Source organism: Lepidochelys olivacea (assembly GCF_965140295.1).
Source record: "Lepidochelys olivacea isolate rLepOli2 genome assembly, chromosome: 2".
Lineage (NCBI taxonomy): Eukaryota > Metazoa > Chordata > Testudines > Cheloniidae > Lepidochelys > Lepidochelys olivacea.
In genome coordinates this window covers 226,964,724-227,108,902 of record NC_140412.1, presented here as the reverse complement: position 1 = coordinate 227,108,902, position 144,179 = coordinate 226,964,724, and the positions used below count along the sequence as shown (strand labels likewise).

The following is a 144,179-nucleotide window of genomic DNA, read 5'->3' as shown; positions in this document are numbered from 1 at the left end:
TTAAGTTTCACATTAAAAGGATTTGCAGGAGCAGGGCAAGAGGGATAAACTGTGGAACCCAATCTTCTGAAATTGCTTGGAAATAGTTTAATACTACAGTGGCATCAAAGAAGTGGACTTTAAAATATTTCCTCCTGAGAACAAAGGAAAGAAATAGATGTAGCTGGAAGCTAAGGATAAAAATAAGTGTTTTTTCAGTTTCTCCACCTTTCAAACAGGGATAACACTGCTCCTCTAGCTTTGTACAGTGCTTGGAGATCTATAGCTGAAAAAGTATTTATGAAAGCTATATTGTTATTATTAAGTATATTCTAAAAAGTGAAAGGCAACAGATGTTATAAAACAAAAATATCTTCATAATAGAAAATTACACACAGTGCTAAGAGGACAAAAATCAAACACAAAATAATGAAGAGTTGTTCATTTTTTCCCCCAGAGTTTCAGCATTCATGCAGCACAACCCTATTCCGTCCCCGCACACAATCCCTGACAGCTTTCCCCTTCCCGTAATTGCTTCCATTCTCTCCACAAAATCCCTGAAGCTTCCCCAGCCCAAATGCAGCTTCTCTACTTTGGCCAGATCAGACAGCATAGAATCATAGAATCATAGAATATTAGGGTTGGAAGGGACCCCTGAAGGTCATCTAGTCCAACCCCCTGCTCGAAGCAGGACCAATTCCCAGTTAAATCATCCCAGCCAGGGCTTTGTCAAGCCTGACCTTAAAAACCTCTAAGGAAGGAGATTCTACCACCTCCCTAGGTAACGCATTCCAGTGTTTCACCACCCTCTTAGTGAAAAAGTTTTTCCTAATATCCAATCTAAACCTCCCCCACTGCAACTTGAGACCATTACTCCTCGTTCTGTCATCTGCTACCATTGAGAACAGTCTAGAGCCATCCTCTTTCGAACCCCCTTTCAGGTAGTTGAAAGCAGCTATCCAATCCCCCCTCATTCTTCTCTTCTGCAGGCTAAACAATCCCAGCTCCCTCAGCCTCTCCTCATAAGTCATGTGTTCTAGACCCCTAATCATTTTTGTTGCCCTTCGCTGGACTCTCTCCAATTTATCCACATCCTTCTTGTAGTGTGGGGCCCAAAACTGGACACAGTACTCCAGATGAGGCCTCACCAATGTCGAATAGAGGGGAACGATCACGTCCCTCGATCTGCTCGCTATGCCCCTACTTATACATCCCAAAATGCCATTGGCCTTCTTGGCAACAAGGGCACACTGCTGACTCATATCCAGCTTCTCGTCCACTGTCACCCCTAGGTCCTTTTCCGCAGAACTGCTGCCTAGCCATTCGGTCCCTAGTCTGTAGCGGTGCAATCCTGGGCTACTCACTGCCCCTCCACAAAGTCACCATTAGAAACCGTGAGCCTGGTTTTGCCTTGATCAGCACATTCTATGTTTATTTAATATGATGAATGTAAAGATTCTGTTCTATTTTCTGGTTCACCTCTCGCACTTGAACAATAGCCCTCGGTTTATTTGTTCTGGAGAAACTGCTTATTTACAGATGAGGACATGCACTAATAGAACAGTGCTTAGCAAAATGTGAGTCTAGGGCTATACTTATAAAGCCTCAGCTCATGCCAAGGGTGGGGGTCTGGAGGAACCCATATTTGGTAGCAGGAGGGCCCAGAGGCATTCTGGTTGAGGCAGACAGAATCCTTCTGTGGACTCTAAGGGAGTGTATTCTCCCCTGTACCCACTCAGCTCTGCCAGTCAGTACACAATAGAAGTGGAGTTGTGAGCCTGTCCTCACACTGCCCTGCCCCCTTTTGTTTACCTAGTGGCAGAGCTAGACTCACACAATCTTTGTACTCTTTAATAGACTTACAGCATGCTACTGTACAAGGCTGCAAGAGATGGGCCTAAGGCTCCTTGCATCCTCCCTCCTTCTACAGGGCCACCCAGCCAACAAGGTAGGGCTGAGAGCAGAGCAAAGGTCCCATCATGCTGCTGCACTGCACCACCAACATAGGTTCATGGAGACTCACGTTGGGATCTCTGAATAGTCAGCAAATCCATGTGCCACACTTGCAGAAGTGATTCCCTGTCCTCTTCTACCTGCCAGGTAGATCTGGCTGCAGATCTAGATATATCATTGTGTTTCAGATCCACACATGGTTCACAAAGAGCCTGACTTTGGATTAGCTATCTTAAATATGTTTTGTCACATGGTGCCTTTTTGTGATCCCAAGCAGACTATTCTCTTTACTTACCTCCTGTCAGGAATCAGAGCCAGCAGCAGAGCTAGGGCAGCCTCATCAGTAGCTGACCTGCAGCAGCTGCCTGTTTAGCCACACCATCGGACTGGCTGCAGAGGCCAGCCGGCCAGCTCTTAAGCCAGCAGCAGCTCACTAGCTTCTCAATGCTCATGCCCACCATTGTGCCTGCTATCTTGTTCCTGCTGCTCCTGCCTTGCACCCAGCCTTGCCTCTGTTCTGCCCCTGCCTTGAACCCCTCTTTGTCTGCTACTCTGCTCACTCCAATTCCTGGCCTCTGGTTTTGACCCTTGGCTCTGGCTCCTGACTGCAGACTCCAGCTCAACCCTTGGCTGTGGGACCCAGTTTCTGCCTTCCGGTTTGACCCTTGGCTTTGGCTCCAGACAACTGACTATAGCTCTAACCCCAGCCACTAGGCCTGTTGCCCACTCTGGTCATAAGGCTAGGCTACCCTCATCCCAGTCAGCTGACACCTCCCTTCCCTTGGTGTATAGAGATTATATCATTTTTCTTGACACAAATAGACTCTGTGGCACAGTTATATGTGTGATTAAATAACAGGGTTTGAAAATAGGTCAATACAAAGTGTAATTATGGATCATTACACTAAATAGAAGGCCCAACCTAGCCAAATACCAAAACTGGCAAATATCACATATTAGCGCAAGGTTGTCCATTGAAACCATATCATTGATACATAACACTTTTGTCCAATAGTAGGACACACAACAATAGCATAACTAGTCTGCTTTAATCAAACAAAAACAGGAATAGCTATAGGATAAATTCTATCATGTTTCATAAACAAATGTACAGGATTTGTATTACCATCAAGCATTGTCCAAAAGGATAAATCTGACACTCCATAAACATAAACTAATGGCCACCAAAGTGCACTTCAGAACTATACATGCCACATACCCAATCATTAAGGTAACAGGAAATTCCTATTTTTGATGGTGTTGTCATATAAATTTTGACACTGGTTAACCAGGCGCCAGCTCTTGCCAAGGCACTTACAAATTCATAGCTGGAAACCAGACTAGCTCACCTCTATGTTTGTATTGTTCAAGAGAGATGTTAGACTTGTAAGGATGTGTTTAGTCTCTATAAAAGGCTTGTAAGTTGCGGCATGCATTAATCTCAACTTGTAATGTCAATTCGATGCTACAAGGTAAAATACAAATTTGTTTGATAATTGTAAAAATGCCTACTCTGAACTTACTCAGATGAGAAGAGTTGGCTCCCCACAGCCATCAAAATTAATTTGGCCACTATATGACAAAAGCTTTGTTAATTGCCCCATCCACACATAGAGAAGTCAGTGCAGAAGGCCTTGTCCCATTGGTTTGAATGCTGGAGGAGAGAAATAAAAATGGCTAACGTGAAGATTTTTCATCTCTTTGCTATTTGGACTCGCACAAGGGCTGGAGCTAAGAAACAGAAATTAAAGATACCCAAGGTCAACCTATTTTAAGCCCTCAAAAGACATTCAATGCTGACAGATTACTACATCTCTATCACCTTTTCAGATCACAGACAAACTCATTTGTGTATATATACGTTTGCTTACTTGCATCTGTAAATAACTTTTGTATTTCTTTTTCCTAGTTAATAAACCTTTAGTTTATTACAGGAGTGGCTACAGGCATTGTCTTTGGTGTGACATCTAAGGTACAAATTGATCTGGGATAAGTGACTGGTCTTTTGGGACTGTGAGCAACCTGAATATTTTGTGATTTTTGGTGTATTTGACCATTTATCACTGAGTCCAACTTGCCTGGCTGGCAAGATAGGCTGGAGAGCCCAAAGGGACTGTCTGTGACTCCATGGTAAGTCTGCGACAGTGATCTAGTTCACATTTGTTACTGGGTTGGTGAAATCTAATCATAGAACATACAACCAGTTTGTGGTATCTTTTGGCAGTCTGCCCTAAGGTTGACGCATTCAGTCATGAGCCACTCCAGACAGCGTGACATAAGTATTCCCCACACATGCTGTCAGACAATGGTTCCCAGACCAACAAGCACAGTCGGCACTGCAATGAAGCATAAATATGTCATTGATGATCCAGTCATTTTCATCTGTGTCCCTGGATGTTGCCTATATTCAGAGGTGAAAGTAAGCCTGTACGCCCCGGTACAGTGTACAGGTAAGAGCCGGTGCGCCATACCAGGACCGGCTTTCAGAGAGGGCAATTTAAAGCCCCGGGGTAGCAGCGGCGGGGCTGAGATGGGGATTTAAAGGGCCCCGGAGCTCCAGCCACCGCTACTGCCTCAGGGCCCTTTAAATCCCCGCCAGAGCCCCGCCGCCGCTACCCTGGGGCTTGGGCAGCAGGGCTCAGGCCAGGATTTAAAGGGCCGGGGGGGCGGGTAGCAGCGGCTGGAGCTTCGAGGCCCTTTAAATCCCCATCTCAGCCCCGCCGCTGCTACCCCGGGGCTCGGGCAGCAGGGCTCAGGCAGGGATTTAAAGGGCCGGGGGGGGTAACGGCGGCTGGATCTCCGGAGCCCTTTAAATTCCTGCCAGAGCCCCGCCGCCGCTATCCCAGGGCTCGGGCAGCAGGGCTCAGGCCGGGATTTAAAGGGCCCCAGAGCTCCAGCCGCCGCTACCGCCCTGGCCCTTTAAATGCCCACTGGAGCCTCCCCACCGCTACCCCAGGGCTTTGGCAGCAGGGCTCCAGTGGGGATTTAAAGGGCTGGAGCAGTAGGGGTGGCTGGAGCCCCAAGCCCTTTAAATCCCCACCTGAGCCCTGCTGCCCGAGCCCTGGGGTAGGGGTGGGGGGAGCTCTGGCAGGGATTTAAAGAGCCTCGGAGCTCCAGCCACCCCTACTGCTCCAGCCCTTTAAATCCCCGCTGGAGCCCTGCTGCCAAAGCCCTGGGGTAGTGGCGGTGGGGCTCTGGTGGGCATTTAAAGGGCCAGGGCGGTAGCGGTGGCTGGAGCCCTATGGCCCTTTAAATCCCAATGGAGCCCGGTCACCACTACCCCAGGGCTCAGGCAGCAGGGCTCAGGCAGGGATTTAAAGGGCCCCGGGACAGTAGCGGGGGCTGGAGTTCCGGGGCCCTTTAAATCCCCATCAAAGCCCCGCCACTGCCGCTACCCCAGGGCTCAGGCAGCTGCTACCCCAGAGCCCCAAGGTAGTGGTGGCAGCAGGGAGCCCCCAGGGCTCCTCAGTGATTTAAAGGCCCCGGGGCTCCACTGCAATAGCAGCAGCTGGAACCCTGGGCCCTTTAAATTGCCCCCGAGCCTCCCAGCCGCCTCTGCAGCTGGTAGCTCAGGGGGGATTTAAAGGGCCCCGGGCTCCCAGCCACCACTACCGCAGCTGGAGCCCTGGCCCTTTAAATCAAGATTTAAAGGGCCCAGGGATTTAAGGCCCCGCCTCTTCCGGTTGAGGCCCTGCCTCTTCCGGTTGAGGCCACGCCCGCTGCTCAGGACTCCGGCGTACCGGTAAGTCCTCTATCTTACTTTCACCCCTGCCTATACTGAAAGGTGACTCTTCAGACTCAGAGTCCTGATGTGAAGAACTTTGGTACTTTTGTATTGTAGTTCAGAGTGAGACATGTAGAAGCTCAAGTGAATATTTTACAAGCTGCTAACCCAATTTTGTGGGACCGTGGATGATATCTAACTACCCTCTAGGGAGTGTCTTCAATTAGTTTCCTATACTTGATTGCTAAAGTTTAACATATGGTAAATCTATATGTGTCTCCACACCGATAACTATCAAACTGCTTGTTTTCTTGCTAGCTGCAGAGGCTGTTAAAATCTTTTGCACAAGACAATTTTCACTAATTAAAAGACAATAGAATCTATATAGGGCTCCTAAAGTAAATCTTGCTTTGGCCAGGCTATGCTACCTGTTTGACATCCATTGGGGCAATGTGGCTAAGCTGCACAAGTGCCAGCAATCTCCATCTGTATCACAGAGGCATCTGAGAAACCACTTTTTACATTTCTAGTGAGAGATGTCCATTTATTTGCTGTTTAGAGTGTCTCACATCTGCCCATAAATCCCACCTTCTCAAGGAAGGATAGAGCCAGTTAGGACAGTGCAATAGAGACAGTGCCATAGACAGTGTACTTCGAGTAAATATTCTGTACATATGGAGAAAGTCAGCTAAGCTGCAACTAAGGATCTGCTGCTGTTTCTAGTTGCTCATACTGCCGTTTCTCAATTTCCATGATTTTAAAGGTTCCTTTTTCTTGATCCACTGCACTTCAGCTGAAATGAACTGTGCATTTATGGCAATATTTTGCATGGCAGATTTCTAATACTATGCTCTTCTTGGACTGGATCCAAAATACTGTGCTCTTCTCTTCTTGGGCTGGACTCCCTTGGGCTGGATCCAAAGCCTATTGAAGTCAATGGAAAGTCACACCTATATATGGTAAAGAGAGCAGAATAGCAGGTCTAAACAGTGCATTTTGAGCTCAAATTTTATCCAGGTTCAGAAATAATTGCCTCACTTGGTGCTTGTAAAATTTTCTTGAATAGCCTGAGAGGTAGAATTAAATATTTAATATTCTTACACTTATTGTAGCTTTTTTTAAAAAACAAAAAACAAAACTATGACTTCTTTACTCCTTGGTTGGTACAACAAAGCAAATGAATTAAGGGGGAGGGTGAAAAGCAATTCAGTAAAAATGAGGAGAAAGAGAAAGGTTTTCATCTTCTCAAATTGGTCCTTTGACCTGGATAATTTTCAGGAGTGGGACCTTTTGTAAAGGATCATGTGAAGTTTTATCCTTAGAGTAATCAAGCTTTGGTGAATCTTTTGGAGGAGAGGAAGTGTTAATAACAGCAAAGAGTACAAAGCTGTTAGATATGGAGGGCCAAGGTCTCCAGTGTATTGAAATAAGCAATGTGTGTCTGCAAACTGAAGCAAGCTAAAGGCAAACATTCCTAACTGTACATTTCTTTAAGAGAAGATAAAGAGCATTGAATCAATAAATCACTGAAAAGATTGTTATTCTGTACAAGCTGAAGGTTGGTGCAGGTCATTCCCACTAAAGCAAACAGATCTTGTTAATTTAATCCAACAGATTTGGCAGAGAAACTAAACAGGAATTTAATCAGCAGCAGAAGGTGGTGAACATTTCTGAAAATTGAACGATCATTGTGCCAGACAGTAAACATCATTATAGCAGGGTGGAAAAAGGAAAGGAAAAGTATATCCCCTTTCATGCTCTTCATTAACTTAATCAAGCGCATAATAAATTATTAAAAACAAACTGTCTCCAGAAAAACACAAAACAATACATACAGGAGCAGCGAGGCAATAAATTAGGGCAACGTTTATGCCAGCATTAAAATTCTCTCTTTACTCTCCATTTCTTTTCTATTTTGCAATTCTTTCCTTAAATCTGTCTCACTGCAAAATGTAGGATCAGATGCATAATGTAATATTGCTATAACCCATGCTAGAAAAAGACATCAATTCGCTTTTTAACTTTTCTCAACCCACAAAAAAAGTGTGACAAATCAGAAGCCTCCATTTGCTGACTAGCAAGTCAGTGCCTTGATTTCTATAGCAATTGCCCTAGAAGGAAGTCTGGGATTTGAAGGGAAAGTGGTTGTTCAACACACTAGCTTTTTTGTTTTGGTTTGTTTTTTTACTGAAACTGCCACAAACCAACAATGTTCTCATAATCTCTGTCCCCGAAATGCTACTCCACAAACACTTCTACAGTTTTTTCTTTCCTGTCCCACAAACCAAGTGAGGTATATTAAAAATTGCCAGTTTGTTTTGACATTTGTCAGAGAGGTGAAATTTGAGACTTTTAATGTAGATCTGGGGGAAAAGACATTTGGAACAACCTTCAACTCATGTATTCTAGAAAGAGTTAAAGTCCAACTGTTCAGCATCTCCCATGTATGTTTCTGATGGTGGATCCTTTCTGTGTCAAGAGATTCAATTATCTATCTGTTAAATGGCATTTCAGAATTTGTTGAATTTACATTTGATTCTAACCCAGTTCCAAATTGCCTACAGTGCTTTGGTCAAAACCGAACTGCCACTTGTCCACCAGCATGACCCAGTCCTAACCTGGAGGGACCCCATTCAGAGGTACTCTGTGTCCATTCAGTCCTGGACCTTTTGTTTATTTTCCCAGAACTAGCGATATAGCTGAGGTTTTTCCAGGTATGTCTCACAAGTGAGTTTCTTCTTACAAATGACATGGAACTTATTTTAGCTTTATTCCCTGAAATAAAGAAAAACTACTGAAATAAAGAATTAACATGAAAATGGGCTTCTTCCCCTGATTTCTACAGAAGGCTCCCGACCTGCTCCCATTGCTATTTTGAGGGAGTTCCCCCACTTGAAGTGGGGAAGGGAAGCACTCAGAATTATGTCCGGCCCCTTACAGTGCAGCTAAAAATACAGTGGCCATGTCCCAAATAGCTTACAATCCAATGTCAGACAAAGGAGAGCAAGCACAGCAGAAGACTATGCAACTACCCACTTAATGAATGTGCATACCCTGGAAAGACCCTTTTCTAAATATATTAACAGAGAATCACTTTTTGTGGATATTATGGTCAATGTGAATCTTGAGGAGGGTTTGGATTAAGGAGGGAGTGATGGAATGCTCTCCTAGAACTGGTCCTCTGGGGAAGTGGTTCTCAAACAGCGGTACATGTACCCCTGGGGGTATACAGAGGTCTTCTAGGGGATACATCAGCTCATCTAGATATTTTGCCTAGTTTTACAACAGGCTATGTAAAAAGCACTAGCAAAGTCAGTACAAACTAAAATTTCATACAGACAATGACTTGTTTATACTGCTCTATATACTATGCACTGAAATGCAAGTACAATATTTATATTCCAATTGGTTTATTTTATAATTATATGGTAAAAATGAGAAAGTAAGAAATTTTGCAGTAATAGTGTGCTGTGACACTTGTATTTTTACATTTGGTTTTGTAAGCAAGTAGTTTTTAAGTGAGGTGAAACTTGGGAGTACACAAGACAAATCAGACTCCTGAAAGGGGTACAGTAGTCTGGAAAGGTTGAGAGCCACTACTCTGGGGAACTACCTCTTGCTCATTACAATCCCTCTGGAGCGCACACAAGATAAGAGTCAAAGATACTTTTTGCAAAGCCTGATCAGCCTCTCCCCTGCTGATTTTATGCCTGGGGCTGATCCTTTACACAGCACCTAGGGACTTTGGGACATGGCCAACTTTGCTCCCCCCAACTTGCACTATATGCTCTTTGGCCATCACCATGGATCTGGTCCTTTTTATTATCTTCTTGAGTCCCCTGCTAGCATAGTTCCTAATTTGGGAAAAGCAGGATATCATTGAAAAATCAGAGTTGAGCTTACTGGGGTAAATAAATATCAAATCCTCAGCTGGAAATGCACCTGACAGTACACAGCACAGCAAATGTATTGTTAATTGTTGGTTATACAACTGAACATATTGAACACAGGCTAACACTTTCAGTGGACATTTTTCAAAGTACTCTGGTCAGTAGAAACATCTACTATTGCTTTGTTTTTGCAAGGATTTAAGGAGACGTAGACAGCACAGTTCTTGCATCATATGTGATCTAAAGAGCCGCTGGAGCTACAGCATGCTGTCCTTGTCCAGTAGAATCCCCTATATATTTATTAGAGTCAAATACTCTCTTTTTCTACAGAAAGGACACTATGTAAAGTTGCCACCTGAGCTAACCATTCATGAGGGACTGCTGATTATACTACACATGCCTAGTGTTCTGAACTCAGCAATACTCAAATGGTATCCCAAATGCCCTACTAAAGGCTTTGTTCTCTTCCAGATGTGACAAACAAGTGCTCTGTGTGGTACATGTATGTTTTCAGTTTTGCACTTATTGTTAATTCTTCTACCAAACACTAAATTATATTAAATCCCAAATTTGTACGGCAAGAATTAAACAGTGTATTATATTAACAAAAATATCTCAGCTGCTACTCGTGATCCCTCTGTGGTATAATTACTGTTTCCCTAAAGGAGAAATTAATTGATCCTGTTAACAGAAGTATTTAGAAACAATTATATTTAAAAGTTCATGCATCTAAAGTTCCTAATAATTCCCACAGAAGTTTGGGGACACTAAAATACAGGACTGGACTGAGAACTGGGCCCAGTTGATTTCAGGATTGCAATACCTTCCATCCCCTGGTTTTACCAATTTGAACTCAACACTGTGGTGACCATGAGCATATTTTCAGGTGAACCTGGACCTCTGGGTGGAGGCCTCACCTTGATTAAGACAACACCATCAATGTTGGGACTGAACAGTGACTACACAGGTCTTGCAAAGTTCATGATTCTACTATATCTCTACATGAGTTTCTGCAGTTAAGTTTCTGGGGTGGTTTTTTTTCTGATTCAAACCCTTCCTCCCCTCCCAACCCAAAGGCATCAGACACAAAACTAGACCTTAAATATGCCAGGCCTATCTATTTGCATTTTCAATCTTTGGTACATGCTGTCGATAAGGAACATATTGTTAAAAGAGCAGTGTTCACTTGAGTCTCCATAAACATGTTGTAAACAAGCATCTATATACAAGTAGAGACATTACAATGCACACCTTCTTGAAATAATTTTAGTTCTTTTAATTGGAAGCAAGATTACTATAAGCCAGCTAAAAAGGGTGAGGAAAGTTTTTGGCAGATACCACCAAAAACACTCACTGGTCATCTTGATTACAGTTAAAACATGTTACATTGCTTGAAAAAGGATGCACAATATGGCATTTATACCTGATTGTCTGTGTTTTATTAGCAGCGTTTGCATTACACTAATGCTTAAAAGATCCAATCAAGATTCAGGTGCTCTACAGACAAGTAAGAAAAAGACAGTCTCTGCCCCAGAAAGCTCACAGTCCTGGTTTGTCTCAAGATGAAACAGAGTGACAAAACAAACAAACAGATGAGATAACAGTAAAACAAGTATGGGTTTTATACAATTAATTGTACTTTCAGCTTGCCACGTGACTAGCCAGCTCTCCTTACACTGGCGAGGTGCTTCAGCCGCAAACTAGCTCTAAGAATGAGTGAGATGTTTAAAACTAGACTAGGTAAAAACTTTAACTTTTAACCAGTTGCTTTGAAGAGGCCACTGTGGATTCAACACCCTGAAAAAAAGAATGGGCTGGCAATCTCTGTCCTGAATCTGGCAATTGGATCCATACAGGCAGATCCTTGCACTCCTGTAGTGTCCCACTGATTTCAGTGAGGCTGTGTTGGTTCAAGATCCACTTTAGTCAGCGGGCCTGATTTCAGGCTCAGGGCCCGTGTCTGGAAATAAATTAGAGATGGGACTGAGGCACATGGTTTGGATCTGCATCGTATTTTCAAATGTGGGGGTGATTAGATTCAGGTTTTTGCTTCTACTCCATCTCTGTAATGACTGTCTCCAATGCAGATGAGGAACAAAGGTGTGAAAGGAAAGGTAGCAAAGGGGGGGAGGGGGAATGAAGATGTGAGAAGGAAAAGGAGGGCAAAGGAGAAAATATAGAAAAACCACAGCAGCAAAGATGACAGAAAAGCAGACAAAATCTGAAAATAGATAGAAGATTGAGAGAAGGAAAGACCAAAAAAAAGAAGAAGAAAAGAATGAAAGTACATGGAGGACAGGGGGAAGGAAACCAAAAAGATGGAGAATAGAAAGGAAGTCTGGAAAACAATTGGTGGAAATCATGTAGAGAACCTTCCCCATACAGAGGCATAGCAATGGGCAGGCTCCCCCAGGGCAGAGCAGCCACACATTGCCCCATGCTCTGGGCTGTGCCTAAATGGCAACATTTACCTCTATGTAATTAAAGTACATTTACAGCTCAGTGTGCATCTGCCCTTGTCCTTTTGCTACCGAGTCCTTGGTCTTTGCTAGTACATTTGGGTGTATGCAAGGTCAGTGAAGTTCTCTCCTTTCTTTCTATAACCTTTCTTTGGTTTATAGTTGCTTTGCTGTACTGTTCCTTTGATGTTCCTAGATGTAAAAATCCCATAGTACCATTTTACATGGCAGAGCACCTTTTGCTAGTGCAGATGCCTCTCGGTTACACCAGCTATGGAGAGGCCGATTACTGTCTCCTTTTCACACAGTTTACTATTATATCTGTTATAAAAAGCCAGTCAGCTGCGAACTAGCTGAGTGGCGAACAGCAGAGAGGCTAACAGAGGGAGTTTGCCTGGGATCTGTCTGAGAGGAGGTACACTAAGTGCTGCATTAGGGGGCTGTGTTGGTGAGTATCTGAGTGTCTGTTGTGGGGACAGTGTGACAGTTTGACTGTGTGCTTGACTGATTGTTTGAAAAGTGTGAATTGGGAGTGCTTTGTTCCAGGTGAGCCTGGAGTGGGCCTGACTGTTATAAAAAGCCAGTCAGCTGTGAACCAGCTGAGCAGCGAACAGAGGGAGTTCGCCTGGGGAGAGCCCACTGAGGCTTACATCTTGCCGGCTTCTCTGAGTAGTTACTACAACTCCTGAGGAAGCTAGTAGAAGGAAGGTAATATGGATGGGAAGTGTTCAGCTGTTGTGACCTGCACTGGATGTGCCATGTTTGTCTTTCTTCCACAGGACAGAAGCAACTTTGTCTGTACAAAGTGCAAGCTGGTCTCCATACTGGAAGAGAAGGTTCAAGGTCTGGAGAAACAAGTATTGACCCTGCATTGCAGAAGAGAAACTGAAGATTTCCTGGACAGACGTCAGGATATGCTTCTACGGGCACAATGTTCTGAAGATTCAGAGCAGGCTGTGCAGCGGGGACAGAAGGACGGTGAAGAAATTTGGCAGCATGTGACCTCCAGAAGAAGAAAGGGGAGCGTCCATGTACCAGCAATGCAGATACAGGTAAGCAACCATTTTCATGTTCTCTCCACAGGTACTAATGTGGAGAGTGGACTAGATGATACATCTGAGGGAAGGGAACAGAAGGAGAGACCGCCAATTAGAAGGCATGAGATGCACTGTCCTAGGGATGGGGGTTCCATGACCACCGCTCCCAAGAGAAGGAGGCAGGTGGTGGTGGTCAGGGACTCTCTCCTCAGGGGGACTGAGTCATCTATCTGCTGCCCCGACTGGGAAAACTGAGAAGTCTGCTGCTTGCCAGGAGCTAGGATTCACAATGTGACGGAGAGACTGCCGAGACTCATCAAGCCCTCGGATCGCTACCCCTTCCTGCTTCTCCACATGGGCACCAATGATACTGCCAAGAATGACCTTGAGCGGATCACAATAGACTACATGGCTCTGGGAAGAAGGATAAAGGAGTTTGAGGCACAAGTGATGTTCTCGTCCATCCTCCCCGTGGAAGGAAAAGGCCTTGGTAGAGACCGTCGAATCGTGGAAATCAATGAATGGCTACGCAGGTGGTGTCAGAGAGAAGGCTTTGGATTCTTTGATCATGGGATGGTGTTCCAAGAAGGAGGAATGCTAGGCAGAGATGGGCTCCACCTAACAAAGAGAGGGAAGAGCATCTTCGCAAGCAGGCTGGCTAACCTAGTGAGGAGAGCTTTAAACTAGGTTCACCAGGGGAAGGAGACCAAAGCCCTGAGATAAGTGGGGATGTGGGATACTGGGAGGAAGCACGAGCAGGAGAGCAGGAGAGGGGAGGGCTCCTGCCTCATACTAAGAAAGCAGGACAAACAGCAAGTTATCTTAAGTGCCTATACACAAATGCAAGAAGCCTGGGAAACAGGGAGAACTGGAAGTCCTGGCACAGTCAAGGATTTATGATGTGATTGGAATAACAGAGACGTGGTGGGATAACTCACATGACTGGAGTACTGTCATGGATAGATATAAACTGTTCAGGAAGGACAGGCAGGGCAGAAAAGGTGGGGGAGTTGCACTGTATGTAAGAGAGCAGTATGACTGCTCAGAACTCCTGTATGAAATGGCAGAAAAACCTGACAGTCTCTGGATTAAGTTTAGAAGTGCGAGCAACAAGGATGATGTCGTGGTGGGAGTCTGCTATTGACCACCGGACCAGGGGGATGAGGTGGACGAGGCTTTCTTCCGGCAACTCACAGAAGTTACTAGATCGCAGGCCCTGGGTCTCATGGGAGACTTCAATCACCCTGATATCTGCTGGGAGAGCAATACAGCGGTGCACAGACAATCCAGGAAGTTTTTGGAAAGTGTAGGGGACAATTTCCTGGTGCAAGTGCTGGAGAAACCAACGAGGGGCAGACCTGCTGCTTGACCTGCTGCTCACAAACCGGGAAGAATTAGTAGGGGAAGCAAAAGTGTATGGGAACCTGGGAGGCAGTGACCATGGGATGGTTGAGTTCAGGATCCTGACACAGGGAAGAAAGGAGAGCAGCAGAATACGGACCCTGGACTTCAGAAAAGCAGACTTTGACAACCTCAGGGAACTGATGGGCAGGATCCCCTGGGAAAATAACATGAGGGGGAAGGAGTCCAGGAGAGCTGGCTGTATTTTAAAGAATCCTTCTTGAGGTTACAGGGACAAACCATCCTGATGTGTAGAAAGAATAGTGAATATGACAGGCGACCAGCTTGGCTTAACAGTGAAATCCTTGCTGATCTTAAACACAAAAAAGAAGCTTACAAGAAGTGGAAGATTGAACAAATGACCAGGGAAGAGTATAAATATATTGCTCAGGCATGCAAGAGTGAAATCAGGAAGGCCAAATCACACCTGGAGTTGCAACTAGCAAGAGATGTTAAGAGTAACAAGAAGGGTTTCTTCAGGTATGTTAGCAACAAGAAGAAAGTCAAGGAAAGTGTGGGCCCCTTACTGAACGAGGGAGGCAACCTAGTGACAGAGGATGTGGAAAAAGCTAATGTACCCAATGCTTTTTTTGCCTCTGTCTTCACGAACAAGGTCAACTCCCAGACTACTGCACTGGGCAGCACAGCATGGGGAGGAGGTGACCAGCCCTCTGTGGAGAAAGAAGTGGTTCGGGACTATTTAGAAAAGCTGGACGAGCACCAGTCCATGGGGCCGGATGCACTGCATCCGAGAGTGCTAAAGGAATGGGCGGATGTGATTGCAGGGCCATTGGCAATTAACTTTGAAAACTCATGGCGATCGGGGGAGGTCCGATGGGCTAATGTAGTGCCCATCCTTGAAAAAGGGAAGAAGGAGGATCCGGGGAACTACAGGCCAGTCAGCCTCACCTCAGTCCCTGGAAAAATCATGGAACAGGTCCTCAAGGAATCCATTCTGAAGCACTTAGAGGACAGGAAAGTGATCAGGAGCAGTCAGCATGGATTCACCAAGGGCAAGTCTTGCCTGACAAATCTAATTGCCTTCTATGACGAGATAACAGGCTCTGTGGATGAGGGGAAAGCAGTGGACATGTTGTTCCTTGACTTTAGCAAAGCTTTTGACACGGTCTCCCACAGCATTCTTGGCAGCAAGTTAAAGAAGTATGGGCTGAATGAATGGACTATAAGGTGAATAGAAAGCCAGCTAGATTGTCGGGCTCAACATGTAGTGATCAATGGCTCCATGTTTAGTTGGCAGCCGGTATCAAGTGGAGTGCCCCAAGGGTTGGTCCTGGGGCCATTTTTGTTCAATATCTTCATTAATGATCTGGAGGATGGCGTGGATTGCACCCTCAGCAAGTTTGCAGATGACACTAAACTGGGAGGAGAGATAGATACACTGGAGGGTAGGGATAGGCTACAGAGGGCCCTAGACAAATTAGAGGTTTGGGCCAAAAGAAATCTGATGAGGTTCAACAAGGACAAGTGCAGAGTCCTGCACTTAGGACGGAAGAATCCTATGCACTGCTACAGACTAGGGACCGAATGGCTAGGCAGCAGTTCTGCAGAAAAGGACCTAGGGGTTACAGTGGACGAGAAGCTGGATATGAGTCAACAGTGTGCCCTTGTTGCCAAGAAGGCCAATGGCATTTGGGGATGTATGAGTAGGGGCATTGCCAGCAGATCAAGGGACGTGATCGTTCCCCTCTATTTGACATTGGTGAGGCCTCATCTGGAGTACTGTGTCCAGTTTTGGGCCCCACACTTCAAGAAGGATGTGGAAAATTAGAAAACGTCCAGCGGTGGGCAACAAAAATGATTAGGGGACTGGAACACAACTTATGAGGAGAGGCTGAGGGAACTGGGCTTGTTTAGTCTGCGGAAGAGAAGAATGAGGGGGGATTTGACAGCTGCTTTCAACTACCTGAAAGGGGGTTCCAAAGAGGATGGATCTAAATTGTTCTCAGTGGTAGCAGATGACAGAACGAGGAGTAATGGTCTCAAGTTGCAGTGGGGGAGGTTTAGGTTAGATATTAGGAAAAACTTTTTCATTAGGAGGGTGGTGAAGCACTGGAATGTGTTACCTGGGGAGGTGGTGGAATCTCCTTCCTTAGACGTTTTTAAGATCAGGCTTGACAAAGCCCTGGCTGGGATGATTTAGTTGGGGATTGGTCCTGCTTTGAACAGGGGGTTGGACTAGATGACCTCCTGAGGTCCCTTCCAACCCTGATATTCTATGATTCTATGATTCTATATCCAATATTTAATGAAGCCCAGCATTATCTATTTAATTGATAGATATCTATTTAATTGATAGATAGCTCTTCAATTTCCTTTTAACCTAACAGGCAGTACTTCAAAGGAGTCCTGGGAATCAGGAAAGGTGAATACATCTAACCCTTTTGCATACCTAAAAGGAAGGCATTGCTGTGCATTCACCATGCAGAATGCAGTCTTCTTTGTTATGAGCAAACATCTCTTTAGTCCTATGGTCTTTCTCACGGCTAATCATTCTCCCTGACTTTGTCTGAAGTGTTTTATTCAGGCTACTGTGTTTTATCTGTACGTGGGTCATTTAATTATGCCTTTGTTCTGGGTGTACTACATATTTAATTGTAAGGCCTCTGCTGTTCACAGAGAAAGGCAGGCATGTTTTGTTCCGTTCAGTGCAATGAGGACTGTCAGAAGAGATGCCCACACACTCCAGAGACTTTTCTTTTGTTTGTCCCTATGTATTTGTTCTTGTCATCTAAAATAAAGGTCATTTTAATTGAAAGTACCTGTGCGCTCTGGTTGTACAGAAAGGCATAACACACACCAAGATCATCTGCAGTTTATCTATATCCAGTCTCTGTGCCTGATGGTACTCAGTCTATCAATGCTCTAAGGCTTTTATCATAACTAATTTCTATAAACCAAGTGCTGATCCTGCTTTACATAGAAGTAAGGGGCACATAGGCCCATAATCCTGGATATGTGAGGTTCACACCAGCCTCACTGTCAATTAGGGTCAAGCAAGTATATTCAGGGTTGTGGAGCAGAGGATCCTGCAAGGAGGGGTGAAGTGCTCTTGCCAAATCTATGTACAGAGTGACGGGCTCTATAGAAAAGCTGAAGTGAGACAAGTAGTCAGGCACAGTGCACGTTTAATACATGATTTCCAGTTACCAATACCTGTTTAGAGATGAGGTAATGGCAGAAACATTTATCTAAATCCCCTTAAACTTGCAGGGGAGGAATGCCAAAGGTTAACATCTTGAGGTGAAAGCAGATACCTCACTTGCCTCCTGTCTTTCTCCTAACAGTCAAAACCTTGTGGTCTGGTTCTTGGGTACAGGGTAATGGGAGGGGGACATACAGTAGTCCACACAAAAGAAAATATTTCCTTAATCCCCATCCCAGAGAGGAAAGCAGTCTCTCAGGCTTCATGGGCAGTTGCATCATGATCAGCGGAATTGGAGCAGAGGACCCACAGAACGACAGTTATAAACAGGACACCAGAAAAAACAGACAATTAAGCTAGAATCAAGTCAGTTACATGGGGTTTAATGAAGTCCCACTTGTTCAACATTCAGTTTTACTTATTGCACATGAAACAGCAGTCGCAGTTCCCACTCCTCTGTGAGACCACAAGTGAGAGCTTAATCCTTGGAGAATTTCAACCAAGAAAATCAGCCTAGCCCATCTTCTTCCTCAGAGGCTTAGATAAGCAGCATCTGTAAACTATCAGTCAGTTAATATCTTAGGGCACCTCCCCAGGAGCTCTAATTTTGCTTGGTTTTAAGTTCGACTTCAACTACCCTAAATTCCTCCTTTTTAAGGGCTTGACTTCAGGCCCCGCAAGCCTCATAGTTGTGGCAAGTTGGGGAAGATTGTGACCACAGGAGTTCTATAGCCCTTGACAGGCTGTTGGGGGATGTCATAAAAATAAAGGGAAGGGTAAACCCCTTTGAAATCCCTCCTGGCCAGGGGAAAGCTCCTCTCACCTGTAAAGGGTTAAGAAGCTAAAGGTAACCTCGCTGGCACCTGACCAAAATGACCAATGAGGAGACAAGATACTTTCAAAAGCTGGGAGGAGGGAGAGAAACAAAGGGTCTGTGTCTGTCTGTAGTCGTCTTGGCCAGGGACAGAACAGGAATGGAGTCTTAGAACTTTTAGTAAGTAATCTAGCTAGGTATGTGTTAGATTATGATTTCTTTAAATGGCTGAGAAAAGAATTGTGCTGAATAGAATAACTATTTTTGTCTGTGTATCTTTTTTGTAACTTAAGGTTTTGCCTAGAGGGGTTCTCTATGTTTTTGAATCTAATTACCCTGTAAGATATCTACTATCCTGATTTTACAGGGGGGATTTCTTTATTTCTATTTACTTCTATTTTTTATTAAAAGTCTTCTTGTAAAACACTGAATGCTTTTTCATTGTTCTCAGATCCAAGGGTTTGGGTCTGTGGTCACCTATGCAAATTGGTGAGGCTTTTTATCCAACATTTCCCAGGAAAGGGGGGGGGGGGTGCAAGTGTTGGGAGGATTGTTCATTGTTCTTAAGATCCAAGGGTCTGGGTCTGTAGTCACCTAGGCAAATTGGTGAGGCTTTTTACCAAACCTTGTCCAGGAAGTGGGGTGCAAGGTTTTGGGAAGTATTTTGGGGGGAAGGATGCGTCCAAACAGCTCTTCCCCAGTAACCAGTATTAGTTTGGTGGTGGTAGTGGCCAGTCCAAGGATAACGGGTGTAATATTTTGTACCTTGGGGAAGTTTTGACCTAAGCTGGTAAAGATAAGCTTAGGAGGTTTTTTCATGCAGGTCCCCACATCTGTACCCTAGAGTTCAGAGTGGGGGAGGAACCTTGACAGGGGAGCTTTCCAGTAAGGGCCCCACCAGATGGGAGTTCAGCTAAAATGTGCAAAACACCACTGTTTCGGGCCTTACAAAAACAAAACAGCCACAGTTTTGCCCCGCTCCATATCTTTTAAGCTATTTAAAAGAGACCATGGACCTCACCACTTTCTGAACTAAATGTAAAACTCATGTCTTCAGTTTAACTTGCCTTTAACAGTTCTTCACCCATATACATATAAACAAGACCAAAAAAGAAAGAACCCTATCCATGAATGAAGCTATTTCTCATACAGGCTGGACAGGAAGAATGAATGCGTAAAAGAATGGACAAAATTGAGAGAGTTTTTTTCCCAATGCTTGAGAAGCACTCATTATTATTATTTGTGCAGCAATAGCATCAGGGCCTGTGGCAGAGTGACGCTAGAGAAGCCTTAATCAGCTCCTGCCACTCCAGCCCTAAGTCAATCCCCCTGATTGGGGCTGGGTAGATAGCCTGATGTTTGCCTGGTAACTGAACACACCTGCCAGTCTCATTAGCAAGAGCTATAAGACTGGGAGGAAATGAGAACAAAGGGGAGGACTAGAAGTGAGTTGCTTAGTTTGTTGCTGGTTAGGTCTGTAGTAAGCCAAGCTGTGATAAAAAGCCTATATATATTTGGGAACTGGTAGTAGGGACTTGATAACAAATAAAGAGCATGGGTGTTACACCAGCCTGAAGCCTCTCTGAGAAGAAGAGCCAAATCTGGAGTGGCATAGCATGCACCCTGTTAGACATGGGGGCTTGTCTCAGATCTATAAAGTCAATGCCAGGATATGCTACTTGAGAACAGAGGGAACTATGCAGTGGCTAGCTAAACAGTAAGAGGAGCTGCAGAAAATCCTGCAGGCCTTCCAGCAGCCCCACCAAGTGGAGTGGCAGGCCTTGCTTGCCTGGTAGGCTGAACAACAGAAAATCCTTCAGGACTTCATCAAGGAGCAGGCCAGTGTACAGCAACAGCTCCTGCACCAATTAGTAAGTACCCCAGGTGGTAATGGCAGCCATGTGACAGGGTTGGGACTTGGTAAGATGAGCCCTATCAATGACCTTGATGCCTTCCTGTGTACATTTGAGTGGGTGGCTATAGGAGCTGGATGGGACAAGGCAACCTGGGCCCTAAGACTAGCCCCCTATCTGGCTGCCGAGGTGCAGGCTACCTATATGGCCTTAAGGGATGAACAGGCCAAAGATGATACAGTGGCCATCCTACACTGGATGGGACTGTCTGTGGAAAAGTACAAACAGAAGTTTTGGGTGGATGGGGGGTTTGCGGCCCTGAGCTTTTGCCCAGAATCTCATGGCCTGGGCCACTCAGTGCTTGAGGCCAGAGACCGCCCCCCCCCCCCCCGATGGTGGGAGAAATTATGGACAGGGTGATCCTGGAATAATTTGTGCAGGGCCTCCCAAAAAATGTCTGAGTCTGGTGGCACCAGCCGAATACAGTAGAGGCCACGGCCAAATTGACTGAGGAATATGCAGATGCTCCTTGAAAGGGGGGTTGGACAGCCCTGTGTCTGAACTGGGGGAAGAAACCCTGAGAACCCCCTTGCCCCCAGGAGAAGCCTGCAGGAAAATAAAGAACAAGGGAGCCCCTAGTTGCCCAGGATAGTTGGTCTGCTGGCAATGAGGGCAGCCGAGACACAAATGCAGAGATTGCCCAGAAATGGAGCGTGGGCTAGCTGAGTTTTGAGGTTGGATGAAGGGTGGAGGGAGGAAGCAGGGGTGAGGACTCCTCACCATCCCCATGTGGATGGGGAGGAAGCCCCAGAGGGACACTGCCTCAGCCTGCCTCCTCATTCGGAGAGGGCTGGTGAAGCCCAAGTGACTTATCCTGTGGGTGAGAACAATGCTCAAGTGCATCCACAGGGATTAGAGGCTCTGCCCTGTAGCCCAAGTGCCCCTGGAGCTCGGGGGATGGCTTGCCTGGCAACGGGTGGGGATGGTAGAGGGGTTGCTGTACCCTGTAGTACTGGAGACAGTTTGGGGCCCCGTCCCAAAGGGGAAAGGAGGCCATGGGAGGGGACCACCTGGAAAGAAGGGAGGGGAGACCCCAATGAGCAGAGATCCCTATGCCCAGTGGCCCCAGGGAGGTGGAGGACCCAGGTCCCCAGAGGACAGGAGAGAGAGACCGTAGACAACAGAGCCAGAGAGAAGACGGGAGGGAAGTAGAGGGTGAGGGACTGAAGGACTACCCTGTTACAGAACCACAGGGGAAAGGGCCTGAGGATGAGAAGGGGGGGAGGGCCCCAAGGAATGTCTGAAGGTGGAGCCTCCAGGCAGGGAGAGCCAGACGCCCCTGGGCCAGGTAACTGCACTGGAGGCCCCTGATGGTGAGGGTGAGGTACAGACCCACCCAGCTCCCCTGCTGGACAAAAAGGGGGAGTACCTGGGAGGGCGACTACAAGGCTGAGACTGGTGTGAGGACCTGTGGGTGGCAGTGAACCTGTAGGGCACTCCGCCTACTACCTAGTGTGCCTTTTGTGGCTGGGGGACCACCCAGTGGGTAGCAGCAGGCTTCCTGGGCAGGGGGAGACTCAGAGGCCAGCCCTTAAGGGGGTAGGTGTGTGCTAGAGAAGCTTTAATCAGCTCTTGCTACTCCAGCCCCAATTCAATCCCTGGATTGGGGCTGGGTAGATAGCCTGATGTTTGCCTGGTAACAGAACACACCTGCCAGCCTCGTTAGCAGGAGCTATAAGGCTGAGAGGAAGTGAGAGTGAGGGAGAGGCAAGACCAGGAGGTCAGACGGAGATGGGAGTCTCCTTGTCTGTTGCTGGCCAGGCTTGTGGTAAAAAGTAACAGATTTCAGAGTGGTAGCCATGTTAGTCTGTATCAGCAAAAAGAACGAGCCCACAAAAGCTTATGCTAAAATAAATTTGTTAGTCTCTAAGGTGCCACAAGTACTCCTCGTTCTTTTTCCTCACTTAACGTTGTAATTATGTTCCTGAAAAATGCAACTTTAAGTGAACTGATGTTAAACAAATCCAATTTTCCCATAAGATTTAATGTAAATGCAGCAGGTTAAGTTTCAAGGAAATTGTTGGGGGGGCAGACAAAAGGCATTATATACTGTACAGTACTGTACTGTGGTTGGGAAGTGCCCCTGGCTTACCCCACACAGGCACAGCCCGCTGCAGGCAAGGACACTAGGAAGCACCTTCGCAGCAGCAGTGGCAGCTTACTCGGAGAAGAACAGGTGCCGACTTTGCTGGGGGATGTTCCAGGCCCCCCTCTTCCTGTCCCCTCTCCACTGCAGGCCTACCTCTGCCCACCCCCACTCCACCTCCTCTCCGGAGCATGCTGCATCCCAGCTCCATCCCCGCCCCCAGAAAGTCCTAAGATCGCCAAACAGCTGTTTGGCGGTGCTCAGGACTTTCTGGGAGGGAGGGGGAGGAGTGGATATGCAGGGCTTCCCCACTCCTCCCAGAAAGTCCTAAGTGCCACCAAACAGCTGTTTGGTGGTGGGGGAAGCGCTGGTAGGCAAGGGGGGGAGGCAGAGAAGAGGAACTTGTGCAATGCTCCCTTGTAAAGTCGCTGCTCTTCCACAAAATCTTACATGCAGTGTACAGAGCAGGGAGCCAAACAACGTTATAAGGGAGCATTGCACAACTTTAAATGAGCATGTTCCCTAATTGAGCAGCAAAATAACTTTGAAACAACTTTAAGCAGGAGGACATTAAGCGAGGTGTTACTGTATATAGTTGGAAACTGTTGGTGGGGACTTGATCACAAATAAAGAGTACAGGTGTTGTACCAGCCTGAAGTGTCCCTGAGTCTCTGAGAAGAGGGGAAGAAGGGCAGAATCTGGAGGGAGATGGCATGCACCCCATTACAGGGCCCTATTGTGTTGGGCTTTCTATAAACACATAGTGTCTTGGGTGCATATGCATGTGGGGCAGTTAGCCCCTTCCACTACTCACACCACTGTGACTTAGGGTTGCCAACCCTCCAGGATTGTCCTGGAGTCTTTAATTAAAGTTTGTCATGTGATGAAACCTCCAGGAATACATCCAACCAAAATTGGCAACCTACTGGGACTACCCTCTATTTTTAGGGCACTAGCTCAAGAGGAGCTAGCACAGGTGTGTAAGTTTACTTGCTTTAACCTTGTAAATAACTTTAAGTTCTTGTCTTAGTTAATACATCTTTACTTACTTTATTATAAGATTGACTACAAGCGTTGTCTTTAGCATGAGATCTGAGGTACAATTGACCTGGGGTAAGTGACTGGTCCTCTGGGACTGGGAGTATCCTGAATATTGTAATTTTTGGTTTAAGGGACCCTCTATCATGAAGGCAAGCTTGCCTGGGTAACAAGATAGGCTGGTGTACCCAACGGGACTGTATCCGATTCCATGTTAAGGCTGTTATAGTGCTTGAAGAGTACACACTTAACACTTGGTTGGTGAAATCTAAGTAGGGAACTAATGTTCCCCTCTCATGTTATCTAGACTGGTGATCTGGTAGGTCACTCCAATCCTTGATTCTGGGAGCCAGCCTTACCCTGCTCTGCTGTGAGAACCCCCACTCCTGGGCTCTTCACGCACAACCTCTGGCATGTAAGCTGCTCCTTGGATTGTAACACCAAATGACCCTAGCCAATACCTCCAGTCCCAGACACAACCCTAGGAACCTCTGTCTTGCAGTGTCCAGTTATGTCCGCTGGACGCTGCAAGCTTATCTGAGTTCGTTAATTTAACAAAGAAATTGATATGTACCAGGCTTGTTCTCCCAAGGGGTGTCTCTGACATGCTTCAAACCAAATGCAGTGCTTCAGGTAGAATAAACAGATTTATTAACTTAAAATCTATCTTTATAGTTATTATAAGTCAAAGCATAACAAGTCAGATTTGGTCAAATGAAATAAAAGCAAAACTCATTCTAAGCTGATCTTAACACTTTCAATGCCCTTACAAACTTAGGTGCTTCTCACCACAGGCTGGCTGGTTGCTCTTCAGCCAGGCTCTCCCCTTTGATCAGCATTTCAGTTGCTTGGTGTGGCATCTGTAGCTGTAGGTAGAAGAGAGAGAGACAATGGCAAACATCTCTCCCTTCTATCATGTTCGTTCTTCCCTCTGGGCTTTGCCCCCTTCAGAGTTGGGTGGGCATTACCTCACTGCAGTCCCAAACTGACCAAAGGAAGGGGAGCGACTCACCTGAGAGCCTAACAGATCCTTTTGTTGCTGCCTAGGCCAGCGCCCTTTTTGTTCCTGTGAGGCTGGGCTGGGTTTGACCCATACATGCCCTGATAAGGTGTGAACTGCCTCTCTGCTCTTGGAGAGTTCTTGCCTGGGCTTATTTTAAGCCATGCAAGACACATTTTCAGCCTCATTACAGGTTATAATTTCATTACTATAACAATGCTCAGTGCATCATGATCCTTCTGAAGACACCTGACATGACAAACTTTACATTGGATACCACACAATCATTTCCCAAGGATGAACATGGGGGGTGCTGGTGTTCCCCCCCCCAAAGTACAGAGCATCAGAAGAACTCATAACCAGTTTGGGGTCTGTGCCCTGCTTCTTCAGTCTGCCCTGAGGTTGGTACTCATGCTCTTGATCCACTCCAGACAGCCTGCCTGGGGGGGTCATAAAAAGACCTGGATAGATGGGTATTTTTTATCTGCAGAACTGGGTTGGGTTTTTTATTTGTTTCTTTAAACCAGCCATACCTTTCATATGGTAGCTAATCTGATGTGAATATTGAAAAAATGTTTATTTGGTTTTTAACATGTCCTAAAATCATTAAAATTAAGTTAAAACTAAACAAATGTAGATAAAAAATTGGAATTCTCTAACTAAAAGCCATAAAACATCTTCCCATCATTTTGCATCCAAGATATATAGGGCATATGGCCACTATGAAGTTGGGTTTTTTTCATTCCTAGATCTTGCGAGTTACAAGCCTCAGCTGGTCACCACCTGAGACTAACAACCCCTTTCCCTGCTGTAGCCGAAAAGATTATTTACTCAGCACAATGGGTGCTTTAATATTCTGTATTCAAAGTCAAACACAGAGGCTGCCTAAGGACTTGGCAAGCCAATGCAACAGAGGGCAGCTCGGATTTAGTGCCTGGAAGTGACGGTGGTGGTGTGATTGGGCTCGAATTGCTGAGCTACTTTTCTGATCATAGCTTGGTGCTTGTGCAAATCACATCTGCAGTCAATGCAGAGGACACTTTTTTTTGATTGGTTGTCAGGTAGTACCATATGCAGCACTAATACTAGAAAACAGATTTTGTCTTTAGGAAGACAAAATTCCAGCGTTCCTGAGTTTTTACGTCGTGGTTGACTTGTTTAGATGTATTTATTTTCCTGTTAGCATCCTGCTGTTGTTAGACAGACTCTTTAGATAGACAGACATGGCAGACTATAAGGATGTTAAATATTATGGTCCTGATTCTCAGTTATAGTAAGGTTCTCTTGTGCTATTCTACCAGTGTAAATGGCCTTAATGTGGGTGGATAAAGAGCCCTGAAACTACTTCCCGCACAGGGGCTGATATAGACCTAACATAAGGATTTTATGCCTGCCCTGTTCCCAGCCCCTCATATAGAAGGTGGATTCTATACTGCTATTCTATGATTCTCAAGGTCCATAGAAAGCAGAGCATAAATTAGGCTCCCCTAAATTATAATGGAGGTTAGGCAGGACCCTGCATGGCCTCACAATATAGGGAGCACAGAAGTGACTTAAAGCCATATTTGTCCCCTGTCCTTTCCTGCTCCATGCTCAGGGAATCAGTCTCTTTATATCTGCAGTTGTGGGATGTATACATCTATCATAGTCTGGTGATGAAAGGAGTGAAATCTGCAACAGGAGAAGTTGCCTTGGCCATCATTCACCTTCAGCTGGAGCTCATTAACATCCCGTCATAAAAGGAGGATAGTTTAATAGCGGAAGACAGTAAGTTTCCAGAAAGGAGGAAGAGACCCCTTCTCCATCATAACCAAGCACACCCATGAACTTTTCTGGGTCCTGAAGCAGAGGACAAGAGTTTGAGTGAACCTTGCTTTAGAGCATGTTTATCTATTCCACAGTGAGGCCTGAAATGCCAAGCAAATGCCTGACTGAGCCCTGCTAGAGGAGATTATATACTATGAAGCCTAGCCAAGCAAACGAAACCTCTCTCCATCCTCACCTGGAATGGGTGAGATCCTGCTAGGCCATCAATCCTGTAAGATGACAAGCAAATGGTATGAGGTGTACAGAAACGTGGGTGTCTGGAATGGAGCATGGTGGTGGGGACAGTGAACTGGGAGGACCATGGACTGGATTAGGGCCTTGCAGCTGTGCTACCTGGTCTTGAAGTGAGGGGAAGGGCACTCTAGGTGTGTGTTGGGGAGTTAAGGAGGTGTGGAGGAGACAAAAGGAGATTGGGTGGGGCATGGAGGGAAACAGACTCTTACTGATAAAGTTTAAATACTTTCAGTTTTCCAGCTTTTAAAAGTTTAAGTGGTTAAAGTTTACTTTACTACCCTTCTGCCCTATCCAGGTATAAAACTGTCCCATGCATCCTATTGTCTTGATAAACTCTCAAAAGAGAGCCCTGATTTGGTAGATGTTATGGTTCACACATAAGCAGTCCTGAGATCTATCTCTGTAAACACTTCTTTCTAATGACAGGCTTGCGCATCTGTGTAAGGTGTAGGTGCTGGGACCAGGGCATAGGCATTCTGACCTAATGGTGATAGCTGAACTGGGGTCTGCACATCAGGGACAGTAGTCATTGAGCTGAAGTCAGAGGAATTGCAAGAGCCAGCTTCGGTAAGCAAGAGTTGGGGTCAGAGTAGGCTGAAGTTGAAGATCAGAAAGAGTAACAGGCTGGAGTCGGAGTGAGGCTGGGACCAGACATCAGGAGACAAGGCAAAGTCTGTGTGGTTACACAGACAACTTCCTGGGTCAACCCCAGGGTTAAATATGATACTTGACCAATCACAGTTGCAGGGTACGGTCACTCTGGCTCCCTTAGAAGGCAGTTCCTGCAACACCTACTCTCCATAGTGCTCCCCGCCTGTAGCTCTGCATGGCTACTTGGTGGCACTGTCAGCTGCCCCAGGCTCTACAGACTCGTTCTAATATGCAGACCCTTATACTCTCAAAGTGGAATTCCACGATTCACCCGCTTTTGACTGGACCACAAAGTTACCTCACTCCAATTTCCCAACCATATTCCCTTCAGCAAATCCATCTGGATTTGGCCCTTGCAACAAAATTCTCTTCAGGAGCCAGGACCAGCTGGTGACCACATTGACAGGGAATAGCTTGTTCAAAATAGTATTATTTATGTATCCATCGGACCATCGCAAGCAGATAAAAGGGGTAAAATTTGAAAAGCCTAAATGCATATTGTCTTACCTGAACTTAGCCTTTCCTTACCAGTAAGAAGCTTCCACTTAACCCAGGCTTCCCCCAACACTAGGGCTGGGTGAAGAAGGTTGCACCTCTGCAACTGCTGCCTCTCTCACACACTGACTATCTCCTCTGGACACAGGCTGTCTTTTAGCCATTTCAAAGTCCTCTCTTTGAAAGAGGCCACCTGAAGATCTCCTAAGGTTTTGAGTGGGACTTCTGAGCCTGACCAAACTGGTTTGTGTCTTTTAGCCAGAGAGGACAGAGTCAGTCATACGGTAGACTCCTGGTATTGTCCAGCTGAGCACCAGACAATTAAATTCTGTCCAACTATTTTTTAGGTTCCTGCAGGTTTTAATCCTTGCTCACCTTTTAGCCAGCACTGCAATAACTACTAAACCCACAACATTCATAAAAATTAACACAGATAATTCCCAATGTTCTTTACAAGAGGCATCATAAGAACTGTCAGAGCAGGGACTCCTCCTGCACCCTTTATACACCAATCCAATTTCCACTTCTAGTGCTTGTTCAAAAAAAATCTGAGAAACTCTAAACAAAAAAAATCCTCTTTAGGGTCCACTAGTTGCCTCAACAGCTTTACAGAATTAAAGCTGCCCCCAGTGATCAATCTTGGAGGTGTTTTAGGCAAGGATCTATACTTGCACATATATTTTGGTCATTCCCTATTGTTTCATGCTTTTGGGATGGCATTATAACCAGAATTAACATGATTCTAGAGATATCACTCTACCTTTAGAGCAGATATTTACTTACTGTATGCAGCAAAGGGACACTATTGCCATGCCAAAAGGGATGGCTACATAAAGCTTTACTGGTTGCAGGTTGTCAAATTTGCTACATAGGAACAGTAAATCCTCACCCAAGGCATGAAGACTGGCATACTGTACTGGCAGACCTGACTACAAAGAAAAGGAGCACATACAATAGATAGCAAGCTCCAGGAAACACTTGAATCCATTTGGAATAGCTTGAATTGGTCAAGATCCCTCCCATAGGCCTACATGAAAGGTGGGAGATAAATTCACACTCTCCTTCCCCATCCCAGCTCCTTTTTGTCTCTTCCCCCTACTCTCTTTCTTGACTTTAATTTCCTTTGTTGTTGCTGTTCAATATGTGTGATAAAAATCTGTGTGCTAGGGACATTGTTAATATGTGAAAATCCAAGCACTGGATAAATATCTTTATCTTTTCTGATGTACAGTACTTTTGAACTTATTTTATACAATGGCACCTAGAATTTATTTGGTTTGTTAAAAGACAATAGATTGAAAAGATTTCAGAAATAAAAAAAAAGTTGGTAAATCTCCGATACCAAGAGAGAAGTATACAAAGAATTTGTAATGAAAATACAACCCCAGAAGGATATGAACTCAATACCTTTGAAATATATGGCCAGCACTTTATCCACTAGGATAAAAAGACTTTGGTTAACACTCATGGGAAGTTAAACATATTTTTTGGCCACAGGGCCCAATATCCATCTGTAAATTAAATAGAAATTGAATCTTAACCTTAATCCCACAAAGTTTACAACTATTTATCCTGCCAAAGCATACAGATATATCTTGGGGGATATTAAGAGAGCAGAAGACTTGCTAGTGACTGATCAAAGGCCCAGAAGAGTCTGGAGTGGTGTCAGACTCATACCTGGTAACTTTTGTACTCTCTTGTATGGCAGTGTGCAGTTTGAAAATTCACTGGAAATTCTCTCAAACAAAAAGAAAAGGAGTACTTGTGGCACCTTAGAGACTAACCAATTTATTTGAGCATAAGCTTTCGTTGGTTAGTCTCTAAGGTGCCACAAGTCCTCCTTTTCTTTTTGCGAATACAGACTAACACGGCTGTTACTCTGAAACCTGTCATTATGCAAGGCACTGCATTTAGCCGTATGGAGTGGAAATCTATCAACTGCATGAAGGATGAAGTGAGCTGTAGCTCACGAAAGCTTATGCTCAAATAAATTGGTTAGTCTCTAAGGTGCCACAAGTACTCCTTTTCTTTTTGCGAATACAGACTAACACGGCTGTTACTCTGAAATCTCTCAAACAAGTAAGCACTGCTCTGCTTTGAATGTTAGTTTTTCCTTTCTACATCTTCAGGGCTCATCCTGCAGTCCTTACTCAGGCAAAATTCCTATTGGGGTTCATGGGAACTATCAGCACACTGCACCTCTCAGAATTATGCGAGATTACAATATGTTTAGCGAAGTATAATAAATCATAGTGACATAGACAGAAACAGGCCGATTTGTTTTTTTTTTACTTGTCTTCAGCTGTTCATTTATTCCAGGTACGTGAATCTAACCACCATTTAGGGCCTGGTTCTGAAAAGATTAGCCATCAATGAGTACTAACTGTATTAAGTGCTGCAGAGCCCACTGAAGACCATGATAATCTTTCTAGTGTTTGTTGCCGGCACCCAGTGCCGAGAGGCTGAACAACAGCTTGAGTTGGTTCGTTACCCGGTGTGCTACACCCAATAATCACAACGGGGTGGAGAAGCAGAAAAGTTTATTTGAAGCTTCAAAAAGGTACAGGGAGAATAAAATCTCAAATCCTGCACAACAGAGCAGGAAGTTACACAGGCTTTTATACATCCTTTTTTCCAGCATACTTATCCAATAGCAAGCTGCTCCAAGTATCCATATAGCCAGCCAATCCAGTTCCCAGCTAGTTCCCTGATTCTCTGTATCATTTGTTAAACTATACATAAAGCTGCTTTATTCAGCATTGTTCTTCCATATCTCCCCTGTTTGGCCTTGCTTAGTTTCAGGCAGTCTGACTCTGCAACATACTGTTGCAGATTCTCAGCATAACTGCTGTGTGTGCCTCCAGGCGGGGGGGCCAAGGACACTTGGGCCTAGCACGCAGAGCTGCTGCGAGTGCCTCCAGGCAGGAGGGGGTGGGCCAAGGACACAGGGGCCTAGTGCGAGGGGGCTTCATCGACACTTGTGGTCTTCCATCCCCTCGAGTTACCTAGTGGCCATGCCCCAGTGTTCCCAACAACTCCCCCCTTTGAGAACACTCAACAGCCTTGGCTCTGAGTTTTCTCACTTGGGCTACTTATTTCTTTACAATATGACTTTGCATAAGCACTTTGTGATAGCCCTGAAAAGAATGACTTATTAACTTTTGCAAAAGGGCCCTGACACATGATACTGCACAGCATAATACCAGTAATACAAGCAGTACAGGAAAGAGAAATTTTAATAGCAGGCTAAATAAACCACCAAGCCAAGACGACAAACCCCAGCCTGAAAACAAGGTTTGCAACCAATCGTTCTCTGGGGCAGTATAGGCAACCTGTGCTCCGGCTCGGGCATGGGCTTCAGCCTGTACCACCTTTTCATAGATCTCATAACTGCTATCATTTACATATACACAACATCGGGGCCCGATAAGGGCACAAACCCCTCCTTGGGATGCCAAGAGATAGTCCAAAGCCAGCCTGTTTTGGAGGGAAAACGTCCTGAGCTGCTGTACCTCTTCATTTAATATTTTGACTGCTGACCCTAAATCACTAACCGAGTCCTCTAACTCTAAGGCCACTTTCTCAAGTACCATCTGCAGCCTTACAGTATAGCGGCCTACGCATGCCAGGGCTGGCCCGATAAACAGTGGCGCTATTCCCAGTACAGAGCACCCTACCAGCTTCTCGGTTGTGAGGGGATTCTTCATATTGCCCGCCAATGCCTTAGTCAGTCGCCGCAGGGTCTTTTCTCGTGACTCAACAGAGGTGTCTCGGGCATTTCTAATCTTTCCTTTGGGCAGTGTGGCAGTTATGGAAAGATGAGGAACTCCATGAGCTATATAACAGCTACCTGTCCAGCTGGCTGGCAGCACCTTGTAAGCCTTTCGGCCACATACAAAATAGTGACCCTGTAGGGCCCAATAAGGACTGTTTCTTAAGGGGATTCCTGGGATATTTAAGGCTGCTTTTCCAAACAGTTCATATGCCCCTAGGGGGGCATCCCATCCTCCTGATTGGGTACAAGTGGGGGTATTTCTAATTGTGCCGTTCAAATTACACTCGCCATAGGGACCACTACAAACCCACCATTGGCTTGCTACATTGGAGATATTAACTGGACGGCAAGTTACATTTCCAAACCCCTTTTTTGTGGTAAGATTATTTGTAAGTGTTTCCCTAAAAGGGGAGGAACCATTACACCCACACCGTTGGCCTCCCCTGTTGGTCTTTATCCAATACCCATCAGCCCACTGTGTAATAACACAGGAGCTCTTTCCCACAGGATGCCCATAGGGATCAGATTGGTTTCGGGTAAAACATAACACTCCCTCAGTGAGTACTGCAACTGAATACTCCTGGTCCTGATAGGTGGCTTGCTGTAAAGAGGTCTTGTTCCAGAACGGTGAGTCCGTTCTTTCCTGCTCTTTGGTGGTGACTAATTCTGCTAGGGTCAAGGGCAGCATGTCAAGGGGCATTCCCGTTTTGGGGGATAGTGGAGTTGGAGCACACACCCAGCAATCAGTCTGGTTTGTTAAAGTAGCAACATGGTGCGCAAGCAAAACAAAGGAGTTATGCTCCCGATATGCACAATTTGGAAATACCAATACAAAGAATAACAATGTTACCCAATTAATTATTACCAGAGTCTTCCCAACCCAGGGTCTCCAGTACCTGGGTGGGCCCATTTTAGCATTAAGGTGCCCGCTATTTGTGTCTTTTAAACAGTAGCTTTAGCCCGAGATCGTCACTAGATGAGGAGTCAGCAGGTTGGACGGTCCACTGTTCTGCTGACGAGGGGGCAGGTACTGCCTTCAGACGAGAGTGATGGATCCAGTTCTTGTGTCCCTCGATCTTTGCCGCTGTATGGGAGATCAGCAGGACGGTATAGGGTCCTTTCCACTTTTCCTGGAGAGGCTCGTCTTTCCAGGTGCGAACAAGCACAGAGTCACCGGGCTGTAAGGAGTGAACGGGAGAGTCCAAGGGGAGAGGCTGGGAATCCTTGGTATACCTGTGAAGAGACAAGAGAACAGCAGACAGGGAACACATATACTGTGACAAAAAAACATTACCCAACTCCCATTCCCCTGACAGAACCGGGGTGCCATTCATGGGCCATGCCCTTCCAAACATAATTTCAAAGGGACTGAGCCCTAATCTACCCTTTGGGAGAACGCGGGTACGGAGTAGGACGAGGGGCAAAGCATCAGGCCATCGCAGTGAGGCTTCTTGGCACACTTTTGAGAGATGCCGTTTAAGGGTCTGATTGGTACGCTCCACTACACCACTGACTTGCGGTCTCCAGGGCGTATGGAGTTTCCAGGGGATTTGTAAGGCATGTGAGATGCTTTGAATGATTTTTGACGTGAAGTGTGTCCCATTGTCAGATTCCATCCACAGGGGGAGTCCAAAGCGAGGAATGAGCTCCTTAACAAACTTGAGGGCCACTGTCCTGGCAGTGCAGTTACGGCATGGGAAGGCTTCTGGCCATCCGCTGAACCGATCCACTATAACAAGGAGATATTTGAACCCTTGAGTCCGGGGAAACTCAGTAAAGTCTATTTGCCACACTTGTCCGGGGCCCGGAGTGGGTTCTAGGGCAGCTGGTGGCACAGGATGTCCCGGTCGGGGGTTATTCTTTTGGCAGACTAAGCAGTCCGCTTGTACCTGGGCAGCCAGGGGTCGGAGTCCGGAAGTGATAAAGTATTTTCCCATTAGCTGGATAAGTGCTTCCCTGCCAGCATGAGTGGTTTGATGTAGTTTCTGCAGCACTGGCCGGATTAGGCCCTTTGGTAAGAGGACCTTCCCTTCTGGGGAATGGAGCCATCCCTCCTTTTCCCGGAGACTGAGTTTGTCAGTTAGCTGTCTCTCCTCCCCAGAGTACTGAGGGGTTGGAAGCTCCCCTACTGATGGGATAAGGGCATGCATATGGGCGTTCTCAGCCTGAGGGGATGGCAGGGTGGCAGCATGCTTAGCCTCTCTATCTGCCCGGGCGTTACCTCTGGCCACATCTTGATCCTCCCTTTGATGGGCTTTACAGTGTACCACCGCCACTTCCGAGGGGAGTTGTACAGCTTCTAGGAGCTGGAGGATTTGGGGCCCGTACTTGACTGGGGAGCCTTGGGCTGTCAGCATTCCCCTTTGCTTCCATAGGCCAGCATGAGCATGCAGCACACCAAAAGCATACTTTGAATCAGTAAAAATGTTGACCCGCTTTCCTTTTGACAGTTCAAGTGCACGGGTCAGGGCTATTAGTTCGGCAAGCTGGGCAGAGGTCCCAGCAGGCAAACCTTCAGCTTCCACAGTGTCATGGAGGGTCACAACAGCATAACCCGCCCTCCTTTGCCCATCTATTACAGTACTGCTACCATCAGTGTACCACTCATAATCTGCATTTGGGAGGGGTACATCCTTTAAATCCGGACGGCTGGAGTACTGGGCATCTATGATCTCTAAACAGTCATGTTTCTGTTCCTCTGTTTCTGGCAAGAGAGTGGCTGGGTTAAGGGAGGGGCAAGGCTGTAGGGTGACTTCAGAGTTCTCTAACAGCTTAGCCTGGTACCGAGCAATCCGAGCCTGGGTGAGCCAAAGCCCGCCCTTTGCATCCAATAAGGCTCGGACCATATGGGGAGTATAGATTTGCATAACCCCTCCCAATGTTAGCTTCTCGGCTTCCTCAAGCAATAGGGCAGTAGCTGCGACCACCCGTAAACATGCCGGCCAACCCTTTGCAACCTGATCCAATTGCTTAGAAAAATAAGCCACAGGACGCTTCCATGCTCCTAATAGCTGTGTAAGCACTCCTAGGGCCACCCCCCTTCGTTCATGTACATACAACTGAAACGGCTTAGAGAGATCTGGCAGGCCCAGAGCCGGGGCTTCCATCAATTTTCTTTTCAGGATTTTAAATGCCCTGTCAGCCTCTGGGGTCCAATAGAAGGGGTCATGATCTGCTCCTTTTACACAGTCGTACAGGGGTTTAGCCCACAGTCCAAACTCTGGGATCCATATCCTGCAAAAGCCTGCCATACCCAGAAATGCCCTGAGCCGCTTACGGTTACTTGGGGTAGGAACTTGACAGATAGCTTCCTTTCTTTCGCTTGAAAGCTGACGCTCCCCTTGCCGTATGTGAAACCCGAGGTACCGTACCTCTGGGAGGGCAATTTGAGCCTTACTCCGTGCTACACGATATCCCCGGAGTCCAATAAAATTCAGGAGGCTCACGGTGGCTTTAAGACAGGGTTTTTGGCCCACAGTGGCAATTAACAAATCATCTACATACTGCAGAAGGAGAGCCTCCTCATTATCCCACTCCTGTAGGTCCCTGGCCAGAGCCTGGCCAAAAAGGGTGGGAGAGTTTTTAAATCCCTGGGCCAACACTGTCCAGCAAAGTTGCTTTTTAACCCTTTTTCGGTCCTCCCACTCAAAGGAGAAGATCTCCTGTGATGGGGTGGCAACTGGGATGGTAAAGAAAGCATCTTTCAGATCAAGGACTGAAAAATGGGTATACTGTCCCCCTATAGAAGCCAATAAGGTGTACGGGTTAGGGACAAGAGGGTGCAGAGTCTTAACCCGTTCATTGACTGCCCTTAGGTCCTGTACCAGCCGATACGTGCCATCAGGCTTCTGTACGGGTAGAATGGGAGTGTTCCAGGCTGACTGACATTCCCGGAGAATACCATACATTAGGAATCGATCTATAGTTTCCTGTAAACCTTCTCTGGCTTCCCTCTTGATTGGATACTGTTTTACTTGCACTGGGCCTTTCCCTGGTATGAGCTGAATAGTAATAGGGGTCTGGTGGGTGGCCTTTCCTGGAATCCCTGATGCCCACACGAGGGGGTACACCTGGTCTTCCCACGGGCTCCATTCTGGGGCTTGCATGGCTGAGGGTTCAACTGCAAGGGTCATGATCCAGGCATTCTCAGGGGGTAAGGTAAGGGTTATTTCGTCCTCAGTAAAATGCAGGGTGGCACCGAGGCGACAAAGTAGATCCCGTCCTAGCAGAGGGGTTGGACACTCAGGGAGGTATACCAGCTTGTGGGATATAGTCCTGTCTCCCAAAGCACATTCCGCTGGGGCATACACTGGGCACTTGGTGTCCCTGCCTGTGGCTCCCACCACAGTAAGGGAATCTGCTACTGGCAACTGAAGAGGCTGATTTACGGCAGTTCGGGCCGCTCCAGAGTCCACTAAAAAATCTATTTCTGAGCTTCCCACCCGCATCTTTACTCGGGGTTCCGGGGGTAGGGTGGTCCGTCTCCCCTGACACCCCTATTCCTGCTCCACCATCGCCATCATAGGGGCACTCCCCTTTTCTTTCCTCTTTGGGCACTCATTTTTCCAGTGTCCCTCCTGTCGACACAGGGCACACTGGTTGCGACCCAGTCGTCTCTCCTGCAGGCCCGGACGGTCGCGTCCACGGCCCCTTCCTCCCCGGCCACTTCTCTTAGTGCCGGCCTGTACCGCTGTTACCATCAATCTCACTTGCTTTCTCTCCTTCTCTGTCTCTCTCAGACTATAAGCTCGGTTTGCAGTCTCTAAAATTTGTGCCATGGTCATACCCATTAAATCCTCCTTTTTCTGTAACTTTCTCTTAATATCAGGGGCTGCTCTGCTCGTAAAAATTCCCTTAATAATTGACTCAGTTGCCTGATCATCGGGGTCTGCATTAGTGTTCTGTCGAATGGTGTCCCGAATACGCTGTAGAAAGGCCCCTGGGCTTTCTTTTAAATCCTGCATTACTTCATATGGCTTTGCCCAATTATTATGTCGGACAGCCGAGTGACGGAGTCCATGCAAAAGCAACTCCTTATAGGAGGTAAGGCGGGTCATATCCCCATGATCATTTGGATCCCACCTGGGGTCTGCTCGGGGGACTTGTGCATCCGGGTCAGGGACATTAATACGATCCCGGTCGTACCGTCTCTGTGCCTCCTCCCTTGCCTTGGACACAACCTGTTGTCTTTCAACCTCAGACAATAGGGTTCGCAGGAGGACGTTACAATCATCCCAGTCCGGCTTGTGACTACTGAGGCACCCCTCAAAGACTGATATAAACCTGCTTGGGTTGGTGGAAAACTCTCCTGCCTGTGCTTTGAAAGCAGCCAAATCCACAGGATTAAAGGGCACATGAGTATAAACCTGCATAGTTGTGGCAGGACGCCTGTCTGATCCAGACCGGGCGACTTTAGTTTCAATGATTAAGGGGTATAGGCCAACCATTGGGGACTTACAAGGTGTGGGTGTAGGGGCCGAAGGGGACACCAGCTCTGCCATTACAGTGGGGGTGGGGGTCTGAGGACTAACATTAGCTGCTACCAAACCAGTTGGAGTCAGATTACAGCGCTGTAAAATATCTGGTCGAGTACATAAAGTCAGAAACAAATGCGCATACATATGTTCATTCCATTTCCTTGTTCTCTGACAGAACAGGAGTAACTGAAGGATCGTGTTGTAATTAATTGACCCTCCTGGTGGCCACCACTCCTGGTCCTCGAGTTGATATTGAGGCCAGTCAACTGTACAGAATCGTTTTAATTGGCTCTTAGTCATCGGATCCGCACCAAATACCTTCCAGTTTTCTAGAATGCACTCTAGGGGCGTACACCGTGCCCTAACCTCTGAGCTCTGTCCCTGTCCCATACCTACAGGGTAACTCTGGGTGTCCCCAGGTTCCAACAGAGCATATAATCCGGATTTTAAAGGATCCTACCTTATCCAAGGAACCGGTTCTTCACCGTGGCCTGCAGCTGCTCCTCCCCCACGTCTAAGGGACCGGTTCTTCACCGTGGTCCACAACAGCTTCTCCACTATACGAGTGCGTTGCACCGTTGTGCCCTCTGGGGTCGATCAAATCGTGTCTCCTCCGAGGCCCCCGATGAACTCACCGGTGCGCGCTGGGCGTCGGTTCTCGCCGCAATCCTCGACCTCCAGGAGGGGTCCGGGCAAGGCTAAATTGCAGCCTCGAGCCCACCCAGGGACGCCAAAAGCTGTTGCCGGCACCCAGTGCCGAGAGGCTGAACAACAGCTTGAGTTGGTTCGTTACCCGGTGTGCTACACCCAATAATCACAACGGGGTGGAGAAGCAGAAAAGTTTATTTGAAGCTTCAAAAAGGTACAGGGAGAATAAAATCTCAAATCCTGCACAACAGAGCAGGAAGTTACACAGGCTTTTATACATCCTTTTTTCCAGCATACTTATCCAATAGCAAGCTGCTCCAAGTATCCATATAGCCAGCCAATCCAGTTCCCAGCTAGTTCCCTGATTCTCTGTATCATTTGTTAAACTATACATAAAGCTGCTTTATTCAGCATTGTTCTTCCATATCTCCCCTGTTTGGCCTTGCTTAGTTTCAGGCAGTCTGACTCTGCAACATACTGTTGCAGATTCTCAGCATAACTGCTGTGTGTGCCTCCAGGCGGGGGGGCCAAGGACACTTGGGCCTAGCACGCAGAGCTGCTGCGAGTGCCTCCAGGCAGGAGGGGGTGGGCCAAGGACACAGGGGCCTAGTGCAAGGGGGCTTCATCGACACTTGTGGTCTTCCATCCCCTCGAGTTACCTAGTGGCCATGCCCCAGTGTTCCCAACATGTTGACTTGAGACCCAGGACCACATCCTGGAAAGGATGTGAGACAAACTTAGTTAATATAGTGTGTGTAAAATTGCTGTTAAATAATTGAAGTCAGTATAGCTGAAATGCAAGTAGGGGGACAATTTGGATATTAATGTTAAAATAGGCTTGGTAACAAGCTAAGGCCCAATATAGCCTATGGTAGTTTAATAGTTTGAAGTGTTTTCGCCAAAGTAGCAAAGAAGTTAGCATGACTGTTCTGAGGTTATAAGCTATAGCAATATATTTCAATATGTAGCTTGCAATAAAAAAAGTACACCACAGAAGCACAAAATAATGTAGTTGGGGGGGGGGGATTTTTTTAGTATGTGTAACTATGAGGTCAACCGCATTGGAAACACTGGAAAATGTATTAACACAACATTGGTGACATATGCTGTTTGTGCCGATCAGAACCCTGAATGTGGGTAGGAGAACAAGACCTAAAGGCCAGAATTGATGCATGAATGTTCCACAAGTGGAACACCAGGAGTGATTGCGTGGGCAGTAGCCCAAAATGTCAACTCCTCTTGTGGTATGCTCCACTGACTGTTTCTTCCATCTTTGTTTCTAATGGCCTGCATAAGGAGTACATATACACAAGATTGGAAGTATGTCAGTTCTTGAGGGCCTGCTTTATCTTGTACCAGCCTAAAGCTGTAAGTATGCGTGATCCAGGGAGTCATTTTGCTGTTTTTCATACTCTTATTTTCCTATTTCAATTTTATTTGCCTGTACTAATTAAAACTCATAATCTCTGTGTGTGCTTCACTAATCTCACTTTCTTAATTAATTCTAAGTAGCCACCTGAAAAAGGAAACTGTTGTGTGTGACCAGTGCATTTGTATCCCAGACTAATCCAAGGCTACACTAGTGACTTCTGTGGACTTTGCATCAGACCCTAACCACAGAAGTACTGTGTTTGCACAATTGGGTCCTTAGCTTTTGCATATGAGGATAACTGGTTTAAATTAATGTTCCCAAACAGTATAAAGTGGGTAGCTCTATCTACCATGGTGGCTAAATGAGTCAAACCGAAGAGAGAGAAATTGAACTCCTCCTACTTTACATACAATGATGAAGTGAGCTGACTACAGTGACAGTCACATGATCACACATGAAAGATATATTTCTTTGACTCCTTAATTTCATGTGATTTTTTTTTCCTCTGTTCCTGAGCCAGGCCACCAGCTGTCATGAGATTGGTATAAATGTCATGAAATTTTAAAAATAATAAATCTTGGGTCAAGCAAGGTTGGGACCCAACCTTCAAGGCCAAGGCTCCCTGGATGGGGACCATTGCAGGTGAAGGGGTGGGCAGCACTGGCTGAGGGAGGAGATGTAGAGACAGCATCCAGGGGACAGGGGATCATTGCATCCTAATACAGAGCTCCTAGCACAACTTAAAAGTGCCCTCTGCCTATGGAAACCCTAAAGATGGGCAGGCACCATTACCTACCTTCCCTCAGGATGAATTCCCCCCAGCATAGGACCACAGGAGAATATAATTTATACCTCCTAGCCCTGGCTTCGGTGAAATGTCTTTAATTCCTTGTTTCAGACTGTTAAATACTCCCAACGTAAGCCTGGTTCAGAAGACAGTGGGGAAGAAAATGTCCATCCTCAGAAGAGACCTGCCCACATTTCTGTACAGAAGTGCTGTGCTAAGGCTCAGGTTAATCTTTAAGTTAGGGATGAAGCAACACAAGTCACTGCAGGGGGAAGGGAGTAGTCACAGGGGGCTGCCTAAAGAGAGAGGCTGGGGGATTTGGAGGCTGGAAGAGGGGAAACCGGAAGTCCAGTGGGTAGTCCGGTGATAGTTGTAAGATCATAACTGGGCACCCCCAAAATTGGTAACACAACATACATTGAATTACATTTTCAATGCCTGGAATATCCAAAATGTCAAGTTCCTGGCCCATAGCAATAACTGGCTGAACTCTGACTCCACACACCGAGTGTTCTCTGTAGTTTCCCAAGCAAACATCTGCACAAATAATCCTTCTACGAAAAAAGGCAGCCTAAAGATGAAACACTAAATTTGCATTTTAATACCTTTAGTGCTTTTGTGTCTATCCTGATTTTTGAAATTACATTTAAAACAGCAATACAGAGGGAATAAAAAGGCCATTAAAAGTATGTTAAATATGAAGATAATATCATATGCATTCTGTATTGCAATCACTTGTATAATCTTCCCTAATAAAAGGTCCGTACAGACCACTTAAAGAAATAGATATTGAAATAAGATAATAAAGTCTCTTTACAGTGTTTTTATTTTTATATTCTCTCAGGAAACTTGCAGTATTGCTGGAAAAAGCCATCAAGGTTGCAATGATGCAAATGAAAATAACTTCCACTTTCTCCCAAGAGGTGTCTGAATGATCAGTATATTTCCTTCTTTAGCTGGAGCAAAACAACTTTCATTAATATTTCAACCTGATGTTCTTGAGAACTTCAAAGAGCCACATCTTCAAAAGTGCACTCACATGTTTGCATGTGCACAGATGCATGCAGAAGTCAGGTTCTTGCACATATGCAGCATTGTATGCATGAAACCCACCCAGAGCTTTGGAAAAGGTGCCCCTACATGGTGCATTTCTACTGTCAACATATTCAGTACATTTACCAGTGAAACATAATAATTATATATGGGTTGACCAGTTTTGCATTTTTGGAAAGTCCAAGTACCCACTCACTCATAAGCAGTGGATGTTTTGCTGTCCATGCACTATGTACTGTGTCTATCCACAGCAGTGGTTCTCAACCTAGTTACCATTGTGGGCCACATCCAATACTATCTGTATGGCCCTGAAGATGTCACATCGGCTGCAGCTGTGTGCTGATTGGGCTGCAAGCATCCCATGGGCTGTGGGTTGAGAACCACTGATCCACAGCTACTGACAGTGGTAGGATTCAGGCAGTTTGGACTACACACCATAGCCATACCACACCAGGCTGTGACCTCATCAGTTATCATAGCAGAGCAGGCTTGAGCTAGGGCAGTACTTCAATAGGAAACCTTCAGAGAAAATCCACTGTGGTACAAATGTTGACAAATCCGTCCTCTCTCTGCCTCCCTTCCTCTGGGACATCATCAGGGGAACATCAAGGCTAAGTAGTGGCAGGGTGGTGACATTCCAGGGTGGAAAGAGGCTTGACAGTGGGCAGAGCTGGATTGCATTTCACTGAGCCTTAGCCAACAGAACATCTCTAGGTGACTGTTCTAGCCAGGGTAAGTTAGAATAACTCTGTACCTGCTCTGCCTTGTGCGGGGGCTGGTTTGACTGCTTGGGCATTCCAGGATCAGGGGAGGCATAAAGGAGCCTTAAGCCATGTTAGAGGGCTTATTCCTTCACCCACTTACTTCCCTGGTCCTTCTCACATGAACAGAGAGCAACAATACCCGAAGTCCAAAGGTGCAAACAATTCGATGTTTATTGGGGTGAACTTCCAACAAGCATGATTCCAGTTTCCTTCCTTAGTATCCTCCTTCCCAGCTCTGACACCACAGAGCCTTACACCTGTGTCCCTATTCCCATTCCTACCTTTAGCCAAACATGATTCCAACTTCCTTACTCCCATTCCCTGTTCCCATTTCCCCCTTTAGCAAAACATGATTCCAATTTTCTTACCCCCATTCCCTGTTCCTATCTCACACACCCACATGCCCACCCACACCCAGTCACTTCCTCATTGACTACAGATTATATAGTAAAACTTGAGTTCTGCTTAGCTATACCTTAACCAATCATTTTCCTGAAATTTAACTAACCAATCCTAACATATTGTAACATGGTTATGTAACCAATTATATCCCACCACCTTAATTAGTTTACACCCAGCAAAATTAATTATACAGCAGACAGGAACAATCACAGAACCAGACAGAGATTATACAGACAAACAACAGCAAAGTGGGAACTATAATGACAAGACAATACAGAAGTGAGGATTTCACATCCCAGCTATTGATAAGTGAGTTCTTGCCAGACAGGATGCTATCAAACTAAGTTTCCTTTTACATTTTCTAGGCACTTCCCTTTCTCTGGAGGTGATAGGAACTATCAGGACAGGATTGTATTCCTAACAGCCGAATAGCACCTTATTTCAGTGTGACTAGTTTGGAATGTGAGGATGTGACTGTTTGCTTCCCAGCTTATGGCTGCCTCTGCTGCTTAGCCAAAGGCCTTAGCCTCAGAACAGGGCCTCAGACTGTCACAGTAAGAGAAGGCCCTTACACCAGCAGACAGTGATTTTGATTCTTTCTTTTATACCTCTATCACTAGCCAAGTGATAAGAATACACCTAAATTCTTAGAGTATAGGCCTTTACAGATAGGCCTGAATATCTATATCCTAACAAGCCACCTTAGCCTCGGGATCGTACCCTACAATCTTTCAGGTGCTCTTCGTCTGAGATGTATTTACTCTTTTGGCAAAAAGATACACTAGTTTTCCACTTAAAAATTGTTTCTTCCATTAAACAATATGCTGCCTGTAGGTGTATCAAATAAGAGATTCCTCAAGTAACAGTACTCAAATCTCCTATGTCTACTTCTCACTGTCACTCATGTGTACCTTGTGGTCTCTAAGTGCTTTCTTTCCACCAGCATAGCATTAATCATCCTGCCAGTTCCAGAATAATGTAACTAAACTTAGTTATTAAAATTCTGATAGTGAATTGTCATGTTATACAGAAAATATTCTTTAAGTACCAAAATTCATTTCAGAAATAAAAGCTCCTCAAAAGCTATTTTGTGATGAAACGCTGCAGCACTCCCAATTTCATTATGGATCGATCCTTAACTACACCTGTTTTTACTTTGGGGGTTTAATTTAAAATTGATTTCTCATAACAAATATGCACTAATTACATAAAAGGTTCCTTGGTGCACTAAACAATTAGTATATTCAGGATAGCTCTTTCAAACAGCAGACATCAACAATGTTTTGATACATAAATCAGTGACAGTCTAAAAACTAAGGGTAGGAAGGGCTTGAAATGTTGTGCAGCTAAGTTGTTTTATATCTTGAAGAAAATGCATGTTACAGAGAATGCTTTGCTATCACTTTAAAAATCGAATGTTCTTTTTGTCTGAGAGTTTACCATCACCACACAGATTAAAAAAGAAGAAACTTTTTGATGGAAAGAAAGGTGAGACCTACTTTAGGTTCTCAGCATACACCCACATACTGAGGCAACAGGGGCCAGAAGAAATTGTTTAAAGCATCATTAAATGTTAATAAAATGTGAGTGTTTGGGGGAAGTATGGATGCCCCATTGGCAAGGGAGGAATCCAACTCAGATAAATTCTGCATGAAAGAATCTTCTTTTAAATTATTAAACGATTGTAATTGACAACTCTAAATTGTTCTTTTTCTATCCCCTTTTATGTTATTTTCTTGGTTAAATGTTATTGGCTCCTAATTTCATTTTTTGCCCTCTTATAATCTAAAAGAGTTTCTGTGAAACTAATCTGAACATACTGTGAGCTCAATGCACACCGCTTATTGTTATTAGATACTGCTGCAGAGCAGGCTTGCTTTGGTGTAAGGGAAGGGGATGTTATGTAAATAGTTTTTAGCTGTATTTGTTACATAACAGTTTTATATGGTTGTGCCAATTTAAAATGGCTTGAGTTTAATTCATAGTTCTCTAGCAGTATAGAAATTGGCGTAGCTTAATCCTAGGGAAAACTAGAAAATATTCTCAGTATAGTTTGAGTGTGAAAGAAACACAGCATCAACTGTGCAAGAGGCCTGTTTAGAGCACATCAGAATCACAAGCTGGGTGTCCATTTCTTTGCATACAGAAGGTGTGTGTGGGGAAGAGATTCAGGTTTCCAAAGATTCTGAACACCAATAGATGGAAACTTTAAAGGGAGCTGATGAAATGCTGAATAACTGGCTGTATTGTATCGTGATTTGTCTTCAGACAATTCAGTTGCTTATTAGGTTGATCATTTCCTGAGACTCTCAGTGCTACTGGTGCTGATACTATAGGTGTGACAGCCAGAGGAACTTGGGTGCCCTCCAAGGTAAAATATCTTGATCTGGAACTTTAATTGATCATGTCATACTCTTTAAACTCTTTAATTGAAGGTGCAGTATTACATTGAGCCACTGGGTGCTCAGCCTTTTAGAAAATCCGGCCACTCATTTAGGATTTAGAAGCCTAACTTTAGGCTCCTATTTTTGAAAATCTTTCTCCTACTATCTAAAAAGCTCAGGTCACATCATCAGAACTGCAGGGACTATGATTTATAGGGAGATTTTCAAAGGTGCAGTGAGCAGTGAGGTACCTAATTCCCATTGAAATTCTCTGGGATTTATACACCTAACTCCCTTAGGCTTCTAAAAAACATCCCAGCCTACAGAAATAAAATGATCTTGAAGCATAGCTAGAGACGGAACACTGGATGGGGAGGGCCAGGGTTCTGAGACGGTACTGAGCGTTCTCTCTCTCAGGTGCTTGGCTGGTGGGTTCTTACTCATATGCGCAGGGTTTAACTCAGAGGTGAAAGTAAGCCGGTACGCCACGGTACAGCATAGCGGCAAGAGCCGGTGCGCCGTACCGGGGTGGATCGGCTTCCCCAGGCGCAATTTAAAGGGCCTGCGGCTCCTAGCAGCAACTGGAGCCTCCAGCCCTTTAAATTGCTGCCAGAGCCCTGCTGCCAGAGCCCTGGGGTAGAGGCAGCGGGGCTGGGGCGGCGATTTAAAGGGCCCTGGGCGGTAGCGGCGGCCGAGCCCTGGGCCCTTTAAATCGTCCCCAGAGCCCCGTTTCCCCAGGGCTCCAGCAGGCTCTGGGGATGATTTAAAGGGCCCGGGGCAGTAGCGGCGGCCGGAGCCCCGTCCTCGGAGCCCTGCTGCCGGAGCCCTGGGGAAGCAGCAGTGGGGCTCCGGGGACGATTTAAAGGGCCCAGGGCTCTGGCCGCCGCTACCGCCCAGGGCCCTTTAAACCGCTGCCAGAGCCCCCAGCTGCCGCTGTCACCCCGGGGAGGGGGAAGGAGGCACTTGCCCGTACAGGGTGGGCCAGGGCTGGCTCTGACCTCCCCTAGCCCCAGCCCTTCCGCCCAAGGCCCCGCTCCTTCTGGGGGCCAGAGCCGGCCCCAGCCCAACCCCATACCAGTAAATCCCTAGACTAACTTTCACCCCTGGTTTAACTGATCACAGTTGCAATGCATGCTCAACACCCACCAGCCACATCTGTTTGGCGACCCTGCCAAACATCTGATCAGTGGCTACCACTAAACAGTTGTTTGGCAGCTCAGGGAGGGACTTGAGGAAGGGCAGAGAGCAGCAAGCAGATGAGGGCCTCAGAGAAGGGGTGGAGCAGAGGCAGGTAGAGGCAGAGAGAGGGCAGGGCTTCGGAGCAGAGCACCCCTGGGGAAAACTAGAAGTCGGCACCTATGTATATGGGCCATAGCTGTGTGCTGATTAGGCCGCAAGCAGCCTACAGGTTGAGAACCACTGTTCCAATAAATCCATTCATTCCCTCCCAAGACTCATCTCTGTGCAGGAGCAAGCTCTATTGGGTTTATGCCAGCTGACACCTTCCCCTATGTCCATCCCAGGAATTCTACAATTGTTAGTTAAAATCAGAATCCGGCTCCTTTCCCTGCCTGAGCAACCCAGAAAAGATGAATCAGAAATGAGAATCTACCCCCAAAAGTACAAATCAAAAGGTGGTTACACAGTCTACACAAATTTACAAAGACTCTGCCTTTCCCATATGTCATTCTATATAAACATTTCATGAAGATGTGCTTTTAATTTCTTCATTTCCTTCTACTGATTTCATCTAGACAACATTCTTCAGTCATTTGTAAATAATTTAATTTGCACAAATTAAGTAAGTAATTGCAAATTTTATGAAAACTACACAGACATTGCAAGCTGGAATCATTGAGAGAAGGATAGATAAGACAGAAAATATTATATTGCCTCTATATAAATCCATGGTACGCCCACATCTTGAATACTGTGTGCAGATGTGGTCGGCCCATCTCAAAAAATATATACTGTATTGGAATTGGAAAAGGTTCAGAAAAGGGCAATAAAAATTATTGTGGGTATGGAACAGCTTCCATATGAGGAGAAATGTATAAGACTGGGACTTTTCAGGTTGGAAAATAGACGGCTAAGGGGAGATATGATAGAGCTCTATAAAATCATGACTGGTGTGGAGAAAGCAAATAAGGAAGTGTTATTTACTCCTCATAACACAAGAACTAGGGGTCACCTGATGAAATTAGTAGGCAGCAGGTTTAAAACAAACAAAGGGAAGTATTTTTTCACCCAACACACAGTCAACCTGTGGACCTCTTTGCCAGAGGATGTTGTGAAGGCCAAGACTATAACGGTTCAAAAAAGAACTAGATAAATTCATGGAGGACAGGTCCATCAATGGCTATTAGCCAGGATGGGAAGGGATGGTGTCCCTAGCCTCTGTTTGCCAGAAGCTAGGAATGAGCGACAGGGAATGGATCACTTGATTATTACCTGTTCTGTTCATTCCCTCTGGGGCACCTGGCATTGGCATTGTCAGGAGACAGGATACTGGGCTAGATGGACCTTTGGTCTGACCCAGTATGGCCTTCTTATGCTGTGTGAATAAAAAAAAATCTATAGTTTTGTATCTTAGAAAAACTAGAAATCCAAACCTCACAAGAGTAGCTCAATAGTTATTTCATTTCACCTGATTAGCATTTTCTACATTCAGAAAGAAATGTGGTCCAAGAAGTCACTCCTCTGGTTCATCTTCAGTCAACAGTTCAACTGGGGTTATTCTGGAATCCCACAGAGAAAATGAACTTTGTTAAATAATTGCATGGAAAACAGAAAAAGCAAGAAAAGGGGTTCTCAATTCTCAGTGTTTGTGAAGTTGGAGGATTTACTCTTTGATGAGTTTGGGATCTAATCTGTCACCCATGACACATGGCTAGCTACAATCATAAGTAACTGCTTCTAATTTTAATAGGATTTCACTCACATTAATTGCCTAGATGTCACTAAGAAGAAGAATATTATAATGAACTTGCAATGTTTGTTTTTAACTTCCTGTTCACACAAGGATATTTGTTATTTCCTTGAACAAACATTCAGTAGTGTCGATTGTATTAAATGTCTTTGGAGGAATTTATGATTTGACGGTGAGTTGGTGAGCAGCATGGGATGAAGCTGAAGAAAAGAAAATTTAGCCTAGATACCAGGAATTATTTCCTAACAGACAGATCTATTATACTGTGGAACAGCTTCTCGAAAGAAACAATGGAAGCCCCTTTGTGTGGGTCATTTGAAACTGGCTTGGCAAAGTACTAAACAGAATAACCCTGTACTGGTAAGTGATGGATGAGATTAACTTCAGAGTCTTTTTCATCTCTGGTTTTTATGGCATATACGTTATTTTCTAATATTCATCATATAAATACATTGAAAAATATGTGGTCCATCAAAAGATACTTGAAAGAATTTGAGTTAATTAAGAGGCTAGGGCCAGAAACAACTTTGAAGGTTCACAAGAATGTTAGTTGAAAACATGCATTGTAGAGTTCATATTTCTGTAAGTCTAGATGTGGAAGACATTTGAAAACAGGGAAGGAAGTCAAGGGCTGTTGTTAGTTTACACTTTCATTGTATTGTTGATTCTCAGGCAGCGCAAGGGTAGTGAGAACAATGGAGAGGTTGTTTAGACCTGGAGTATATGAACTGGGAATGATGGATGAGCAATGCCTCCAATGCTTCCGACTAGATGGGAAAGGCATCTTAAACCTCCACGACCTGTTCTCTGAATAGCAGGAGACTAGATCAAGACAAAGCCATTCCGGTTTACAGAAAGTACTGCCTGTCTGTTCTGTTACAGGCTTTCACAAGCTAGTAAAGTTACTCAAGAAAGTTAAGCACAGTAAGAGGTTTTACAGTAATATGAAACCAAACCAGGAACTTTTTAACAATAATATTCTTAGGCCACAGATGTATAAAATTGTTTTTGAAATGTTCACTATTTAGAAGTACTTATATATATTTTCTGTGTATCTTGACTGCCACCTTTTGGTCAAAGGATATTGTTTTCAACAAGCACTTTTATTACACGGCTGCTACTCTGAAAAGAGATCTGACTTTCAGCACTCTTACAGGCAACAGTATATGCAATAAGATAAAAACACAGTTTTACAGGATCAAAACTTTACACAGATAAAATAGGACAAGAAAAGGCACAAAAAAGGACAGATGATAAAAATAAATTGTTCTTGTTTTATCCTATATTCTTGATTCATGGACAGGTTCCTTGCTGTTGATTCACACACTTCTGAGATAATGAGATTGAATATAGATTTATAAAGCTCCCATGGGTGTGTCACATTTGGAGCAGGAGTTCATTTGAGCTTTCCCCTTTAGAGCAACGTCTCCCTGTATTTATTTTCTTTTGATAAATATGTTTTTTTCTATCCTATCATTGTTCGCATTATTTGTTCTGTGTACAGCACCTAGCACAATAGGATCCTGCTCATTGATTGGGGATCCTAGGCATGCCTACAGTACAAATAATACATTGTAATAATTGTTATGTTTATAATGTGGTAGCACCAAAAAGCTGAACAAGTTGGGATTCCATTGTGCTAGGTGCTGTACAGATAGATAATAAATGATCATTCCTGACCAAAGAATATAAAATTTAAAAAAAAATCTAAACTCTTCTTTAACTTTTCTCAGTCTGAGTAACTTGTAACAATCAGCAGCATACAGGACTCCCCAGCAGCCAGAGAGCTGCAGGCAGCACCCACATCACCCTCCTATTAGTCGCAGCTCAGGCAACACATCATCAGAGACAGGGATGGGCAGGCAGCGGGAACAGCTGCATCACCACCACATGCTCCAGTTATCTCCAGCTGGTATATGGTTCTTAAGAGTCCCTCTCCTGCTGGGTCAAGTTAAAGCAGCCTCCAGGCTGTTCTACCCTGTTCTGGGGATAAGGCAGAGAATCAGGAGTTGTAACTAGCTCCCTGCCAGTCCTGCCCCCCAATCCCTCACCACCACCACTCACACAGTCTTCTGTCCCCAGCAGTCTCAATAGAAAATCTGCCCCATAAAGTCTAAGTTGGTGTCATTTGTGTACTGAAGTGATGGAAGCAAGTGTAAGTTAAAGTAGGGGGCAAGTTACTTTAATGTTCACCTTATACATGGTATAATAAATGGCTACTACATGACAGTACCCTCTGAAAGCTGAAGCTAGGGCAGAATGTGACTTTTTACTTATTAAGCGGTGTGTCAAACACACAGCATCTGGTATCAGAGTTTTGTAATCTGTACTGCTTGCCAGTGCCTTTCTGCATGAGTGCAAGGGGCTGATTTGAACATAGAAAGCCCTGACGGAGGAAAGGCATTGCATGGAGAGGTAAAGGGGCAGTACAGTGCTGCTCCCGAAGGTGGACCTATTACCCCTTGCTGCTGGCTATGGATACAAACTGAGGTGCTGCAAATTTGCTTTTCTAGGGGCACTTGTGCCCTAGTGCTGAAACTTCTGTGGCAGGCTTATTGTTTAGCACATGCCCCTAGTCTGTCCACCCAGGCAAGTGCAGGCGCAAGTCATGGGCTCCCCCATTTGCACAGCTCTTTGAGAAGTCTCAGCAGATACAACAGCCTTGATCCTGCGAGTGCAAAACCCCAAGTTAGAACTCTGACAGCATCACGTATATTGTTTGGGAGTATTTGGGGTGCCACTGCTCAGGATGTTCCTTTTGTCCGGATAAACAGAGGACTTAAGACTTCTAGGGTCAGAAAACTTGCAATAAACTCACTTTAAAATCTAGTTACACGATTTGTCAGAAGTTCCCACTGTTAGGTGTAAGATTTGATAAGGCAGCAGGGAACCCCCTAACAACAATTGAGCTCTCTGTTCTTTACTGTGAAGCCAGCATCTATCAACTGGTTGGAGATTACCTTCCCGTTTTTCCCTCCCCCGCCCCTTCCACCTGTTGGATAACGCTGATAGTAGAGATCAATGTATGTAAACCAAACAAGGCAAAATTTATTTTGGGAAATGAGATGTACAAAGTGGGGAATAGGAAAATGAATGGTGTGGCGTGAAGCCAGGACCCGAGCTAATCCCTGGATTGGATACAAGGTAAGCGTAACATATATATCACTCTTCAGTCTGTATCTTGGGACCTCAATTTCTTAGCTCATGTGGAGCCTCAGGAGAGGAGCATTGAGGCGATCCGTCGTTCAGTCTCCTCCTGGTGGGGATGCTGAAGATGGAACCTTAGATGACACTGGGCAGGATTCCTGAGATGACAATGGGGGCGTCTGAAGATGGAGGACAGTGACTGTTATGGATGTGAAGGCTGGACTGGTCAGGAGTCTAGTTGGCCTGCAAAGTAAGATGCGTGCACCTGCCTTTAGGATGGGCAGCCGCCAACTGAAGCACTGTTGACCTTATAAACATTTTTATAAGGGAAAACCCCTTAGAATCCTCGCAAATAACCGGTTTCAACTAGTACTTGTTTACCACTATCAACTTCCAAAAGAGGCGGGAAAGCATTCCAGCCACCCCTAAGGTCACATGACCAATCCTCCATTTTGTAAAACAAAATGGATGACACCTCAGAGCAATAACATAGATAAAACAAACATAACCTAGGATTTTGCCTCCAACAGCATGTTTGCCCAAACTCTGCCATCTCTAGATGTAGATCACAGTATGTAGCTCTAACCTGCTACTGAATCTGTTTGGTATATAAATGGTGCATGAAAAGAATCAATGACTTTAAAATAAAACTATATAACCTCAATGGTAATATCAGTTCACTTTGGTACTTATTTCAGCTTGCTGCCTCCTGCCTGTTGCTTCATGGTATGTTTATGACTCCATTATAGAGTCCTTAATTACAGAGCTTTTATTACTTAATTCAAAGAGTTTATTACTTCAGGAAGTAAAAAGCAGTTAACATAAGTGTGTAGTGCTGTTCCTCTTTACTCCGTTAGTTTATAAGGTTATAAATGTTTTCTCTGTGCTTTTTGTCCTGCTGGCTATGACTTAACCCATTTCTGTAAGTAAAACAAATGTAGATTTGTAATAAAAACCCTAATGGGCACGCCTTTTCTTTTGCAGTCTCATTCAGGTCTGTGTCATAGTTATATCAGTGACCACAAGCTGGGCTCACCGATGATATGTAGCTTCAGACAAGAGCTAGCCCCAAGCCGGGCACTGACCTTTGCTTCTGAGCTACACGTTTGGTGCATGAGTCTCCTCTCGTTTAAGGCCAGATACAAAGTCCACTGAAGTCAACCGAAAAACTCTCACTGACCTCAATGGACTTTCAACCAGGCTCTTACACCTGTGAAAACAATGTGCTGCTCTAATGTAAAACTGGTGTAAATGAGTGGAGAACTAGGCCCTTGTTTCTCTGATGTTGGGCTCCTTAATCATAACTACATGACACTTGGAGCATTCTCTTTAGGAAAATGAACACTCTTCATCATAGACAATCAGCTGTGATGTAAAGTGAATCTCCAAGATCAGGTGCTGTCAGCTCACCTATTGAAATACTCAAAATGGCAGCCTGGGTAGGGTGTGTTGAAGGCTGCATGGCCATAACTGGGGTCAAGCTGCAAAGCCAGGGCATGGAGTGATGTATATGCACTGGCATCGCAGGTAATCAGAAAAAAAGAAAAGAAATAGGAGGACAAGGGAAGACAAGATAGCAAGAGAAGCTGAATACTCGAAGTAGGGAGGTTGTATTACCTCCGTATTGGGCACATGTGTGATTCCTACTGGAATACTGTGTCCAGTTCTGGTCTCAACAATTCAACTATGATGTTAATAATTTCCAGCTGAGTAAAAGGTTACAGATGGGATCAGGAAATGAAATTAAGAACAAAAGTAGAGAGCGGTTAACTATTTTTTTCCAAATAGGACAAAATACCTATCAAGTCTTCACCTAAAACTATGTACATACTCTTCTAATATTACCACTCCTCATAAGTAATGTTCTTTCACTGGGAATGGGAGAGGGAACCTTCAAGCTGAGGGGAGATGGTATGTGCGATTGCACATGGGAGGAGATGTGTATCGCCAGAGAACCTCCCTATTAAAATGTGGTCTGCAGTGCACTATGAAATCTTGAGAACCCCTGCAGTAAATGAGAAGTATAAAATATTTAGAACCAGCGTATGGATTGGGACTTCCTTCTAGGGATGAAAATGGAAAGTGGCTCTATTAAAGGTTGAAAGTAAAGTGAAGGGTATTATTATACAATACAATGAGACCAGGCTTAAATTAATTATTATGGACAGGCCAAATTTAAAGCACCTCAAAAGGGAAAGTTTTTCATTGTGGAATGTTTCAGTATGATACATTTACTACATTTTCTGCCAGCTTAGTGAAGAATTTTAACAAGTGTTCAACTCCTGGGGTTAGATTCTTCTCTCACTTTTACCTGGCTGAATCAGGAGTAATTCCAGCAAAATCAATAGCATTCCACTGGTGTGAAACAGGTATTAGCAAGACTGAGTCCAGCCCCTGGTCAGCACTGAACAATCTGTCATCACTATGATTCACTTTTCTAAATTATTATATATAAGCCAAGCACTTCAAGTGTTTCAATACAGTCTAATCTATTCTACACCACAAGCTCTAATCTATACCCAAAAGGCATTGTAGCTTCACTTATTATTTCTGATTACACATGTACCTACATTTTAGTGGAGGAGAGGAACCCTCAATAAGAAAACATTGTTTCTTTTTCTCTCCTGTGATTTCAGTTGTATCTTAATTTTTTTCCTCATTATAATTGTATGCATATTTAATATTGCTAGAGTATGTGACTCATTTATGAAAATCATTGCCACTTATAAATTTTCTATGTAAACTTGAATTTTAAATGACTGTATTGCCTGAAGAATTTGTTTCTTCGCCGTTTTATCACGCTCTAGTGATCTGTGAAATACTTCACCTCCCTTCCTTTCAAAAGCATTGTATAAAAGATGACCTGTTGCTCTTTCAAATGCTGAGACAATCAGAAAAAGGCAGCATTTATTTCTCTATCCCTAAAAGTCAACGTACAAGAGTTCTCAACTTCCTTCAGCCACCAACTCTTCCCTCATCCCATTGAATCTCCTTTATTTCAAAAATAGTCATTTTGACCCTCTCTATTTTCAGGCAATCAGAGCTGTCATGTAATGTGTGATGATGATTAGTCAATCATTGTCACTCCAACTATACACTATGGGCTAGATCCACAAAGGGATTTAGGCACCTAACTGGCACTTTAGGCACTTAGTACAAAATGTAGATCCTCAAAACCCTCATTTAGCTGACTCCTAACCCTGTAGAAATCCAAGTTTCTTCCTACAAAAGTCCCTAAGGAGCCTAAAAATCTGCCCCTGAGCATGTGCACATCTGCCTAAGTCCTGACGTCTGGTGCCTTCCTCAGGCCTAAGCCTGAGTGGGTCTTCAAACTAGGCATTCCCCACAAATCTCACCTGTGGAGCTTGAACAGGCCTCACTCAAAACACAGCCACATCTAACCTTTATCCCAGTAGTTAGATCACTCACCCGGGATGTGGAACACCCAGGTTTAAATGCCCCCTCTGGATTATTTGAATCCTGTAACAAGATGACCTGCCCCTTTAATGACCAGGAGACCTGGGCTGGCCAACTGTTTAATTATCTGCACCCTGCCACACTTTTGCTGAGTGTAGAACTTAAAAAGGGAGGAAAGCTAGCAGTCAGGGAACGGCTGTGGAAGGAGAGTAGTTGAGCTGGGTAGCTGAGCTAAAGGAGTGGAGCTAACTACTGTGGTGGGCCCCAAGGAGACAGTCGGATTGGGGCCAGTCAGGGCCGGCTCTAGGCACCAGCAAAACAAGCAGGTGCTTGGGGCGGCACATTTCTACGAGCGGCATTCCAGCGCTAGCCATGCCGCCCCTAGAAATGTGCCCCCGCCTCCCCAGCTCACCTGCACTCCGCCTCCACCTGCTCCCCTGAGAACACCGCCACCGCTCCATATCTCCCCCTGCCTCCTAGGATTGCCGCGCGTAAAACAGCTGTTTCGCGCGGCAAGCCTGGGAGGGAGGGAGGAGAAGCGAAGCGGCGGTGCTCTCGGGGAAGGCGGCGGTCGTGGAGCGAAGGTGAGCTGGGGCGGGGAGCTGTTTCTCTATCCCTCCCCTTACTTTCTGCGCTCCCCCTCGCTCACCTCCGCTCCGCCTGCTCCCCTGAACGCGCTGCCTCTCCCTCGCCTGAGAGGGAGGGGGGAGAAGCGGAGCGGCAGCATGTTCAGGGGAACAGGCAGAGCAGAAGTGAGCTAGGGTTGTGGAAGTTGCCAGGGGGGCAGCCGCAGGAAGCAATGGGGGGGAATGCGGCACGCCTGTGGGAGGAGGCGGGGCCGGGGATTTGGGAAAAGGGTTGGGAAAGGGGAGGGATAGCTCAGTGGCTTGAGCATTGGCCTGCTAAACCCAGGGTTGTGAGTTCAATCCTTGAGGGGGCCATTTAGGGATCTGGGGCAAAAATTGGGGATTGGTCCTGCTTTGAGCAGGGGGGTTGGACTAGATGACCTCCTGAGGTCCCTTCCAACCCTGATATTCTATGATTCTAAGGGGCAGATTTGGGGCAGAGCCAGGGTTGGGGGGGGGGGGCAAACAAATTTTGCTTGGGGTGGCAAAAATCCTAGAGCCAGCCCTGTGGCCAGTGTTCCAAGAGAAGCCCAGGAGAGGTGAGAGGCTCAAGCCTGGAGAGGAGCAAAAGATGCTTCAGTGATTTTTGTTTGTCATTTTGAGCTTTACTGAGGGGCCCAGGGAGAAGCCCTGGGACCTGCTACTCTGGAACAAAAAGTGCAATTTTTGTTGAGTTCTGTGGTGAATTGGAAGGAGTTTTCTGCTGGCCTGGGAGAAGCCAGATGAAAGGCCTTTGAAGAGGCCAGTTGGGAAAAGCCAGCTTAGGGCCTGTCCAGTTACAATCAGACTCCAATACCCCAGAAGCAGCTTGAACTTTTAAGTGACCTGGCTGGAGGGCTAGGCCATGGAAGATCCAAATGGAGATGACCAACAGGAGGAGGCAACCAAGGGGAAGGCCATGCAACCAGACACAAGGGGGTGTACCCCCAATGGTGAGTTGCTTCTAGGCACATGGGGCTCAGTATGGGGAGGGACCTTATTAAAAACCCAGATCAGGGAAAAAGTGTCCCAACTACTGGGCTTTGGGATATTCTAGAGTGGGTCTTTCCTCAATCTCTTCTATTGAAACTGTTCTACTTTATATAAATAATTAAGCAGTCATGGGAACTTGGGTCTCCCACCTCCCAGGGAATTCCCTAGCCACTGGGTTATAGAGTCATTCTTATGTTTTCTCTGGTCCGATGAATATTTAATTATTTATACAAAGTGAAATGGATTGAACAGAAGAGATTGAGAGAATCCCACCCTTGTGGTGACACTGTCCTGAGCGTGGGAGATGTGTGTTCAGATCCCTGCTCCAAGTCAGGCAGAGGTGGGGATTTGAACGTGGGTATACCACATCCTGTCTGAGTGCTCTAACCACTAGCTACAGGTTAGAAAGGGTCACCAATGCCACCCTTTTTTGTGAGAAAGAGCTTAGGCATCTAACTCCAGAAGCGGTTTCCTGGCTGTGAATCCTGAGCAGAAATAGGTGCCTAGGTCCCTTTGAAAAGTAGGACTTTGGCCACACCCCTCTTCTCAGCATTTTCTTTTGTCTAGTTTAGGTGGATTCCCAATCAATGTGCTGACTTCCGTTAATCCCTTAACCTAAATATCTAACTCTCTCCGTGCATTGTCTGAGTATTTTGGAGACCTAACTCAGGCATGTGGATACCATTAAGTGATAGAGCACTAAACATCAGACCTTGCAATGCTGAGCCTAAGTCCCCCTTTGTGGATGTAGGCCAATGGGCCAGATTCCACTATGTGTTCTTGACTCTGTGCGACATTCTAGTGGTACAAATCAGCCTGATCTAGCCAGCAGAGAATTTCTTTGACATGAGGGGGCTCTCTGTGCACACCACCTACACCCAGCCATGTTTCATCTCCTTCTCCTATGCTGGGGCTATCTCCAGCTGCGGATAGAATTGCCACTTGTCTCACTTATCCCTGGGATAGTCCCTACACCAGGGGTGGGCAAACTTTTTGGCCTGAGGGCCACATCGGGGCATGGAAATTGTATGGCAGGCCATGAATGCTCACAAAATTGGGGGTAGGGGTGTGGGAGGAGGTGAGGTCTCCAACTGGGGGTGTGGGCTTTGGGGTGGGGCCAGAAATGAGAAGTTCAGGGTGCGGGAGGGGGCTCTGGGTTGGGGTGCAGGGGGGAGTGAGGACTCTGGGGTGGAGCTGGGGATGAGGGGGTTTGGGGTGCAGGAGGGTGCTCCGGGCTGGGACCAATGGGTTCAGAGGGCGGGAGGGGGATCAGGGATGGGGCAGGCTGTTGAGGCATGGGGGGGTGAGGGCTCTGGCTGGGGATGAGAGCTCTAGGGTGGGGCTGGGGATGAGGGGCTTGGGGTACAAGAGGAGGCTCTGGGCTGGGATTGAGGTGTTCAGAGGGCAGGAGGGGGATCAGGGCTGTGGCAGGGGATTGGGGCGTGGCGAGGGTGCAGGCTCCAGGCGGCGCTTACCACAAGCACCTCCCAGAAGCATGTCCCTCCTCTGGCTCCGAGGCGCAGCCAGGTGGCTCCGTGCGCTGCCCTGTCCACAGGTGCTGCCCCCGCAGCTCCCATTGGCCGGGAACTGTGGCCAATGGGAGCTGTGGGGGCAGCACCTGCAGACAGGGCAGCACACAGAACCGCCTGGCTGTGCCTCCGTGTACTACATAGGAGCCAGAGGTGGGGGTCGTGCCAACTGCTTCCTGGGAGCCACACGGAGCTGAGCAAGCACCCAACCCCACTCCCTGGCTGGAGCTGAGGGCCGGATTAAATGGTCTGACAGGCCAGATGTGGCCGTGGGCTATAGTTTACCCACCACTGATAGATCACGCTCCCCTATCACAGCCAGGGACAGAACACAGGATCCTGACACTTGTCTCAAAACAGTTGTGTAACCCTCTGAGTGTGTGTGATGTTGCAGTCTATATGATTTTATGAAAGTGTGCTGATGAGTGTGAATATAATGTAACTAAAATATGCTTCATGCAAAAGGTCTCTTGTAAGGTATCATTACAAAGTTTATAATCTACTGAATGTGGTCATCCTATTTGTATAAATGTATCACTCTTGTATCTAAAACTAGAAATATGAAATATAACTCTGAGGGCTTATTGTAATTATGCAAAGTGTGGGCCGTTAATGGTGGTTTGGAATCTTGATGGTTTCCATCAACCAGGACAATTAACTGTGGATGGCTTTGTTTGCTGGCAGGCCTTCCTGTGAGTCAGGCTGGGAGGAATGAAGGCTTGGGGTCTTACAGTGATATGTGAACATGTCACCTGAACTGGAATCCATCTTTAACCTGGTGCTTTTCCATTGAGAAGGAGGGGTGGGAACCCAGAGGGACAAAGGATTCCTGCCTTATGCAAAAAATATATAAGTGGGTGGAACAGAACAAAGGGGGCGGCCATCATGAGGAATCCCCTAGCTACCACCTGAGCTGAAACAAGGGCTTTACCAGGGGAAAGGATATTGCCCAGACTAGGAAGGTGTCCAGTCTGTGAAAGAAACTTATTGAAACATCTCTAAGGGTGAGATTTTACCTGTATTCAGTTTTATTACTGTATTAGGCTTAGATTTGCGTGTTCTATTTTATTTTGCTTGGTAATTCACTTTGTTCTGTCTGTTACTACCTGGAACCACTTAAACCCTACTTTCTGTATGTAATCACTTTTTACTTATTAATTAACCCAGAGTATGTATTAATACCTGAGGTGGGGGGGGGGCAAACAGCTGTGCATATCTCTCTATCAGTGTTATAGAGGGTGAACAATTAATGAGTTTACCCTGTATAAGCTTTATAGAGTAAAACTAATTTATTTAGGGTTTGGACCCCACTGGGAGTTGGGCATCTGAGTGTTAAAGGCAGGAACACTTCTTAAGTTGCTTTCAATCAAGCCTGCAGCTTTTGGGCACGTGGATCAGATCCTGTTCTGTGTTGGAGCAGACTGGCATGTCTGGCTCGGCAAGGCAGGGTGTTGGAGTCCTAAACTGGCAGGGAAAGCAGGGGCAGAAGTAGTCGTGGCACATCAAGTGGCAGTCCCAAGGGGGTCTCTGTGATCGAACCCGTCACAGTGTGTATATCCACATAAGGATAACACTGTACTATTCCTACTAGTTACTTCTTTAGCTCAAGTGGTAGCAATCTGTGCTATTAATCTGCATGGCCTTGATTCAAACACTGATAAAGAGCCATTGGGGAAAAAACAGCATGTGATCATGTCATTAAAGATTGTACCATAATGCATATGAACAAAGGGGATTTTTTTAAGGTTACACAGGCAACTTTAATTCTGGTATTTCCTAACCTTTGAGTACTGGACTATGCAAACTTATCATTCTTTCACTATTTGGTTTTTGAGTATTTTTGCATGTAATACACACACCTTTGTCACCTCTTGTCTGGATTACAGTAATACAATATACCTGGTCATGAAGCCATCAGCTCTTAGGAAGTTCCAGCTATTACAGAATGTTTCATCTCCTCAGGAATATGGGATACTGCAAGCACATCAAACCTGTCCTCTACTTTCTACACTGGCTGCCCATAGATCACTGAGTCAAGTTCAAGGTCTCAGTTGTTATCTTCAAATCAAAATCTTAGATGTCTGTATACTAATGCAAGAAGTATGGGGAATAAGCAGGAAGAATTTGAAATGCTAGTAAATAAACACAACTATGACATAGCAGGCATCACAGAGACTTGGTGGGATGATATGCATGACTGGAATATTGGTCTAGAAGGATACAGTTTGCTCGGGAAGGGCAGGTAGGGAAAAAGGGGAGGAGGTGTCGCCTTATATATTAAAAATGTATACACTTGGACTGAGGTTGAGATAGAAATAAGAGACAGACTTGTTGAAAGTCTCTGGGTTAGGATAAAAGGGGTAAAAAAGAAGACTGATGTCATGGTAGGAGTTTACTACAGACCACCAAAGCAGGAAGAAGAGGTGGATGAGGCTTTTTTTAAGCTAACAATCATTCAAAGCACAGGACTTGGTGGTGATGGGGGATTTCAACTACCCAGACATATGTTGGAAAAATAAGACATCAGGGCTCAGATTATCCAACAAATTCTCGGAATGTATTGGAGACCATTTTTTATTTCAGAAGGTGGAGAAAGCTACTAGCGGGGAGGCTGTTCTAGATTTGATTTTGACAAATAGGGAGGAACTGGTTGAGAATTTGAAAGTGGAAGGCAACTTGGGTGGAAGGCAACTTCGGTGAATGTGATCATGAAATGGTAGAGTTCATGAGTCTAAGGAATGGTAGGAGGGAGAACAGCACAATAAAGACAATGGATTTCAAGAGGGCAGACTTCAGCAAACTCAGAGAGTTGGTAGGTAAAAATCCCATGGGAAGCAAGTCTAAGGTGAAAAACAATTGAAGACAGTTGGCAGTTTTTCAAAGAGACATTAAGGACACAAGAGCAAACTATCACATTACGTAGGAAAGCTAGGAAGTATCGCAAGAGACCATGCTGGCTTAACCAGGAGATCTTAAATTATCTAAAACTCAAAAAAGAATCCTACAAAAAGTAGAAACTCGGTCAAATTACAAAGGATGAATATAAACAAGTAACACAAGTATGTAGGGACAAAATTAGAAAGGCCAAGGCACAAAACGAGATCAAACTAGCCAGAGACATAAAAGGAAACAAGAAAACAGTCTACAAATACATTAGAAGCAAGAAGACGACCAAGGACTGAGTAGGCCCATTACTCAATGAGGGGGGAAAGACAATAACAGAAAATGTGGAAATGGCAGAAGTGCTTAATGACTTCTTTGTTTCGGTTTTCACCAAGAAGGTTGGTGGCAATTGGACGTCTAACATAGTAAATTCCAGTGAAAATGAGGTAGGATCAGAGGCTAAAATAGGGAAAGAACAAGTCAAAAATTACTTAGACAAGTTAAATATCTTCAAATCACCAGGATGAAATGCATCCTCGAATACTCAAGGAGATGACTGAGGAGATATCCGAGCCATTAGCAATTATCTTTGAAAAGTCATGGAAGATGGGAGACATTCCAGAAGACTATAAAAAAGGGAAATAAGGACAACCCAGGCAATTACAGACCAATCAGCTTAATTTCTGTACTTGGAAAGATAATGGAGCAAATAATTAAGCAATCAATTTGCAAACACCTAGAAGCTAACAAGGTGATAAATAACAATCAGCATGGATTTGTCAAAAACAAATCATGTCAAACCAACCTGATACCCTGTCAAAGAAAGCTAACAAGCCTTGTGGATGGGGAAAAGCAGTAGATGTGGTATATCTTGACTTTAGTAAGGCTTTTGATACTGTTTTGCATGACCTGCTTATAAACAAACTAGGGAAATGCAATCTAGATGGAGCTAGTATAAGGTGGGTGCATAACTGGTTGGAAAATCATTCCCAGAGAGTAGTTATCAGTGGTTCACAGTCATGCTGGAAGGGCATAACGAGTGGGGTCCTGCAGGGATCGGTTCTGGGGCTAGTTCTGTTCAATATCTTCATAAATGATTTAGATAATGGCATAGAGAGTACAGTTATAAAGTTTGTGGACAATACCAAGCTGGGAGGGGTTGCACATGCTTTGAGGATAGGATTAAAATTCAAAATGATCTGGACAAACTGGAGAAATGGTCTGAAGTAAACAGAATGAAATTCAATAAGGACAAATGCAAAATACTCCACTTAGGAAGGAACAATCAGTTGCACACATACAAAATGGGAAATGACTGCCTAGGAAGGAGTACTGTGGAAAGGGATCTGGGGGTCATAGTGGATCACAAGCTAAATATGAGTCAGCTGTTGCAAAAAAAGCAAACATCATTCTGGGATGTATTAGCAGGAGTATTGTAAGCAAGACACGAGAATTCTTCCACTGTACTCTGTGCTGATTAGGCCTCAGCTGAAGTATTGTGTCCAGTTCTGGGCACCACATTTCTGGAAAGATGTGGACAAATTGGAGAAAGTCCAGAAAAGAGCAACAACCATGATTAAAGGTGTAGAAAACATGACCTATGAGGGAAGATTGAAAAAATTGGGTTTGTTTAGATTGGAGAAGAGAAGACAGAGGGGACATAACAGTTTTCAAGTACATAAAAGGTTGTTACAAGGAGGAGGGAGAAAAATTGTTCTTCTTAATCTCTGAGGATAGGACAAGAAGCGATGGGTTTAAATTGCAGCAAGGGAGATTTAGGATGGACATTCGGAAAAACTTCCTGTCAGGGTGGTTAAGCACTGGAATAAATTGCCTAGGGAGGTTGTGGAATTTCCATCATTGGGGATTTTTAAAAGCAGGTTGGACAAACACCTGTCAGGGATGGTATAGATCGGGGTGGGTAAACTTTTTGGCCAAGGGCCACATCGGGGTTGCAAAACTGTACAGAGGGCCGGGTAGGGAAGGCTGTGCCTCCCCAAACAGCCTGACCCCTGCCCCTTCATCCAACCCCCTCCCACTTCCCACCCCCGACTGCCCCCCTGAGAACTCCCTGACCCACCCAACCCTCCCTGCTCCTTGTCCTCTGATAGCCCCCTCCCAGGGCCCCCACCCCTAACGCCCCCCAGGACCCCACCCCTCATCCAAACCCCCTGTCCCCTGACTGCCCCAACCCCTATCCACACCTCCGCCCCCAACCGCCCCCCAGAACCCCATCCCCTATCCAACCCCCCCACTCCCTGTCCCCTGGCTGCCCCCTGGGACCCTGACTGTCTCAACCCCTATTCATACCCCCACCCCCCGACAGGCCCCCCAGAACTCCTATGCTTATCCAACCCTCCCTGCTTCCTGTCCCCTGACTGCCCCCCAGGACCCTCTGCCCCTTATCCAACCCCGCAAGCCCCTTACCATGCCACTCAGAGCAGCATGTCTGGCAGCCGCACCGCCCGGCCAGAGCCAGACATGCTGCCGCGGGGCCCTGCAGGAGCGCACAACCACACTGCCCAGAGCACTGGCAGCATGGCTGCAGGGGAAGGGGAACAGCAGGGGAGGGGTCGGGGGCTAGCCTCCCTGGTCAGGAGCTCAGGGGCCAGGCAGGACGGTCTCTTGGGCCATAGTTTGCTCACCTCTGACCTATTGGGAAACTGGATGCTTCAGCTCATTGCTAAAGAGCTTAGCACCACTGAATACACCAGTCTGAATACAATGAAGCTCATGCAGTGATTGGAAGGGTTTTTCCCCCCAATCTAATGGCTGTTTGATGGCCTCTATATAAAGTGAGTTTCGTGGGTCTCCATTCCAGCTCCCATTATCACAAACTCACTACCACCCATCACGCTATTTGGCAGACTCAGGAGACAGACCAAGAACTGCATGATCTATGGAGAATGAAGGACCCCCTCCTACGCTGGGAGGTACAGTTGCCACCTCTCAGATTAGGGTTGGTGGTCTCACCTCATGCTTTTGGATACTCCTGATGCTAAAATATGGTGAAAATAGCAAGCCATTCCTAAACAGTGTAGTTTACCAGAGAGCCCTAGCCAAGCAAATTAGCAGAAGACAAGGGCAATAAACATTTTTAGTATGGCTTCATAATTCCTGTACCTGAAGTCCTGTTTCTCAGACCTCAGTAGGAATCAAACAGCAGGAAACAGTTCCTTTCTTCACATCAAGAAAAGGAGTACTTGTGGCACCTTAGAGACTAACCAATTTATTTGAGCATAAGCTTTCATGAGCTACAGCTCACTTCATCGGATGCATACTGTGGAAAGTATTTTCCACAGTAATCTGATTACCTGCTGCCTAATAGGGCTTACAGGAAGGCATCTGGGCCTTGTAAAGGGGGAGACAGCTGTTGCTAGTTGTTAGCAATTGCCTGCAGACACTGCAGGGAGTAAGAAGATTCCTAAAGGACCCTGAATCAGCAGGGAGAAGATACCAGGAGGGAGGGCCTGTAAAGAAGGCTAATCTTCAAGCTAGAGGTGTTGGGGGAAGAAGGAAGCTGTGTTCTTGGGGAGGAGGGGCTGGGCCTAGCTGAAAAGGAGATAAAGGCTTTTTAAGTTTGTTTGGGTTTTTTTGAAAGACTGTGTAGAACTTAATAAATTGGACTCCAGAAAGGAAAATGTTTTGAATATCTGGCCTGCATGGACTTTTTAAGGTACCCTGAGTGAAAGGGAAACTGAGGCCGGTGCTCCTGAGCCATGCTGGGCTAGAAGGGAGTACTACAGAGCAGGTATACCCTTTGACACCCCTATATACAGCTGCAATCAAATCCATCCTTCTACCCTGATGGTTATCAACAGAAACCCAGGACACATCTTGGACTGCATGGTCTAGCCACTGCCCAGGTTTGCAAGCAGTCTAGCCCTTTGGTAGTGGTTTTCCATTGTTTCGCCTTTCACTAAACAAAGGGTCACTTAATTGTTCCCTTGTTCAGCCTGAATGGAAGTTGTCTGTCATAACCAACAGCTTCAATGAGATAGTATGATTGCCCAACCCCCAGCCAAACAATATTAGTCATGTGATAAGTAACTTAATAAATATAGCCCAGATACCACTAAACTAGTCAATTGAGAATTTCCAGTGAGAGTTTTGCCATTGATATCTATGGGAGCATGACCGCCTTTGGACCTTAATATTTAGATAAAGACTGAGCCAGTTCTCTGTACATACAACACTACCCGTAGCTGATTAAAGCAGTCATGTGCCTCCACTCATGTTCCTACCGCTAGATGTCACCCTGAGAGTAATTTTTAAAGCGTGACAACGAGCCCGAAACGAGAAAAAAATTATATCCCACCAGGCAATTTCTTATCTGCCCGCCAGCCACACGACTCAGCGCGGACGACCTTGTGCTCTGTAGAATCCACACCAAATCAAAGGCGAGAGGCGAATAACGTTTTGTATCAATGTCAGTAATTTCCCAAATACCAACAAAATAATCCACAGTACTAGTGTGAACACAATCCAGAGCTAGTGTTCTGAATGCAGCTCCAAGGTGGGTCAGCTTTGTCAGAATTGCGATAGCTAAAAGGGGCCAGATCAGGGCAGACTTTGATCGTGATTGTTACGTTAGTAGAGACAGGGCTGGAGAAAGTGCTATTTGTCAGCAGGAAGGAGACAGGTTTGGCTGGCAGCAGGGTTAGGTGAGGGAGATCGGAATTGAACGTGCAATTGGGGCGAGGCATGTTGTCGGATGTAGGGAGGGTACTTGGCAGGCAGCGGGGCAGGAGTAGTTTCTTGGATGTCGGTTTGGGACCGGAGGAGGCAGACTTTGGGGTTTCGATTTATTTTTATTTATTTTTGGTGTAAAGGGAGCGCCTAAATTTGTGTTTTATTTGGTAGGGCAAGAATATCTGGTAAGAAGAGGCAGGGACAAAGTGCAGAATGGTTAGAGAGGAAAGCGTTGGAGGACCCCGACAGGACGATTGGCGAAGATAAGGAAAAGAAGGACAGGGAACAAGGGATTATCTGCCACTGTTTCAGAACCCAGATTTTCAGGGAGCGGTAAGAACAGCTCAAGAAGTTCTCTATTTAGGCCGCGAAATTTGGGGGGGAGGGAGGTAGGGCCCCAAACTGGCAGGATCTGGGGCGCTAGCTCCGGCTTTTTCCTCCACTGTTGCGCTAGGATGCAGTGAGGTGTCTCGCCTTCTGTCTAAGAAGTACAATTTGCAAGGTGAGAGCCAAAAATTGTCTGGATCGCGCGGGACCCAGATGCCAAATCCAAGGATTGGTGGCACTGACGTGCCAGGATTCACTGGGACTGAACGGCTTTGGGGTCAGAGGAGCGGCTACATGTGTCCGCACTTCCCACATTAGAATTTGAAGGGGCGGGGGCAAACGTGGTTGGATCCAGAAAAATTCAGCTGCGGGATCCAGGGATTTTTGTACCCGGGCGGCATGGGTCTAGGGCTTTTTGGTGCAGAAGGCGCGGTGAAACCTGATCTCTAGTGAGCTCTTACAATTTGAGGACTGTGTAGACGAAAATCAACAGGATTCTGGCAAATCCAGTTTTCACCCAGCCCCAGCGAAGGCGGGGTGAAGCCGGATGGATGCAGAAGGCGGAGCTGGAAAGGAGGAGGGAGAATGGGCACGCCGAAGGCTGGGCATCAGACTTCCAAGGTCGCTTGTGGGCTGCGCCAGCGCGCCTTGGAATCTCACCCTGTCCTGAGCCTGGAGACCTAAACCGAGGTAGAAAGTTTGTAAGTAACTTCAGTGTAATCTCCGCGTTTTCTAACAGCTCCGCGTTTGTGGCTGGGGTACGTTCACACAGACAAACAGCAGCAGTAGATTCGCTTTCTCCTGCCCTGCCCTGATTAATCAAATACTTGCTGAGCTGAGCTACTGGTGGGCCCTCGGGAGACTGTTAGAAACTCAGCCCACCCGTTACAACCGGAACAGGAGGAGTCCTGGAGAGCAACCTCTAACTTCACTTCACTCCAGAGTACCCTTCTCTCTCCCCACCCCAGTGCTAAATTCAATCAGTACCTTCCTGCAACTGGTGACTCAGAAATCGCTGTAAGAATTGGTTTTATAGCCCACAAAGGGAGGGGAGTAAACCCTGGACTCGGGATGACAAAGTCTTGTTTGGTTTAGTTTTCCAGGCTTTAATGTGAGCTGCCTTGGGAAGTTGCCCGAGTCTTGGGAAAATGTTTCCAGGCAATGCTCCCTTTTGCAGTAAACAGCAGCTCATTCATATTTCCTGTACCTGACAGTCTGACTTTTCCACCCCGCTGCGTTGGCTGATTGGAACAGATTTTAGGCTGTTTCTGTGAAGAACAAAGTGAAATGCTTGTTCACAGATTGTCCTACATCCTCACCTGGGTCGCTTTAATTTTAGGGACAGTGTCTCAAAACCTGGAGAAGATCTAATCCCATTCTGACTGTAGCGGAAACGCTGAACAATACCTTAACTATTCCAAATACTGTGTATTTCTCACTAGATCTTCCACAAAGTTCAGAACAAAAGCTTTGCTAAATGCAAATGTGGAAAGTTCTTTTTTTTTTTTTTTTTTTTTTTTAGAAACTGCATATATCCAAACAATGCAGAGAGTTCTCTAAAAGAAAAACTTTTGGTTCTTGAAACCTATGCTGTAATTTTGCAAATATAACAGCAGATTTTCAGATGTAACTCCCACAGTAGGTTCTAATCATGTTTATTATTTCTCTTTTCACAGAGCCAAGTCCTGCAGTCCTTACTCCAGAAAATCTCCCATTGACTTCACAGGTAGCTTTCCCTGAGTGAGGGCTGCAGATTTTGGACCCTAGTTTGTTTATTTAGCATAATTCTGAGTCAGCTTTCATGTTACAAAATGGAATGATCACATCAGAAGGAAAACTATCATTTGGTTTACCAGCTGATCTTAAAGTGGACAGCAAACCTTATATTCACAGCAGGAGCTTGTCCCTTATGGTTTTAAATGGTTTTACTGCTTCACTGTAGAAGGTGGGAAGTTGAGCTGATATGCAGTGAGGACAGGAATTACTACAACACTTTTGTCATACAATAATAATTATTATCTACTTAGCCATCATTCTATTTATCTATTTCCTCAACCTCTGGGCTTTTAAATGTAATTTTCTTTGTCTCAGTGGGTGCACTGGAGTTGGCTGCTTCTTACCAATTTTAGCATTTACCATAGAGTAGAATTATTAATGTCTCCTAGTATGGACCCTCCTAACCCACATCTCATTACTGGACATTCAGCAGATATTTTATTTCGTTAATTCTGGCTCAAGAAAACAAGTGCACTTTCATGACCCATCCCCAATGATTCTTTGTATGCAGCTCCACAGCTGAGATGTGTTGCATTGGATGAGAACATGCATTCATTCTCACACAGTTTATTTTTCAGTATTGCTTATTAGGATTGTTTTCATTTCCAGAAAACTGATAAATTGGCTTCTAATTGTTACTTTTGCAACAACAGCTGTCTTCCCAGCTGATAGCCATCATAGTAAATTTCAAAAAGAAAAGGAGTACTTGTGGCACCTTAGAGACTAACAAATTTATTTGAGCATAAGCTTTCGTGAGCTACAGCTCACTTCATCAGATGCATCCGATGAAGTGAGCTGTAGCTCACAAAAGTTTATGCTCAAATAAATTTGTTAGTCTCTAAGGTGCCACAAGTACTCCTTTTCTTTTCGTAAATACAGACTAACACGGCTGCTACTCTGAAACCAGTAAATTTCACTACATCCTCCACAATATCACAAGCCTTTAATAGCTGGCAGGTATTGTTGGGATTCTCATTTCTAGAATGTGCAGTATCAGAATAAGAGCTGCATGTCTTAATGCATGAATATCACTTGCCCATCTGTCTTTCCAATCCAGATTGTGCTCTTGGAAATCTGTGTGAACTGGTACAAGAAAGGATGATTAGAATGGCAGCATTGAAACCAAAAGAGGATAGTGCTGCAGGCCCTCATCTCTCTCCATTTTATCCCTTCCTCACACCTTAACCTCACTGTTATGGATTGACATGATCTTTGCAAGTCCAATCAACTTGCTTAGCTTTACCTGTGCTGCCTCTAATGTCTCAGACAGAACTGAGTGGTCTCATGATCCTCATTCTGCCAAGGATCAGGAAAAAATTAAAGGGACTCCTGTTAGAGCCATGAGAGCCCCAAAGAAGCATGTACCACTCTAAAGCCACAGGCTGTGTGTCACTTCCATAGGAGGCAAATGGTCCTGAAAACATACGGCAAATGAAAACTATGGTCATTTCTGCATTTCAGTAAAATAACAACAAAATTGCAGCAGTGCATTTGAGTACTTGATGACTTACATCCTGTAGTTATTTTTCAGGGTTCCTCTGTAATGGAGAGCAAGAACACTCTGGATCAGGATGAAGTTCAGAAACCGGAGCCTGGGAGAAATACGGGAAACCATAACAATTCGGTAACATACATATAAAAAAAGCTCATATGCATCATGCAAATGTTTGATCTCTCACCTAGGTTGTTCTGGAGAATTAACTGTTTCCATAACATGGGGATCTCATCAGCTCATCTTTAAGTCTTGTAACAATATTGTCATGAAGAGATAAAAAGATAAAGACATTTCATTCTGTGTAGTCAGAGATCATGCTTAAATACACAGTTTGGGCCACTGGAGTGGCAGCACAGTTCAGAGCTACATGAGGGATTTGAGTTGTGCCCTATTAGCTGAACAAAGCACAGTAGAAATCATTTTATTCCAGTAAGAAATCCCTAAATTTCTTTAAAGGACAGTCTTTAAAAGACAGTCTTTTTAAAGTAGTTGTCTCACAATGAACATTATGTCTTTCTCACTGCCCCCAAAAGAAAAATCCAGCAAAAAAAAAAATCTTTTCCAGCAAAAATTTGCCTCTGCAGGAGGAGGAAGCTGGACTGGGAGGTGCTCTGCGACTGTGGGGCCTATTTCTGAACCTCCCTAAAGTCATGTCTCTGGGTAGAGTTCCTCTGGGCCGTGTCCACTAGCTCCCTGGATGACTTCGAGAAGCAGTGGGCACGGTCCAGGGTTCTCTGCTCAGTGTCCACCTCTGGCTCCCTGCTTTTAACCCTATGACCCTCACTCCCTTGCCTGTTTTTTTCATTTGTTTCCCCACCAAATCTGCTTGAGGCCTGGGACAAGTAGCTCCTCCTCTTTGGCTGGGGGGAGGGGCCTTTAGATGTGGGCAGGCTTGTGCCCGCCCATCCCCCAGAGCCTCAGTAGGTGCTGAGTCACAGAACTAATGCCTTATTCTGAGGGTAGCTATCTCTTATCGTTGAATATTGAATTAGGCCTTTCAGACTACCTCTTCAAAAGGTCAGAACCTCTGGGCCAAGTTCACAGATGAGTCTTAGTGCATATAATTTACCCCACCTTCTGTCCTCTCAGCATGTATGTTACACCAGTTCAGTCTGCCTCTGCTTACGGAATGTCTGCACTGCCATTCAAGGTGTGATTGCAGCTCAGGCAGACGTAGCCGCACAAGCTTTACTCATGCTGTCATTGCTAAAAGTATCAGTGTAGATGTGGCGGCGTGGGCTAGTGATGGGAGTAGGTACTCAAGGACCCCAGCGGGCTTGTACAGCCCGTGCTGAACCCTGAACTGCCACATCTACACTTCTGTTTTTAGCCATACTAGCTAGATAAAAGCTAGCCCAGTTATGTCTACCTGAGCTACAGTCACACCTCTGATTGCAGCGTAGGGATACCCCTCGCCTGAGCGCATTTAATGGAATCTGTCTTCAGAGGCAGACAAGCTGTGCTTTTACTGTGGGATAACTAGCATGTTAGCTGTCCTTCTGTGAAACCTACTGGAGACAAGGCATAAGGTAAACTAGGTCAAACCCCAGAGGAGGGCTGATCTCACCTCACTATCACGCAGTAACCATTGCGAGTATCTTGTCTCCACTTAGGATTTTACAATGAGATCACTATGTACACCTGTTATCTCGCTGTCAAAAACCCAAATGCTGTTCTGTCCGTGAAGACGAAGCCTTAGGGTATGCCTGCACTTAGAGCTGGGGGTGGAATTACCAGCTCAAAGAGACATACCCTCGCTAGCTCTGATGGAGCTAGCATGCTAAAAATAGAGTGTAGCTGTGGTGGCAGGAGGAGCTACTTTGTGCTGTGGTCTTGGACAGTTGCATACTCAAGCTGGCTACCCATCATAGAATCATAGAATATCAGGGTTGGAAGGGACCCCAGAAGGTCATCTAGTCCAACCCCCTGCTCGAAGCAGGACCAATTCCCAGTTAAATCATCCCAGCCAGGGCTTTGTCAAGCCTGACCTTAAAAACCTCTAAGGAAGGAGATTCTACCACCTCCCTAGGTAATCTGCTGCTCAACCAACCCCTCATGCCACTGGGACTACATTCTATTTTTAGAGTACTTACTCAATCATAGCTAGCACAAGTATTTCTCCTTGAGCTGGAAATTACACTCCCAGCTTGAAGTGTAGATTCGCACCCAATTACCAATGGGCTACATGCTGCCCCGCTTCGCACATCCTCTCTGAATTTTCCCATCTGACTTGTGTCAGCACCATTGTCATATGGAGCAGTCTTGTTCTTGAGAATGATGCTGGATGACAGCCCTGAACCTGCTTTGGGAGCATAGGCACTGACTCCATGGGTGCTTCAGGGCTGGAACACCTAGGCTATAAATTAGTGGGTGCTCAGCCACCAACCAGCCACCCGCCAATCAGCTGCTTGGCGGGCCCCCTCCTCCCTCCAGCGCCTGCCGCTGATCAGCTGTTCGGCAGTGGGCAAGAGGCACTGGAGGGAGGGGGGCAGAGCAGGGTGGAAAGAGGCAGAATGAGGGCAGGGTATGCTTGTGGGAGGGGGCAGAGAGGAGGCTGGAAAAGACAGAGCAAGAGTGGGGCCTTGAGGGAAGGAGCAGAGTGGGGGCAGGGCCTCTGGGCAGAGCAGGGCTGAACCACCCACCCAGAAAGAAGAAAATTGGCACCTGTGTTTGGGAGTCCTCCAATGTCCTAACGTGAGGCAGATTTAGAACTTCCAAATTACTGTCGCTAATTATTTTTTCCCAAATCTAGTACAGAGACTCTTCTTCACTGAGTTCTGGACATAAGACAAGTTAGATGTCTTCAAATGGAACCATTTCTTGCTTATTTGAGGCTTTATTTTATTTGTATGGGATTATGAAGGGAGACACTCCTTTTGGATTGTGAAGAATAAATGTAATTCCCACCCCCACACAAATTTCTACCAGCATCCCATCATTGCATAGATATAAAAGGAAAACATAAATTCTAATCTGTTTCCCTCTCCAAGAAGTAATAACCACAGGACAGTCTTTAAATTTACTGACTGTCATGCATGCTATAGTGTTATGCTGAAGTTCTGGCCTAATTTTGCTCCCACCAAAGTTGATGAGAGTTTTGCCACCAACTTCAACGAAAGTCAATCAAGCCATGCCTACCTGGCAGAAGAAATTTCAATTTTGTAGTTGAGATGATCAAATTTCACATCATTTGTGAAGGGAGAAATGAGGCAGGAAACTATTAGATCTTATGTGTATCTGGTGAGGGAGGAGGGGACTTGAGCGTGGAGTGGGCTGATGTGCACTCCTCGCTCTTTGGTTTCTACCATCTGTGTACCATCAATCAAAAAATTTTCAATTTCTCCTGCAAATGCAGTTAAAATATCACTGGCTGACTAGAATGTTGAATTATACAGACTCTGGCTTCCATTGCCATGTGCATTATTTGGGTTACATTATTAATCTGTGTCTTGAAATTTATCCCTCTTATCAGAAGAGGTCATAATGAAATCTTCTCTTGTGGTAGTTAACTTCCTGGAATGAAAATCTATTCAGAAACCACCTTAGAGGATGAATAGGGAACCAGAAATCTAGATTTAAATTGCCTCAGCACAGATCAGCTAGGTACCTAAGTATCTGAGAGGTGAAATCTCACATGTTTGAGCTGTCTTGTTTTTGATAACTATTATGTTACTGTTTGTATAATGTAAGGGAAACGTATGGTGAAAGGGCAATAATGCAGGAGTCTAACACGATTGATGGATTCTTTAATCTCTTAAACTTGACACATTTTTCTTCTTTTTATCCTTTTCAGAATACGGATTTGCAAGTCACCTACACCCAAGAAGCAGTTGCGTTTTTTCATTTACATCAAACACGTCATTTTGATGAGTTCGAATACCCTTCAGATCAATACTGCAAGCAAGATCTCTTCCCCAAGTGGCACTTGCCACTGAAGATAGCATCTGTAGCCTCATTGCTAATATTTATCTATACTTTTCTGAGAGATGTCGTCCACCCTTTTGTCACTACTAATGAAAACACTTTCTATAAAATTCCAATCCTGGTCATAAACAAAGTTTTACCAGTGGTTTCAATCACCCTTCTGGCACTGGTTTATTTACCAGGAATATTAGCTGCAGGTTTCCAGCTCCACTATGGGACCAAGTATAAACGATTTCCACAGTGGCTGAATGGCTGGATGTTATCAAGAAAGCACCTTGGCCTTCTCAGTTTTTTCTTTGCCTCAATGCATGCATGCTATAGCTTGTGCTACCCGATGAGGAGATCTTACAGATACAAGCTGTTGAACTGGGCGTACCAACAGGTATGACTGGGTCCAAATATTGAACTAAAACTTCTTTATTGACAGAGTCCTGATCTCACATCTACTCAACTCTCGCAGAGAAGCCTGTGAGGAGAAAGATTTTCATTTGAATCTGAAGCAGCCGCCACAAAGCTCTTTGTTTAAAAACCTATGGGCTAACCCACAAAATATTTATTGCTTCATTTAACAGGCTGGGGTATGTTAAAGTGAAAGAGCAGAATATAATTGCTAAAGCCTGAAAATAAGAGTCCCATCCTCCAGGTGTCAATCCTGGCTCTGCCAATGAATCTGCAAACTCTTGAGCAAGTCACTTCCCCTGTGTGGGTTTGAGATTAGTCCTCCATAAAACAGCTCCAATCATACCTGCCTCACAGGTAATTAGTTGTTTGTAAAGTACTTTGAGATCCTCATCTGACTGTCTTCCTATCTACACAGCTCCTGGTACTAATCCCAATTGCCATTGTCCTATATATAACAAATAAGTGTGAAGTGGTGTTAGACTTAAAGTCCCATCTCAGCTTTCCGCTGGCGAACAGCGTAGACGTGTGTGACTCAAAGAGGGTGGGGTGTTTTCAGCTTCTTGAGAATTCGGCATATGCACAAGCACTTTGCTCCAGAATTTACAAAAAGCTGGCCTGCTGGGAATTTCCCTGGCATTAGAGTATCTTCAGGTACTGTAGTGCTGCTAAGCCACTCGCAGCCCCCGGTATAGAGAGTGTCCTGGCGCCATGTCAGGGCAGAATGACTGTGACTGGAGCACACTGCATTGTGATGATCCCTACCTGATGCAATGGCCTCTTCAGGGCTGTTGCAGGCAGCCATAAATTAGAACAACCTGGAGAATCAAGGTCCTCTGAAGTCTAATCCATTCCTCTGTACAGATCATTGTTTTCAGGGCAACTCAATGGGCCGAGTGTAATTTTTAGAGCTAAATAGCTATCCTGGCAGGATAACAAAGTAATTGAGAATGCCTGCTGATTAGCCCCTTAAAATAGTCCAGGTCAATATATTTCCTGTTAGAATCTTCCAAATATGGTATTTAGCAATAGGTGGAATTTTGATTGTGAAAGAATAAAGATTCTCCTCCTATGAAGTCAAGTTACAAAGGCTGCAGAACAAGTCTCCTCTGAGTCAAGGTGTTGCTCAATTCAGTAAACAGTTCTCAATCTAGGTGATTTTCCTTCAGAATAGACTGATGCAAACTTTGTCATCAGAAGTAAATAACCTAAGAGTTAAATGCAGAGATTTGGCTGCGTTCCCATTTGTAGGGCAAAAGCAAAGGAAAGGGAGTGAAAACAAAGCCCAGTATTGACTTATGGCTAAATGACTCTAATGTAAATAACTACAATTCTTGGGAACAGCAAGGTCCTGTGTCAGTCTGTCACTTTAAATGTGATGTTCTTTTGGCAGGTCAAGCAAAAAAAGGAAAATGCCTGGATTGAACATGATGTCTGGAGAATGGAGATTTATGTGTCTCTAGGAATTCTGGGACTAGCTCTGCTGACCATACTAGCAGTAACATCAGTTCCATCTGTCAGCCATTCTTTGACCTGGAGAGAGTTCCACTGTATTCAGGTACACATAAACAGTGCATGTGATCTGTGTGCTCTTGGAAGATTTTATGTTATAAATTAAGATCAGCAGTAATAGCCTTTCTTTAAAATATCAGAACATCACAGTGCTCATGGAAACCAGTCTGAAAGTTTACTCAGTGTCCTTTGCCAATTGCTTTGTAACATTCTACTTTATTTGTTACTTGGAAAAAAAAGATTGACATATTGGTAGGCTAAAATGTTGTTGAAGATTAGAGATTGTTAATGACAAGGAGTATCCCCACACCTGTAAGGCACTAGTTCTGGTGTCACCAACTTGATATTCTTGGTTCTAAAAAGTCAGACGGCTGTTCCATGGCCTACTGCATGAGAAATGAGACTGTGGGCTCAGTGCAGTCCATCACAAAAAACACCCCAACAATTTGCACCTTTGTTGGAGGCTTGATCATAAAACCAAGTATTAGACGGGTGTTAACATGAGATTATTTTGAGTCCAGAAGAGGATCACGCTATGTTGGCAGGGCAGCAGAGAGGCATTTGTACTACCACATCCTATATCAAACCATTAAGGCCAGATCCTTGGGACCAAGCCAACTTGTGTTCAATATAGGAGACAAGGTAGGGGGAAAGGCTCCACTAATCTAGGGGCTTGCCACTGACAGTGTTGGTCACTTGGGGATCATTCCACTGGCCAACTATCATTGCCATAAAAGGCATTTCAGTAATACCTTGGCCCATTCCTACTGGCCCAGATATGCCTTGATGTGCCTTAGCAGCACAAAGCAGACGGAAGGGAGGGCAAGGATCAGGTCCTTACCATAAACATAGGCTTTCACTCTCCCTCTCCAGCAAAAAAGGTGTATTCAAAGCAAAGGTATCTTGTTGAAAAGGTAAGGGGTCAAATTCTGCCCATAGGTACAGCTAATCAATCTTACATATGTACCAAGCTCAGCATCCACATGTGCTTGCTTCAGCCACCTAAACATCAGTTTGAGGGGCTGGGGTTTTCCTCTAACTTACATTAGCATTAATTTAAAAAGACTCCCCTGAAGTCACTGAGGTTATACCAGTGTAAAACTGGTTTAGCAGAGTGATGAATCAGACCCTGAGCACCTAAACATGAACGTTTGATTACCTATTAAGCACTCTGCATTAGGTCATCAATGAGTATCTCCTGACAGTGCAGTGATGGGTGATCATATATACTGTAACTTGAGATAAAAATCAGTTGTGGGGAAAATTCTCAGGTGTATAGAGAGTAGCTGGGGAAAGGTGGTCAGAAGGGGCCTTTACTTCAAAATTTTGGTTATTCATATTAAAGTACTGTTATCCCTTTTTGACCCAACCAGTAAGCCAAGATTCAGGATCTAGAGGGTTGTTCCAGTAGAGGAGAAATAGCTGATACTTCAGTGTTTCTCTGATAAAATTCTGTTAATTTCCAAAGAAAAACCTGTCATAAAGTCCTGTTTCCCTGAACACAGCAGGAATCAAATAGCACAAGACAGTTTCGTTTCTCTCAGTTCCAGCCAGCACTTAGCCCAAAAGCTGTCTCAGGGACACATTCCCAGTGCTGGTTCTGACTGTGCCCTTGGCCTGCTACTGCTTGTATCTCAGCTTCTGTGGTGTTTTTCCTTCCCTCCTGCTTTTATCACAGACACGCACATCTCCACTAAAACCATACCCAGTGAAACCCCTTCACCTATGTGGCTCTGTTTCTGACCTGTCTTGCGTCTGCCATTCTTTTGAGTAATGCGCCTAGTGTTTCAGCATCCTGGTTCTCTAGAGGAGCTCAATAGCTTCTTATGCTGTCCTAAATGAAAGGGCAGCAGTTATGCCCATCTTCTTCTTCATCTAGGCGTCGCCCAGCCCATACCAGCAGCAAGGTAAAGAAGCCCATCTAACCAGAAGAATAACACTAATATGCTAGATTAGTCTTGTAAACAAATAACGCATCAATCTGATTATGTGGGGGGATAGCTAGAACATGAAAGTGCAGTGTATGATTTCCCAGTGATTACTATGAAAAGTTAAATAAAAAAAAAAAACAATTTTTGTTTTCACGGAAAATTCAAATTCAGTGATGCTACTAGTACTTTTTTCTCTTAGGGTCCGATCCTGAATTCCCTGAGCATCCAAAATCAAATCCAGTGACGTCAGGGGGAGTTATTTCTGTATGAGGAAGGCAGCACCACGCTCTTCCACAGTTATTAAATGGGGTTGTTGTTGTTGTTTCATTGCGTGGAACATCAGAAGTTCCTGATTGTAATAATTTGCTTTGCAAGAAATTTAAAAAAAAAATCTACCTTTGTTCTTATAGAAATAAGGGTAGAAAAGGCCTAACAAAGCATCAAGTCACAACCATCCTCCTGCTAATGCAGGATAAAAATGGCATGTGGGGAAACTGAGCTGATATCAAGAATGAACTTATGTCTTCTGAGGAAAGTACGATTTGTATGTAGCACCATAGACCACCCATCTCTCTTGACATCTCATTACTACTGCTGCTATATGGAAAAGTTGCAAAAATGTGCCCAATCTTTCTCCCATTAAAGTCAAAGAGAATTTTGCCACTACTTTGATGGGTGTAGGATTGAGCCCCTTAGTTACTGAATTAATGATCTTTGATCTGATCAAAAGCCCAGTGACATTTGTGGGTTATGCATCAAGCCCTTGGTGCTTACGACGTCTGCCTAATAACGTACATTTTTTACTGTTATTGGGGAAAAAAATAAACTTGTGTTCTTTTCTCTTTCCAGAGCAAGATGGGGTATTTAGCTTTGCTGCTATGCACAGTTCACGCATTGGTATTTGCCTGGAATAAATGGGTTGACGTAAACCAATTCGTGTGGTACACCCCCCCTACATTTATGATCGCCATTTTTCTTCCTATTATAGTCCTGCTTTGTAAAAGCGTCCTGCTTCTCCCATGCCTTAGGAAGAAGATCCAGAAGATCAGATGCGGTTGGGATGCTAATATAGAGATGAATAAAACACAGATGACTTCCAGACTGTAGATTGAATGAGTATTTATCATGCTGCCATGTATAGATTTAATGAGCTCTATGAAATGGTCACATGTGGGAGGGGGGGGTTGCATGCATTGGTTAAATACTATTTGTGTATTTTTCATTTCCACTTTTGTTTGGGGGTGTGGCATCTGTGTTCTCCTCTGACTTGATCTGGGATAAGGGAGTACCCTTTACTGAGACAGTGAATTGAATTGGGTTCCTCAGGCATTGACTCATTTCTTTATTCTGAGTCTTATGCTGTTTAAAATCCAATTCTTCATTTCCACAAGTAAAACAATCATCAGCCATAGGGAAAGGCAATCATAAATCCCGGCTTGACATGTTGACTACAGAAGGTCAATAAGATAACGATTTGAAAGAACCAGATCTGACTCTTATACTACAGAGGGTGTTTCCCAGTGCTTGCTATGTTTAAGGTAACACATGTCACATTTTTTTCCCCATTCCTTTTTTCCCCTCTTTTATTATTATTTTTTTTTTCCTATTTGCTTCTTTATTTATTTTTGAGGCTGAACATCTTCCATGCCTTCGGCAGGAGCAAGCAGACACTTACACATGTGCTTAACTTAACTCGCATAAGTCCTCCCAGTGACTTCAGTGGGGCTGCTCACATGAGTAAAGTTAAGATCATGCGTAAGTGTTTGCAGGATTGACCTTTACTTTGTTCCCCAGGGTGATTTTATTTTTCAGTTAAGCCCTTTTAGACACTTCTGACCAAATAGGGTGGTGTGGGGGAGAAATGTCAGAGAATAAACAACACTTTGAAACTTAGCATTGACATAGTCCTGAATATACTTAATCAAAGCTAATGAATCCTCGCATTCTCTGTGATAGCAGCAGCTGATTGAATGATATTAGTTGAATGATTCACTTGACAAATGTCAGGATATTTTTCAAATAAATTATGCAGTGACTACTCTTTTTTCATTATTCACCCAGCGTTAGCTCCATCACTGCCACTCTTCTGTTCAGGCTGACTAGGGAGCCCAGAATAGGTGCTGATGATGCCAGGCTGCTGTTGGGACCAGTGAAATGAGAATTGTAATTGCTTCACTGGACCACACACAACAGACTCACAGCATACACATGGCAAAATGATTCCAAAAAACTCTCTCAAAATCAAAAACAGGAGAAAATTGATGACTGGTAAAAAGGAAAGGACCTAGTGTACACTATACATGGATCCAGTATACCTTAAAACTAATTCGTCTACTATACATTAATGGATCTAGCATACATAGCAAAACTAATGGATCAGATAACATTGGTGTAGGGACAGTATATTTTACATTTCCTGTCTTTAATCTTTCATTAAGTATATTAATACGTTGCTTTAGTACAAGACATAGGGGAGTGGTTACCTCTATACTTCATTGACTAAAGAGAAAGTGGATAACACTGTTAGTAACCATGACTGGTCTGTACTTGTAGTGTCTAAAACACAAATATATTTTAATATGTTCAGTGTTTTTAAACCCACTAGCCTCTTAGAATCACACTGCCAAGCTGTCATTGTGTATAAAAGTCAATAGTGCCAGACAGTGATGGACGTTGTCTAAGGAATTTAAACAAAGGAAGTTAGTGCACAATATGAGTCCAAGAACATTTCAGACTTATTTACTCTAGGAACAGGGCTCATGCAATTATCAGTACATTTGGAGTGTCATCACTAAAACAAATAAAATGAATGAGAGGATGTTATCATGGACACAGACTAGGAGCAACCAAAGGCTCCTGGTATTCATTTAATCAGAGCATTATCTGCACTCCATAGTAAGGTACTATAAAATAGTTTACTAACAATGCTACAGAACTACACAAACCAGTTTACCAGATTAGGTGGTAGAGTACTTTAAGAGTTCACCTCCTTCCTTTACCCAACAAACCAACTAGTATTTTTAATAAAAAAAAATGTACTGGCTGCTAGTTTCCTCTCCCATTGTGGTGATGGGGGGTGCATGGAATCTAATTGCGTTTATATATTGTTCAAGCTGTAACCATAAAACCTGACCAAACTGAATGCCTAGGGCCAAGTTCAGTCATAGCATGGGTACAAATAGCAGTGTAGACAGTGAGACACAGCTTAGGTAAGTAGGGTGCTCTGCATGCCTGACCCCCAGGCTATATACCCTACACAGCTCTCTACTCACCCAGACAGTGCCTCTCATGGCCACATACTATTTGTAGGAGGGTAGTGTCCTACTCCCTCCCTGCTGGCAGAGACTTTCCCCACTGCAGTGAAAGACTGAGGCAGCAGGGAAAGGGCGTTACCGGAGCCTTTCACTGTGCTGTATAGCTACACCTGTAGTGCCTGGGGTAAGTGTAGTCATAGACTTAGTGAAACAGTGCAAGCCCCCCAGTGCACCATGTAACAGAAGGTAGCGTTTGATCTTTAATGATTATGTATTAAACATCTTGTGCTCTTTGCAGGAGCAGCCCTAGTTTGCATCTTATTTTAAAAGATTTTGGTTTGGAGCACTTTCCATTTGTGTTGCATTCTGGATTAATTGTTTTACAGCTGACAGTGGAATCAAAACCTTTGACACAGAGTTGAAATAAACAGCTCTGAAGGTAACCAGGCATTGCGACACACAGCTCTAAGCAGAACCTGACCCTTGATTGTTGGAAGCTACAGAGAGGAGATGGATTCAACACATGCTTTAAAAAAGTCTTTTAAAGCAACCAGTGTTGCCTGTAAAAATGAAGAGCAATCTAATAATACACTTGTACACATATAGTAAACAGAATTGCTCAGGGGATTAGTAATGGACTTGGAAGCTTTTTACTTGTGTTACCTTAACCAGACTTAAACTGGTAATGGTAAGCTCTATCAGTGCAAATTGGGGTTTTTCTTGTCCACACTTGGGGCTTGAACATTAGTGGCTGACTACAAAGTGAATTATCAATATAGGCAAAGGATTGCATTTTCAAAAGTGCCTATGTGACTGAGGAGCCTAACTCCCATTTTTCAAAAGTGACTTAGGGCTAGATGCACACTGGAATCTAGGTGTTGCGACACTCAGCGTTGCCACACTTAACTTTTAGGTACATAGAAAATCATTGGGATTCACAAAGCCTAAGTTGAGTGCTCAGCCTTTCTAGGCAATGAATGGAGGAAGATAGGTGCCTAAGAACGTGATTCACAAAAGCCGTATGCTAGGTGTCTCCCTGCCTACACTAGCCAATGGGAGGGATGTGCCGTAAGCCCCACCCTTCTCCAGAAGTTCAGTGTCTATCTCTGCATGGCCTTCTTAGCTATGAACCCACTTCTGGAGAGAAGCACCTACGGTATTTCTGGCAAGCAGCAGCTCCCCCATTTTTAGTCCAGTGGTGAGGGTACCCATCTGAGATGTGGGAGACCCTGTAGTCCTCCCGTTGTCTGAGGGAGAGAGAGGATTTGAATGGAGATCTGCTACCTCTCCAATAAGTGCCCTACTCACTGAGTTGTGGGATATTCTGAGGTAGAACTACCTCAGTCTCTCCTGTAGAAGCAGTTCCACTGTGGAAAACTAATTAAATAGTCATTGGCACAGGGGAACTGGATCCTGGTTCTTCCATATCCCAGGTGAGTGCTGTAACCAGCAGGACTACAAAGTCATTCTTGTGCAGGTTTGCGCTCTAACTCTCTTTGGCCCAATGACTCTTTATTTAGCCACAGTGGAACAGCTTCAACAGGAGAAATTGAGGAAGCCCCCCCCCCCCCACACACACACACACAATATCCCACAGCCCAGTGGTTAAAGCACTCACCAGAGAGGTAACAGATCTCTGTTCCAATCCCTTCTCTCTCTTAGGCAAGGGTGGTCTTGAGGTGGGGGTGGGGGATCTCCCACTGCCCAAGTGAGGACTCTAACCTCTGGGCCAAAAGATATGAGGGAGGTCCTCCCCACCCAGCTATTTTGTGTGGAATTAGGCATACTCTGAGCTCACCTACAAAATCGGGCCCTGCAGGCAGGTTAGATGGAGGAACACCTATCTTCCTCTGGTTTGTGAATTGCACTGGGGCTTTGGCATCCTGAAGCCTAGAGTGAGGCTGCAGTGCACATGCTCAGAGGCAGACACATAAGCATGTAAGGACATTTACTGCTGAGTAAGTTTAGACCCCTACAGGGAACGGTGGAAGCTGAGCCCAGTTTTGTGAATACCAGTGGTGCCTTACTCTGGGATTTAGGTGCCTAAAATGGCAATTAGATGCCTAACTCCCTCTGTGAATCTAGCCCATAGGGGCCTAATCCCATTGACTTTCAACGAAAGCTAGGTTCTTAAGGGCCAGATATTTAAAGATATTTTGGTGCCTAAAAATGCAGATAGATACCTAATGGTATTTTCCAAAGTGCCTAGACACCTAACTCCTATTTATTTCTTCATTATGCATGAAGAATACAGCGTATCCTCCCCAAAATTACAACACTTAAGGCACACGATGAATCTTCTGAGTCTTTACAAGTAAATGCATTAATTTGTTTCAGTTAAAATTAATTTTAAAATGAGTCTCAAGAAATTTAGCACCCTGTATCACACCATTTTTGTATCTGCAATGATCCTAGTATTGGAACAATGCAGACCCTTCAAACTTGATTTCAATGGGAATTAGATGCTTAAGTCCTTTGGAAAATCCCATTAGACACCTATATGCTTGTTAGATGCCTAAATACCATTCAAATCTGGCCCCAAGTGTCTAAGCCATTTTAGAAAATGGAACCTATGCTTGTAAGTCATTTTAGGTGCTTTTGAAATTTTTTCCAACTCCTAAAAGTCATTCCTGAAGGGTCTTTGGTGATCCATAGGAAATTATCTTAGTGCAATTTCTGATGCACAGGTCCACATTACAAAGAGCACCAAAACAATGGGGACCACTGTTAGTAGAGAAGCCAAGGACTGAATGGGCCTGAAAATTAAACTACTATACCCATAGTCTCCATGCCATCAAGAGTGACCCCCCATTTCAGGTGTAATGCATATTAGTTGAGCAATGCAATTAATGCTGCCCATACTATACCTGCAGATAAACAGGCTAAAGGAGGACTTGGTCTGCAGGACATCAGACCAGGACATATCACAAGCACTACCGTCACTTCAGAAAGTGTTGCAGCAAATCCTTGCACATGTGCATTTTTAATTATCTAGCTGTAATTTGTACAGCACTTCCGAGCTTATATTCATCTTTTTTAAAATAGTGGGGGAATTCTCTTACATAAAACTACAATTGGTATCTCCTATTTTAAATCTATTTACAGGTTGTAGCTTTGTAGAGGGTGAGACAGAATATAAAAATGATTACAAGAGCTCTGAATCTGATTTTTCCAGTATGTAGCCAGCTGCATTGTCAGTAAGCTGCAATTAAGACCCACCTGAAGTACGTGAAGAAAATGAAGTTGTAGTGACAGTTTGTGTCTGTAATATATTATCACAAGGTGCATTTGAAAATCATTTAGAGCAAGATTCTCAGCTGTTACAAATCAGAATAGCTCCTCTGACTTTAATGTCTGAAATTGGTTGAAATCCTAGCTTAGGTTACAAGTATAAATCAGTTTGATGGTCTCAGCCTATTGTAAAGGCAGATTGTAAATCCTCCTCACATCCCCACCACATATACTGGGACATTTGAGCACATCTGAGAGTTTCCTCTCTCTGACTGGCCAAAGGTAATAGCAGAAATGTACACTGGTAGCTGAAGTTTGCATAGCACCTAGGAAAGCCGTTCGTAGCTATGGTCAGTTGCAACCCTTACATTAATGAGAAACAAATTAAAAAAAATTATAAACAGATTATTTTCTGGTTATTGTTTTTTGTGCAAGATCCAGAGACTAATAGCACTGCCCTACCTCACAGCAGTGTAATGAGGCTAAATCCATTAGAGATTGAGAGGTGCTTGCAACAGTGATGAGAGTCATATGAATACCTTGGATAGACATAGCTGAAAACAATACAGTATCTGATTCACTCACATGGGTGTTTTTTCTTCTGTTAGTACTATATATAATTCAATCCATGCAATTATAACTAAAATCTGAATGCCACTTAGGCTCCCTTGCATGTATTTCATTCAGTTTATATCCTTATGACTAGGGCCCTACCAAATTCATGGTCCATTTTGGTCAATTTCATGAATTTTTAAAATTGTAAATTTCATTATTTCAGCTATTTAAATCTGTAATTTCACAGAGTTGTCATTTTACGGGTCCTGACCTATAAAGGAGTTGTGAGGGGGTTGCATGGTTATTGCGGGAGGGCTGCAGTACTGCAATCCTTACTTCTGCACTGCTGCTGGCAGCGGCGCTGCCTTCAGAGCTGGGTGCCTGGCTAACAGACACTGCTCTCCATCCTCCCAGATTTGAAGGCAGCTCAGAAGTAAGGGTGGCAATACTGCGACCCCCCCTAAAATAATCTTGTGACCTTGCAACTCCCTTGTGGGTCAGGACCCCCAATTTGAGAAAATCTGATCTCCCCTGTGAAATCTGTATAGTATAGAGTAAAAGCACACAAAAGACCAGATTCCCCAGGGGAGACCAGATTTCATGGTTTATGACGCATTTTTCATGGCTGTGAATTTGGTAGGGCCCTACTTATGACATCTAACTACCTGATTTGTAGATATCAAGTGGACATGCAATTAGCTGTGTCTACAAAATTTCACAGAAAACACCAGAGGGCAGGTTGATGCCCCTTTAAAAATCGGACCTAAAATTCATTCATTAATTTACCTGTAGCCATGTTTGTTTATGTCCACTATATAAAAATTTTACACACATCTCTTCAGCACTCTTGTTTTCTTCTCTTATGGCTTGATCCCACTTCCAATGAAATCAATGATAGCTTTTCCATTGACATCAAAGAAGTACGACCAAATCCTTTGCTTCTACAGCTGTCCCTGAATAGCAAACACGTCAATAGTCTTCTGTTTTTGAGTTCATTAGCGCTTTTAAAATCCAAAGCTGGAGTTACTACTTTACCCCATTTCAATAGCAGAGTGATATGATTTTGTTTTATTACTTTGTTTGTTATCCAGTGTCCTTAGTTTTCTACTAATCATCAGTCAAGGAATCCATAGAAAAAAATATTAAAACAGATAAAAATAACTGACCTCAACATAACTGTGGTAATGACTGGCTTGGAAAATATTCTTAAAATGGTTTGTGCAGCTGATGACCTCACCTCTTATTTTCTCTTCTATTCTATCACATCCTTAGTTTTTCCACCACAGTCCTTATCTTTGTTGCACCCACTCCTCTTTTATCCTTTTCTCTTATAGGCTGACCAACCCTATTTTTCTCTGCTCTCCCCTGTCCCCATTACCCACATAGGAGCATTCATTCTCTTTTTCGTCTCTTCCCTCTCTTCTTTCTGCCCATACCCAGTTTCATTTACTTTACCCAAGTCTTACTTCTGCAGTTCTGATTCTTTTCCTCATATCCTCTGTTCCCCATCCCCCAGGTTTTACATTTACGTATGTATTTACCACTGAAGATTAAGCTCCCAATCTGCCAAGTCAGCCTTAGACCAAGCAGTTGGTCTGTTTAATTAGTGAGAGGAAGTCCTGTGTCCAGTGATGCTGACTCAGGAGAGCCAGGGATTAGCAGCTTTGACACAGAATTAGTAGCAACTACAGTAAGAAAATTATGTATGGCTCTACTCCTGACTAAGCCAAGATCACTAAGTTCTCTTGGTGAAATTCTGGCGTTATTGAAGTCAATGGCAAAACTCCCATTGATTTTAATTGGGCTAGAATTTCACCCGCTGCGTCTCCATTTAACTCATCCGTAAAATGTTCCTTATTATTATACTTGAATGGGTGCTGTGGGGCTGAATTAATAAATATTTGTAAAATTATGTGAGAGCCTCAGATGAAAGTTGCTGTATAGGGTCAGTACACAGTTGTGTCAATTTTTCAAAAATGAAATATTGAAGCTGCTTCCAATGAACCTGATACAACAGAAGAGGTTTTGCCAGGAATGTTTCTGTGTATACTGTCCTTCAAGCAAGGAGGTAGAGGAAGGCCACCACTGTCCCCCGTGATCTAAAACTCAAAGTTATAGATCCTTTCTTGGATATGCACATGCAAACCCAGTGATCTCACTGGGATTAAATCATTACTGAGAGGCAAATTTGTCCTTCAATTTCCTTTTTTGGTCTCAATATGAAAAAAGTGAAAAAGAAAAATTAGTGCTTGAAGACTGTTTTATTACACTGGAATGACCACAACTCACGGTCCTTAGCCATGCATGCATTGTCATATTGGCTTCATCACTGGGATTATTCATGTGAACAAGAATATCTTATATGAGTATGTACTGCAGAGAGTGGCCCTAATATTTGGAATGTTGGAAAACAACAACAAAAACTCGGCAGATGCTGGAACTTGAGGAAGGGACAAATGAGAAACATTGCTGTGTAAATGCAGAAAACTTATTTCGGATCTAAAATTTGGATTACATTTGAGGAATGGTGAAATCTTTTCACAGTCCACTTACAGATCTTATCAGCAAAAATGTTCTGTGACTCAGGGAATTCTTCTCTCACACCAACAATTTCCTCAAATTCTGTTATGGATAAAGAATAGGTTATTTCTGAAGCTTTGGAGAAATGAGTGATTGTTTTCCAGGGTAAATGGATTTATCTACTCCTGAATATTGTTCATGCTTCACAAGCCTCTAAACATAAGCTGATTTCTCTTAAAATAGGTTGTTCTTATATTGGAGCAGACGTGGCTCTTTTGTTCCCTGATAAATCGTACAGAACATTGTTTTAAATGGGAAAAAATGTATTCTCTGATCATTGTTATACTAAATCATTTTAAGGTTTTCCTCCCCGTGAAATGAAGGAGAAAAAAACCAAATAAGGTAGAGAAAGTGCATTAGATTGAGAAAAGCAATTAGTAAGAACCTCAGTTTTACTCTCACTCCAGTATTACTTTTTTTTTTCACTTTCTTTGGGCCTCATCCTGCAGTCCTTGCCCAGGCAAAATTCCCAGTAAAATCAATGGGATTTTTACCTAGATATGGGGCGACAGCAGGATCAAGCTCTTTCTTGGCAATTACTCTCTTTTACAGTGAGCATGGTATTTCTGCTTTTTCTTAATGCATTTTTCTCTCCTTGGAAATATACTTTTCTGATATTTTGGATGGACAATGTTCTGCTGTGTGACATAAAATACTTCTTCTTGGGCTTTGTATCACTAAATTCCTCGGTCCCAGCTGCTCCATACAAGTGGGTCTTTACATCCATGTAGAGACCTATTGAAGTCAACAGGGCTGCACATGAGCCCAAGGGTCCAGCTATGCAGAACAACTTGTAGGATTATGGCCTATCTACTGTTAAGGCCTAAGTTTTCCAGTTTTTTGCAATTTTGCAGGAGCTTAACTTTCTGCACATGGGTAGCCCACTGACCTCAGTGCATGTGTGTGTACAGTTAAACACCTATGTAAGTATTTGCAGAATTGGGGTCAAAATTGGTATCCCATTTGGGATGGTTTGTTCCCCCCATGTATATGTTTTCCTCTCATGGTTACCACTGTGCTGTCAAACTGAGGGGATAGATTAATTGGTTTTCTTATTCTAGGGATGTTTCACTTAATTGATGTGCCAGTGTTATACTTAGATTAAATAAAAATATTAAAAATATACTAGCTGAGGGGATAATGTGCCAGTTATGGATATTCTACTTTTTGTCATATTTCTACATTTCCATGCTGTTACTAACTACTTGATGTCTTCTTCTTGTTCCCTTTCCACCTGCTCTTGTCAGTTGAATAGTATTATTCTCAGCTCATAGTAGTTGCAAGATAGCCAAACTCCCTCTGTTGCTTCCCAAAGACACAAGTAGAATGAGGAAATCAGCAGAAGGATCCACCTAATATATACACAGTTTGTGATCTACAGCTTTTTGAAGGAAACTTGAACTTGAACAAATTCAGGCCCAGTGTTGGCAGAAAGAGAACGAGATAGTTGCCCAGTAGGCTGGCCGTGGAACGGGCTGCAAGAGTGGTGCGGAGCCCTGATCTACTCCCTCTACCTGCTCTAGTGTTAAAGCATTTAGTAAAGTCTTCTTTACCAGGGGAGCAAGGATGCCCATAGTGCACCTGGAACTCTGCATCTCTGTTTTTTGTTAAAAACTTGACTAAAGGAACATTCTGCTCTTCATATAATGAGCTAAATTTTCAAAGCAAGCCATGCAAATATTCGCCTGCAGTTCTGGATGCACAATCATTGTGGAAAGACTATAATTTTAGCATCTAAATTTTTGCTGGGTAGTTGCACATACCACTTTTGCCTTAAAATCATATAATTGGGCACCGAAATTCTATTATTTGTGTTAAGAAACCATTCTGCAGTCAAAAATTGTAGATGGAAATGAAGAGGTCAGGTGAGGGCCTGTGTGCCTACCCAACACTCAGATGGAGAGTGCAGGCATTGAAACCCTTTACTGGTTACAGTTGAAACAGAAAAAGAAGCTCTCACCCTCCAGCAGAAGAGGAGGAGAAGCTGTAGGACAGCATTATTTACTCAAACCAGGGAGAGATCTCTCTCCACTCTTAGCAGAGGAGGAAGACCTGTGTTCTCTCTTTTTTTAACCCTGGGTGAGATAAGAGGAGAGATTTATATCTTATCTCAAAAATCTGCAGGAGCTGCCAGGCCTGAAAGAAAGTGTTCTCATCTCTGGATAATTTAAAGTGACCTGTAAAGGGTTTGTTTAAAAAAAGGGGGGGAGGTGTGCCCTATTTGCTTTTTTATAATGTACAAAGACAGTTTGAAGGCTTCATTTGTTTATTTTAAGATAATTTTTTTTCTGCTTGTTTTTTATTGTAGAAATGTGGGTCTCATCTGGCCTGGAAGACTCTATGATGACTGAAGAACTAATGAAATGATGACATCACAAAAGACTGAAATTGAAGTAATTGAGAGGTAAAAGGATTTTTTTAGTCAGACTGTTTGACACTCTGGCCTGGATCCACAAAGGGAGTTAGGCACTGTGATGCTGAGCATCACACCACCTAACTTTTAGGGACCTAGAAAATCACAGGAAGAACACTGCAATCCACAAAGGCCAAGTTAGGCACCTCAGCTCCCCGTACAATGAATGGTGAGAGGTAGGTGCCCTACAGGGTTAGGCAGCAGCCAAGTGGGAATTTTGTGGATTTCAATGGTGCCTGAGCTAGAATTAGGTGGCCAAGTCTAGGGTTTAGGCATCTACATACCTTTGTGGAGCCAGGCACCTCTGCTTTTCATTTTGGTTAACACCTACTTAACTTCAATGACTATTGAACATTTTAGAGAAATGATGTCTTTATTAAAAACCCTTCAGTGAAATTATGAGAACAGATACTGCCCTAGTGGATAGTGGGAAGCAGTAGACATGATATATCTTTATTTTAGTAAGGCTATTGACACAGGACCACATGACATTCTCATTAACAAACTTGAGAAATGTGGTCTAAATAAAATTACTATATGGTGGGTGTGACAGGTTGGATCACAGAATCCCCCTTGGGCACTGCCAACTGATGTACTGAGACTACTTCTAACCCGTTTTCCCTCTGGCAGCTTGGGACTTCAGTGCCCTGCCTGGTTTGAGCCGGTCATGCGAGGCTGCTACAAACCCAGACCCAGGTCTGAAACACGCCCCCTAACAGCTGCAGGCTTAACTGAAAACAGCTTAAAAAGTGTTCCTCTCTCCAGCACCCAGATGCCAAGTTCCCAATGGGGTCCAAACCCAAAATAAATCCATTTTACCTTGTATAAAGCTTATACAGAGTAAACTCATAAGTTGTTCGCCCTCTATAACACTGATAGAGAGCTATGCCCCCCCTCTGAGGTATTAATACACACTCTGGGTTAATTAATAAGTAAAAAGTGATCTTATTAAATACAAAAAGTAGGATTTAAGTGGTTCCAAGTAATAACAGACAGAACAAAGTGAATTATCAAGCAAAATAAAATAAAACACGCAAGTCTAAGCCTAATACAGTAAGAAAACTGAATACAGATAAAATCTCACCCTCAGAGGTGTTTCAATAATCTTCTATCACAGACTGGACGCCTTCCTAGTCTGGGCACAATTCTTTCCCCTGGTATAGTCCTTGTTTCAGCTCAGGTGGTAGCTAGGGGATTTCTCATGCCTGCAAGCCCCTTTGTTCTGTTCCACCCCTTATATATCTTTTGCACAAGGCAGGAATCCTTTGTCCTTCTCTGGATTCCCACCCCTCCTTCTAAATGGAAAAGCACCCGGTTAAAGATGGATTCCAGTTCAGGTGACATGATCACAAGTCACTGTAAGACTTCAAGCCCTCATTCCTCCCAGCCTGACTCATAGGAAGGCCTGCCTGCAAACAGAGCCATCCACAGTCAATTGTCCTGGTTGATGGGAGCCGTCAAGATTCCATGAATGGCCCACACTTTGCATAATTACAATAGGACCTCAGAGTTATATTTCATATTTCTAGTTTCAGATACAAGAGTGATACATTTATACAAATAGGATGACCACACTCCGTAGGTTATAAGCTTTGCAATGATACCTTACAAGAGACCTTTTGTATGAAGCATATTCCAGTTACATTATATTCTCACCCATTAGCACATTTTCATAAAATCATATAGAGTGCAACATCACAGTGGGTGCATAACTGGTTGAAAGACCATACTCAGGATGTAGTTATCAATGGTTTGCTGTCAAATTGGGGTGATGTATCTAGTAAGGTCCCAAAGAGGTCTGTTCTGGGTCTGGCATTATTCAATATTTTCATTAATGATTTGGATAACGGGGTGGACAGTAGGCTTATAAAATTTGCCAATGATACCAGGCTAGGTAGAGTGGCAAGCACTGTGGAGGACAGGATTAGAATTCAAAACAACCTTAGCAAGTTGGAGAATTGGTCTGAAATTAAAAAGATGAAATTCAATAAAGATAAGAACAAAGTACTACACTTGGGAAAGAAAATTAAATGAACAGATACAAAATAGGGAATAACTGGCTATACAGTAGCACAGCTGAAAAGGATCTGGAGATTATAGTAGGTCATGAATAGAATATGTCTACAAAGTTATTCTGGGGTGTATTAACAGAAGTGTCATGTGTAAGACATGGATGGTAATTGTTCTGTTGTACTGGGCACTGGTGAGGGCTCAGCTGCAGTATTGCGTCCAGTGAGTCCAGAGGAGAGCAACAAAAATGACAAAAGGTTTAGAAAACCTGACCTTTGAGGAAAGGTTAAAAAAACAGAGCATGTTTAGACCTGAGAAACAAAGACTGAGGCGGGAATCTGATAACAGTCTTTATGTTAAGGGCTGTTATAAAGAGGATGGTGATCAATTGTCCACTGAAGGTACCGACAAGAATTAAGAGCTTAATATGCAGCAAGGGAGATTTAGGCTAGACATTAGGAAAAACTTTCTAACTATAAGGACAGTTAAGCTCTGGAATAGGCTTCAAAGGAAGTTGTGGAATCCATATTAGAGGTTGTTAGAACAGGTTAGACAAACACCTTTCAGGGATGGTGTAAGTATACTTGGTCCTACCTCAGCGAAGGGGACTGGACTAGATGACCTATCAATGTCCTTTCCAGACCTACATTTCTATGATTCTATAATATACATGCTTAAGGCAACCAGAAGGTCCTACAGGGAAAAAAAAGGAAAGAGCAGATTTCATAGTCCCATTTCTAAGGTAAAAAGCAAGCGGAAAAATTAAGGGGGATTTTTTTTTTGGTTTTGGTTTGGTTTTGGTTTTCAACCTATCAGGCCCTTTTTATCCACTATGAAGAAGCAATAATGGGCAAAAATGCAATTTAAAAATAATCCTTTAACAGGCAGTCCTACTTTCCTTCACCAGGCAACCCTACAGATGGCGGGGATAAGTTGAGCTGGAAGTGCCTGGTTTGGAGAGGCTGTATCTCTCTGCTGATTAGAACTCAAAACTGGCTACCTTGGAAGCAGCACACCAAAAACGATTGCGTTTGATTTGCTACCCTGCTATTTTTTTGTGTTTGTTTTCACTACCCTGCCCAGGAGCTTTGCTTTCCCCGGGCTGGAAGAAAGATACAAAATTTCTCTTTCGCTTTGCCAACTCTGAGTCCTTTTTGTTATAGTCCCTCCTTCCAAGGAAGAAATAAAAGTTTGTCTGGACCCTGCTGGGGGAATGGAAAAAAAAAAAAACCTTCCTGAAAGAAAAAAGTTTCCTGTTTTCTTTACACTGACTGTTTAGTATTTTTTCCTTTAAAGTACCACCGTCATTTTAAAACTCTTGTTTAAGGGCTTGTCTCTATTTAAAATCATAGAATCATAGACTATCAGGGTTGGAAGGGACCTCAGGAGGTCATCTAGTCCAACCCCCTGCTCAAAGCAGGACCAATCCCCCATTAAATCATCCCAGCCAGGTCTTTGTCAAGCCTGACCTTAAAAACTTCTAAGGAAGGAGATTCTACCACCTCCCTAGGTAACGCATTCCAGTGTTTCACCACCCTCCTAGTGAAAAAGTTTTTCCTAATATCCAACCTAAACCTCCCCCACTGCAACTTGAGACCATTACTCCTTGTCCTGTCCTCTTCTACCACTGAGAATAGTCTAGAACCATCCTCTCTGGAACCACCTCTCAGGTAGTTGAAAGCAGCTATCAAATCCCCCCTCATTCTTCTCTTCTTCAGACTAAACAATCCCAGTTCCCTCAGCCTCTCCTCATAAGTCATGTGTTCCAGACCCCTACTCATTTTTGTTGCCCTTCGCTGGACTCTCTCCAGTTTATCCACATCCATCCCTAGTGTGGGGCCCAAAACTGGACACAGTACTCAAGATGAGGCCTCACCAATGTCGAATAGAGAGGAACGATCACGTCCCTCGATCTGCTCGCTATGCCCCTACTTATACATCCCAAAATGCCATTGGCCTTCTTGGCAACAAGGGCACGCTGCTGACTCAAATCCAGCTTCTCGTCCACTGTCACCCCTAGGTCCTTTTCCGCAGAACTGCTGCCTAGCCATTCGGTCCCTAGTCTGTAGCTCTGCATTGGGTTCTCCCGTCCTAAGTGCAGGACCCTGCACTTATCCTTATTGAACCTCATCAGATTTCTTTTGGCCCAATCCTCCAATTTGTCTAGATCCCTCTGTATCCTATCCCTGCCCTCCAGCATATCTACCACTCCTCCCAGTTTAGTATCATCTGCAAATTTGCTGAGAGTGCAATCCACACCATCCTCCAGATCATTTATGAAGATATTGAACCCCTGGGGCACTCCACTTGACACCGGCTGCCAACTAGACATGGAGCCATTGATCACTACCCGTTGAGCCCGACAATCTAGCCAACTTTCTGTCCACCTTATAGTGCATTCATCCAGCCCATACTTCCTTAACTTGCTGACAAGAATACTGTGGGAGACAGTGTCAAAAGCTTTGCTAAAGTCAAGAAACAATACATCCACTGCTTTCCCTTCATCCACAGAACCAGTAATCTCATCATAGAAGGCGATTAGATTAGTCAGGCATGACCTTCCCTTGGTGAATCCATGCTGACTGTTCCTGATCACTTTCCTCTCATGTAAATGCTTCAGGATTGATTCTTTGAGGACCTGCTCCATGATTTTTCCGGGAACTGGGGTGAGGCTGACTGGCCTGTAGTTCCCAGGATCCTCCTTCTTCCCTTTTTTAAAGATTGGCACTACATTAGCCTTTTTCCAGTCATCTGGGACTTCCCCCGTTCGCCACGAGTTTTCAAAGATAATGGCCAATGGCTCTGCAATCACAGCCGCCAATTCCTTTAGCACTCTCGGATGCTACAGCAAGACAGCTGAAGTGCTTCAGTGTAGACCAGGGGTGGGCAAACTATGGCCCAGGGGCTGCATCCATCCCACCAGACGTTTTAATCCGGCCCTCAAGCTCCCGCTGAGGCTCCCAGAAACAGTGACAGGCCCCTCCGCCGGCTCCTACGTGTAAGGGCAGCCACAGGATTCTGCACGCTGCCCCCGCCGGGAACTGTGACCAATGGGAGCTGCAGGGACAGCGTCTGTGGACAGGGCAGTGCACAGAGCCACCTGGCCATGCCTCCGTATAGGAGCCGGAGGAGGGACATGCCCCTGCTTCTGGGAGCCGCTTGAGGTAGGCGCTGCCCGGAACCTGCACCCCTGACCCCCTCCTGCACCCCAACCCCCTGCCGCAACCCTGATCCCCCTCCCACCCTCCAAACCCCTCGGTCCCAGCCTAGAACACCCTCCTGCATCCCCAACCCCTCATCTCCAGCCCCACCCCAGAGCCCTCACCCCCAGCTGGAGCCGTCCCCCTCTCCCCCGCACCCTAACTCCCTGCCCCAGCCCAGAGCCCCCTCCCACACCCTGAACTCTTCATTTCTGGCCCCACCCCAGAGCCCACACCCCCAGACGGAGCCCTCACCCCCTCCCACAGCCCAACCCCCAATTTCGTGAGCATTCATGGTTCGCCATACAATTTCCATACCCAGATGTGGCCCTCGGGCCAAAAAATTTGCCCACCCCTGGTGTAGACACTACTATGCCAACTGGAGGGATTGTCCCATTGGCAAAGGTAATCTACCTCCCCAAAAAGCAGCAGCTAGGTCGACGGAAAAAAAATCTTTTGTTAACCTGGCACTGTCTACACAGGAATTTAGATCAGTTTATCCATGCCACTGAGGGGTGTGGATTTTTCACACAACTAACCGATGTAGTTAAACCAACCTAATTTTCTTGTCTAGACCAGGCCTAAGTGTTTTACTTGCTATTGTTACATCTACACACTTTAAGGTTTATGTAATTGGACAGCTATTGGTTTAGTCAGTTTTACAGAATAGTCAGGCTCCAATTTTGCAATGAGCTTTGTGTGTGGACACACTGCTGCTCCCATGCAGAGTTCACTGCAAGATCAGGACCTCCCTCTGCTTATGGGAGGGAACTGAACCCCATTTTCTTGAGTTACAAGATAGCACCCTAACCTGTGGGCCATCTTTCATCTGTTTGAGTGGGTCTTTCACATAACAATGGGGGAGAGATTTAAAAAAATAATAATATATATATTGGCAAATTGACACTGTACATTCATAACAATCAGCAGGGAGACCCATGGTCAGGTGTAGTACTTGAAACTACCTTTAATTCATTTTTTTTAAGATGACTAGATACTAAGTTGATTGTGCCTTGTTAATGGGTTAGCAAATGGCTGTGACTTATCTACAAAACCATTTGAAAAGTGGTCATAATAGAGCTAAATTTCAGAAAATATATTCTACTACACAAATGATTGGATCATAGCCAGTTAATACTGTACAAGGAGAGTAAAAGGAATACATTTAAAACAGGTTAAAGCAAAGGGTACTTGTACAGGTCAGCAGTTCAAGTATCCAAGAGATAAAAGTTCAGTGGTTCAAGGGTACTGAGGCCCACTCTTGTTTTCCTTGTTAATGAATGATCCTGTGAAGGTCACTTAAAACTTGTTTAATTGCCAAACAACCAGAAAATGAAATCGGGGTACATATCAATATGAAAGAGTAAAGCAACTAAATTCACAACTGTGTTAGTAAGCTTGCCTTCTATTTATGCATTTGATATGTGAAATTAATTCTAGTAACATGTAAGATAATTAGATTAAAAAAACAATGTAGCCGAGAGTACCGTAAATGACTTCAGTGGGAGTTTGCATGCATAACGGCATACAGGATCAGGGCCTGAACTGGAACATCATGCAGTGCACAGACCAGAATGTGTGGGACTAAGAGAAGGCAAATTTAACCGGTGAACAATCATAAGGCAAAAAGCTGTGAAACAAGAGATAGCTGCAAATCAAATTCAGAGAGCAATACCTGAGCTGTCTGCTTACAAAAAAAGTATTCTCCTTGCTACAGTATTAATCTAATGCAATATCCTCTAAAAGTTTGAATACGCTATGATAATTATCACATTTTTTACTGTGATAGTACACATATGAGGAGTATAAAAATGCACAATACAGAAAAAATATCATAAGTATTCAGGTTAGGATCTTCCTATGAATGTTGATATATTCTCAGTCTGAACTTTCACTTCAAATAAGTTAAGTTTCTAGTCTGTGACTGTGATTAGCCTTCAGCTTGTAAGCATATGTAAGCATATGCAGAGTTGTCATTGTGAATATCTCCTGTGACAAATTATGCCCATTTTAATGTAAATACTTTAAACAGTTAAGAGAGTCCCAAGAACTAGCTGAAGCACCAACTACAGTAAAACAATATTAAAATATGTAAAGTTATTTTGAGTTTGCATATAATTAAGACTATATTTGATTAATATTTTGAGCTGACATTTTAAAGTCTCTAGATGTAGACTGCTATAGTTGAACTGGCTAAGGAAAAACAAACCAGACATCTGAAAACATTCTGAACCCTTTCCAAACCAAAGGAGGACTGCCAAGTAGTTAAAACAGGGAACTAAAGGGATGAATTTCTGGTCCTCACATTAAGTGGGAAAAATCATTTGGTGCCTGTTCCAAAGCTCATCTTTCCTTTGACTTCACTGAGCTCTAGATCAGGAAATAAGGTCCTGGGAGCTCAGAGTGCAGCAGCCTGGAGGATCAGGTTCTGAGTTTGTCTGTGCTTCAGTTTCCACATATGCAAAATGGTTAGAAACATCTCCACCATGCACAGAGCTGTATTATTTAATGTTTGAAAAAGCTCTGAGCTTTTGTGATGAAAGGGTTTCTTAGATCTCTTTGCAAATTCATATCATATTTGTTAGTATTCATGGGAACAAATGTTTGATGTGGTGATACATATAACTCAGATTTTCTAAATAAAATAAAGCCTTACACTCATGAACTACCCTGCAGGAACAAATCACTCTGTACATCTAATGTATGAAAATATACACATTAAGAATTTCACTGAGCTGACATAAGTAACTTCCGATGAAGTGAGCTGTAGCGCACGAAAGCTTATGCTCAAATAAATTTGTTAGTCGCTAAGGTGCCACAAGTACTCCTTTTCTTTTTATTTTTTTAATCGCTTGTGTGTGTATTGGCTGTTTTCTGTTGGACCCAGTTGTGCCCATTTGTTGTTTAATCCCTGGCTGCTTTTATAACATGCATGTTGAACACACAGGGCTAATTGCTGTCCTCTTTTTACACTGATGTAACCATATTGCACAGATGTAATGGACAGAACTTGTCCCATAAATTTACATTAAAAACAAAAATCTGCAGTTGTTACACAGGAAAACACCACATTGCAGTCAGTGGGGGATTTACCCAAGTAAGGCCTGCAGGTTTGGGCTCTTAGGCCTAAATCCTCAAAGGTGTTAGGCATGCAACTCCCACAGAAATCAATGGGATTTAGGTGCCCAAATACCTTTGAGGACCAGTGCCTGAGAGTTTAGGTTTACTTTTTATAACAGTTAAGCCAAAGTATGTGCTGACTTATACTTTATGTGACCCCAGTACAGGGAACAAATGAATCAGGTTACAATCATGTGACAGACATAAATTAAACCCAGGGGCCAAAATTCTCTGTGCACACCCCCATCCAATGTGGGTGAAACCAGCGTGGGCTGCACTCAGTGCAGAATACAGGCCCTTGGAGAGAATTTTTACCTCCTGATTTCCGACCATGCCACCGCTGACAATGGCTCGGTAAAGAAGCTGCATTTTTGAAACGAGTAACTAGAGGCCGGGTCCTATTAAAGGCCAAAGCCGCTTCCTGCGGGGCCCAAATGCAGGGCCGAGTTGGAGGGGGGTTTCGAGTCACGGGGAGCCCATTGCCCAGCCTCTGACGGCGAGCGGGGCTCTCCGGGGAAGGGCTCCAGGCTTGCAGACCACTAGGGGTTTGGGCTCAGGAGGAGTCACCGCTCTGGGTGAGGCGCCGAGCAGCGGCGGAGAGGCGGCAGCAGGAGGGCTGGACCCCGGCCCCCTTGGCCTCCCTGCACCCACACGCCCCCATCGCTCCGTCTCACTCCGCAGCCGCCCGCCGCCCGCCGCCTGTCGCGGCTGCGCTCGGAAGGAGCCGGGGCCGGGCCGGCCTGTGGCGAGCGCGGGCCCGGCCGCAGGGGGCGGGCTGGAGGAGCGGGAGAAGCGCCTCCCTCCAGGTGCCGGGGGCTGGAGTCCGGAGAGAGACGCGGCGCGGCTGCTGCTGGAGGCTGGTCGCGGGAGGTGAGCGGGTCCCGGGCGGGGCGGGGCGGGGGGATGCATCCCCCCTGCGCACGTCTCCGCGGTGGGCTGCACGGGGGCAGGAGCGCGGGGGCGGGGGGGCGGTCGGGAGAGCCTTGCCCTCCCAGCCCCACCGTGGGCCAGAGCTCTGCGGCCCCATCCATCCAGTCCCCCTCTCCCGCCAGTGCCAGCATCCCCCTCCTCTCCATCCTTGGGCCGGGAGCATCCCGGGATGAGCAGAGCAAGCGCCAGAGGGGGGCAGCGCCACAGACCTGCGCTGCTGGGGCCACAGGCTGCCGGCTCCAGCCCAGCGGCACAGTAGCTTCCTGCCAGGCCTGATGTAGCTTGCCCCCCGCCCCCAAAGAAACAGCTAGAGGGGCGCATTCTGCACTGATCATCCACCTCTTTTTGCGCACACACCCACCCTGCAGTTCAGTGGGGCACGCAGGGTATAAAGTCAGCCTGCAGTTGGACCCAGTGCATGTTATCGTGGGCAGGTCAAATTTTGAAAAGCACCAAAGTCACTTTCAGTGTCAACTATTGTCAGTGGGACTCCGGCTGGTAAGTGACTTTGGCGTGTTGGGAAATGTCCCCTGAGAAGGTACCAGGCCAAATTCTGCTCTGTTGCACACCAATCATTTCTTCACTGACTTATTCTGGTAGCAGCTAGAGGTCCCAACCAAGATCAGGGCCCCCATTGTGCTAGGTACTGTACAGATGAATAGTGAGACAGTTCCTGTCCCCAAAGAGCTTACAGTCTAAATAGACAAAGCATGGGAGAGGGGAGTGACATAAAGAGAGAAGTGACTTGTCCAAGGTCCGACAGTAGATCAATGGCAGAGACAGGAATAGACTCTATAGCTGGCCTACTCTTAAAAATGCGGTCAACATAGCTACGTTGCTCAGGGCTGTGAAAAATCCACTCCCTGAGCATCATCGTGGTGCCAACATAATTCCCAGCGTAATAGTTAGGTTGATGGAGGAATGCTTCCATTGACCTAACTAACATCACTCAGGGAGAGGGAGTACCTACAGTGACAGAAAAACCTCTTCTATTGGTGTAGGCTCTACGCTAAAGGCTTATGCCACCATAATAATTACGCCATAGCTATGCTGGTGCAGCCCCTATAACGTAGACATAGGTTTCCTGGATCCCAGCCTAATTCCCCAGCCTCTATGCCACATTGCCTTTCAAATTACACCAGTGTAACTGAGAACAGACTTTGGCCCAGTTGTCTATATGCAGGGTGGAAAACCACTGTGGATTCTTTTAAGATGAAAGGGCTTAATTGTTAGAGAAGGTGTTTTAATTACTTTACTTAACAACAGGTTCATTGACTAGGAGCTTTTCTCTTTCTCATTTTTTCCCTTTCCATTTTTAACATTCTGTCTCATTTTTCTATGTTTTTATTGCTCTGTATTTTTTTATTTTTTTATTCTCTTTCCCCTTATTTCTGTCTCTCTACCTTTCTTCCTTCTGTGTTTCTTTCTTTCTGCATGTTCCTGGAAGCTACAAGAGGAAAATTAAAAAGGAAGCCATCATCTTGAAAAGCATATTTCTGACTGAAAAATTTGTATTATCCATAGTAAAAAGTAACACTTAAAATAACTATAAGAGAAATAAGTTGGCAAAAAACAAATATATTCCACTTTTTTAGTTTGTGTACTTTGTCCATTTGACAACACTTTGTGTATAATGAGTTTCTCTTTTCCCTCTGTAAAGCCAGTCAGTGTCTCCCTTGCTGAACAACCCTTATCAACTTCAGTAGAGTAGCAGAATAAAAGATGTATTTGATAGTATCCCTCTAACTATCAAACAGCCTGTAGAACAGGGATTTAGAATTTACCATGCCAAACCATATCATTAGTCTGTTAAATCTAGCACTTAGCCCCTTGCCTAATACCAGCATAAGACCCCAAACCTCAAAAACTAACCAACCAAAAATTCTATATTTGAGAGACTTAGCTGGCTAGTTGTGCAGTGCAGAGAGATTCCTTCCTTCCTAATCTCCACAGGTGATTTATGACAGTGAAATATTATTAGGTGAAGCATGAGATATGTATTTACTTTCTCTTGAGTGACTACAAATTTTATTTTTAAAAAATCTCTGTAAAGATCCATCTGGCTGTCTTCCCAATTCTGCCAGTGCTACTAAAACCAGGAAACCATTATTATGTATGGATGATTTTGAATGCTAGTTAATTTTGTGGAATTCTATTTGGCTAACAGCTATGGGAGCTCCATAAAGCCATCAGACACTCTTGATCCTGTTGCTATTGGTAGCACCCAAGAAAACAGCTCAACAAATGTAGCTGTGGATGAAATATTCCTTGTGAATTATTGCTGGATGCCATAACCTTAGCTTAATGAGTTTCTTAATACTTTGTACTCAGCAACATTGCCTTAAGGATATGTCAGTCTGTTTTTTTCCATGCAATCTTCCAATCTGTAATTGTCAAAGCAGCTGGTGGTGAAATCTTTGAAGCCAGCAATCTTGACATCACATCTGTTGGGTACTTGATTTGTGACATATGCCTTACACAACAACGTCCCAGAACACTCCAAAAGCAGAGAGTCTTGGATCAAAATTTCAGTGAAGTGCTGCTTCTGTGTTAATAATGGGTTCTCACAAACATAATCTTCCCTAGTTTGCAATACAGATCAGCCACCAATAGCCCCTCCTCCCAAATGCTAGTTGCAATGCAGACACTTGCATCTCTTGATCCAGCATTTTTCAGTCCCATCCTAATTACTTGATCCTTGGTACTTCCTAATACTTTTCCTAATTATCTGGCTTTTCTTCACACCCTTATTTCCATTCTCCCACTCACCAGGGGTCTCAGGAGCACAGGGTTTTGTCCCACGGTGGTTGTGCTGCTGAAGAGGGTGTATGTATATGGGAATGAAAGTAGAATGGGCAAGTTGTCTTGCAGAGAAGCCATCACTGCATGTCCTTTCACAGCTCCCAGCTAGGGCCGGATGAGCATTTGCCTCTACTTGTGCTACCTGCTACTATAGCTGCAGTCAAAGTGACGGGAGCCATCAATCTCAATGATGTTTGTGATCCAGGCAGTCACTTCTCAGCATAACATTAGTCTTGGATTGTTCACTCAAGATTTGCAATACTGTTGTTAAATTTAAAATTGACTCAGGTGCATAGGCTTGAAGGAGATGCACTAAAATGAAGCAGTCGCAGGTATTGCTCAGTAGCCTACAGGGACAGCTGAGTCAGTTCAAAATATATATACCTACAAAGGCAAGGATGCCTTTGAATGGTCTGTTTGAATGTTCCCTTTGTCATTAATGGAGTCACCACAAGTAGTAACCTTGGACCAAACCACAGCTATTGAGATGGGCCTTGTATACTACATAGAGGAAGTTGAAACAGTATTAGGTGAAAAAGGCCTGCTTAAATGATAACTAGTGTGGAGCCTCTTGAAAGAGGGGATGTCAAGGTTCCTCCCCCACTCTGAACTCTAGGGTACAGATGTGGGGACCTGCATGAAAAACCTCCCAAGCTTATCTTTAACAGCTTAGGTCAAAACTTCCCCAAGGTACAAAATATTCCACCCTTTGTCCTTGGATTGGCCGCTACCACCACCAAACTAATACTGGTTACTGGGGAAGAGCTGTTTGGAAACGTCTTTCCCCCCAAAATACTTCCCAAAACCTTGCACCCCACTTCCTGGACAAGGTTTGGTAAAAAGCCTCACCAATTTGCCTAGGTGACTACAGACCCAGACCCTTGGATCTTAAGAACAATGAACAATCCTCCCAACACTTGCACCCCCCCTTTCCTGGGAAATGTTGGATAAAAAGCCTCACCAATTTGCATAGGTGACCACAGACCCAAACCCTTGGATCTGAGAACAATGAAAAAGCATTCAGTTTTCTTACAAGAAGACTTTTAATAAAAATAGAAGTAAATAGAAATAAAGAAATCCCCCCTGTAAAATCAGGATGGTACATACCTTACAGGGTAACTAGATTCAAAACATAGAGAACCCCTCTAGGCAAAACCTTAAGTTACAAAAAAGATACAGAGACAGAAATAGTTATTCTATTCAGCACAGTTCTTTTCTCAGCCATTTAAAGAAATCATAATCTAACATGTACCTAGCTAGATTACTTACTAAAAGTTCTAAGACTCCATTCCTGGTCTATCCCCGGCAGAAACCAGCATATAGACAGACCCACAGACCCTTTGTTTCTCTCCCTCCTCCCAGCTTTTGAAAGTATCTTGTCTCCTCATTGGTCATTTTGGTCAGGTGCCAGCGAGGTTACCTTTAGCTTCTTAACCCTTTACAGGTGAGAGGAGCTTTCCCCTGGCCAGGAGGGATTTCAAAGGGGTTTAGCCTTCCCTTTATATTTATGACAGGGGACCACAACCCTTTTAATCAGGACAGTTTAGACCTTGCCCATACTGCTGCTTCCTAATGCGGTGAAAGAACTAGTCAGGATGGGGAAGGACAGTGTAATGGAGCACAATCCTGAACTGACAATGGTGTGCTCATATGGTGCCTTTTTGGAAGGAAAGGGGCATAAATATATCTGCATAGACCAGGGGTCGGCAACCTTTCAGAAGTGGTGTGCCGAGTCTTCATTTATCACTCTAATTTAAGGTTTCACATGCCAGTAATACATTTTAACGTGTTTAGAAGGTCTCTTTCTATAAGTCTTTAATATATAACTAAACTATTGTTGTATGTAAAGTAAACAAGGTTTTTAAAATGTTTAAGAAGCATCATTTAAAATTAAATTAAAATGCAGAGCCCCCCAGGACCGGTGGCCAGAACCCAGGCAGTGTGAGTGCCACTGAAAATCAGCTCGTGTGCCACCTTTTTCACGCGTGCCATACGTTGCCTACCCCTGGCATAGACCTAAGAAGGTCAATGTAGCAATAAGGAAGAAAGGTATATTCTCTCATCATACAAGGTACAATCTCAGAGTGAAATGCTAAAAAGTGTCCATTCTCATTTGGGCATTCCAAAAGAAGTAGTCAGTTCCGTTTTTATGTGTACAGTATAACTTCCAGCCTCCATTTCCCACAAGAGAATAGACTGGTGGGGAGATGAAGTACAAATGGCTAAGAGAATTCTTCAGCAAAAAGCCCATGTGTTAATTCTCCTAACCATAGGGCAATCTTCATGTCAGGCACTGGAGTGAGTCCACCTCAACAGTTTTTGGGTCCACATATCAGAGCAAAGTAGTTAACTTTGGAGGAAAATGTTTGTCCTTAGGGGCCCTGCAAAAAGGATATAAAACTGATAGATAATTCAAGTGAATTCAACTGGACAATACCCTCTTCAAGTCCAAAAGATTTTCAGATCTGGATGAGTAGAGAAGTTGGTGTTTTGTTTGAATCTATTATTATTTGCTGTTAAATATTCTTGTTAAAGATTGCTCATCTAGGGGTGGGAAAAGGTGTATTGTTTCTTTAAATCTGTAACAGCTAGGTAGAGGGAGGTTTGCGAATGCTCTAAGCCAGTGATACTCAGACCTCAAATTAGCAATCAACATTACCAAAGAGTCACAGTAGTGTGAATTCACTGTTTCATTTACTTTATATATATATATATATACACACCTATAATTTTCACCAAGTATTATTATTTTATCAACTACAATTGGTTAATAACATAGTAAAAGCATCCTGATTGGTTAATACCTTAAATTAGTTAATAATTAAATCTTACATAATTTCATATGTGCTGCAAAAAGTTGCAGGAGACACATTAAAGAGACACTTGTGGCTCCCAAGCCTCAGTCTGAGTATCACTGCTTTAGGCAGAAGTTCTGCACTGAAGGTAAGGTAGAAGCTTTAGGGAAAATACTGTTTTCCTCATTCTACTAAAGTGTCTTGTTCAGGGTTAGAAGAAAATTACTGTGATTTTTTTTGCCATTGTCACCTGACACTCATCGTCTCTGAAAGATCAGGCCAAAACATGATATTGAGAGCCAATGTAACCCTGCTTCAATGTTTCTTCCATTGTTGCAGTGCTGAGTGAAAGGGTAATACATAGAGCTGTAACACTGAATCCTTTGGCCAGCCTTCTCATTCAGGGTAAGTAAAATATCATTAGTTAGTAAGAGGTTGTTTCTTTTTTTGTTAGACTTGAAGGATGTAAGTGATATGATATTGTGCCTGGATTGCCGTACAACTAGGTGTGGTAGATATATTGAACAACCATATTGTTTCGCAATTCTTAGTTTGGCATGCACCCAGGACCAAGAATGATTTTGCAGATATTTTATTTGGATATAGGGTTGCAAGACACTGGCTTCAGAAAGTAAAACTTGCCTAAACTTAGTTGTTGCATTTAGATTCATTAGGTAGATTTCATTCTTCTTTAGAAAAGTCTTAGACTGTAAACTCTTTGGGGCAGATGCTGTCTTTTTGTTCTGTGTTTGCACAGCACCTAGCCCAGTGAGGTCCTGGTCCATAACTAGGGTTTCCAGATGCTATGATAATACCAATAATAAATATTTGTCTTGCACGGTGGAAAAAGAAATAGAGACACATATTAGGCTTCCAGGCTATTTAATAATAGTTTGTCTCTCTTGTATTACAAATAGGCTACCTTAGGTCCCCTGCAGATTGCTCCAGTCCTACAGTCATGAATGCTACTGTGAGATTTCATCATGACAAGTCAACACATGTAACAACTGTAATAATAAAATACTTAAAGCTTTTGTACATAGCTCTCATGATAGTGATCCCAGAAAGAGTTATGATCCTAATTCTACAAAGGGTACAGAATGATTAAGGTCAGCATTTTCAAATGTGTATCCCCCAAAGTCAGGAACTTAAAGCCATATTTAGGCACCTGCTTTTTCAGTGGTGGAGTCAACAGAGTTCCTTGGAATTTACCCCAGAGTAACTTGAGATCATGATGTGTAATCAAGAACAGAATATAGCCCATTGTCTCTCACCCATATGTGAAATCTCCCTTGGATCATTAGCACTGGCTTCCTTGCGCTCTCCACTAAATCTTATAGCTGTTAGCCCCAAAGCCTTCTCCCCTACATTTTTTTCCATTTGGAACAGCATTCACATATCTCTTCTGCATAGACTCCACATCTTATTTCAAATACATTTGAAAATGCATATTTACTCCCTTGCCTGTACTTTTTAATTTCTTTCTTATTTTCTCTCCATTGTTATTTATGTCTGCAACTATATTACTTAACTGCTTAAAACATTTTGTATTTCATATTGTATCACTGTCACGAAACAGAATAAAAGTGATTAGTGTATACGTTATAAAGAAGAGTAAATAGGTTAAATTAGACCCACCAAATTTGCTTTAGAGTGTGTTTTGGTTACTCTGGTGTCTTGTAAAAATGTATAATGCTGCATATTTTCTTTTTGTTTTCTTTTAAAGGAAATCATTGTAAGCTTGGTGTCTTGGAAATATGGAATCAATCTCTATGATGGGAAGTCCTAAGAACCTCAATGAAACCTTCTTACCAAATGGTGTTAATGGTATCAAGGATGCCAGTAAGATCACAATCGGCATATTTGGAAGTGGAGACTTTGCCAAGTCCCTGACCATTAGGCTTATAAAATGTGGATATCATGTGGTCGTAGGAAGCAGAAACCCTAAATTTGCTGCTGAGTTCTTCCCACATGTGGTTGATGTTACTCACCATGAAGATGCTGTAGCAAAAACTAACATCATTTTTGTCGCCATACACAGAGAACATTATGCCTCTTTGTGGGACCTCAAGCATTTACTTATAGGTAAAATCCTTGTAGATGTTAGCAACAATATGAGAGTGAATCAGTATCCAGAATCCAATGCAGAGTATTTGGCCTCCCTGTTCCCAGATTCGCTGATTGTCAAAGGATTTAATGTCGTCTCAGCCTGGGCACTGCAGTTAGGACCAAAGGATGCTAGCAGACAGGTACGCTTTGTGTTTGAGTTCATTTAGTGTGTGTGTGCAGAAAGAAAACTACAATAACTGTAATAACTGTAACTCCCTGGTATCAGCTGTCAGAACCAACACTTACTGTCTTTTTCCAAAAACGTTATTTTTGTAAATTTTTCCCTAACACTAGATGTGAAACATAAGCCGGTATGGTCCGATATACAGCCGACCGTACTGGACCTGGGGCAGCTTCCCCAGGCCGGCAATTTAAAAGGGCCCCAGGCTCTCAGCAGCGGCCAGAGCCCCTGGCCCTTTAAACCGCTGCCAGAGCCCTAGGGGTCCCGGCCGCTGCAGCTACCGCTACCATGGGGCTCTGGTGATGATTTAAAGGGCCCGCAGGCAGAGCTCCAGACCCTTTAAATCACCTCTGGAGCCCTGGGCTGGTGGCAGCGATGTAAAGGGCCTGGGGATCTAAAGGCACCGCCCCTTCCACCCGAGTCCCCACCCCTTCTGGTTGAGCCCCGCCCCCTTGCTCAGGACACTGGCCCTGTGTACCGGTAAGTCCCTTAAGTTAATTTCACCCCTTCCTAACACCTAAACAAGGCTAGAAGCTGCATTTCCTGCAGTGTTCTACTTTAGCTGTTAGTGATGGTATCAACTGTTGCAAGAGAAATTGTGGGAAATAAGTAGATGATCTAATTTAAAAGAGTTTACTTTCAAGCTGGCAGCTTGGCTGTAACTAAAGGCATAGTTTGTTTTGTAGGCCTAGGTCTTCAACTGCCCTGAGCTCACACAGTTGAAGTAAAGGAGGAAGGCAAAGGCCGCTTAAACCTACTTTAGTCCTCTCCCAACCTTAGGGACCATTCCACTAGCACAGGGTCTCAAGAGCCCCTCATGCTCAAGCTCCATCCCTAAATACCTCCAGCACTCCCTAGAGTGCCTCTTGCGCAAATTGGAGAAGCAGATAGGGGCTCAGCTGCTCGTTAAAGCTGCTTTAGGGTTTTTTTGCACTGCTGGAGTAGTGCAAAGGTGACTTAAGCAAGGCTAAAAATCTGGTCTTTGGTACCTTGTGCTGTATGTAGTTTATTTTATTATACCTCAGTCAAAGTTGAACTCAAAGCTGATCATCTATAGGTTAAAAAGATGATCAGATGCCATGGTGATGAGCAAACTACATGACCATAGGTAAAAAAAGGAGCAAAATCTAGCACTGTGTTTATATTGTGTAACAGCACTTTTTTTTTAAGTGTAATGAAGTACCCCTTGGATCTTGCATCTTTTTTTTCCCCTTTAACATCCCGCAAAGCCATCCCTACTTGTTTCAGAACCTGAGCTGTGAAATGCAGCTCAAATTGTTATACAAAGTATGATTAGTTAAAAAACAGAGGTTAAGTGGGGTTCCTTCTTTGTTTTTTGTTGTCCTGGGCCATTGGGCAAGCTTTCTATTAGGGTTGTCGATTAATCGCAGTTAACTCACTCAATTAACTAAAAAAATTAATTGTGGTTAAAAAAATTAATTGCAATTAATTGCAGTTTTAATCATACTGATAAACAATAGAATACCAATTGAAATTTATTAAATATTTTGAATGTTTTTCTACATTTTCAAATATATTGATTTCAGTTACAACACAAAGTACAAAGTATACAGTGCTCACTTTATATTATTTGTATTACAAATATTTGCACTGTAAAAATTATAAAAGAAATAGTATTTTTCAATTCACTTCATACAAGTACTGTAGTGAAATCTCTATCATGAAGGTGCAACTTATAAATGTAGGGGTTTTTTTGTTACATAACTGCACTCAAAAACAAAACAGTATAAAACTTTAGAGCCTACAAGTCCACTCAGTCCCACTTCTTGTGCAACCAATTGCTAAAAGAAACAAGTTGATTAACATTTATGGGAGATAATGCTTCCCACTTCTTATTTACAATGTCACCTGAAAGCGAGAACAGACATTCACATGGCACTTTTGTACCCAGCATTGCAAAGAATTTACATGCCAGATATGCTAAACATTCATATGTCCCTTCATACTTTGGCCACCATTCAAGGGACATGCTTCCATACCGATGACGCCTGTTAAAAAAATAATGCATTAATTAAATTTGTGACTGAACTCCTTGGGGGAAAATTGTAGGTCTCCTGCTCTGTTTTTTACCTGCATTCTGCCATGTTTTTCATGTTATAGCAGTCTCAGATGATGACCCAGCATGTTGTTCATTTTAAGAACACTTTCACTGCAGATTTGACAAAATGCAAAGAAGGTACCAATGTGAGATTTCTAAAGATAGCTACAGCACTCAACCCAAGATTTACAAATCTGAAGTGCCTTCCAAAATCTGAGAACAACAGGGTGTGGATCATGCTTTCAGTAGTCTTAAAAGAGCAACACTCCGATGCGGAAACTACAGAACCCGAACCACCAAAAAAGAAAATCAATCTTCTGCTGGTGGCATCTGACTCAGATAATGAAAATGAACATGCGTCGTTCCGCACTGCTTTGGATTGTTATCGAGCAGAATCCATCATCAGTATGGACGCATGTCCCCTGGAAGGTGGTTGAAGCATGAGGGGACATATGAATCTTTAGCGTATTTGGCACGTAAATATCCTGCAGTGCCGACTGCAACAGTGCCATGGGAACGTCTGTTCTCACTTTCAGGTGACACTGTAAACAAGAAGCAGGCAGCATTATCACCTGCAAATGTAAACAAACGTGTTTGTCTGAGCGAATGGCTGAACAAGAAGTAGAACTGAGTGGACTTGTAGACTCTATAAAGTTTTACCTTGTTTTATTTTTGAATGCAGTTATTTTTTGAACATAACTCTACATTTGTAAGTTCAACTTTCATGATAAAGAGATTGCACTATAGTACTTGTATTAAGTGAATTGAAAAATACTATTTCTTTTATTTTTACCATGCAAATGTTTATAATAAAAAGTAAATGTAAAGTGAGTGCTGTACACTTTGTATTCTGTGTTGTAATTGTAATTTGAAAATGTGGAAAACATCCAAAAATATTTATATAAATGATATTCTATTATTGTTTAACAGCGTGATTAATCATGATCAATTTTTTTAATTGCTTGACAGCCCTACTTTCTATATTTTAAGTGGTTCATTCATTTTTAACATGATTTTAGCCATTGGCCCAAAATTCATTCTAATCCTGTAGACATTTTAGTGTTGTGAATACCAGGCATCTTGAAACCAGTTTATATTAACTCAGATGATATACTGTTTTTTGTTTAGGATACCTGGTTGTTTAATCATTTTTCATATTTCAATATTGACCTGAGTTGTTCAAGGGTTAATTTTTATGGTTCAGTTAATGTGCTAGTGACAATGGCTAATTTAGATCTTTGTACTGTGACTTCTGCCTGGAGGCCTTGAAATTGTTGATTTCATCTTTAAAAGCATCTCTGTGACTAAAAATAATTAATTTGACTTTTCCATCAGGTCTTTATATGCGGTAACAACGTTAAAGCTCGCCATCAAGTTCTTGAACTTGCCCGACAGCTGAATTTTATTCCCATTGATTTAGGGGCATTATCTTCTGCAAGGGAGATTGAAAACTTACCTCTGCGGCTGTTCACATTGTGGAAAGGGCCGGTCGTGGTGGCTGTTAGTTTGGCCACTTTTTTCTTCATCTATTCTTTCATCAGAGATATAATACATCCGTACGTGAGAAATCAGCAGAGCGACTTTTACAAGATTCCCATTGAGATTGTGAACAAGACTTTACCAGTTGTTGCTATTACTTTGTTGTCTCTGGTGTATTTATCAGGACTCCTGGCAGCTGCTTATCAGCTTTATTATGGCACTAAGTATAGGCGACTTCCTCCCTGGCTGGAGAGTTGGTTGCAATGTAGGAAACAGCTTGGACTACTCAGTTTTTTCTTTGCTACCGTGCACGTGGCTTATAGCCTCTGCTTACCTATGAGGAGGTCTGAACGATACTTGTTTCTTAATATGGCTTATCAACAGGTAAGAAACACCATTTTTTATCTAATGACAGAAGAGTGAGTCAGAATGCCTTGATTGTATTTATGTGACATATATCAGTGTCTTTGAATACATTTTCAATGGAAAATCTTTGGGGCTACATTGGGACTGCCTATTGGCCAATAGGGAAAGAGGGTACAAGGAGCCCCCTACCTTGTGGCAAGCCTCAGATGCGGTCAGCCACAATCAAGTCCCTGCATTAGGGGGAGTCTAGCATTTGTTCCCTTTTTTATTCCCCACCAGACATGAACATTACCCTAGAGAGGGTGGGGAAGAGGCAGGACCATGGTAAAATCAGAAGAGCACTCTTAGTTTCCATCATGTTGGGATGTAAGGGCTGAATGATAATTCATAAGAAAGCTAAAAACATCTAGCAAGTTGTTTTCGTTTCTCTGGTCCCAAAGGTTTTGGTATGTGTATGTCATAAATGTAGATTTACGTTGTTGAAAAGGTTTTTAAGGGTGGCCGCATTAATATACAAATTATACACACGGATCCCTCACTGCATCACTGAAATGCAGACACTTTTGGGCAGAGGTATGCCAGCTGTTTAATAGCATGCAGCAACACCACACAACTGTCTAGGACAGCAAAATCCTAAGCAAATATATGTTCCTACTAGGAAAGATGAAGATGCTGTATCACTTCTCAAACTAGCGGTAAAAAAAAATATTATGTTTACAAGAAATTCTTTGTTCCCGTACAGTTATTGGCAGGAGGCATTGACTCAGAGTTCTGAGCAGCAGTTAGTTTTATATCAAAACAATCATCCTAGACAGAAAGATCACTTTTTCTAATCAAACTGTCAGTGAGGTGTCGGTTTGCCTCTTCTACACTAGCATTTCATAAAGCAGGTTGGGCGTTCAGCATATGAAATCTGCAGAGAAGAATGAGGCAGGAAGAAGCAGCAGCTAAGCAAATCAAGCCATAATAATGGAAAGAATAAAAGGGGATTGGATCAACAGTGTAGAAAGAAGGGTGAGCATGAAGTATTGAAATAAAAGAGCTGAAGAGCATTAATGAATCTATGACAGGCATTTTGGCGGGGTATGTCAGGTATTCTCTTCCCCCTGCACGAGGGTTCAGTGTCTGACAATCCCCATTTAAGGAAAATCCACTCAGACTAGTGACCAGCAAAACAGTCCTCCAGAGACTTAGAAGGGCTAGGAGTAAATACTAACCAATCCAGGACCAGCAGGCCAATTAAGAAGGCTTGCCTCCTTTTGCTCAGGGGCAAAGCTGGGTGAGACTGGGATAGAGCAGGACCTCCTCAAGGTTCACCCAGAACCTCAACCAGAGCCTTGCCTTGCCTTGAGCGCAGCAACAGAGCACTTGCGTATGCGGGGAGTTTTTACTCTTTGTTTAAATGCACAGACAGGCGATTCCTGAGTTGCTGTTTTGTTCCTTGAATGTTCAGAGGAGCTCATGGCACAGGCTACCCTGCCCCAATCTGGCAGCCAAATCTTGAAGACTTAGGTGGGAAGCACCTGCAATATCATTTTCATGGCCCTGAAGGGGGGACTACAGAGCAGCTCTGCCTCCCACAGACATACACAGAATCCAGCAAGGAACCCCGATTGTTCAGGCTTACATACCGGTCAAAGGACCTGCTAGTACTTTTGTGAAGAAGTTCTCATATCTTCTATATTAATATGAACATCTCATGTCATCATCAATGGTGGCCCCTTGCAAGAACTGACATGTAATTACAGATTTGATAGACCCCGGGGAACTGGAAATTTGTGAGATCTAATTGAGTATACAAGTGACTTGACAGTTGAAGTGAATGGTTTCTTTCCTGTCATGAGGAGGTCCAAGCTCATCCATCTTTTTTATGTCTGATGTTAACAACAGAAGAGACAGAGTAATTTAGGAGTCAGCACAAGGAGTTGAAGCAATATTAAGAAATGATGATAATTTGTTTGTCATAAATATAAAGGGAAGGCTAAACCCCTTTGAAATCCCTCCTGGCCAGGGGAAAGCTCCTCTCACCTGTAAAGGGTTAAGAAGCTAAAGGTAACCTCGCTGGCACCTGACCAAAATGACCAATGAGGAGACAAGATACTTTCAAAAGCTGGGAGGAGGGAGAGAAACAAAGGGTCCGTGGGTCTGTCTATATGCTGGTTTCTGCCGGGGATAGACCAGGAATGGAGTCTTAGAACTTTTAGTAAGTAATCTAGCTAGGTATGTGCTAGATTATGATTTCTTTAAATGGCTGAGAAAAGAATTGTGCTGAATAGAATAACTATTTCTGTCTGTGTATCTTTTTTGTAACTTAAGGTTTTGCCTAGAGGGGTTCTCTATGTTTTAGAATCTAATTACCCTGTGAGATATCTACCATCCTGATTTTACAGGGGGGATTTCTTTATTTCTATTTACTTCTATTTTTTTATTAAAAGTCTTCTTGTAAGAAAACTGAATGCTTTTTCATTGTTCTCAGATCCAAGGGTTTGGGTCTGTAGTCACCTAGGCAAATTGGTGAGGCTTTTTACCAAACCTTGTCCAGGAAGTGGGGTGCAAGGTTTTGGGAAGTATTTTGGGGGGAAAGACGCCTCCAAACAGCTCTTCCCCAGTAACCAGTATTAGTTTGGTGGTGGTAGCAGCCAATCCAAGGACAACGGGTGGAATATTTTGTACCTTGGGGAAGTTTTGACCTAAGCTGGTAAAGATAAGCTTAGGAGGATTTTCATGCAGGTCCCCACATCTGTACCCTAGAGTTCAGAGTGGGGGACGAACCTTGACATGGTGGCAGCGGTGGGATTAACCTGAAATCATTTTGAGATCCAGTTGAGATTTTTTGAACTAGAAATACAGATTTTAAAAAGGAAATTTTTTTTTCCTTTGGAAAGGAAGTCCAGAAAGCAGCTGAAACTGAAAGCAGCTTGTTTTTCTCTGCTTTGTGGCCAAGCAGAGACAAAAGGGGATTATCTTTGTGAATTGCAGGTTTTCTTTGCCTGGAGGCAGGGTACTGAACTCCTGCAGGGAAATTCACAGTCTTCCAACCCAGAGTTTTTTTTTTCTTTTCTTCCTAAAAGTAAATAGGGGGTGTGTGTTCTACCCATTTGCTTTTTCTTTGGGCTGGGTAAGCAGGTTTCCAAGTAGTTGGAGGTTTTTTGCTTTAATTTGGGCCCAGAGCAGAGACAAGGGAATTGTCTTTTTCTGTAGGCTGACAATCACTATCAGAGAATAGGTATTCTATTCCAGCACAGCAAAGTTTTACAGCCAAGTTTTGTTTGTTTATTTCTAAACCTCGGGTGTAAAGTTAGTTAAAAACAGAGAGGTTAGAATGACAAAGTCCGCGGCTCGACTACAGCTGGAATTAGCCAAATTTCAGGCTGAGGAAAGACAAAGGGAACATGAAAGACAGATAGAACTCATGCGGCTGGAGAAGGAGGTACAGGAGGCTGCCCACAAGAGGGAAATGGAGGCAAGGAAGCATGTGGAGGAGGAGAAGGAAAAAGAGAGGAAGCATGTGGAGGAGGTGGAGAAGATAAAGGCCCAGCAGAATATACCAACAAACCCTAGCAATCCTTCTCCAGGTACCACTTCCCATCCCAGAAAGTTCCCCACCTACAAGGCACGTGATGATACTGAGGCCTTCTTAGAAAACTTCGAAAGGGCCTGCCTTGGGTACAACATCTCTACTGACAAATACATGGTAGAACTGAGGCCGCAGCTCAGTGGACCCTTAGCTGAGGTGGCAGCTGAAATGCCTAAAGAACACATGAACAAGTATGAACTGTTTAAATCCAAGGCGAGAGTCAGAATGGGGATAACACCCGAGCAGTCTCGTCGGAGGTTCAGAGCCCTAAGGTGGAAACCAGACGTGTCATTTACCCGACATGCCTACCACATTGTGAAACATTGGGATGCCTGGATATCAGGAGCAAGTGTTGAATCTCCAGTAAATTTGCCCTTCCTAATGCAAATGGAACAATTCTTAGAGGGTGTTCTTGAGGAAATAGAAAGATACATCCTAGACGGGAAGCCCAAAACTGTAATCGAGGCAGGAGAGATTGGAGCCAGATGGGTGGAGGTGGCAGAGAAGAAGAAAACTGGTTGCAGTTGGAGTGGAGACCAGAAGGGACAACCCCAGACCCCACCCTATTACCGGGGGCTGCCCAAAGCCCCACCTACCTCCCAAAGAACCCTCAAGACCCCTTATCATCCCACCACCCCGTTCTCCAGCAACCCTCCTCGCCCCAGTGACCCGTCAGCTGGACGATGTTTTAAATGTAACGAGCTGGGGCATATAAAGGCCAACTGCCCCAAGAACCCCAACAGATTACAGTTCATTGCACCGGAATCACACCAGAGGTCCACAGGCCCAGATACCTCCCAAATACCCTTGGAGCGGAGGGAAACTGTGAGTGTGGGCGGGAAGAAGGTCACCGCGTGGAGGGACACTGGAGCACAAGTGTCAGCTATCCATGCTTCCTTAGTGGACCCCAATTTAATCAACCCAGAGATCCAAGTGACGATTCAACCCTTCAAGTCCAACTCTTTCGATTTGCCTACAGCCAAGTTGCCTGTCCAGTACAAGGGCTGGTCAGGAATGTGGACTTTTGCAGTCTATGATGATTATCCCATCCCCATGCTGTTGGGGGAAGACTTGGCCAATCATGTGAAGCAGGCCAAGAGGGTGGGAACGGTCACCCGCAGCCAGGCTAAACAAGCCGTGAGGCCTAGCTCTGTTCCGGAAACTTCTATCAGGACCCGGTCAGAGGTGATGGACCCGGACCCCAGGCCAATGTCTGCAACAGCAGTAGTGGATCTAGTCCCAGAGACCCAGACGGAACCAGTCCCAGAACCGGAACCAGCCGAACAACCAACACCAGACCCCGTGTCAGCACTGAATCCAGTACTTGCAACCTCAACACCAGAGGGCCCCACTGAACCTGAACTGGCAACAGCCGATAACCCTACACAAGAGGCTCAGCCGGAGCCTGAATCCCAACATAGTGCACCAGCGGAGAGCAGTTCACAGTCAACAGAAACAGCTCCATCCCCTATATCGCTTCCAGAGGGACCAAGCCTAGGTCCACAATCCAATGAGGGACTGGTGTCTCCAGCATCAAGGGAACAGTTCCAGACCAAACAGGAAGCAGATGAAAGCCTCCAGAGAGCTTGGACGGCGGCACGGAGCAACCCACCGCCTCTCAGCTCTTCTAATCGATCCAGGTTTGTTGTAGAAAGAGGACTTTTATACAAGGAAACTCTTTCTGGTGGACACCAGGAAGACTGGCATCCTCAGAGACAGTTGGTAGTTCCAACTAAATACCGGGCCAAGCTCTTGAGCTTAGCCCACGATCACCCTAGTGGCCATGCTGGGGTGAACAGGACCAAAGACCGTTTGGGGGGGTCATTCCACTGGGAGGGAATGGGCAAGGATGTTTCTACCTATGTCCAGTCTGGTGAGGTGTGCCAAAGAGTGGGAAAACCCCAAGACCAGGTCAAAGCCCCTCTCCAGCCACTCCCCATCATTGAAGTTCCATTTCAGCGAGTAGCTGTGGATATTCTGGGTCCTTTTCCGAAAAAGACAGCCAGAGGAAAGCAGTACATACTGACTTTCATGGATTTTGCCACCTGATGGCCGGAAGCAGTAGCTCTAAGCAACACCAGGGCTAAAAGTGTGTGCCAGGCACTAGCAGACATTTTTGCCAGGGTAGGTTGGCCCTCCAACATCCTCACAGATGCAGGGACTAATTTCCTGGCAGGAACTATGGAAAACCTTTGGGAAGCTCATGGGGTAAATCACTTGGTTGCCACTCCTTACCACCATCAAACAAATGGCATGGTGGAGAAGTTTAATGGAACTTTGGGGGCCATGATTCGTAAATGAGCACTCCAATGATTGGGACCTAGTGTTGCAGCAGTTGCTCTTTGCTTACAGAGCTGTACCACATCCCAGTTTAGGGTTTTCCCCATTTGAACTTGTATATGGCTGTGAGGTTAAGGGGCCATTGCAGTTGGTGAAGCAGCAATGGGAGGGATTTACACCTTCTCCAGGAACTAACATTCTGGACTTTGTAACCAACCTAGAAAACACCCTCCGAACCTCTGTAGCCCTTGCTAGAGAAAACTTACAGGATGCTCAAAAAGAGCAAAAAGCCTGGTATGATAAACATGCCAGAGAGCGTTCCTTCAAAGTAGGAGACCAGGTCATGGTCTTAAAGGCACTCCAGGCCCATAAAATGGAAGCATCGTGGGAAGGGCCATTCACGGTCCAGGAGCGCCTGGGAGCTGTTAATTATCTCATAGCATTCCCCACCTCCAACCGAAAGCCTAAGGTGTACCATATTAATTCTCTAAAGCCCTTTTATTCCAGAGAATTAAAGGTTTGTCAGTTTACAGCCCACGGAGGAGACGATGCTGAGTGGCCCGAAGGTGTCTACTACGAAGGGAAATGTGGTGGTGGTGTGGAAGAGGTGAACCTCTCCATGACCCTTGGGCGTATGCAGCGACAGCAGATCCAGGAGCTGTGCACTAGCTACGCGCCAATGTTCTCAGCCACCCCAGGACTGACTGAACAGGCATACCACTCCATTGACACAGGTAATGCTCACCCAATTAGGGTCCAACCTTACCGGATGTCTCCTCAAGCTAAAACTGCTATAGAACGGGAGATGCAGGATATGTTACAGATGGGTGTAATCCGCCCCTCTGAAAGTGCATGGGCATCTCCAGTGGTTCTAGTTCCCAAACCAGATGGGGAAATACGTTTTTGCGTGGACTACCGTAAGCTAAATGCTGTAACTCGCCCAGACAACTATCCAATGCCACGCACAGATGAACTATTAGAGAAACTGGGACGGGCCCAGTTCATCTCTACCTTGGACTTAACCAAGGGGTACTGGCAGGTACCGCTAGATGAATCTGCCAAGGAAAGGTCAGCCTTCACCACACATCTCGGGCTGTATGAATTTAATGTACTCCCTTTCGGGCTGCGAAATGCACCCGCCACTTTCCAAAGACTTGTAGATGGTCTCCTAGCGGGATTAGGAGAATATGCAGTCGCCTACCTTGACAATGTGGCCATATTTTCGGATTCCTGGGCAGACCACCTGGAACATCTACACAAAGTCCTTGAGCGCATAAGGGAGGCAGGACTAACTGTTAAGGCTAAGAAGTGTCAAATAGGCCTAAACAGAGTGACTTACCTTGGACACCAGGTGGGTCAAGGAACTATCAGCCCCCTACAGGCCAAAGTGGATGCTATCCAAAAGTGGCCTGTCCCAAAGTCAAAGAAACAGGTTCAATCCTTCTTAGGCTTGGCCGGTTATTACAGACGATTTGTACCTCACTACAGCCAAATCGCTGCCCCACTGACAGACCTAACCAAAAAGAAACAGCCAAATGCTGTTCAGTGAACCGAAAAGTGTCAGAAGGCCTTTAACAAGCTTAAAGCGACACTCATGTCTGACCCTGTACTAAGGGCCCCAGACTTTGACAAACCGTTCCTAGTAACCACAGATGCGTCCGAGCATGGTGTGGGAGCAGTTTTAATGCAGAAAGGACCTGATCAAGAATTCCACCCTGTAGTGTTTATCAGCAAAAAACTGTCTGAGAGGGAAAGCAACTGGTCAGTCACTGAAAAAGAATGTTACGCCATTGTCTACGCTCTGGAAAAGCTACGCCCATATGTTTGGGGACGGCGTTTCCACCTGCAAACCGACCATGCTGCACTGAAGTGGCTTCACACCATCAAGGAAACTAACAAAAAACTTCTTCGGTGGAGTTTAGCTCTCCAAGATTTTGATTTTGACATCCAACACATCTCAGGAGCTTCTAACAAAGTGGCTGATGCACTCTCCCATGAAAGTTTCCCAGAATCAACTGGTTAAAATCATCCTTGAGATGTGGAAAATATTGTTAGTCTTTATGTACTTGGTAGTATATTTAGAGATGCGTGTGTCTTATTAACTCTGTTTTCCTAGAGCTCCAGGAAGAAATCCCAGCCAGTGTTTCACCCTAGCTGAGATTTGGGGGGCGTGTCATAAATATAAAGGGAAGGGTAAACCCCTTTGAAATCCCTCCTGGCCAGGGGAAAGCTCCTCTCACCTGTAAAGGGTTAAGAAGCTAAAGGTAACCTCGCTGGCACCTGACCAAAATGACCAATGAGGAGACAAGATACTTTCAAAAGCTGGGAGGAGGGAGAGAAACAAAGGGTCCGTGTGTCTGTCTATATGCTGGTTTCTGCCGGGGATAGACCAGGAATGGAGTCTTAGAACTTTTAGTAAGTAATCTAGCTAGGTATGTGCTAGATTATGATTTCTTTAAATGGCTGAGAAAAGAATTGTGCTGAATAGAATAACTATTTCTGTCTGTGTATCTTTTTTGTAACTTAAGGTTTTGCCTAGAGGGGTTCTCTATGTTTTAGAATCTAATTACCCTGTGAGATATCTACCATCCTGATTTTACAGGGGGGATTTCTTTATTTCTATTTACTTCTATTTTTTTATTAAAAGTCTTCTTGTAAGAAAACTGAATGCTTTTTCATTGTTCTCAGATCCAAGGGTTTGGGTCTGTAGTCACCTAGGCAAATTGGTGAGGCTTTTTACCAAACCTTGTCCAGGAAGTGGAGTGCAAGGTTTTGGGAAGTATTTTGGGGGGAAAGACGCCTCCAAACAGCTCTTCCCCAGTTACCAGTATTAGTTTGGTGGTGGTAGCGGCCAATCCAAGGACGATGGGTGGAATATTTTGTACCTTGGGGAAGTTTTGACCTAAGCTGGTAAAGATAAGCTTAGGAGGTTTTTCATGCAGGTCCCCACATCTGTACCCTAGAGTTCAGAATGGGGGAGGAACCTTGACAAAGTTCAACAAAATAAAGAGAATTGCAAGCCCACCCATTTTACAGTGGAACATAAATCATTGCTGCCTGAAAAATGTAGGTATTTCGTGTCGCAATGTGGAGAATTTCATCTGATTTCATCAGATAATTTCTATAAATAAGCAGTAGCTAATGCTTTAAGAATTACTTCTCCTTCTTGCCACTGTTTCAACATATCTTTCAACCTAATATGCACCCAGAACCCGCAGTGATGGAGCAATAGCTTTTTCTCCAAGACATGAAGAAATCTCTAAAATATTTGACTACATTTTATGTTTGTAATCTGTTTTCTTACAAAACTCAGACTGGAGGCTCTTGCTCATCAAAAGAGCTTTTGTAAATAGTGTTTAATATTCTGGAAAATAAAAGACATCTTTTCCGCTGTGTCCTCAGGTTCATGCAAATGTGGAAAATTCTTGGAATGAGGAAGAAGTGTGGCGAATTGAAATGTATATCTCCTTTGGAATAATGAGTCTCGGCTTGCTTTCTTTGTTGGCAGTTACTTCCATCCCTTCAGTAAACAGTGCCTTAAACTGGAGGGAATTCAGTTTTATTCAGGTGTGTGTGTTCTTTGGTTGTTTGTGTTAATAAGATTGCATGTTCTTTTTTATTTTGAACCTATTATTTTGCTATAAGATGAAAAATAAGGGTTTTTTTCCTCTCAATAGTAACTGTAAAAATTATACAACTTCTCACTCAATAGAGAGAGTCCCTCTTAGAGTTGGGCAGAAAATGGTTTTCCTGTACTACTACTGTTTTCAGGAGTTAAAAATTTTCTCCTGTCTCAAATTGAGATGAGAAGTCAAAATCTCAAAAATATTTGTGAACCAAAAAACTGAATCTCAGGTTATGCAGAATGTTTAGTGTTGATCATCTGAATAATAATTTTGATAGTTCAAAAATCATTTCCAATCTGAAAACCAGAAATGTTTGTTTGGAAAGTGTCAGAACAAAACATTTTGACAATTTTGAAACTCTTTCTCATGACATTTTTTTGAGTCGAGAGATTTGACGAACTCAGTCCTGTTTCACGAGCCATTTCAATTTTGACAAATTGATATTTTTTGACAAAAGTGATTTTTCAAAAAAATCCAAAGCAGCTCTTTCTCCCTGTGTGTATTCAGTGAGATCTATCTCCATTAGTGACATTAGTATTTACTGCATTTTACTCCTGTTGGCCTTGCAGAGCCAATACAGCTAAGACTGAGTAGGCTGGCACTATTCCTTTTTCGTTGACAGAATGTATCAGTTACACATGTGCAGACCCACTGCAGGCATTCAACTGAACAGGTGTCACTGAATGGGGTGCACGTAACTTTATAGCTGAAGATCTAATATGGTCATTAGAAGCTTTATTCCAGGGGATGATGCCCTGGGTAAAAAGAGCAGAGCTTGACTTTCAGATCCCAGAGTGAATTTGCAGGGCTAGCAGTTAGAACAAAACATCAGTTTACTTGTAAACAGAACAGATTTGATCTGAACTCACTGAGAGACAATATTTTTGTTAATAAACAAAAGTCTTTCTGCTTCTGGTGCTTATTCCTCAAGTGAGCCATCAGAAGTACATGAACTTGTAAACTATACAGATCTTCGTTTCATGCAAATGTCCCTAACTTTTTGTAAAAAAGAGCACATAGAAGATTTTCAGTGTTTTCCAGGAGGTTCCAGCAATACATCAAGAGATAAGTAACATACACAGTAATAGCAGGGTTTGGCTATATTTAGAATAAGTCCACTTCAGGATTCTTGGGGCATTATTTTGTTCTTCTATTGTAAAATTGGTGGAAGAAGAAGAGAAATTCCATAAAGTTTACCTCATAGTGTTTCCACTGAATGATCCCTTCAGGAGATAGGTGGTGGGGGCTGCAGAAATGGCAGGAAATGCAGCTTCAAACTCTTCACATCCCTGCAGTTTTCAGGAAACGATGTGGAAGGACAGCAACCTACATGGTGCTCCTCACACTTCAGTCTCCCTGGCAGTGTGGGTCCCTAGGGTGCAATGCTGCCATTTTCTGTGACTTGCTCCCCATCCAGAGTGGGGAGATTAATGTTGATTCCAGCTAGATTAACTCCCATGACTTTGGAAGGCTGTATTTTTGCATTTTTCAAGGGGAGCCTTCTGTCCCTTCCTCCTGCCCTGACACACTTTCCCCCTCCCTTCACACATGAACACTGGAAGCAGAAATGCATCCACAATCTCTGGAGGTGGGTGTTAAGCTGTCTGAAGTGGCTGATGAGCATGAGAACCAACTTCAGGTCAGACTCTGAAGAAGTAGGGCACAAACCCCAAACTGGCAGTGTGGTCTATACTGAGATTTCACCAACCAAGTGTCAAATGTGAACTCCTCAAGCACTACAATAGCCTTAACATGGAGTCACAGACAGTCCTCCCTGGGTACTCCGGTCTATCTTACCGCCTACGCAAGCTTGACTTTGAGATAGATAGTCCCTTATACCAAAAATCACAACAATATTCAGTATCAGAGGGGTAGCCATGTTAGTCTGGATCTGTAAAAGCAGCAAAGAGTCCTGTGGCACCTTATAGACTAACAGACATATTGGAACATATGCTTTTGTGGGTGAATACCCACTTTGTCGGATGCATCCTTCGTTGCATCCAACGAAGTGGGTATTCACCCATGAAAGCTTATGTTCCAATATGTCTGTTAGTCTATAAGGTGCCACAGGACTCTTTGCCGCTTTAACAATATTCAGGTTACTCCCATTCCCAAAGGACCAGTCACTTGTACCCTAGATCTCCCTACCAAAGACAATGCTTATAGTAATCCTATAATAAAATAACTAAAGATTTATTAACTAACAAAAGAAATACATGAGTTATTTACAAGGTTAAATCACAAAAAGAAAAGGAGTACTTGTGGCACCTTAGAGACTAACCAATTTATTTGAGCATGAGCTTTCGTGAGCTACAGCTCACTTCATCGGATGCATACCGTGGAAACTGCAGAAGACATTATATACACAGAGACCATGAAACAATACCTCTTCCCACCCCACTCTCCTGCTGGTAATAGCTTATCTAAAGTGATCATCAAGTTGGGCCATTTCCAGCACAAATCCAGGTTTTCTCACCCTCCGCCCCCCCCCCCCCACACACACACACACAAACTCACTCTCCTGCTGGTAATAGCCCATCCAAAGTGATCACTCTCTTTAAAATGTGTATGATAATCAAGGTGGGCCATTTCCAGCACAGATCCAGGTTTTCTCACCCGCCCACTCCCCTCCAAAAACCACACACACAAACTCACTCTCCTGCTGGTAATAGCTTATCCAAAGTGACCACTCTCCTCACAATGTGTATGAAAATCAAGGTGGGCCATTTCCAGCACAAATACAGGTTTTCTCACCCCCCCACCCCCTTTTTTTCAAAAAAACACACACACAAAAAAAGGTTAAATCAGGTAAACATACACACATATGAGTTACAGTCTAAGGTTTTAAAAAGTAATAGAAGTTGCTGTAATGTGGAAGCTCTGTATGTCTTTTAGGGCTAACCCAGGCCAAGCAATAGGAAACTCTTGCTTATGCTTAGAATTCTTCACCCCTCAGAGTTCAAGCAGCATAGAGATACAGTTTCTTTTTGTCCGGGATGTATATTCACTTCCCCCAGAGTTCAAGCTGATGGGATAAGTCCTCTTGCATGTCTCCTCTTCAAGAGTGTGAGGGGAGCAATCAACAGTCTATGTCCTTTGATGTTTCACAATGGCTCATTTGGTTTCAGTAGGCCTTCTTGTATGCAGAACCTAACACCTTCTGTAGGAAGCTGGCATTTTACATTATTTAATGCTTCTTTCCTGTTTGATGAGTTACACAGTTACAGAGGTTTACAATGCAAAAACTTAATATAACCTTATAACATGGGGTATAGATGTTAAGTGAGATTAATACATGCAGCTTCCTGCAAGCATTTCATAAAGTCTAAACACATTCTTATAACTCTAATATCTACTTTAATAATACTAACACTCAGACTGGTGTTTCCAGCTATGCATTTGTCAGAATTCACTGAGGCCTAGGGGCCTTGGCATGAGCTGCCAGCAGCACGGTGGGAACATGCCTTCTTCCACTGCTGTCCTTCTTCCACTGCTTCTGGGACTTTCCATATACTTTATTTTTATTTGCTGCCCTCCATAAACACAGAGTGTAGGGCCTTTGAAGGGCAAAGCATAGCTAGCTCCTAAATGCATTATACGCATGAGACTGTGGAAGTAAGAGGCTGCATTTGCTATCCATGTGGCATAAAGGAGGTCTTTCATCCCCATCAGCAGGCATTCCTGCCTTGCAGAAGTCACCATTTTAATAGTAACACCACTGTCTGACAAGAGACAGACTGTCATGTCACTGGACTAACCCAGAATTGTCTGCCCTGAACTAGGAACTGCCATGCAGCAGCTGGGAAAATGCAGGCATGGCAGCCCAACATATGTGTAGATCATATGGAAGGGGAGACACTTAGGAATAAGCTGTGGTAAAGCACTTCATATACTTCCTGTGTGTAACACATCTTAACTGGTACTGAAAGCTGATAGACAAGCAAATAGACATAACCAGCAAGAGGCATTGAGACATACAAAAAGCACAAGCCCCCGTTAATCACAGAAAGGTGTCAACATGAAATGAAATTATTGTCACCTTTAAGCTGTGGTTATGGATATGAAATACTAATAGACTTACATCTGTTGCTGGGAGACATTCTGATAAAGCGTGTCCAAAAAGTGTGTATTTTGCTATACTTTGGGGTGTATTAATGTAGAGTCCTGTCTGACTAAGGACTGGTTTGTCCCATTGTAATTATATTGCCTAGTTCATAATCCTGTCACTGTTGACTGATTCTTGCCTATGTAGACTCATAGACTTTAAGGTCAGAAGGGACCACTGTGATCATCTAATCTGACCTCATGCATATTGCAGCTGCAGAACCTCACCCACTGCTGAAATTTATCCAGCGCAGTCTTGAAGCCAATTAGGTTTTTTACCCCCTCTGTTCGCCTTGTAAGGCTGTTCCAGAACTTCACTCCTCTGATGGTTAGAAATCTTCGCCTAATTTTGAGCTTAAACTTCTTGATGGCCACTTTACATTCATTTGGTCTTGTGTCCATACTGGCACTTAAATAACTCCTCTCCCTCCCTTGTATGTATCCCTCTGATGTATTTATAGAGAGCAATTATATCTCCTCTCATGTAACACACATGTAACACACATCATCACTTCTTTAATAATTAGGGCCCTAGAAGGGCTTTGTAAATTATAGCCATTTTAAGGGGAGTGACAGGGAATATTGCATTAGCTGCAATTGTCAGAGGTGTTCTGTCTGTGGAGGGATTCCTCCTTCTCTCTTTGGGATTCTGTCAAGTGAGAAACCTATATGAAACCTCCAACAGCGGTTGCTGAAGGAATGTGTTGACTCAGCCCTTCCCCCAACTGACCTGGCTTTCCCCATTCCCTGACAAGTGCCACCCACTTCTTAGGTAATGAAGAGAAGCAAAATTATGGCCATTTACATTTCCATAACCTCACTACCAAGTGGACTTTCTCCTTCAGGAGTTCTCTGCCTGGGACTATGCTATAGATGATGGTATGAACTAAATCTTCAGTTTAAAATAAAATAACAATTAGTCACAGGTGATTTGAGCCATACATCCAGTGTATGATCAGGAACTCCAGCAGCAAGCCATGCAATTGTAGCTTTTCCTTACCAAAGTTTCCAAACTTTGGCCTCAGGTTGTGGGGATAGAAATGTGCATGCCAGCAAATCATTGCCCAGTTGTTTTGTGGTCTTTGGCATGCACTAGTATACCACAACTATTCCCACTGTAATAAAAATCAACTTGTTTCTAGTTATCACAGCTTATAAACTATAATGAAATGCTGAGAGATGATTCAAGACTGCGGTACAGGACATTCCTCCTCTCGACTTGCCCTCATGTGAAACTGCATCACACATTAAAGAGAATTTGGACAAATTGTCTTTTTAATTATCACCTTTGGCATGCAATGGCAGTAATAATTGAAACACAAGGTGTTTTCTTGGGATTAATGACCAACTAAATGTAATGGTCTTTAACTGCTTCTCGGGGCATTAAATGTTCCCTAGCTAGTCATTAATTCTTAGGAAACATCCTCTGCCTCAAGCCTTGTTTCATAAACACTGACCTTACAAGGATTATTTTACCAAGGAAAATGAAGCTAGCATTCCACCACACATTAACAGTGATTAAGCTCAAATCTCATATAGAGTGCTTAGGCAGAGCCAGATAAAATACAGCAAATGCCCTTTTAGAGCTATTTCTCTACCTAGTGAAATACAATATTATAAAGAAGGTTTGCACTTAATGATTATAATCCTGTCTGAAATCAGCAGGAGATGCAGAGTGTAATAAGGGCTGGTCAGCTCAGTATAGCTTTTCTAGCCAGGGAAGTTGGTAATGGAGTAGCATGACACGAGTTTTACTCCTGTATCTAGCAGAAGCATAGATTGTCCAAAGCAATGGCTGCTGAAATTTTCACTTCCATCCTACAGATGAGGGTTCAGTATAAGAACCTACCAAGCTAGAGCCTGGGGCTCAGGGGGATTCTGGCTGATGCCTCTGCATCGCCACGAGAGGTTTAGGTCGGGCATCCTGAAGAAGACCCTGCAAAGCTGGAGTTGAGAGGAAGTACCACCCTTCAGGGCCTGAGTGGCACCCCACAGCCCACTGACTGGCCAATACAAGTATATAAACCAGGAAGCCATGATGAGGAGCTGTCTGAGCAACAACACAGACCACCTGTCTGCTTCTGATCCTGCTAATGAGAGACCCGAGACACTGGCTTCTGACCCTGATTTGTCCTTTCCCTGTCTCTCTGATGGCTATCTGTAATCTGGTACCTGACCCCAGTCTCCTGATAACATGACCTTGCCTGCCTCTTGACACCTGACTCTGTTTGCCCTCTGACCTATCTTGGACTCTGACCTCCTGGCATTCGACTTGGACTGACTCCTGCTCTGACCACTAGGTCAGATCACCCACATCCTGGTTGTGACACTCAGCATCATTGCAGCTGCTCAGTTTCTGACCTCCCCCTTCTAACACTCTCCCTTCTGAGAGCCGCACACCCGTGCAAATACTGTTTCTAGCTCACCTTGCGTAACACACTTGGTTTCTAAGCGCTTGTGTAAATGGCAATTTACTGTATGACAAGCCACAGTGTTAATCTATAGCACATCAGTTTGCTTCACAGTAACATCTTGTGTGGACACTGCTGCAGTGCACTGAAAGTCCTGGAGTGCCGCTTGGCATACTTTCACTGCACTGTAGCAGTTTCCACATGGGATCTTAGTTCTGTAGATTTACACTGGGCCTTGCCAGTTGCCATGTAGACAAGCCCTAAACTGAGTCAACTAGTCACACTTTTCAGGAGTAAGTCATGTGTTTGTTATTGTGCTATATCACACCTAAGTAACAATCAGAACAGTGCACAAGCCTAGACTATATGAAGAGCAGCCCTTTTCTAGTTGGGCAGGTTTACTAGTGTGGAAGAGAGGAGATGAAGAGGGTAGTAAACTCAGAAGAAAACCCCATACTCCATTCCTTGTGTGACTGGAGTTTAATTGTTGTCAGGCTTTTCTCTTTTAGGTGCAAAAGTAACATAATGTTCTGTCAAATCTTAGTCCTCCAATGGCACTTAAATAAAACTAAGCTTTCTCTTCTGAAAGGATGAAAAACATCTGTAAAGGATTTCATTATCACTGGCTTTTTCCAATAATTGTTATATAGTATTACCCATAGCTAAGCCTGCTGAAGAAATGAGTGGTCAGATTCACTACATTGTTCCATGTTTACACTGGGTAACATAGCATGACCAGATGTCCCGATTTTATACGGACAGTCCCGATTTTTGTGTCTTTTTCTTATATAGGCTCCTATTATCCCCCACCCCCGTCCCAATTTTTGACGCTTGCTGTCTGGTCATCTTAGTGTAACAGCATTGATTTCAAGAGAGTCACACCAGCATAGAACTGGAACAATGCAGTGGTGAGTCAGGCCCAAGCTTTTATTTGTCATCTGAATTTCTTTCCAGAATATCAGGCAAGATCCTGCATATGCCAAATTATACCAGATAGGATCTGGCCTATAATGTTCAATTTCTTGGGGATTTTTGTTCTTGCTCTTTTTAACTAAATGAGGTAGTACATCTAAAAAAATGCCAACACAACTTTGGAAACCATTGTGTACACCGAAAAAAGTAATGCAAAGAAAATAGCAGCTTTGTTACCTTCTGTTAAAGTCTGTTACCTTCCTCAAAAGGCTGACAAAAATATTTCCCTTTTTTGTGTCACTGAATCTTTTCCCTTTTCGCCCTTCAGGCTATACTTTTCGTTAATGACAGGAGAGACGTTAGGTTTCTACCTCTTTATTTTTACTGTAGTTAGAGAACAAAATCTTGGTAGCCAGTTTTGATGATTCTTCCACTAAATCTTTTGCAACTGAGTGAGACGTTACATCAGCTTTGGTGGTGAAGTGTTTCCCTTCATACGATAAACACCACAGTTAAAAGCATTGCTGCAGTCATTTTTAAGGTGGTTTGGGATTTCTAGAATGCAGGCTAATGCTTTTAACTTGGAGTCTTCATAATTGTACTGTTGATTGTAGGCCCTAAGCTCCAGATATCCCCATTAACTAGTTTACATGGAAGGGACAAAGACAGGTCAGGAGTGGTCCAAGTCTTGATTCTACTGTCCAACCAGTGGAGCTCGGCCATTGTGATGGGGAAGCAAGCAGCATCCTTTAGGGGTGTCTCAGTTTACTCCTTTCTCCCTGTAGGAGCAATGGGGATCAAGGAGTTCCATTCCAGGGCTCCTCCTGCATAGCCACACTGCTCCATACTCCAAACTAGCCCTTTGTTCTCTCATGCGACACACTGGGTACCTGAATCTGATATCACAACACCAGTTTTACTCTTACATAACTCCATTGACTTCATTATTTACACCCCTGAAACTCAACTGACTGCCAGATTTTAGATTGTGACTAGTTTGTTTTCTTTACATGTTTGAGGATCTCTTAGCTTTTCAAAGTAGAGCAAGCATGCAGGCCTGTGGAAGCCAAGAGGGATGGGATGTAAATCAGGGTAGAATTTAGCCTTTAATTTTCAGCACATTACAATAACGAGTACATTGTGATTTTTTTTAAATAAAATTGAACCTGGCTGAAATTTTAAAGTGGTATAGTAGGCGTGGCTGATAATAAGGGATCAGGTTTTAACTTCTGTTTCTTTTCTCTGTTTTTTTCCAAAGTCTACACTGGGATATGTCGCTCTGCTCATAAGTACTTTCCATGTGTTAATTTATGGGTGGAAGAGAGCCTTTGAAGAAGAATACTACAGGTTTTATACACCACCAAACTTTGTTCTTGCCCTTGTTTTGCCTTTTATTGTAATTGTAGGTAAGATCATTTTACTCTTTCCATGTATAAGCAGGAAACTGAGAAGAATCAGAAGAGGCTGGGAAAAAAGCCAAGTTATGGAAGAAAGAGGTGGGACTGTTCCACATCTCTCACCAGAAAGGATTACGGTGATGTAATGTTGGAATAGTGTCCATTAGGACTGTTACAGTTGTCACTGGTTTTTTTGTTTTAAAACTTGTGTTTTTAGGAGTTTATATAACTCACAGGTAAAAGTTGCTATGGGCTTGCTTGGCATATGGTACAAGCTCTCAGCCAAGGAATGAGCAATTTATTTTTCTTCAGAAAATTTAAAAAAAATCACTTCAGTTTTAAGTTACAAGAGGGCAAACAATGTGAAATCAGGATTTTTTTAATGCTTCTTTGCACAATTGTATCACAAACATTGTGGTTTTATAATTAAAATCAAATGTTCCAGACAGCATTTCTTTGACTGATAACATATGTTCCAGACAGTACTTCTTTTATTAAAACCACCCTTTTTTAGTTAGTCAGGCCAGAATGTAGAGCAGTGGTTCCCAAACTTGTTCCGCTACTTATGCAGGGAAAGCCCCTGGCGGGCCGGGCCGGTTTGTTTACCTGCCGCATCCGCAGGTTCGGCCGATCGCGGCTCCCACTGACTGCGGTTTGCTGCTCCAGGCCAATGGGAGCTGCTGGAAGTGGCGGCCAATACATCCCTTGGCCGAACCTGCGGACGCAGCAGGTAAACAAACCGGCCAGCCCGCCAGAGATTTTCCCTGCACAAGCGGCGGAACAAGTTTGGGAAGCACTGATGTAGAGTAATAGATTTTAATGATTTAGGAAATAAACATGTTTTGAATCAGCCGAGATTAAATTTTTAATGGTGAAATTATTTATCGCACACGTACATTACACTTAGTTGTGTAGCTCAGCAAGGACTTTGAACTAAAACATGACTTGAATATAATAAAAATGTTAGTTGCATTAAGGAATATGATTTCAAAGTGTTGCATATGGTTTTAGACATGCAATGTCCATGGATGTTAGTGAGTCATGCAGTGAAAAACTAATCTAAAACTTTGAAAGTGCAAGAAGGACTTATATAAATTTGTACAATCAACTAATGATCGCTTTAAAAATAAAACATGCCAAAAATTATTTTTAAAAATTAAAGTTGGGGGAAATTTGCAATAAAAAAATTCAACTTTATGAGTGAAACTTCCAATATCTTAAGCACAATAGAGAAAGACCATAATGTTAACGTTATCTGTGTGTTTCTGTGTTGGAATTTCAGTTATGGCACATGAATTTCCCTCTCTTTCAACCTTAAGATCTCTTAATGTATTTTTGTTGCACAAATAATGTTCCATTTTTATATTAAGCTTTTGTTTTTACAGCCAGCATCTGTGGGGAATGCTTTACTGTGAATTTTTAAGAAACAAAACCAAATATTCCTATACTTCATCATTTTAACATGAGTTGATGATCCCGTGAAATGGAAATTTCCCTCTAAAATTTGTAATTCTGGTTTCCTGAAGCTTTTTGAATGTTGTTTAGAATGATTTATCAATGACTACTTCAGGATGTTTTGTTCTTCTTTATGGAATAGGCCAAATTCTACTCATGCTGCTCCTATAGAAATCAATGGAAGTTGTTCCCATGCATCAGCGTGCAGAATTTGCCTCTACATCTCTACCTATTTTTGCAGTATTACAGCTGTACTGTCTTTAATTGTTTTCTTTCCTCACATTTTTGCAATAATTTGCTATCACTATGATAAATATCTGCTATATGACTCTGATCCATATAGCACTTGTGTATACTTAAGTACATGAGAAGTCCCATTGGCTTTACTGCCTACATTTGTAATTACTGGGAGGAGGGATAGCTCAGTGGTTTGAGCATTAGCCTGCTAAACCCAGGGTTGTGAATTCAATCCTTGAGGGGGCCATTTAGGGATCTGGGACAAAAATTGGGGATTGGTCCTGCTTTGAGCAGGGGGTTGGACTAGATGACCTCCTGAGGTCTCTTCCAACCCTGATATTCTAACCCTACACCCATGCAATGCGTACTTAGACCCAAATTCTGCTCCCACTTACACCTGCATAAATCCAAACTAATTCAGTGCCAATTGTTTTTAATTTCATTACAAACTCAAGAACTGCAGTTAGGTTTTTCAAGATTCATTATAGCCTCCAAGCCTCTCAGACAAACCTAGGCCCATTTATGGTTTTGTCTGAATCACAAGAAATCTGCAGTTTTACATGGTTTCACCTGTGTTCTGCTTTAGATGTTTCACCTGTGTTCTGCTTTAGATGTAGGGTTTGTTCAAACTCAAAACCCAGACAGAAACTCCAGGGAGAGGACTTTCTCAAAATGACACAGCACAAAGTGAGACAAGGTGGGTTAGTTAATATCTTTTGTCTTTAGAAAGCTGGTCTCTCTCACCAACCGAATTTGGTCCAATAAAAGATATTACCTCACATACCTTGTCTCTCTAATGCCCTGGGACCGACACAGCTACAACAACACTGCATACAAAATTAAGTGTTAGTACGAACCTCTGCCAAGCTAAACAATCAGTATTGCATGTCTCTAGCTCTCTTTACTATTCAGTGAAAGCCCACCAAAAAAATGGGGGCTAGACAAATCGGGGGTGTTTGGGAGGCTGGGGAAAATTCAACCAATTTTCTTGACATATTTTAAAAAATATGTCATTTTAAAAAAATTGGCGTGGGGGACTCAAAATTTTCAAAAAATTTCATTTTGAAATAGTGGGGTGGTTCCCAGTTTCTTGCCATTTTATTTATCCTCCTCATCCACCCCATTTTATAAATTGCCCCCTGCTGGAAGCAGAAGGAGGAAAAAGCCACTTCCTCTCACTTTTTTTTTTACCTGTTCCCCTTGTAAAGTTAAAAAATTACATTTTTAAAGCTTTCTTGCATTTTTCCAATAGAAAAAAAAAGTTTAAAAATGAGAGAAAGCAATCTGTTGCCTTTTTTTTTTAAAAAGCATTCTACCTTATTTTCACTTGAGAAGAGGGGGGAAAGTAAAATAGAAAAAAATCCAAAGAAATTTTTTCTAAATGAACTTTTTAATATTGTTTAAAATATATCATTTAAAATTGATTAAGTGAAAACGGAGAAAAAGTAAAAAATCTCAAATGTATTGAAAACTTCATTTTCTCTCAAAATTTTTCACAAAAAGGACAACATTTCAAGAAGCTAATCTGAGTTCCTTTTTGCAAAATGCCTGTGTTGTGAAGAGTCAGATGGATCATGCTGTACTATAGGAGCACAGTTATTTTATTAAATGAATAAAAGAGATACTATCAATATTATTGAAAGAAAGGTCATTACTAACTTTAAGGGAATAAGGCTTCAGGTAAATATGAACAAATGACAAATAGAACTTCTATTTACTGTGTTTGTGTGTGATTCACTCTAGCACAGAAAACTTTGCAAACCTCTCCACACCATTTAAAGTGAAGAAGGGATATACAGATGCCTCCACACTTTGTGGAGGGTTTTCAGGATTGCACACAGGTGGATCCAGTGGCCTAAGTTTCCTCTGTCGGGGGTGCAATTTGCCCTCATGCAGACAGCCAGCACAAGGCCTATGCACTTAGGCCCATATCCTCAATGGTATTTAGCTGCTTAGCTCCCATTTAAATCATAGGAGTTAGGAGCCTAAATACCTTAGGAGTTAGGCACCTAAATACTGTTGAGGATTTGGGCCTTATGCCCCAATCCTTAATACTTAATACCTGCAAACACACTTATGTACATAAGTATCTTTTCACACATGTAATTCCATTGTCTTCAAAAGAACTATTCACTTCCTCAGAGTTACTCATGCACATGGATGTTTGCAGAAATGGGCCCTTAAATCCTAGTTTGGAGGCTTATGTGGGGTATAGATCTTGTGCTGTCCCCCTACACAGTAGTGAATTTCTCCCATGTATGCAGAGGGTCAGCAGCCACTATACCAAGCTGTAAAGAGGGGTAGGTGGATTTTGTCTCTACTAGCCCACTTACTGAACAAAACCCAATTACTGTGTTAGGAGGGATGGATTCTGCCCTAAGAGAAGAATATTTCTAACTTATATTGGAATGTATGACATCCTGAAGACTCAGAATACGGTAAATGCCATGGAACAAATTCTGCTCCCAGTTCTACTCCAATAGCCCTATTGAAATCACTGAATTTGCATGGGTACAACTGAGCTAAAATTATTACTGATTGTGACTATTACTATTTCAATATTGAATATGTTTGTATTAATGTTATCATAATATATGAAAATGCCAACTAAAATTCATCTTCCCTAGAACTTTCCAGATCTTGTTTGATGTTTTAGGACTATTGCTGTACTACTAATACAGTATTAATATTGTTGCATTATTAAAATACAGTAGCAACTGTGCATTGCCACCTTAGTCCATCTGTTCTGTGGTATGTGATGCACTATATTTGTCCGTATTCCTATGCAAAAAGAAATACGTAATTCTAACAGAAAAAAAACATACAATGTAGTATGCTGCTTAACATACGTAAAAAGTAATTAGATCATTTCATGATTAAGTCATTTCAAGAATGTTTAAACTCATGGTAAATCTAGACCACATGACGTTTCTTAAAGAAAATATTGTCATGGATTGTTGGTCTTTTTGTCAAACCGTGTGTATGGGAAATAACAAATATGTGCTTTTTATTTTATGTTACTTGAAAGTTGAAATATTGAAGTATGAAGAAATAGCTTATATTTTTGGATCAACTAAATTAAGAAATTTTATGAAATATTTGTGCTACATATGTAATAGTGTACCCAGCTAGCCTATGTATTCATTTCTATCTGGAGTAACAAGCTGACTTGCTATTAAATCTTTTGTAATTTATATTATTGTAAAGATTGATTCTATTTAGCAAGAATTCTGAAAGTAAATTGACAAGGTCTTGCATAGCACATATTATGGATCAGATCCTGCCAACTTCTATTCATGTAAGAAATCTTCATGTGGTTAATCTCATTGATTTCTTCGGAACTGTTTGCATTAGGACTTCTCCTGTAAGTCCAGATTTTCAGGATCAAGTTCTAAAGTCAAAATTCTCAGTGTTGGTTGCCTAAAGTTAGATGTCTCCATTATTTAGGTGCCTAAATATAGATTTAGGTGCATAACTTCAACAACCAACTTTGAGAATGATATATTTGTATGCAACATTGCATTCACCATTAATTGATTTTCGGGATATCCTATATTTTATGTCCTATATAGTGTGAAAATAACTGAATTCTCTTCCTTACCACCAAAGGTGGCCAAACTTACTGACCTGCTGAGCCACATATGACAGAAGTTCGAGAGCCAGGGTCCACCTGTTGGGGCTCAGGGCTTCAATCCTGCGGGAGGCGCCTGCCAGGGCTCAGGGCTTCAGCCCTGCTCCTTCTGAAGTCCTGATCCCCGGCAGGTGCACTCCGTGGGGCTGAAGCCCTGAGACCTCCCTCTCTGCTGGACAGAAGCCAAAGGGTCACATGTCTACCCGCATTCTTGCCAGGGTTTGCTGGCCCCACTCAGCCACATGGTGCCCATAGGCGCCGACTTCTACTGGCGCCAGTAGGTGCTCAACCCCCCCTCTGCCCCCAGCCCCACCCCGACTCCACCGCTCTTCCACCCCCTCCTGCACCTGCCATGCCCCCATTCCAACCCCTTCCCCAAAGTCCCCACCCCAACTCTGCCCCTCCCTGCCCCTATTCCAACTCCTTCCCCAAATCCCTGCCCTGGCCCCGCCTCTTCCCCGCCTCCTCCTCTGAGCACAGCACGTTCTCACTCCTCCCCCGTCCCTCCCAGAGCTTGCTACAGCTGTTCAGCAGCGGCAAGCGCTGGGAGGGATGGGGAGGAGCAGGGATGCTGCACGCTCTGGGGAGGAGGTGGTGGCGGGGGAGGAGGTGAGGGGGGGCGGGGAGCTTGGCTGCCGGTGGGTGTAGAGCACCCACTAATTTTTCCCCGTGGGTGCTCCAGCCCTGGAGCACCCACAGAGTCGGCGCCTAGGGGTGCCACTGGCCTCCTTCCCTGCACAGCCGCTGCTAGAGCCAGCAAACTGGGAGCTGCGGCCATGGGGGAAGAGCAGTGGCCAACAGCTGGGAGCTCTAGGGAGAGTCACTGCTTTTGCTGCTGCCTTTTGCTCCCTGCAGAGCTAAAGCAACAGCTCCTCCCTACAGCTCCCAGCTGTTTGCTGCTGCCTATCCACTGGGAGCTAACACCTGGGATCTGCAGGGAGGGGCCACTGAGGGTAAGGAGAGGGTGCTGGGGGGGTAAACATTTAAATTGTGCCCCCCCCTCAGCTGGCACCAATTGTCACTGGCAGAAGCCCCTAGTCCTACCACCCCTCTACAGGACCGAAGCCCCGAGCTCCCCCTGCCCCACAGTCAGGCAGAGAATGGGAGGGAGTGGGAGGCTCCATGAGCCGCACATTAACTGTAAAAGAGCCATATGTGGCTCACAAGCCACAGTTTGGACATCCCTGCCATATTTCATAATAAGAAAATACCACTTAACATATAAAGCAATACTGCACACATTATATCCGTAAATGCACATTTCTATGCAGTAAATAATTGGAATGACATTTTGGAACATGTTCTTTGTTTTCTGCAGATGATTATGGTATTTTTTTATCCACAATGTTTATTATATAGTGCCATAAACATATTTCATATTTGTGCTGCATTTCACAGTGTAATTCTATTAAATATTGCTATTTATATACAAAGTTCATAAAAATCACCTTGTTGAAATTTGAATTTTTAATAGGTAAATTATTTTGAGATTCTGTTGTGTTTTAAGTTCTTTACTTAGTTTGTGACAATGTTACATTTGCAGTGTACTGGTGCCATGTCTGAATTTTGTTCCAACATTGTGTAGCATGTGATGTGCCAACATGAGAACATGCAGCTGTATTTTCATTTGTTGGTAAATCACTTATAAAATATCTTGTACATGTTCAATGTGTAATTAGCTACAAATGCAGCCCTAATAGCATTAATGGACAATTAAAGGCATAAAGAACAATTAAGGCAGCTGTTGTTTATTCCCGAGTAGCTGTGAATTTCACAATGTATGACTTGAGTTAGGAACCTGTGTTTTTCTAAGTCTGATAAAAGCAAAAATCAATAATGTCATGCAAATAAATATTAGATAGATTGACTTCTTCAATCTGATATTTTCAAGAGTTCTGGTGAATAGACTCAGTGGTAGTGGAGGCATATGAGTAGTTCTTTTCAAACAGTACCTCTCTGAGTACAAAAGTTTTGCCTTTATTGGGTGTTCATCCTAGTTCTTATAAGTATTTCCTGTAAATGTAATTAGTAACTTTCCAGTTCTTATATTTTATCATTACATGATACTGCTTCAGTTAACTAGTTTGCTTTTCCTTTAAAATGGGTGACACATTGAACGAACTTAAACAATGATCTCCGTAATCTTTGTATACTGTTTCTCATGCCTTGCTGACAGTGTTTCATAGTGAATGTGTTATGAGTCTCCTCTGTGCAATACTTACTTACTCTCTGTAGTTGTGTAATCCAACTTTGTCAATTATTGTTTGTGTTGTCTATCTGAACAGGGCTATTATAAATGACTGGCAGTGCTTTCACATATTTTTCCATAGAATCTGTTTTACACAAAGATCAATAAAAACTTAATATCAAATATTTTGACTTGTTCAAATTTCAACTTAATTTTCTTTATTTTGCTTTTCTTTAAAATGCATTTGTGCTTTCATTAATATGTCTTCTAGTAGAGAGGGCATGGCTATAGGGCTCATAAAGATGCCTCTGAAGAGCAAATGTGTTTCCTCTGGAATTGGCTGGATGACAGCTATTTTTTAAAAAATACACTGTGGGAGGCTGCCTCACACCTTGTTACACGTATTCACACCTTTTCAAATTGCACAAACTGAACACTGTGAAATACTAGCAATATAGACAGTACATTTTTCAGGAGCAAAGTACAAACATTTGTGGCAAAAGTGAGACTGCTTAATTTGTTTGTCAAGTGCTGGTGTTCTTCCTGTTTGGCTGTGGGTGTGAAAAAAAAGCAAGAGTGTTTCAATGGGAAAATAAATGAATAGCTTTTCCTTTCCCTCACTCCTACTCTCTGGAAGTATTATATATGTTTCAAGGAAATTTATGACAAGAGGGGGAAAGAAAAATTATACATTGGAGTGATCGTGTCACATTAAAGTCAGTAACTTAACTTCCATTGACGTAATTTTACCTATGCACAAATCAGTGAACTTGGGAAGTTTATGTTAACTTGTATAACCTCCCCATACTGCTGCTTCTCTGCAGAAGAGATCTGACCAATAGTACAAAATCATCTCTTACAAACAATGAAACAGATGTCCGATATGATCATTGTACAAAATTACATTTTCATACCTCTTTCTACTTGTGCCCTGCCTGTCTCACTGATGAAAATTTCACCATTGGTGTCTGTTTTTCCCTAGTTTGTGCAACTCCTGCACCATTTTCTCATACATTATAGTGATTGCTTTTATTTGTTATTTACATCACAATAGTATCTAGGGGCCCCAACTGAGATCAGTGCCCCGTTGTGCTAGGTACTGTACAAATACCTTGTGTGAGACAGTTCCTGCTCTGAAGAGCTTCCAGTCTAAACAGACAAAGAGTGGGAAGGAAATAAAGGCACAGAGAGGTAAAGTCACTTGCTCAGCAAGGTCAACAGTAGATTAGTAACAGAGCTGGGCATAGACCTCTGATGCCCTACCTATTAGACTATACTGCCTCTCATTGCTCTATGTAATTTAAATTGAGCTCAGAAAAAAACCTCACTGAAATGTTTTCTCACTCAGAAAAGTTATGTACAGTAACAACAGGAACCTCTCGGGGTCCACCCTGGTAAAGTATGTGGCATGTGGTGAGGGTTAATCAGTTAATGTTTGGGAAGTGAATTAAAATTTTCAGATGTAAAACACTACAAAAAGGATAATTATTATCGAACACTATAGAAAGGATAGTTATTATCAATTTGCAATGAAAGAGATGGCTCTACCATATAAGCCAGTTGTCTGGGATAGCAAATTTCATAAAATGTTTGTGTGGTTGACTGCAAGTTTGTAGGGGTGGATGTTTGCCTAGAGCAACAGAACCTCTAGAGTCAGCCCTGTACAATGTTGCTTTCATCCCATGTAAAAAAGCTTGATTCATGAAGAAGTTGCAGTGGGAGCAAATGAATCCTGGCAGTGTGATCTTTGGAACACTCGACCAGTAAATGTCACCTGACCTAAGCTTATAATGTACAGAAAATGCTGCCCCATTTACATATGGTTTCCATACATTTGTCAGTCAAACAATACACAGTTAAAGCTGTAATATTCCGGTGCATTTTTGGTCTATTTCTGGAATTCAGAAAGTTTAGTTCAGCATACAGCGCACAGGATTGACTTCCTGGACAACAATCCAAAAAAATTCATATAATCAGATTTATCCAAGGTTAAATTAATTGCAAACCTGTAAGCATTATCAAGATAATCTGTATGAGGAAAACAGATAAAAATGTTCAATAAGAAAACAATATTTGAGTTACAGCCCAAATCCCATACAATAGCTGAAGAATTCACTGTGCAGCTCAGGGATGAAGGGAATAAAACTGGCCTTTGCATGCCTAAAACCAGGTCCACTCTATTCCAGGCCATTCTCCTAGCATAATTTTGAGCAATCTCCAAGCTATGACTACCAAGGAGGGTCCCTTTGTCACCCTAAACCTAGCCCGGGATGCTTTAACTTTTCTAACCTTAACCCCAGCCTAGAGAGTCCTACCCTTTGTAATCCTAAACCTAGCACAGGAAGCCCCAGAGGGTGGGGGCAGAAACTCCCTGCGAATGGGGAGAGGCAGAGGAATAGGATGGGGAGTAGGGGAGTAGGGAAGTAGGTTTGCCAGCCCTCCAGGATTGTCCTGGAGTCTCCAGGAATTAAAGATTAATCTTTCATTAAAGATGATCTCAGGGGATGAAATCTCCAAGAATTCATCCAACCAAAGTTGGCAACTCTAGAGGGGAGGTACTGAGACTTGGAGGGGTGTGGGGAAGCCAGGCTGAGAATTAGGGTTCTGAGAGTTCCTACCCTCTCCCAGGCCTGTTCCAGCCCCTCTGTGTCCTGATCTCTGCTCCCCAGCCAATCCTGGGCCCCGGGATGGCTCCTTCAGTCCTTCCAGCTCCTGCTCTCACTTCTGCCCCTGCCTCTGCCCCGGTCATGCACAAGTTTACGTAGAGGCAGCCGCTACCATATTTCCATTGCAGGTGCACTAGCAAAGTCTGTTCTGCCACCCCTGGAAAACCCGACCTTTTTTAACTGTAACAAGGTGGCTTGCCCCTTTCAGGACCTGGTGGCACTCTGTTCCATCCTGTTAGCACCACCTTGCTACACCTGTGCAGGATTACATTTACAAGGAAGCAAGACCACCAATAAGGGACTGGTGGGGGAAGTAGAGCAGACAAAATGGCCTGTGGTGGGCAAGGGGCTGTCAGGAAGCAGGGTTTACAGCAGAGCCAGTCTCCGGGCAATGAAGGGTATGTCTACATAGCAAGGAAAAACCCATGGCTGTCCCGTAGGGTGACCAGACAGCAAGTGTGAAAAATCAGGACAAGGGGTGGGGAGTAATAGGCACCTATAGAAGACAAAGCCCCAAATATCAGGACTGTCCCTATAAAATCGGGACATCTGGTCACCCCGCTGTCCGGTGCTAGCTGACTCAGGCTTGCAGGACTCAGGCTGCAGGGCTGTTTCATTGCTGTGTAGACATCTGGGCTCAGGGGACCCTTCCGCCCCCAGGCTCCAGGCCAAGCCTGGAACTCTACACGGCAACAAAACAGCCCAGTGAGCCAAAGTTGGCTGGCACAGGCCAGCTGTGGGTTTTTCTTTGCAGCGTAAACATACCCCTAATGAGCACAGCTGGCCTGTAGTTGACTTCCTGTTTGGCTATACTGGCTGACTGGTTGCAAGAGTCAGCAGACCAGCTCTTAATCCCAGCAACAGCAGTAGTTTGGCAGCTACTCAAAGTATTTGCCTATGGTGGAGTTAGCTCCTGCTTTATTCTCGCCTTAGCCCCAAACCTGTCCCTACCTTGCCTCACTCCAGATAACCCAGTTCTGATCCCTTGGCTCTCATTCTTGACGCCTGGGTCTGACCCTTGGCTCTGGCATCTGGCCTTGGACTCCCTGAGCTCTGATTCCTGGCTACCAACTCCTGCTCTGACTGTTAGGCCTGACTTCTGCTCCAACTACCAGGTACAATTGCTCATGTCCTGATCACATGACAGGAGCCTAGCAGGAACTGATCAGGGATTAGAGCCTTGTGGAAAACCCTGGGTGTGCCAGCTCCTGGGCAGTGAGATTGAAGCCCAAGAACTGGAGCTGATGTTGGGACAGTTTATTGCAGCTGGGGCCATGCTGCAAAGAAGAGGAGACCAGCAGCTGAGCCCACCTGGGCTGACAATTTGGTTGTTATGCTGTTTTCCCTTGGACTTTAAATAAGATTCTCAGGCCATGAAAGAGATTGGATTCTGCTGTGTGGCCTGGCCAGAGGGCCAAGTCACACCAAAGGCCAGATTGAGCCAGAGAGGACATAGCAAAACTGAGGCAAAGCTACTGAAACCCCACTTCTGGCCATGAGGAGGCATGCTGGTGCAGCAGCTCTGTAGCAAGGGAGTGGGACTTGTCTGGGATCTTTTGAACTCCTCTCCAAGAAAGGAGGAACCAGATGTAAATAAGGATAGGGATACATGATTTAGGGTGTGTTCAGGGTGAATGCACTGTCACTTTTCTATGGAGATGAGGTAGCCCTCTTCCTTCTGAGAGAGTGAGAGGAGGTGGCCTCTCCCCTCAGAGGGAGGGGAAGTAACAGTTGGAGGAGGAGTGGGGAGATGGTTGAGGGAGGCAGCAGGGAGCCTAAGGGAGAGAGACAGAAAGAAACAGAGTCTGTGAGTAAACTGAGAGAAGCAGAGTGAGTGGAGGGTGCAGCCAGAAGGATGGAGGGAAGCCAGGACTCAGAGAAACCAAGAGTAAATTGAGAGACAGACTGAGCAGGACAGACAGATGTGCAGGAGAGGATTTCTTTAGTTTAAAGCTGGCTGGTCAAGTCAGTCCATAGTTGTTGGCACGATCTTGAGTATCCATTCCTGTTTGTGCCTGAGCATTAGTTCTGGTCATCTATCATTGTCCCAAGATCCAGAACAGAAGTACTGAAGGTCCTTCAGCTTCAGTGGGTCTGGTCTAATGTACATCCTTGCAAGCAAGCAAGCATCACTGGAGTCAAGTTCACCTCTTCAGGAAGTCACAGGTGGTGCGTGAGGCTCAGAAACAGAGTTGAGTGTTAGGCAGTGAGATATTTGGGGAGAACCTTGAAAAATAGTAGTAATAATAATAACCTATGAGATAATAGCCTGTGCATACAGCAGTAGATATAGATATGTTTATATAGATGGTTTTATTCAGTTACTTACAGTTAGTAAGTTACAGTGGGTGTAAGATATATATTCAAACTATTATAATTGTTAGTATATATTCTTCATCTATATAAGGTTATAGCAGGTAGGTGGAATCCACTTCAGTTTGTTCCAGTTTAAATAAAATCCCTGTTATGTTGGGTGGAGGGGTTATTTTGTTTTGTTTTTTGACAACCAGTTGTATTATCTAGGGGACTGTTAAATAGCCTTTTATCACAGTGTAACACTCTCTCTAACCCCCCCCAACCCCCCCCCCCCGCCCCCCGCTCTCTCCAGCAGAGTATATTATACCTCCATTGTAACTGACTGTTACAAATCTTGGTCAGTGGTTCTGGGATAGGGTGGGCCTCAGATGTATTTCAAATTATAATACAATAACCTACTCTGATAGGTCCTGTTTACAAAGTGAAAAATTACACTTTTCTTTGTTGGGGTGATGGCCAAAATGGAGGATGTGATCAACCTACTGATTGCACAGCAGGAACAGATACATACTCTCCATCTACAACTCTTACAAGGGCAGCAGAAGGAGCAGGAAGCCCAGCAGCTACATCAGGAATAGTTCCTGCAGTGTGCTGACAAATGGACCCCAGGCAGTCAGGTGGCTGCTGGGGAGCTGGGGCCAGCAGGCCATCATCAGGCTTGTTTAAGCTAGGACTGGAGGATGATCCAGAAGCTTTCCTGTACGTTTTCAAGTAGGTAGTGCAGCAGGGTTGGCAGTACCATCTTAGGTGGACAGGGTGACCTCAGTTCTCCTTGGAGAGGCCCAAGGACCATACATGACGCTATTCAATAAGCAGGTGAGGTCCGATACCATCATAAAAGAGGTTATTCTAGCCAGGTTGGAGGTGATGCCAGAAGCTTACTGACATTACTTCAGAGTGGACCCATTTCCTCGGGGGGGGCATCCCAGGGTGATGGCCAGCAATTACAAGACCTGTTGATGTGCTGGTTAGTTCCAAAGACTATGTCCTTGGATAAAATTATTGGCCAAATAGTCATAAAACAGTTTCTGCAGGTCCTGCCAACTGAACCTCTGAAGCTGAGTTTGGCAGGTTCAGCTAGTTACCACCAGTGAGGCAGTAAAGAGGGTAGAGGCTGATGGTCCTGAGGGACTTGAGCAGTGGACCCAATCAAAAACATCACACTAAGGAAGGCAGGAAGACATGGAACCCTGACTTTCAGAAATCGGGGGGGGAGGACAGACATGCCAGGAGATAAACCCCTGGGCAGTTCTAAGTTGGGGGGCTCAGATGATCTATCAGCTCCCCCACCCAGGCATTTCCCTAAATGAATGCAGGTTCCCCAGGGGATAGCCAGGGAAACCAAATTATGTCTTTTCAGCATGTGAGAAGATCCTGCCCCCTAATGGGTGCTATTACAACCAGGTTTGTGGTTCAGAAGGTTCCCTCAACCAAAGTCAAACCTGCCATACATGTTCAAACTGGGGAAACACGTAGCAGAGCATCTGGTGGACTCCAGCTGCAAACACATCCTTGTCCAGGGATATGGACGCCAGTTGATTAAGATAGACAGCTAGACCAGCCCATATCCAGGCTGAGACAGAAATGGAGGTTGATGAGCAGGGTGATGAGGAGCCTTCCATGGCCCATAATTGTGGACAGAGACTGGTGGGGTTTTCCAACCCTCATGTAAGAAATAAGGGTGCCCAAACCAGTAGGGGAAATATTGACCCTGACTCAGAAACAACATTCAATGACAATCGGTTGTTATGGACAAACAGAAAGCAAGTGGAGGGACCTGACAGCCTGCATGGAAACTGTCTAGAAGCACAACTACCAGAGGTGAGGTGAGAATTGGAGAAATGTCTCCTGACAAAGGATTAATACTGAGGCAGTGGAACAGAATCTGATCCAGCCGAAGCTGGAAATGGATCATGAGAGGCAATGCTCCCAGCTGGTCAACCCAGAAAGGGCTACTCTCCAGCAGCAATGAATTCTGAGAATCAAGGGCCTAAAGTCAGGCCAGAACAATTTACTATGAAGACACAGAACATTCTGTGTTAGAGGCAGAAGGGGCTTTGCTGGCCATACAGCAGCAGCAGACTCAAAAAGAAAAAGAGTTCCTGAAAGAAAAGCAAAACCTGGAATTCTGGATAGAATGCTGGAGGATGAAAGAAAGGGACTTGCTCTCCAAATATTTTATGTGCTGGGAGTACTCCAGGAGAAAGACCAGTTACACTGAGAGATTGGTCAACTGAAAGGAGAGATAAAGGATCTGCAGACTGGAAGACAGACTGCTGCTGGAGGAAGAAATGAGGATTTGGACTCTAAAATTTTTGGGGACAGGCTATGTTTTATTGTTTGTTCTGTGATAGTAACACTTACTCTGGCACGGGGAGCCTTACACTTAGTAACACTTACTCGAGCATGGGGAATTTTACTGGCCCATCCCTAACCCACAGAACCCACCCTCTGGAACCCTAATTCCAGCCCAGGGAACTCTATCCATTGTAACCCTAAGCCTATCTTAGAAAGACCTACCAGCACCAACTCTAACCCTGGCCCAGGGAGACCTACTGGCCCCAAATCTAATCCTTACCCAGTGAAAACCACAATTTGTAACCCTAACCCAAGGCCAGGGAGTTCCAACTGTTGTAACCTTGGCCCAGGTAGCTCTACTGGCCCCAACCCTAACCAAAGACTGGGGTGCCTTGTGCCCTTTTGTGACACTAACCTTAGGCTGGGAAGACCCATCCCTGCAGCTCTAACTTTGGCCTGGGTATACCTACCATCCCCAACCCTCAAGCTGGCCTGGAGAGCCTGCCATCTGTAACCTAACCTTGAGTGCTTTATTGACCCCAACCCTAACCTATGCCAGTGAGCCCTGTCCGCTGAAACTCCTAGTCAGGGGAGCCTTATCAGTCCCAACCTTAACTCTGGCCCTGGAAACCCTATCCTTTGAACCTGAGCCCTACCATCTGTAATCCTAACCCAGGCTAGGAAAGCCTTCCCCTTGTAACCCTAAACCTAGCTCAGGGAGCCCTACCCTCTATTACCCAAGCAGTAATCTGTGTAGCCTTAACCCTAGCCCAGGTAGTCCCACTCTTAACCCAGAGAGCCAAACCCTAGCTCAGGGAGCCCTGTCCCCTGTTATCCTAATCCTAGCCTGGGAAGCCCTACTTTCTGCATCTCTAACTCTAAGCTGGAAGCCCTATCCTGTCTAACCCCATCCCTAACTTGGGGAACTCATTTTGATGTTGATTTTTCTGATGTGACACCAGTGTTTCAACTGGACCAACTTTGTCACACAACCAATGAGATGGTAACATCTTTTAACAACTACATAACTAGGCATGATTCATACCAGTAAGGGACACACACAAAGAGTTTTCAATACTCAGTGACAAGTGTACATCCTTCTATTATTTTAAGACATCTGTCTCACTGTATAATGTTTATAAACTTTAGAGGTTCACTCTAACCAAATATAATTTGCAGCCTGATTGATGACACCAGGATTCAGTCTTCAAAAATTCTCAAACAGCTGGGCTCACCATCCAGTTATTAAACCATGCATTAATAAATGTATCATAATAAGCTGTGGCACAGAGGCCCATTTGTGGTTCATTAGCCTGTATCAGCCTCTCTTGCCAGGCCTGACTTGCTCACTATGACTGGTGTCATAATCTGTATCTAAAAGGTGTCATGTAAGATATAATTGAAAAACTAATAACTCATTGATCCTTAATATTTTGTGTGTGCAAAAGAGTTGTACAAAGAGCTGTATACAAAGAGTTATGAATATGTGCTAGAATTGTTCTTAAAATGTGTTTGGCAAGAATGAATAATCCCAGTCTGCCTTAGACAAAGGGATGTTTATTTGTTTGTCTGATGAGCCTGGTTATCAGGCAGAGACAATAAAGGTATATTTACATAAAAGGTAAACAAAGCTGTCAATGAAGCCAGTGGCGGGGAGAGCTTCTTGCAGGGGTCTGAACTTCAAATGATAAGTAATTGAATCAACTGACAGTACAATATTGCTGTATTATAAAAGTGTATCAGCTAAAGTCTTTTCTGAAAGCTAATGACGCACTGGTGATTAATATCATTGTGAAATGTATGTATTAATGATATATGTGAAAATATGAATACTCACTGATATTATGCTTTAAATTTTGTGACCAAACACAGGGAGAAACAGGTTTTTTCTCAGACAGGAGGGAAGGTAGCACTACGGAAACAAAACAGTGGAAGCCTCATTTACATACAAATCAGCATGGAGATGGGAAGTCCACAGGAAGGGAAGAAGAACATAAGGTTATCCTGAGTCTTGGGGGAAAAACAGTGAGTTTAGGAAGATATATGGAGAGAGAGAAGCAGCCATCCTGGCATCCATCACTGGACAGACACAAGGAGCCAGAGCTCTTGCAA

General features: G+C 43.9%; 2 protein-coding genes and 1 long non-coding RNA gene across 6 annotated transcripts; all 3 read left to right on the top strand.

Moving 5' to 3' along the window:
- Positions 1 to 65,066: 65,066 nt before the first annotated feature.
- On the top strand, positions 65,067 to 77,923 carry STEAP1 (STEAP family member 1). The gene is given in 7 exon segments (XM_084618808.1): positions 65,067 to 65,525; positions 65,527 to 65,538; positions 66,525 to 66,574; positions 68,145 to 68,248; positions 71,913 to 72,425; positions 73,836 to 74,000; positions 76,735 to 77,923. Coding segments are annotated over 7 exon segments (1,194 nt in total). The 5' UTR covers positions 65,067 to 65,433; the 3' UTR covers positions 76,993 to 77,923.
- Positions 77,924 to 87,549: 9,626 nt separating this feature from the next.
- Positions 87,550 to 91,099, top strand: LOC311516953. The gene is made up of 3 exons (XR_014710535.1): positions 87,550 to 87,584; positions 87,814 to 87,909; positions 90,836 to 91,099. It is a non-coding gene; the product is annotated as an uncharacterized lncRNA (long non-coding RNA).
- Positions 91,100 to 96,521: 5,422 nt separating this feature from the next.
- Positions 96,522 to 128,002, top strand: STEAP2 (STEAP2 metalloreductase). 4 transcript variants are annotated; one of them, XM_084618541.1, is made up of 7 exons: positions 96,954 to 97,118; positions 103,115 to 103,180; positions 104,502 to 105,024; positions 108,460 to 108,987; positions 118,229 to 118,393; positions 127,138 to 127,226; positions 127,320 to 128,002. In XM_084618541.1, the coding sequence occupies exons 3-7, from the start codon at positions 104,533 to 104,535 to the stop codon at positions 127,420 to 127,422; spliced, it is 1,377 nt and encodes a 458-aa protein (XP_084474667.1). In that variant the 5' UTR covers positions 96,954 to 97,118; positions 103,115 to 103,180; positions 104,502 to 104,532; the 3' UTR covers positions 127,423 to 128,002. The 4 variants fall into 4 exon arrangements, with proteins under 4 accessions (XP_084474665.1, XP_084474664.1, XP_084474666.1 ...); XM_084618539.1 differs by lacking the exon at positions 96,954 to 97,118 and adding an exon at positions 96,522 to 96,602 and having other exon boundaries at positions 127,138 to 128,002; XM_084618538.1 differs by having other exon boundaries at positions 96,953 to 97,118; positions 127,138 to 128,002.
- The last annotated feature ends 16,177 nt before the right edge of the window (positions 128,003 to 144,179 follow it).

Excerpts from the sequence above, each read along its gene's own strand:
- STEAP2 (XM_084618539.1), top strand. The coding sequence starts at position 104,533 with ATGGAATCAATCTCTATGATGGGAAGTCCTAAGAACCTCAATGAAACC. Across the intron at positions 105,025-108,459 it reads CAAAGGATGCTAGCAGACAG|GTCTTTATATGCGGTAACAA; the intron begins GTACGCTTTGTG and ends CTTTTCCATCAG. Across the intron at positions 118,394-127,137 it reads GGGAATTCAGTTTTATTCAG|TCTACACTGGGATATGTCGC; the intron begins GTGTGTGTGTTC and ends TTTTTTCCAAAG.